We start from the raw sequence: 120,978 nt of genomic DNA on the forward strand, positions 1-120,978 counted from the left end.
GGAGAGCAGGAAGAAGTGGGAGAAGTATGTTGCTCTGTTTCTAAGAGCTGATTTCCCTAACTGGGGACCGGAGGCTGGCCAGCCAACGAGTAAGAAGCCAAGGGCAACTTTCAAAGGTGGAAATTAGCATCAACCCAAAAAGTTCAACCGTCAGTGACCCACCTAACTAAGAAGAACTGAAATTGATGGCCAAGAAACTGGGTTCGAATTACAAGGAAATTGAGTCAGTATGGAGATATGTACAGAAATAAAGGAAATGCACAAGAATGCTCAAGAGCAGACAGCCTGAGACAAAATCAGACATGTCGCCTCTGATTTTATTTTTCACCACTATCCGGAAGGCATTCTAAGCATATGCTTCTAATACAGGTATTTTTATTATAACATATATACAGGTATCACTGTATTAACATATAAATCTTATGCAGAAAATAGATGGTTTTTAATGAGATGAAATTAATTTAAAAATAGATGTTAACATTCTTTTCCCACACACCAATGGATCATTGCCCATCCTGGAATACATTCACTCTCCTATTTGGAACCACTGATGAGTTGACTGAGGCTGTCTATGTTTTTAACAATCGGGCCTGCTTCTTTTTAATTCAAGCCATCTTTGTCTTGAGGTAGCTTTACTTACAATAGCAACTAAAGTTTAATTTTTTTTTATGTTCACAATTTTGTCTTATCTAGATTTTTTTTAACAGAAAGATAAATAAAAGAGAGATAATGCCCACATGCTATGCTGGGTCCCACATCACAAGCTCGTTTCATGTCGTTCCCCAAAGACAGAAGAGATTAAGAAACTTCTCCTTTCACAAATCAAATGAATAAGTAATTAGCTGCAGGCATTAATAGGCAGTTCAAAAAAGAAATAGGCATAGTCAATCAAATCACAAAAAGAATAGCCAAAACAATCTTGAAAGAGAACAAAGTTGGAGTACTCATATTTTCCAATTTCCAAGCTTACCACAAAGCTACAGTAATCAAGACAGTGTGGTACTGGTATAAAACAAATGTATATATTGACGGAATAGGATTTAGTGTCCAGAATACACACATTTATAGTCAATTGATTGTCAACAAGGGTGCTAAGATAACTCAGTGGAGAAGGAACAGTCTTTTCAACAAATGGTGCTGGGAGAACTGGATATTCACACCCCAAAGAAGGAACTTGGACCCCTCCTTCATGTGACACATGAAAATTAACTCAAAATGGATCAAAGCCTTCAGTGTAAGAACTAAAACTACAGAACTCTTAGAAATCATAAAAAGATCTTTTAAATTACTAATAATCAAAAAATAAACATTGAAATAATTAGGGCCTGGCCCAGTGGCATAGTAATTAAGTTGGTGTGCTCTGCTTTTTTGGCCCATGGTTCTCAGGTTTGGATCCTGGGCATGGACCTAGCACCACTCGTCAAGACATGCTGTGGCAGCATCCCACATAAGACAGAGGAAGATTGGCATAGATGTTAGCTCAGCAACAATCTTCCTCAAGCAGAAAAAGGAAGATTGGCAACAGATATTAGCACAGGGCCAATCTTCATCACACAAAAAAATTGAATAATTAGAAACTATTCTTTATCTCTCCAATTGATGAAAGAAATTCTAGAGATCTGTACAGGCTAGATTTAGAGGAAAAAGAACTCTGACGTACTTTTTTTTTTTTCAATTTTTTTAAAGATTTTATTTTTTTTCCCTTTTTCTTCCCAAGGCCCCCCAGTACATAGTTGTATATTCTTCGTTGTGGGTCCTTCTAGTTGTGGCATGTGGGACACTGCCTCAGCGTGGTTTGATGAGCAGTGCCGTGTTCATGCCCAGGATTCGAACCAATGAAACACTGGACCGCCTGCAGCGGAGCGCGCGAACTTAACCACTCGGCCACGGGGCCAGCCCCCAACTCTGATGTACTTTTGATGGTTACGTAAATTGGCACCTTCTGGAAAGTACTTTGGTAACATGAATCAAGGTTAGAATGTACATACACTTTGACTCAGTAATTCCACTCAAAAGAAATTATCCTTTAAAAATTTTTGATAAAGTTATGAAGTTTTATGTGCAAAGATATCCATTAAGTATTGTATAGAAGAGTAGAAAATTGGAAGTAACATAAACGCCAATCAGTTAAAGTTTGGTTGAAAACAGATACACGATGGAATAATAAGCAGCCATTAAAACTTCCCACATGGAAAGATGTTTATAATTTATTATTAAGGTTAAAAAAAATTGGCATCCCCTGGCCAGGTAGAAAATGCAGAAAAGGGAAAATATCACCCAAAGAGAATACCCAAGGTGCTAAAGTTGAACTTTGCATTCCTCTCTGCTTTTTCATGGGTCAGACCTGGCCGTCTACTTCCTCCAATATGCTAACGTTCAATTTTTCTCTTATAAATATTTCCAAAAAGTACATCACGCACTCAAAACAGCATCTTGGCTGGAAACAATTTGAACACTGAAACTAACAATTATAGGCTAATGTAATAATTCCAGATTGGCTGGCAGTGTAGAGGAGCCTGGATGCATCATTAGATGGCTTCTTCCAATTACTCTAGCCAGTGGCAAGAGGTTCTGATTTGGGGATAATTGGGATTGATGACCCTGAGTTACTGGATAATCCCAAAAATTCTAAATCCTTTTATGCAAAAGAAATAATAACAGCCAACATTCCCAATCAACTGGTGGTAACTCTTTGTAGTGTATAACATGAATCTGAGGAACCCTTCCATGTTCACTCTTAGTTAGAACCCTCTGGAGAAAGGGCCTGTCTGACACAGAGATATATTTATTCCTCCATACAAGTGCCCTGGGGACAACATCTGTCAATACGACTAAAGCCTAACCCATCCCAAATGGAGCAAAAATCAATAGCTTTGCTTCTGACCTCCAAGAGAGTGCTGAGAGAATTAAAACAGCCCATGAAAGATTAGAGATCAACTGTTTTATCCCTTTTCAGCTGCTTGAGGTACATTTTATAATAATTTTGGTCACACCTCTGACAGGCACAAAAAAGTTCCCTAGAGGTACAACATTACACAGAAGTCCCAGGGATCTAGCAGCTTATAAAGCCCCAGAATGAGAAAATGCTGAGGCCCAGTCCCCTGTCGCAGGGGCTGCCCTTCCCTCCCAGGTCTTAGGCTAGAGCACACACTCTCATAAACTATCCACGCATCAACCAAGCAAAAATGAGGTTGACGTTCCAGGGAACCAATCAAGAGTATATTTAGTTTCACTTTTGAAATGCTCAGTTAAATGTGGCTGTAAGTTCTTAAAATTAAAAAAAAAATGAAAACCAGACTTGAGTAAAGCGAATGTTCCCAGCAAGAGTCACATTTCCGGTGTCAGCTATTTCCCATGGGAGAGAAAGAGGACTGCTTGTCATGGAATTCCAAGAATCCCTAATGAAGAAGTCTTAAGTTTCTATTCCGTCCCATTCATGAGCAATCTGGTGCCCCTGGACCATTGCTTATGCCAGCTCAATTATCTTCAAAGATTTCCCACATTGTGTTTCATCTTCTGTATTCTGTCCTTCCAAATTCTTCTTGCCAAGCATTCTATTTTTGAAACCCTATGGGATATTGAGTGTGGCATTTTTAAAGAGAATCACTACTTAGTTGCTGCAATTGGGAGAGGAAAGTATTTAATGCTGCATGGGAAGCACCTGGGTACCAATATTTCTATCCAACAGTGGATCCACTTCAGCTCTAACTCTAACCAGAAAGTCACTTTTCCTGTCAACAGTGGTGAAATCCTCTTCCTCCAAACACTAAAGGGTAGATAATGGAAAACACCAGGGCAGATGGCCAGAGCCTTGAGAACAGTGGAGTAGAGGATGAGAAAACTACAGGAACAAACAGCTGCTACCCTATTCTCGGAATAATACGAACCAACAACCAACAGTTTTGCTGGAGGTTATAGGCTTCATTACTTCATTACTTCATTTACTGTAAGTAAAATAATTTTTTGCCTCTTCTTAAAAACAAAAACTTCATATTTTCAACCAATTGGGCCACAATAGAAGCAAGAGAAATCTCTGGATATACCCATATCGAAAAAGAACAGCATATAAAATAGTTCAGAAGATAACCACAGTTTGTGTAATGGAAGAAGAGATGTCTAGACTAGACAAGAATAGGGATCTTCCTCTTTACATTTGCTCATTATTTCCTTAAGAGGAAGGATTAGACCAGAACGCTACTATATCACTTTTGATTTGTTGTACATTATCTTAAGTGTATAGAAAACCTGTGTAGCTTTCATCTAAAAGTATGAATTCAGTCATTTTGAACTAATAGATTTTCACAAATTTCTGAATTAAAGACTACCTCCAGATAGCATGGGAAGGGGATATCTGAGTATGGTGGACCCAACTGACTATGGTAGTCAGAATTCTAGCAACTCGAGGGGAAGGGAGCAACTACATAAAGAATGATACTCTAGAATGTCACCCACGTCCTAACATGCTACCTTAGCAGATTTTTAATCTGTCTGGGAATATTCTTTGCATTTAGTTTGGTACTTAGATGACAAAGATGTGATTCTGAGTCTTCTTTCTAAGCATGGCTTAGAAAAAAAAGGTCCTATATTTTAAAACCTTATCTGCCTATATGAACAAGCAAAGGTTCCAGCAGAGTTGAGCTCTTTGTACTGACCTAAGAGGTGACAGTTCACAAGCAGAGTTAGCCACTGAGATGACAACAGTCTGAAGTGTAACTGGATAGTCGAAGCTTTTCAATGAAACAGCCAGAGTTCTTCTTCCTCCTCCTCTGTTTTCTCCTCCTCTTCCTCTTCCACTTCTTCATCTTCCTCCTCCTCTCCTTTCTCTCCTTCTTTCTCCTTCTTCTTGTCTTTCAGTGGTTCCAAAGCTTCATAGTTATTAATATTCAAATATAGCCACAATCTCTAAGCCAGATACTAGTTTTTATTATCTGATACTTTAGATGAACCATGTTACTGCTGCCTCTCTGAAAAGAAAGAACCAGTGTTTCCCCCACTTTTCATAGATGCTTTGCTCAGATGTCAAATTCTTGCTTCTTTCTAAAGATATTAGTAGTTGTGCAGTAGGTTCCTCAGTCTTTCATCCAACAAGCTTGGGTGAAATGCTAGGCACTGGATGCCTAAAGATAAGAAAAACAAAGTTCCTGCCCTCCAAAAACTTCTGGGGAAAACAAGCAAAAACACAGATTTCACTGTGAAAACATAAGTACCATCACAGAGATATGACCAAAGGCCATGAGAACCCGGAGGAGCTGGGATCAGAGGGGCTGTTCCAAAGTGGTTGACCAGTTGTAGGCAATATTTTGGGGTATGAGAAGTATTTCTGTGCTGTTGCTCAGTGTTTTGCAGGAACGTATCTGCTTTCCCTTGGCAGTTTTGCTACTAGAGAGAATTTTACAGACTCAAATCAAACATAATACCACTATTACTATTCATCAGGCTAAAGGGTCTCTTTTCGAGGATTCATTTTTAGGTGTCCACTCTGCTAATTCAATCTCAGTGGAGGCTCCGGCTTCATAGGGATGTGAAGCGATAGAGTTATACGAGCTGGTAGATGAATAAAAAGAAGTCACTCCAGATTGTAGACTTAGAAAAATTAGAACGAAAGGGGAAAAAAAAAATGAGGAGGGTGGTCAAGAGCCCTTTCAGAAATTTATTAATAATGTTCCCTAAACTACTATCTGTGCAATCATGTCACAACTTATGTATTCTATGCCATCTCAAAAATTGAACCGTGAATCAACATTGGGGTCAAGTTCTATTTCAAATGTACCTCAGGGCAATTTGAAGAAATAATTTAGTAAATTTCCTTGTAAAGCAGAAACTCTTTTACAATATGAATAATCACTTTCTCATTTTATGTCTTGTAAGTTGGAGTTTTGTCAAGTTTGCTTAATGCAAGGCAAAGTGCACCTTATGTTTTATGTTAAAAAAATAAATAATACGGAAGAAATGGCAGCACACTCACAGGCTTTATCTCCATACACATTCTAGTCGTTAGGTTCATAGGATCAGCTGCTCTAGTTTTGGATAACTTGCACCACGTAGACCAGTATCCCAGGAAATAGGCAGACTAGGAAAAAACTCTGCTCTAGAAAATCTGGTTTAAGAAGGAAGGAAGGAAGAATTACCTAAGCTAAGCACTTCTCAAACTTTAATGCACACACCTGGCTTTTGGTAAAATGCAGATTCTGATTCAGGAGGTCTGGGGCGGGGCACCGAGGTTCCACGTTTCCAACAAGTTGCTGGGTGATGCCAATGCTGCTGGTCCATGGACCATACTCTAAGTAGCAAGGATCTAAGCTTAAGTTTCTAAAATAGATAGTTAGAAGCATATCTTGTACTATGCAGTTTATCAGCAACTTGAACATCCAGTCGAAATGATTTGAGATCTCAAAACTATGTCACTGAGGGGAAAAGACCAAGAGAGGGAACTCATGGAGACAGTATTTCCTGTTCCTCCTGTTTTCTTCTATTGTACTCCCAGCCCCACCCTTAGTTTTGCCGGGGGAGAGTGGGGAGGCTCTGTTTGGAGTAAGGAGTCAGCCACCATAACATTTTCAGCAGAATCTTCGTATTTCATAACAACAATGAAAAGGCAGGGCATACTGGGGACTGTCAAAGGTTTTAGCTTTGATCTCATGCAATATCATTCCTCTGAGCCACCCTATGCTCACACTTTCAACAAAATTAATGCAATGTCTTTTACTCTGGCTCTCCCTCTTGAGATGTTTCTGGAACAATAGTGCTGGATATGTAAAATTTTTCCTTTGAACTAAAGCAAAAGGAGTACATAAGGCCCAGAACACCTCTCGGCTCTAAGCACCGTATCAACTTTGAAACTAACTATGAGACTATAGTTCTGTATTTTTAGAAACGTATATTTACTGAAAAATTGTAGATACGCCATTGCACCAATTTTTTAAAAGCGTGGCCCAAGTAAAGCTATATAAAGAAATTTCCTTTATCTGGGCCTCGGGATAATTTGTACACCTTAGTTTTCTCAACAGCCAAACAGAAATCCATAATAAGATGAACCTCACACTGCCATTGTAAGGCTTCCATTTCTACATGGTTTAGAGAACTCCCTAAAACCACAAATCAGCCATCACATTCACCAGGATTTAACCTCCCGTTCAGTAGAAGTAAATTGGCAGAAAGGATACACAAAATCAAAGCAGTGCCACCCAGAAATTGCAGATAGCTCTTCTCCAAGCTGAAAAAAATCTTGAAGTAGAAATAAATCAGTATACCAAAATTGTTGTTTCAAAGATATATTAGGCAAAAATGAGATATGACAGCAAAAGTTCTTGCAAAATGGCATGCCATGACAGTTAATTCTACATTTATTTCTTCTTAAAATCTCCTGTGTGATGTATGTTTCATGCTTCAAAGGAAATCTAGGGTAACACAAAACAATTTCTATTGTTAAATACTCTTTCCATGTCCATAAAACCACCATAAGAATATACCTATTCACTTTGGATAGATCAATATTATATATATTAATATACCCTATAGATGCTTGTAAATATTAAAGACATACACAGAAAGATACAGGAACATAATTTTTACGTTACATTTTGTATTAACATGGTCTTCTTTATTGTAAAACATAATTTGAGTGTATTTCAGTAGGTGTGGCCTATCTGCCCTCTGGTGGAAAGATGAGATTAGCATTTCCGGACTTACCATTCTAGTTTATGCAACAGAAATTGGCCTACAAGTAGAGGGACGTTTTTACTGAATGAGCAGTAAAGGATGATTCCATCCTGAATTGACGTTAAAAAGATGCATCTGGGCATGTCTTTCAGAATAGTCGAGTCAGGTCTGCAGAGGTATAGTTATAAAAGAAATGGAGAAGCCCTGGGTAACAGCTCATCCTATAGGAAGCCAACAGGCACACACACTGCTCATGTGACCGTGTCCTAGAATCCAAGGGGAGCGATAACTCTGAGTACTGCAGGTATCCTTCCCACAGACCGTTCTCTGGTCCAAGGAGCTCCAGTCTTATGTTAGGGTCTTCGAAAGCTGAGTCTGGCTTATAAAAACTGAAAGATCTCTTTTTAGTGTTATGTTGGAAGCAGAAGGTAGCACTGCCTTGGAACCAAGAGGATGTGACACAAAGCTGGGGAAAGGATGTTCCCTCACTTCATCTGTCAACAGAGCATGGCACTGTCGCATCAAGGGTGCTGGCATCCAACGGCTTCAGCAGTATTAGTGCTTTAGCACAAGGCAATAGCTGCGGGGCGTTTGGTGTTAGCACAGCACAACTTCAGGGGCATCAACAGATGTTGGTACCAAGAGTAGCTTTGTCAGGAGCAGCACTGGAACCAACAGCATCACCAAAAGCCTTGGCAGAAAATGTCAGGATGTGTTGTCAAAGAGAAGGGAAATGAGAATGCTGTGCAGGGGCTGAAAGAATTATTCTCGTGGGCAACATGAGACACTCCCCGAAGACCCCTAAAAATAACTGCCTGTTGGAGATCCTGAAATTGGAAAATAGGAAAGAGCCAGAAGAGTAGTATGTACTGTTACTATAACCATCTTGTTAAGCTGAAGCTGATGTGACCTGATGAAAGTTACATCAGTCTTGTGCACAACTGGGAATCTTTAGATGATGTAGTGGAATTCAGCCTTGGCATGACTCACCAATATTCAACATAAATATTGTTGCTGATAAAACCGCAACAGTTCTGTTGAATGAACATAGATCAAGGACGGAGGAAACAGAAGAAGGCTGGGACAAACTAGTCTGGTTAAGAACAGAAGAACCCAGACTCCACAGAGAATAACCCCTAGAGGGTGTTGAATTGTCTAAACCTCAAACACACAAGGAACTAGTCAGCACCTCATTGTATTTAACTATTCCCACCACCGGACTTCGCGTTTTGTGAGGATATTTCAATAGGGCTTTTCATTCAGGTATCTGATCTCTCCCTTCTCTAAACTCTTTATCACCATTCACGTGAAACTTGTCAGGGAAGTTTTCACCTGTGAGTCTTTCCATGTCACTTTTAAATGTCATTTCCTGCACAGTGTCTGGCACAAAATAAACGACGAATAAGTTATAAATAAACATATTTTTACGAGTGAAGTATTTTCTAAAGCACAGAAAGCAAACCATTTGAAAAACTCACATAGAAATCAGGCTACGCCTTCACTCCCCCTGCTGTTTCCATCTATTTCTTCAGAAGTAATAGGACCTCAAGGATATCCAGGAATGGGACACATCAAAATCACAAGATGCTGAAATTCTCATCTGTAATTCCTGAATTATCCAAGTTTTCTAAAATAAGCATATATTACTTTTAAGATCAAAATCAGAAAGCAAAGGCATTTCAAATTCTCCCAGCTTAATTATCTTTCCCCAAACCATCTCCATCTATTTCTTTTTCTCTGTCAACTTAGAGCCTCCACCCTCCCAGTCACCCACTGTCAAAACCTTGAGTTTTCCTGGATTCTCCCTGTCCTTTTCTCACCTCCCATATGCAAGCAGTCTCCAGAATTCCTTTGGTTTCCTTCCCCTTTCAAAGTCTCCTGCAGGCATCTTTTCTCCCATTCCCTCTGCCACTACCCACTTAAGATCCTTATGACCTATGACTAGACAGCTGCAACCCCTATTTCACCTCTAGCTGCTCCCTGCTACATCCTGAAAATCCTGCAAGGTTAACCTTAATTTTTTAAAAAAACTTATATACATATTTCTTTCTTTGTTTTGAGCAAATCACTCCACTCAAAACTGTCACTGATTCCCCCACTGCCTTGAGCAAGAAATCTAACTGTTCTAGCCTGACAGCCAATGTCCTCCCCGCCAGCTCGGCATTCACCTACCCCTCTGACTTCTACACCGCCCACTCCACCCCGCTCATCACCACCTTCTGTGAACCCTGTGCTCCGAACAAATGGGTCTGCTCTCCATCCTGGATACACTGTCTGATCCTCAGCAGCATATTCATGCTCACTCCCTTTTCTACACTTCAACATTTTCTCCCACATCTCACAGTACCAAATAGTCCTCTTCCTTCAAGGCCTATATCAAGGCACCCCTCTTCAGAGACTCTGTGAACCCCCAACCTTATAGTGATTACTTTTTCCTCGGAAACTATGACATGTACAGTCCACATTACACATGCGACAGTCTTCATTAGTGTGACCATATGTCCCGGTTTGTGTGGGACAATCCTGGTTTACACTTATATTCCTGGGGAAATACTTAACAGCACCCCTTTCACACTCAAAAATGTCCCAATTTGGATGATAAAACGTGATCACCCTATTTATCAAACACATCTTTGCAAAAATCTCACCTCCATTAGCAGGACTGTAAGTGACTCAGCGATGGCAACTTCATCACACTTCTCTGTACCCCTCTGCACGCGCTGCTGTGCATTTGCCCATAGTAGCAGCTCACACAGCGCTTGAAAATCAACTGGTCTTGTTATCTTTGATGGTGGGCAAGCCAGGAATGCTTACTTTTGCTATAAACAATCCTCCCAACAGATAGTTTTATAGGAAACTACCTGCCCTGGTCCCCATCACCCTCCCCTACACACACACACACACACACACACACAAAGCCCGGCCAGAGAACAGGTCTAAGCTCCTTCCAGGGACACCATGTTTCTTGTGCTCCTCATTCCATGGGGGTGGGGCTTCTTTGTGCCTTGCAGAGCCAGAGCTGTGCTTCTAGATTTTAAATGTCCTTACTAGTGATTGGTCCAAAGCAAAATCATAACAGTTCGTCATCGACGATGTTCATTTCCTCTTTTAGCACATCCATTCCCTCCTTCATTCACAAAACAATTAATGAGCATCTGCTATGTGCTAGACACCATGCAAGGTACTGTGGTTACAAAAAATAAGCAGACAGTCCTTCCCTGTAGGAACTTAGAATTTGTTGGCAGAGAAAGACACCCAATCAAGACTGTGTGTGACACATGCTATTGAGAAATGCATCCAGAGCTGGGGGAACAGAGAGCAGAGAAAATCTCACTCTGATTCGTCTACTTGGATGAGTTGGAGAAGGTTTCACAGAAGTGACATCTGAGCTAAGTGACCAAGTAGAGAATCAGAAAGAAAAGACACACTTGCAGATAATTGCAAGAAAAATGTCCCAGAATCATGAATTAATTAAGTGTATAACGAATATGCCAGGCATGGGGGCTGGATGTGGTGGGGGAAAAGGGCATAAAATATGGCTAGAAATGTAGACTGGAGCCAGACAGAGCCTCAGATAACATGCTAAGAGTTTTGGGCTTTATCTTATAGGCAAAGAGAAACCAGTAAAGCTTTATTAAATTGGGAAATGATGAAACTAGATTTATGCTTTAGAAAGCTTGTCCTCACAGAAAGCTCCAAAATTCATATACAAGGGGTTAAGGGCTGCTTTCCTGTAAGGAGAGGTTGGATGGGGAAGTCATGCTTGCAGAGTGAGTACACCACTTATACTTAGAGTGTATGTTTGCCTGAGATGGCTGGATGGGAGGGGTGGTTTAATGGAGATTATGAAGAAGTTAAAATCCTCCCCACCAAATAATATTCATTCTGCTCATGTGGGACCTATCATTCGCAGTCTTTGTCACTGGCTGGATTTTGAGGGGGAAGCAGTGGTGATGTGGGGGATAGGAACAGGGGGAGATTGAAAGAAAGGAAGAGAAGCTTCTAGCTTGGGCTTCTGGATGGATTATGATGTCATTAACAAAGTCAGAGAATGTAGGAGACCCAGATTTGGGGAGGTATGATGATGAGCTTGGTTTTGGAGATGCTAAATTAGAAGCACTTGTAGGAGTTCCTGATAGAGAAACCCAATAGCTCATAGAAATATCAGTGTTAGAGACAGGAAGAAGGTTTGCTCCAAAGATAGAGATTGGGGTGTTTTCAGCATATGAGTATGAATTGGAACTGTGGGAAGCGATGATGTCATCCAGGGAAAGGACGGATATCAAAATGAAATAGAATCAAGGAGCAAAGGAAAGGCACAATTAAGACAGGCTGGACAGGAAGCATCATCCATCAGGTGAACTTTGATCAATTGGCAGCATCCACCTAGAGCCCCCAAGGAGGGTTCTAGGGCCACATTCAGGGTGCCAGGGTGGATTCACAAGGTCGGGGGTCGGGGGAGGGAATGCTAAAAGTGGTGGCAATGGCATTGTGCACCTACCATCCCAGATTTAGGAAGCTGTGAAATGCAACAGTGCAATGAAACAGCAAAAAAGAAAGAAATGTTCAACAGGGGCCAGTAACTCAGGGAGCTCATACAGACCGAAGGGCTGAAAAGGGGATGCTGGAATTTGGACTTTTGTGATTTAATGGAGAACTGTCTCAGCGATGCAGTGAGGGCAGAACTGAGGAGGGTTGGAGGAGTAAAAGGGAGGAGTTGAAATTACCTCCATGAAGAGAGACTGTGCCTGAAGAACTTCCCAGGGTCTTTCTTCACACTCTACAAAGTCTGCCCAGGGATCTCAACAGAAGTTCTCCATGCCCCCAGCCCTTCAGAGTGTCCTGTGCCTTTTTAACATTCTCCCCCACACGCACCCACACCACCCCACCAGGCCCCAAAACTTAACCATCCCGTGATAACATAATGAAAGAAATTGGGACTTTTCAAATTTGAAAGACAAAGGCCAAAATGATATATGTATACAAAAGGACACACGTATGGGTTCTTTCACTCAAAGAAAAAAAATAAAAGGGAGTAAAAGTGAGGTGGAAAGGCAGCAGGACACAGCCTACCCTGGGATGAAGCTCTGAAAGGACAGTGGGAGGGGGCAACCTTCTGCCCTCAAATAGAACAGGTGAGAAGCAGCATATTGGAAAACAACCCTACAGTCCTAAATTTCAAATTAGAGCTGCCCTTGATTGCAAATGTTTAAACTTATATTAAAGGAAAATGGCCATCAAGGGGATTGCATCCAGAGCCAGGCTCAGCATGAAGTAATGGGACTGGTCCCTCATTAGAATGAAATAGGAACAAAGCTGTGATTGAAATCTCTATGGTTCAGCTCAGAGGCAGAACGCTGACCATTTTTTACGCTGCACTGACCCCTAGAGGCTCTCCCTTTCATTCAGAATGTACTAGGCATCTGGACCAGAGGAAAAGAAAGAAATAAAATAAGGAAAAAGGTTGCTCTGCTTTCTTAAAATCAAAAGGGGAGTGAAGAGTAGGGAAAAAGAGGAAAGCAAGATCTCATTGCCAAGTGCTATCAATTAAACTGCCTTAAGAGAAGCAAATTTTGTCAGTGTATTTCTCATGCCCCGAGCGCCCACAGTGGAGCTTGCTACAGTATTAGTCAGACAGATTGGAAACAAGCGCTTGCATTTTAAATGTGCATCTTTGATTTGCTGCCCATGTGGCAGCTGAGACCCTAGGCCAGCTGCCAAGGGTCCGGTCCCTCCCAAAACAGGGGAGGGAGGGGGTTGTGTCCCCGCATGGAGGCCCCAGGCTGCCCTGACTGCCTATCATTCCCATCACTCCTCGCCTTGCTTCGTTTCTCATCTAGAAGAGAAGGTTGAGTCACGCTAAGCTGATACACCAACGCTGCCATGGGGATGCAAGCTGCACCATTGCCAAGGGGTGGAGGGAAAGACTGTGGCATGTCAAGCTCTCCCAAGAATCTTAGTGACAGACTTCTGGCAACTGAAACGTTGATTTTTAATGCACAGGCCACCCAGGGATCTGTCCCCATACAGAGGGAGAAGGAAGGAAATCATGTACACACAGCATTGGGGAGCTGATGGGCCATGTCTGCAAGTCTGACTTTGGGGAATGGGCAGTTTTGAGGGTGCATTCCAGGGCTGCAGTCAGGAATTAACCCCTTTAAAGGCAGATAGCCCAAGTGGATCAGTCCGAAAGGGGCTGGGATATGTGCTGTAAAATTCAAATGATCCACAATTATGGTCAGGAAATCTACGTAGTGTCACAAATAGGGACCAAGAGAAAATATAAGGGCCTTTGGAAACACTAACTCTAGAGTAATAGCCTTATCACTCTCTAAACACCATGGAAAGTCTTTTTATCCTTGAAGTAGCCCAGACCTACCTAAAGGGTCCCTCCCCTTCCAGGACATTTCTGTTTTTAAAGTGGCTTTGTTTGTACTTGGTCATACATCGGGGCTCAGCACTGTCTGATTGGAACTGGAGGATGTTCCCCAGAGGGAATGCCGACTGCCCTGAAGAGGTCTTTGGGGTCAAGGGCAGAAGCAGCCTGGTATCTGGTTCCTTATTCACTGATCGTCTTGGTCTGAGCAAGCAAGAGCTCAGAGGAGACTCCTAACTGATTTTCCTCTGGGCAGTAATGGTCTCACCTCCAAGAGAGCTACCCTGAAGCTCCTTTCTCAGCGGTAGTGTTCGTTAACATCTCAATGCCAGCTCATGTTTCAGAGTGTGCACCTGGGAAGAGGCTGAATTTACTGAAAAATAGTGAGCCTGAGAAATATCTCCAATAAATCTCTTTATCCCTGTGAACTGTGGAAGAAGGATTTTTAAGTCTGTATATACATGGGTGAATTTTTTCCTTTTTAAAAATGAATACCTACAGAAGGTGGGGGGGAATGATTTCTAATCTAGACACTTGATTTGACATCAAACATAAAAACGTGGAATGTAATTAAACAACTTATGTCCTATGGCTAAACCAGTTGCCCATTTCAGGAAAATTACAACTGGGCCTTCGCCACTGTCCCAGACACTATCCACTAGGCAGTTCAGGCTGTCTTTACTAACAATAATTTAGTAATTGATTGGGCAGTGATCTGATTTGATAGGTGGCTTGGCTGAAATCATTGCATTGACAATTTCAACAGATGAGGAACTTACGCCCCATCTTTCGTCCATTAGGATCTCATGCATTTCCTTCAATAAATTCATAAAGCGTCATAATTATTCCCAAAATTTTCCAATTTCCCATTGCAGTTGTCACTCAGAAAGTATGCCAAGAAGCTAAGCAAAAGAAATACATAAATATGGAAGTATTTGTCAAATGTATCCACCATACTGTTGGAAACCTTCCATCTGAGGAGCCCCCACTTTCATTTACAAAGAATCCTGATAGACTCAGTCCGAAGGCGTAGAGGACTACTTGTGCCTTCAAATAAATTCCTTCCCCCCCCCCCCCCCCCCACCACACACACAGTTTGAGTTCCAAAAAGTATCAGAACAAGCACCTGCTGCTAAATTGTAAGCTTTCATAGTTACATCTGTAATTTCTGGGAGGATACAAATCTTTCCAAATTACAAAAAGATGCAATTTATACCTACTTTCCTTTCCAGTTTTGTTTTGTTCGTTAAGCACCTTTTGTCCCAGAGAAGGAGGATTTTCTTGTTGTCCCCTGAGGGTGGAAGGTAGAAGAAAGAAAGCAGCCAAGTAGGGGCAAGAGAGCAAGTGCTGACTGGCTAACTCCTGTTCCCACCCCAGCCCAAGGATGCAAGCACTCCTTTGATTTAATCTTTTGGCCTGGAAATGATAGGATGTTGTTGCTGGTTCGCAACCTCGGGAGTTCCCCAGTGAAATTCAAAACTGGCCCCTGTACAAGGAGGGTAAGGAGAGACTGAAGAAAGAGGCAGGCCACTCCAGATTGGTAGGCGGCAGGTTTAATAAGCAAGGGAACTTATATATGAGGCTTGTCTGGGCGGCAGCAAGATGAGTAGATCTACACTCCCACCTGCCAGAATCTTCAGGTTTATACAGAGGTCTTAGCTGGGGTCAGTCACGCATATACCATCCAGATGGTCTCAACAACACATTGCACTCTCAAGCACAGGTCAACCGGAGGTCACACCCTCTCTCTGACCTCCTCCAATTGTATTTAAAGAAGCCCAAGGACAACACTGTTGTTCTGCCAAAGCCTACAGGAAAGTAGCAATTCTATCAAGAATGTCTTTCTTTTCCCTCAAATGTTGGGTCAATATAAAATGATTGTGACATGGTAGAAAGCCTGGTAGAATTTTAAAGGTTGTTATTTGTATTATTAAAGAGATTCCTGATTGTTATTCGATTTAGAAGCAATCCTCACTGTTCATACATCCTCGTCAAACAAAAGGATTTAATTTAAAGAGGTGTGGGAATTGCTTGAATGTGTGATTGTAGAAATACACGCAAAACTATTGACTAAATGGAGGTAGAGGGCGTTAATACTGAAGGTTGCCGAGAGTGCCATGCATATAGTGCGAAGGCTTTCAGATCATTTTCACATTCCTTCCCAGTGCAAGTTTTGGGTAAAAATGTAAGTTATGTCCAGGATTATGAAGATCACTGATTCTGCGGATGAAAATACCATGGCTTGGGATCCTCATGAATAGCAAGAGGAGAAAGGAGAGTTAGTGGAGGCTAGTAGTTAGCACTCTTAAGCAAACCAGCTGGATTTGAAACCTGGTTCTGCCATTTGCTAACTTTATAACCTAAGTTCCTTAACCAATGTGTTCCTCAGTTTCCTTATCTATAAATATAACCTTCCTCATAGTGTCTGTGTAAGGATTAACTAGTTCATATTTGTGGAGCACTTAAAACAGTGTCTGGTATTTTATAAGGTCTGTGCAATGCTGTATATGCGTATGTTGAATACAGGGGTAGAAGTTAGAGTGCTTGTTATTAATGGGGAAGGTATTCTAAGATGAGCAAACAACAACACCATTTACATCAGGCATTAGACCCTAACATTTTTTTGCACTACAAACCCCAAAGAGTCTCGTGGAAGCATGCTCAAAACATATGACACGATAAGTTTTGGCATACAATTTCAGCATGTTTATGGACCGCAAGTAGTCCATGGGCTCTAGATAAGAAGGCTTGTGTTAAACCGAAATCAGGTTAACAGTGGAAATATATTGGCACAATGAACATTCATATAAATTATAACAAATGTTAACATCTGAGATGCGGCATCAAGTATATGGAGTGTTATAGTCTGAATTGTGTCCTCCAAAAATTCGTATGTTCGAGTCCCAGCCCCTAGCACCTCAGAATGCGACTTATTTGGAGACAGGATCTTTAAAGAGGTAATTGAGTTAAAATGAGGTCATCAGGGTGGGACCTAATCCGATATGATTGGTGTCCTTATAAGAAGAAGAAATTTGGACTCAGACTTATAGAGAGGGAAGGCAATATAAAGACAGGGGAAAGACAGCCATCTACAAGTCAAGGGGAGAGGCCTCAGGAGAAATCAAAACCGCCAACACCTTGATCTTGGGCTTCTAGCCTCCAGAACTGTGGGAATATAAATTTCTGTTGTTCAAGCCACCCAATCCATAGTACTTTCTAATGGCAGCCCTGGCAAACTAACACACAGGGTGATAGAAGCAGTGTAAGCAATGGGGAACGCTGCACCCAAGACTTGGAAACATTGCCAAAAAGAGGAAGAACACATATTCCTTTACACTTTGATGTGTGGATATTGAAAAGAGGTGAAGAAAAACTGTTGCTGTTATGAATTCTACTGAGACCTTGTTTCGAAATACTGCGTCCTTTGAAATTCTTAAGCTATGACAGTGTGAGACTATATGAGAAGTGTCCAAATAAGCCAGCAATAAATACAAAGCTTTTCATATCCAGATGGATATAATTATGTGGGAAGAGGAAAAGCCTCATAGGCAAGTGCATACAAGCATGAACGGTGTCGGTGCAGGTATTTCTGTTAGAGGGAAATCTGTGGCTGTCCTTAGTGAAAAACACTAGTCAGGTTTGGCCAGAGACCAGAGATTGTATCTTGCTGTGCAATACTTATGCTATTGCCATACCTAATTGAGGGTAATGGCAGGCTGCTACTGCAGCCAGATAGGACATGAATGTTAACATCAAATGTTGGTGCTAGGAAAATAATAGCCCAATTCCACAAGCCAACCCTGCTTGTTTTTCCTCTCTTAGAACAGGTCCTGAAAGGAAGCGCTGCCTTCTGTGATACTGACTGACGAGAGAAAGAGGAGGGGGAGAGAGGAGAAGAGGAGAGGAAAGGAGAAGGAAGAGCAGCCCCATCAGGTAAACAGTTCCCTTTGATCCAGCCTGGGAAAGAATTACATACAGCTCTGGAAAAGAATCAGGACAGAATTCTAATAGAGTATGGTAAATAGAACCTCAGAAGAGTTATTTTAGAAACTCAGCCCTGACTTTTCAACACCTGCATCTCAGAGCACATTTCATTTTCAGTCTTTCGCGGACGTTGATGAATGAGCTGGCAATGCTCATCCTAAATTTTCTTGAATAAAAACAATTCAGAAACTAGCTTGCATACTTTTAAAATATTATTTTTAGAAAGAACGTAGCTTTCATGAAATATGTTAAATTAATGACTTTTTCCCAAGAGTACAGAAACTTTCCCATTTACCCTGCCTGGGTCATTACCTTGGCTTGGCCCAGCTGAACGTGAGCTGTCTTGACAGCCAGTAAAAAATGAAGGTAATGAGGCTCCCTCTCCAACCAAAGGCTAGGAAAAGTGAAGCACTCAAGGAATAAAGCATACCATTTAAGCGAAGAGGCAAAATGCGGAAGAAGAAATGGTTTCTAAAATATCTAAACATGGCTTCTTTCAACATGGAACTATTGCCTCTATTTTCTTTCAAACTTTGACACAAGTGTTTTCTTTACGTTTTTCGTTATCATTCCCTGTTTAAAATATATATATATTTCTATCCCAGGTCATATTTTCTCAACTTTCTCATTTTTTCCTTATTCCCAGATCTCCTAGTCCCCTCCAACTCCCCACTTTCCACTTGTTAGAAGTCATGTTACTTCTCTCAGTTCTGGAAGTTTTGCTGGAATGTTGCCAGAAAGGTTGTTCTCTCACTTGAATGCGATCTGTTCCTCTCTAGAATTGTGGGCGTCCACGTGTTGTTCTTTCTGTGACTATACTAATCTGACCCACACAGACAGAATGGAGAGGTGAAGGTGGGGCCCTGCATGGACTCTGGCACCTGGCTGCCCGGGTTCAAACCCTGGCTCTGATGCCCACCAGTCGAATAGCCTTGGTGAAGTCCTCCAGGACTCAGTTTCCTCATCTGCAAAATGAGGACAGTTGTATCTCTCTTGTGGGGTTATTGTGAGTCTAAAATGGGATAATGCATATGTCTGGCATTATTATTTATTATATCATGAGTTATCCTCTGAAGTTCTCCAACTCAGCAAGAATTGGTAGGCCTTTTCCAGGAGCATAAAAATGGATTGTGATAGGAACAAAGTAATGCTTATCCTGGAAATGTTTGATCTGTGTCACTTCCTTCTGCATTAGCAGAACGATGTGCCAGGAAGGCCCAGCCATGGCAGAGATCGTCTCTCTTTTCTCATGTGGCACCGCAATTGATCACAAGGGTGCCTCTGGGTTCATGTCCCATATGTATCCTTTCCTCTTCCCATTTGTATCTTCGCACACAGTTCTGAAAGTAGCTGGATCTTCTGAAAGCACATCACTAGGTTAGACTGATAGTTATTGACTAGATTCACCAATCCAGCCTGCTGATTTCCTACTGTTTAACATCACCATAGAAGATGGAGTCAGATGTCAGCATTTTTTTCTAAAGGAATAAATCAAAAATGCTCACCAAAACCATCCAACAAAACAAAGAAATGAGTCAGCCACCAAGGAAGAAAAGAAATTAAAACTGAAATTTATGCATTAAAGAAGACGCTACTACAACGTAAGTTCCACATTTGACTACCACTGACCAAGATCTATCTGGAAAGTCTGCCTCTTCACAGAGCTTCACAGAGATAAATGAGAAAGACAATATACCTTTTCCAGCCAGATCAGCTGGATCTATCTTGTGGGTTAGTGGTAAGCAGACATTGCAGCCAGAAAGCCCTTCTATCCAGACTTGTTTAATACTGGGATAGCCAGAGAAATTCTGATCACTAAGGATGAAAGCAGCTAAGACAACAAAAAGGTCACTCAAAATACTTAATAGGGAAATGTTAAAATGAATATCAGGATTAAGTTATGATTTCGTAAGAATATCATTAAGATTATACGATAGTGTTTTCTTTTCCTTTTTAGCTCCACAAAGATTGTGATTACCAAGCAGAAAGCATCCTTGTATTCTGTTGGGATAGGCCAGAGAACAAAGATAATGTCTAATTCATGTGTTGCATTTGGAGAGTATTTTGTATTTTCATTATTGTATCCAGCACAATCCTGAGCATATATTAAGGTGAATGAAGTCAACTCTCTGAAGCAAAATACAGAATAATTAAAAACAGAGCAACTGGGGCCGGTCCCATGGCCAAGTTCACACACTCTGGCTTAGGTGGCCCAGGGTTTCACTGGTTCAGATCCTGGGCACAAACCTAGCATTGCTCATCAAGCCATGCTGAGGCAGCATCTCACATAGCAGAACTAGGACATACAATTAGAATATACAATAATGTACTGGGGCTTTGGGAAGAAAAAAAAAAAGGAACATTGACAACAGATGTTAGCTCAAGGCCAATCTTTAAAAAAAAAAAAAGAACAGAGCAGTTGCCTCAAATGAATATTTGACTAACACTGAATTTGAGACTTCACTATGCATAGAATATGAGGCTACTCTTTTATTTGATTCTCTCAACAATAAATAAATCTTTTAAGATATGTTAGGATTATCAAGTTTTGATATTAAAACAAAGTGAAGTAATGTCCTTCAACAGATGAATGGGTAACAATTCATAAACAAACTCCCATAGCATTAAAAAATGAACTTTTGATACATGACTTATTCTCAATTGCATTATGCTAAGTGAGAGAAGCCAGACAAGTACTGCGTGTTTCCATTCATATGACATTCTGGAAAAGGTAAAAGACTATGGGGATGGAGAACACATCAGTAGTTGACAAGGGTTTAGGGTAGACAAGAGGTTGGTGACAAAGGGGTGGCCCAAGGGAATTTGGGAGTGTGGTGATGATAGAAGTTATCTGTATCAATTACAGTGCTGGACATATGACTTTATTCATTTGTCAACACTCATAGGCCTCCACATCAAAAAGACTGAGTTTTAGTGTATATAATTTTTAAAATAAACATTTTTTAAAAAACCAGAATGGTATGTAATCCTTCAGGCATGTAGGAGCACTTTAGAATTCTTTACTCACCCATCTACCCCCATTCACCTCCGGAGAGTGACATTTACTGGAAAGGCAAAATAAAATGCTCAGATATCTCCACATTTTGACTATATATGTTTTCACCTTATGTGCTGACTTTGGAACCTTAGGACCCCCAGATACGATGACACTGTTGTAGGAATAACATGTGTCGAGAATTGTTCTCTCTTGTAGACTCACTGAGTTGGTTTATCCCTTTTACTAGAGTCATAAGATTAGATCCAAGAAAGTTCTAATATGATATAGATAAAAGGATGGATTTTTAAAAACATCTAAAAAATATTAAATTAAAGTAGGGAAGACCTATGCCTTTGTAATAGCTATAATAAGTATGTATTATTGATGGAGATGATTGCTTTTTCTTTCCAGGAGGTAAAGTGTTTGCAGGATTGTTCAGTCTGTGGCCTTGTTATTTATTCTCACACCATTTATTTACTCCAGATTAAGAAAAAGGAAAGCAATTATGTCTTAATTATCTTATATAATTTGCGAAGAAAGAGCAACAGAAACTCTTTTGCTTATTTTATGTGATGAGTACAAGGAAGCATTCCTGTGTAGTAAGAGTAAAGTTGAAAAATAAGGCGTTAATGGAATAACACTAAATGCTAATTGCTATTTAAGTATGATCATTCTAGAATATCTAAATATTAATTTGATTATTAACAGACTTTTGCTGAAGGCCCTGGTAATAACCAAGTTAGTATCTGCTACCAAAACACTTACCATGAAGCATGTAGTAAAGAATTTGGCCTTGCCCAGAAGGAGGACTGGCCATTGCCCTCAGCTTCTGGGAGGTAATCTGTCTCATACTTGACAGGAGTATCTTTTTTAGGGCAGGGCCTGTTCACAATATATTTTAGGTTGGGGCTGACCACACCCCAAAATCTTGGGTGAAAGGAGGCAGCCACACCAGAATAAGACCAACCATGTGATGTAGGGTGGGGGCTTTGGGTCACACAGTATCAGTCATCCTGGAGACTGAGTTCAACCATCTGGTCAATCAATCAATCAGTCAATCACACCTACATCGTGAAGCCCCAGTAAAAACATCTGGACACTGAAGCTCGGGTGAGCTTTCCTGGTTGGCAATATCCTGTGCGTATAACCGCACACTGATGTTGGGAGGGTAGTGTGGACTAACTCAACAGGGAGAGGACAATGGAGATGTTGCATTTGGAACCCTCCTAGACTCTGCTCCATGTGGCTCTTCCTTTGGCTGAGGCTAATCTGTATCCTTCCCCTGCAACAAACCATAACCATGAATATAACAGCTTTTAGTGAGTTCTGCGGATCCTTCTAGCAAATTATCAAAACAAAGGGTTGCTTTGGGAATCCTCTAAATTGCAGTTGGTGTCAGAAGTGAGGGTGGTCTTGTGAGGACTGTGCCCTCAAACTTTGCAGTTAATGCGAGCTGCTAGGTTGATGAACTGATCCCCAAATTCAGGCTTCTTAAAAGTCCTGGAGCAACTTATAACCTAGTTAAGATGAGAAACATTTGAGGAACAGGCAATATGGAGTCATACACACTGTCAGGTAGAGTCATGCTACCAAGAAGGGATAGATTGGAGGGAGGGATGCATTGGACCAGCCTTTGGGAAAGAAATGTGATGCTCTTGGGCTTAAAGAAAATATAGAACTGGGACTGATTGTGAGAAAAAGAAGCTAATTCTACAAAGAAACCAGTAAAAATGAAAGCACAAAGGTGGGAAAGCATGACACAAAAGAATAGTAAGCAGTTTGAAGCAGGTATGGTGACTGACTCCCAGCAGCCATCTCACCCCAATATGATTAATCTAAGCCATTTGGGGTATTTCCAACCTCCTTTCTCAGCTTCTGGTTTAGGAATGGGCATGTTACCCAATTCTAGCCAATGAGGTATGAGGGAAAGTGATTGGGGGCTTCTAAAAAGCAGGCATAAGAATAAAGAGTCTATCTTCTTCTGGCCATTATCATGTCTAAACATGTCATCTGGAACCATCTTGCTACTGAGATGAGGATAAGGCCAGAGCCAGAGGACTACACAGAAGCAAAGCTGGGGAACTTATGGTCTGCACTGGGGATCTCTCCTACACTAGAAATGTCTTTTATTTATATACACTTAATATAAATGTCCTTATTATTTAAACCACTTGAGAGCAATTTTTCTGTTACTTGTAGCAAACAGTGTGTGGCAGACAGAATGGCCCCTCAAAAATGTCCATGTTCTAATTCCTAAAATCTATAAATGTGTCAGGTTACATGGCAAAAGGGACTTTGCAGATGACCTGCAAAGACCTGATCCAAAAGGATAGAAGCCCACTGTAAATGTGACCCAGAACATCAGATCATCTAAGAGGTATATGAGAAAGCTCTGGCGGCAATATGCAAAATGGAATGGAGCTGGACAAAGTAGAGGTAGGGAGAGCAGATGGAAGTCACCGTAGTAATCCGGGCAGGGTTAAGAAAAGCCTGCGCTTGAGTAGTAGCATATGAAACCATGACAATGAGAAAGAAAACTTGACAAGGCTTCCAGTGACTAACTGAATATTAGTCTGCAAAACTGAGTCTAAAGTTTGGGTATGCACCAGTTAACAATAGCTTAAAAAACATAAGGACATGCATTCACTTATTGTTGGTTTAACAGCCAGGGGAGGTATTATCAGGGCTGGTCAAAGAATTTAACAATGTCATTGAGAACCTGGGCTCTTGGGGCTCTGCAATCCACCATCCTTGCCGTGGTGGCTTTTCATCTTCATGTTTGTCTCTTCAAGGTCACACGACGGTTGCTGAAGATCTAGGCATCAGGTCTTACCAGGAGCATAGGAGGGGTGCCAATACATCTGTGAATGGCTATTGGGTTAGCCAACCTTCTGTGTCTGCCACACGCCAGATGGTTAAATAAAGAAATGGAAAAAGTAAGGAGTTTCCCTTTTTACATGAGGATATGAGCTAAGTTTAGTCTTGGACATCTGAATTAACAAGAGAGTTCTAACATTTATTTCTTCCCCAAATGTCCTCTGAGATACCTATCACCATATCGGGTGGAAAATTCCTTGAGTGATTTGAATTATCTCCATTCTTTAGGTCTCGTCCATCTTTCCTCTTGCCTCTCTACTTCTCTTTAAGGATATGGTGATAGAGCCTATAGGATTTCATTTATTTATTTTTTTATTTATTTATTCATTCATTCATTTATTTATTTTTGAGGAAGATTAGCCCTGAGGTAACTACTGCCAGTCCTCCTCTTTTTGGTGAGGAAGCCTGGCCCTGAGCTAACATCCGTGCCCATCTTCCTCTACTTTATATGTGGGATGCCTACCACAGCATGGCGTGCCAAGCGGTGCCATGTCCACATCTGGGCTACAAACTGGTGAACCCCGGGCCGCTGAGAAGCAGAGCGTGTGAACTTAACCACTGCGCCACCTGGCAGGCCCCTTATAGGATTTCATTTAAAAAAAGAATTTTTTTTCCAGAAGAACAAAGATTGTGACTACCCCCTGAATGAATTTCAAAGTTCCAGGAAAGTTGAGCGTGTTTTTGACTCACTGAGTAATACTGTATTTTTCCTCCTACTGTTAGGTGACTAATTCATCGCCTTCTCACAGCAGCTTCTGATAAACTAAAATCTGGTTTGCTCCAAAGAGCCACAGTAGTTTTAAAAAAACAACAGTCAAATCTGTAGGGTTGTGGTTTTCTCATTTATGACATTATACTAAGTGACTCTATGTTTTGGGGGAGACAGAGGAGGGAAGGGGAAATGTTTTAAGAGAAGGCATTCATTCCCATCATAAAGAGCACATTCTATCATGTTGCTGTTTCTGTCTTTCCCCTTAAGTTTCCAAATGTTTCTATTTTCACACAATTAGCTATTGTTGGGTCCAAGGCCTTTTAATATAGATCATGCTGTGATCAACAAGGCGCTCTGACAGCTTGCCATCAGCCTCTCAGCCACACACAACTCCCTGCTCTGGTTCTCTCTCAGTCCAAGAAGTATCCATCCAGTCAGCAAAATTCAGGATAACTCCCCCAAAAGCAGATTCCAATCCCAAAAAGTCACCAAGGTTTTTTTGAGGAAAGGGGTTGCTGCCATTTATGAAATAGGTTACAATATACTGGGCACTGTGATGTATATTCCCTATTGAGAATTTTACAGAAGCTAGGATGCTACCCCAGGAGAAGGACATATAGTCACAAAACTTTGCATACCATGGCAAGAGTTTGGTGGGCTCCTTGACTCCAGGGGTACATGAACCCCAGATGAGTGGTCTTGTACTGGAGTAATGGTCTCAAAACTTTTAAAAGAATAAACCCTTTCAGAAGCAAAAGGATATGTCCCAAATTTATGGATATATACTTACAAATTATATACATGTACTACTCTACTAATATATTATATGCTTAATAAAACACTCAAAAATTAAAATCTCAAAAGGATGACATGAAAACAAATATTAGAAGGTCAGATATCTCTCCATCCCCCGTGAATGCTTTTACCCATGCCCTAGATGCATGCACCCCACTTTGAAGGCCCTTCCCCAGGGCCTGTGGTCCAGTTGCATCTTGCTGCCAGACTTCTCAGCATCAAGTTCATGAAGCATAAATGAACGAGGTTTCCTGTAATCACTCTGCCCTATATAAACTGTCAGGCCACAGTCACACTGTACTTGATAAACCAAACTGTTGTTCTCTAACACAGAGAGAAAGGCAGCTTGAGACCTGAGTGAGGAAGAGCTTTGGAAGTCTGCGTGGCATTCTAGAAACAGAAGACCTCCACATTCAGATGCCCCTCTCTGCACCTTACTGGCTTGAGTAAGTCATTTAACCTGTTTGGTTCTTGTTTTCCTCAACTCTTAATGGGGGTAATAACACGTGCATACTACATGGCTTATATGTAGGTTAAAATTCAAACATGACATTAACGGAGGTGAAAGTGTTCTGTAAATTATAAAATGCTGTATAAATGAGAGGAAATAAAAACTTTTCTCCTCCTGTCATAAAAACAAAAGCTAAATAATTGACAAAGTAACTTACATGTGCCCTTCTAGAGAAATCAATGTGCAACTCAAAATTTTAAAGTCCACCCCAGGCCCTTTGAGACAGCAGATTGATGGCCTGCAGCTTCAATTCCCAGTCCCACAGCTCCTCCCAGCTAACACTGTTGTAAGTGACTGATGGAACTGCCCCCCTGTGGACCTCATATAGAGGCCATTGAAGTGCGTTTTGTGTAAGGGTCGCATCTGCATCCCAGAAGTGAAGGCGGGCAGGCTGCGGGAGCTATGACAGCCCTGGCAGAGGCTTGGAGGCTGCAGCCTCACGAGGTCTGGTGTGGCCTCCCCCTGATTCTGTGGAGAACCCTTTCAACCGTTTCAGACAGGCCGGCAGAAGGACTGAGCAATCGTCTCAACAGCAAATGAAAATAGTGTCACTGGATAAGCTCTGAAAGCTTTGGGACCCTAAACCCCAGGCTGAAGCCCCTTGTGTCAGGGAAACACTGGCCAGAGGTGTCCTTCATGAATTAAGTCATTGAAGATGACTTACACAAACATTTTTAAAGCTTCAAAATTTATTGCTGTACAATTTCGCATAGCATTGACTATGGAAATACTAATAGTGCAAATATTTATTTGGGACTTTGTAGCATTGGAGAGATCACAAAGCTTTTTGATATCTTTTGCCATCATTTATGAAGATCTATTCAACTTATTTTTAAAATTCAAACAAGTAATCCTATATTCAAAGAGATTACACAATGCTTTCCAGATCTCCTCTCTAGCACAAAAGAATACTGTGGAAACCACCAGGGGCATTCCTTTCCTTGATAATACATACATCTTGCAACAGTTTTCCAACTGCAAGACTCTTTGTTCATCCACAGATTCATTCAACAAATATTTACTGACAAACTGTTATGTGCCAGGCACTGTGCTAGGCTCCGGGGACATCAGGATGAAAAAAATGCAATCTTTGCTTTCACGGTGCTTACAGTCTAAAAGTAGAAACAGACATGCAAAAAAAATTTTACAATACAATACAGTAAAGTGCTTCCATGGAGGTATTTACAAAGTGCAGTGGGAACTCGGAAGAGGGAAAAAGAACAACAGCCTGGAGAAATCAGGGACAGCTTCACAGAGGAGGTAGCCATTGAGCTGAGACTTGACCAGTGATGAGGAATTTGCCATGTAGACAGTCAGGCAAAGGGAACGACAGGTGCAAAGACACAGAGGCCCAAGGGGCACTTTGAAGGAGCAGGTAATGCGGTTTTTCTTGAGCCGAAGGTGCAATGGGAGAGTGGCAGGATGAGCCAGACAAAGAGGCAGGAGTCAGACCATGAAGGGCCTTCTCATCATTCTTCCACCTACTCAACAGACATCTATTGAGTGCTTCCTAAGTGCCAGGCACTAGGGCTTATAACAGGGACCCAGACGGACACATCCTTGCTCTCAAGGAGCTTACATTCTAGCAGAGAGATAGACAAAAAGTCCACAAATAAATAAAATACAGATTTAGAAGATTTCTACAAAGGAAATAAACAGGGTGCTGAGGCAGAAAATAAAGTATTATAGGGGTGGAGGGTAGTTAGGGTCTCAGCAAATGCCTCTTGGAAGTGACATCAAAGTGACACCTGCAGGGACAATAACAACAGCACACTCACTCTGTGCCAGGCACTGTGCTAAACACTTGATAAACAGTCTCTTGTTTCATCCTCACAACGGCTCCATGAGGTAGGTATTATTATTCCTATTTCACTGAGGAGGAACAGGCTCAAAGGGACTACGTAACCTGACAAGTCACACAAATGGCAAAACTAGGGTTCAAACACAGCTTCTCCTCATTTCAAAGTGCTCGCTCTTAAAAATTATTCTAAACTGCATACACAGAGAAGTGAGGAATTTTGAGCAGGGAGATAATACAGTCACATTTGCTTTGAGGACCATTCTGATGACTATATGGAGGAGAAAAAGGAGGGATGGAGACGGATGAACAGAAAGGGGAGAGGCAAAAAACAAACAAGGAAGCCATTGAAAGTTGGAGGAGAGGGAAGGAGGAGGTGGCACGAAGGCAGTGCTGCAGGAATAGAGGAGAGACAGATGTGAGAAGTGTGGTTAGCAGTTCTGACAAGATTGATGGCATGTTGGAGGCAGGGGAAAGAGTGGCATCTGAGATCACTCCTGGGCTTCTGCCTTGGGCAACCGGATCAAATGATTTGCTTTTACCCAAATCAGGGAATGCAAGATGATGGTAGGTTTTGGGATAAGATGATGAATTTAATTTTGGACATGTCGTCCTGTGGGTATATTGGGAACATCTGGACTTATGGGATGGTCCCAGTTGGACACCACGTAATGGCTTTCATACCTTGTTCTCTACCTGAGAAAAATATATAAGAACAAAAATCAAAGTTTTGCACGTGTGTATCTTGTGTTTTTGCTTTTACAAAAGCTGTTTATAAAAGCTTGGATATCTTGGTTGGATTGCTTTGCAAAAAGAACATGGATCACCAAGGTGAAGTTACCCCAAGCCTGATTACAGGTCAAGAATCATGGACTTAGGGGAGTCTAAGAAAAGCTTTTGGATATCCATCCTAACTAGTCATACCAGTTCTTAAAAAGAAATCAACATTAACTTCCTGCTACCACCCGAGCTGGGGCAGTCTGACGGACCCAGAGCAAGACCATCTGCCAACCGTCTTCCCAGAGTCTGTAAGTACCCCTGCTTGTTGCCAGCAGGTCTGCTCTGAGGAAATTGGTGGCCTAAGTCCCAGAGATCCAAGTTGAATGTAGGTCAGGAATCCCAAGAAGGAGTTACGTGTGTAACCTGGCATAAGGTCCAGAGAGAGACAGCCGCCCAGACCCAGCCAGTTAAACATTGCTTAGACTACTTTCTCTTCTTTGCCATCCTCGGTAACTGGAAGGGTGCTGGAGGCAGTGGTAATTCAATGTACAGGTGACACTTATCTGGAATTGGTCACATCCTTTACCACATCATTCTGGGTCTAATTTTAAAAGAACTCAGAGTTAAGAAGCAGCATATAAACCCTTCCTATAGAAAGATATTTTTGCTCTGTTTCTCATAATGTGCTTAAATTTGCTTATAACCACTCCCTCCTTTCCTTGGCATCAGATTAACTTAAGTATGTTTCAATTTTAATAACGCTATGCAGTTTTAGTAAATTAGATATCGAAGAATTTAAGTGGTAATGAAGTTATGCTCGAGAGTTTTAACGGAAAAAAAACGTTAATACTTTGGAGGCTGGGTACTGACTAGTGAAGTTCGTTAAGCAACTCTGCTTAGAAAGCTGCCTCTCTGTGGCAAAGGGTCTGACCTGCACCTGTTAACCTAGTAAGCTAGTGGACATTAGAAAATGCAAAATGATCTAGAAAAAAACCACAAACAGACTTCTAGTAACATCCAAAGGTTATTTGTGTACATAATTCACAGCCAAGGGAAGAAAATGCCTTATTTTTATAGAAATAACAAAAGTACTAGTCACAGGCAAAGAAAAAAAATTACCTATGCTAGATGACAACTTAGAATTCTGGTGAAAGCAGCACAATTCTCGCAATATCTGGAGGCGTGCTGCAAATGCATGAACTATTTCCTACCACCTCCATTTCAAACCTAAGGCCCAGGGACCACAGTTGAATGTAATCAGGAATCCTAAGGAGGGGCTACTTATGGTGTGTGCTCTTTAACAGAAAGAATTCCAATGAGTCTGTGAATATAATCATTTATTTGTCTTTACAGTGATGATGGAAGAATGTACAGGTGTCCTCTTTCAATAAAGTATAAAAATCTGTTTATATACAGTGAAGTCACAATAATCTTTAATTGGGAAATTTATTTGGTACTCCTGATCTGCTCATATGAAAACTGGGGGGGAAACAAATATTTTATGTAAGTGCTACATTTCCAGTAGATTGCACCTGGCATCAAAAGCTCAGCTTCCTCTTAAGGGTCCTTCTTGATATTACAAAAGACTCTTTTTAAGTCCTAGGACTCAAAATAAACATCATATTTTGAATAATAGATATATACATCAAAAATACATCTAAAAAGGCATTGGTTAGTGCTATTAAAAAGCTCTATGTGCTCGGGTACATTTTTTTCTTACAGGCAAAACCCAGTGGAAACGTGTTTGTTCAATTCTAGGAATTTGCTCTTGGGGGACGTCGATCGAAAGTTACCTGTAAAGAAAGACAAACAAATTTAAGTGATTCAATGATTTCTCAGGTGAGAGGCCAGCAAAACTTGAAAAAGTGATTAGGGGCTAAATCTCAGTTAGACTCGCATTTTTAAAGCCTTGATTAGCATTCAGTTACAGCACTTTGTACACAAAAAGTGCTCAGCATATCCTCCCAGTGTTTCAAGTGTTTTATTTTGATAATCGGTAAGCCTCATGCCATTCAAGAACTCGTGTGCATCCCTTTGGATGCTTATGCAAACATTTTCTATCTATAAGTAACGAAATCAGCATAAAAAGAGAAATCGTAGGGCATACGAATGAAAAAATATAATAGACACAGCTAAATCCAAACACTTTTGAGAGAATTTAAGAAAATTTCCAACAATGATGTATTTTACTTCACAAAGATTTATTTATTTATTTATTTATTTATTGAGGAAGATTAGCCCTGAGCTAACTGTTGCCAATTCTCCTCTTTTTGCTGAGGAAGACTGGCCCTGAGCTAACATTGATGCCCATCTTCCTCTGCTTTATACTTGGGACGCCTACCACAGCATGGCTTTTGCCAAGCGGTGCCATTTCTGCACCCGGGACCCTAACCGGTGAACCCCAGGCCGCCAGAGTGGAACATGTGCGCTTAACCGCTGTGCCACCAGGCCGGCCCCTACAATGATTTATTTTACTTCAGAATATTTACAGATGATAGACATGCACCAAAGTCTTGCTATCATTTAACCTGGGTGAAATGGTACTGTGCAATTGCAAATTGAACTAATTATGTATTTGATACTCTCTCTCCTTCGTAGTATTTTAATACCTTTGTTTTTATAGTTTTCTTCTTGCAATCACTCCAAAAATGTTTGATAACCTGGCATTTCTCTATGACTGTAAAATCTTAAGTAACACAGTAAATCTCAACCTGTTATTTAGGTTACACATACATATATATATAACAAATAAACGTCCACCTTGCTAATAAGGAGCATCAGAAAGAGCCGTGGCATGGTGAGGTTGACGGACCTAAGTGGAACTGCATGTTATAGTTTCCCTCTCTTAGCAGCCAGGTGAACTTCGCCATGTCCCCACCTTTGGTGAGCTGAGTCCTACCTATTCCAGGGCTTATTATAGACATCTAATTAAGTCACGTGTGAGTGCTCTGGATTATTAAACACTTTAGGTGTATTTGGGGCTAAATTAGTGAGTCAGATGAATTTAATTTTTATAACTAAGACGTACTTCTAAATCTTCGACAATCTACAAGTCTAATGGCCTGGTCTAATAATGCCATTTTCAAGTTTAAAATATAATATATATAATATGAATCTCTCCCTATTAAACATGCCAAAATAATAGCTGCTTTTTAAGTATATATTAAAACTCTAATCACACACATTAATTAGTTTGTTACCACCGTTAACCATATCTGACCAGGCAATGAGCAGCGGCAGCTGTCATATGAGCGACGTGCCTAGCGCCTAAAACCCACGCTTGCTTGCATAACGTAGGGGGCTGCCTTGACAACAGTCTGCAAAGTCATCTGTAAAGCAAGCGTCTAGTAAAGGCTCAATTAGACGACCCTTGACGACCTTAAATTATTTTCAGGAGAAAAGTCTGAGAAACAACCAAAAGCCGAAAAGCTCTGAAAAAGAGGAGGGCTTTCCGAGAGTCGGTCGTGCCGGGGCGCAGGCGCAGTGCCGGATTCTCGTACTGCGCTCGGGGACAGCGTGGCTGAATCTTGGGGCAAAGGAAACACCCTGAGACTTTCCCTCTGAAAAACTTTACACGTACTAAGTACACTCGTCAAAGCCCATAAAACACATCCTTGCCAAGGAGGAAAACAAGATTCAGAGTCAAAACGGCATCTTCCTGTCCGCAATAAGGAAAAAAAAAAAAGACTTAAAATAGCACTGAACTGGATTCAAATGGTTCTGTGTGGTCAGGAAACTGTGTGACTAAATGGCGCTACTGTCATTGAATATGTAAATGTAAGACATCGTATTTATTTCCTGTTTCTGTATCACTGTGGCATGAGCCACTTCCTGAATTAAGGCAAAGTCACGGATGAGAAGGGAACATAGCGTCAACAATGACCTCATGGTCGCTACACTCAATACCCTCAGCCTATCCCTCTACCAAGTGAGAGCCCCTCCCCTCCACCCGCTGCTCAAGGGAAAAACCTGGAGTCATCCGGGCCACTCTCTCACCCTCACTTCCACCTGGTCTATCAACTGTTTGGTCAAGTCGAGTCTATCTCCAAATACATCTCAAATCTCCCTTTTCCTCTTTTTTCTCCACACCCACTGCCAACACCCTTGTGAAGCCACCGTCATCTCTTGCCGGACTCCACCAGCCTCCTTAGTGGTCTTCCAGCTGCAAGCTTTCCCCACTCCAGGCCTTTTTCTCATGCAGCAGTCATAGGCATCTTGTGAGTAAGCAAATCTGATCAGTTAGCCTTCAGTGGATTCTCAGTGGTTTTAACAATAAAGCTCAAAACCCTTAGCAACAGTCCACAAGGCTCAGCATGATTAGATTCACCTCCGTGTTCTCCCCACCTCCCCAGACTTCCTGCACTCCAACCATAGTGATCTTTTCTTTGCTCCTTAAAGGAACCAAGTTCTCCTTGCTGTTTCTTCTGATGGGAACACTTTTTACCCAGACTTTCCCAGCTCACTCCTATTGTCTTTCAGGCTCAAAGTAAATGTCTTTTCCTCAGAGAGCCTCTTTGGCCCTTCACATCGTTAGCTCCCCTGCCACCAGCTCTCACAGCACCTCTGTTTTTTCTTTACAGCCCTTATCACAGTTGGTAATTATATAGTTACATGAGCATTTGTTTAATACCACTGTGCTTAAAGTTTTGTGAGCATAGGGACTGTATGATTGTGTCCCCCACGGAATGCAAGAATGACTATTAGGACGAGGTGCAAGTCCCCAGACTGAAAGGGACGATGGGGAGGGAGGGTTCCAAGACAACTACAGAGGGAGAACTCCAACTCACTCTGCTCTTTCTCTCTCTCAGTCTCCTGCTCTTTCTCTTCCCACCTCCCCAGCTCCCACCCTCTCAATTTTGGCTTCAGAGAACACAATCTGCCTTGGGTGGCAGAAAGTAAGACAAGGCCTGCCAAAACAAAGCAGGATAGAAGTTGGGAAGCAAGATGCTACAAAAATCCTTGAAGATTTGAGTGTAATCATCTGAAGAGAATATATACCCCAATGGAACAGAGCCCATGAAACTCACATGTGAGTTTAGGATAGGATCAAAATTTGTATTTTTTAAGAGAAATTATTTATTATAATTTGGAATGTCCTTCTCATTCTCCCTGCATCAAGTCTGTGCTAGAGACAACCTAAGAGAAGGAACGGATTTTGCTACATTGTGGCCATAATGTTAAAGCGGGGACAATAGACCCCAGAAAACTATTGTGGTAGAGATGATAGCCCCCTTCGTCTCCTGCACTCATTCCTCCCTACTTTTCTCTAATGACGCATTTTCTCTAATGACACCTTGGAGGTTTTCCACCCTGCACTAATAAAGGAGGCTAGATCCCTTGCAAGTGGCTTCAGGGGTGTGACTGTCTTTACATAATGAGGACAAAAGAATGAAATAACTTTTATCGTCCTTAAATACAGAGGGGGCCAAACAAGAGCACATGTACAACCTATGCATAGGAGAAGCCTTTTTATTCACTGCTGGGGCTGGCTACAGTGGGTGGAAGCAAGAAAATGAAACCTCTCAAGTTCCAAGTCTCTCTCTGGTTAGTTTACCTGATCATATTCTTAGGCTTCATCTCCACTGTCCATTTCCAGATCCATCTCTTCTGTGTCAGCAGTTCGTGACAAGATGTCTGCCATCAGGGCTTCTTCCAATTTCTTACGCACTTGTTGTACTCGCTCTTCCTGTTTCCTTTATAAAAATAGAATAAAAAGATACTGATAATTTGGCAAGTAATGGAAATACGAACCTGCTACTAAAGTTTATCTTTACTCCAAAATCATAAAAATTCCTGAGGAAAATATACTTCCTTCTGCTTAGACTTTGCAAAAGTTTCTTCTACACTCATAAAACCAAATCACACAGGAGATGAGCCTTGCCAAAAAGAAGGATATTCAGACAGGCACATGCTCATCTCACAGAGCATTTTCGTGGGAGTAGATTTATTTCAGTGACCTTTCCAGCTTCAAGAATTTCAAGTGTGTGTAGATTTGGGGTTATTCTTATAAAGGATAATTAGAAATAACTTGGAAGCAGAGATAGAAGAGGGAAGTAACATTGAAAATAAAGAAGGAAAAGGTATTTGTTCAGTGAAGCACCGAGAAACATGGAGGAAGTGGGGGCAGGATGAGCCAGGATTTAGTCTCGCGTTCCATGGCCATCTTAGGGGAAAGCCAGTCAGAGTTCTCTCCTGGGTTCCCAGCCCTGCTGGCAACAGGCTATCAAGAACGAGCCAAGACCACACAATCCCATATGCAAAGGACAGAAGCTGAAAGGCATCTCTTCAACTGAGATGAGCTGAGTAAGTTAAGAATATGCCACAAGTTTGTCTGTGTCTTGGGGATTGCAGTGGGACCTCAAAAGTGAGAGTTAATAATGCCAAGTCATAAAGAAAGGTTCTGAAATAGATGGAAAGCAAAGCATATGAAGAAAGGTTATTGGTCTGCAGTTATCTTAAAAAAGCAGAAAAAATTTGAGAGGAGCTCGCTGACAGGGCAAGAGAAGGATTCCTAAAACAGTTCTAGCAAGCAAAGATGGTAAACAGAAAGTCACATCCAGAACCAAGTGGAGAGGCAAAGATTGAAGAAACACAAGAGAAGGGAGAAGACTGGTAAGTAAAAATCTTAGAAATAACAAGAAAGGGAGAGAGTAAAAGGCACAGGTCAGGGAGTTAGCCCTGATTAAGGACGAAATGCCTCCTGAGACCAGAGGAAAGGTGGTTAGGATGGACACAGAGTGGGAGATGGAGCAGCCCAGTGACAAGGAAGAGATGTAGCAAGGAATACTGAGGGCTCTACTGAAAAAAAAGTGATTTTCTCTATCAGTAATTGAGAAAGACAAATTGTAGCACTGCCCCAAATCTGGGAAAGCAGAAGCGTAGAGGAGCGATGTTCCGGAAGACTCCACTAAGATTCACTGAGTTATTCACTCCTTGGGTGCTGGACCAGTTGTAAAGCTACATTTATATATTCCAGCCTACATGTCTCTTTAGCTCATGAAACTCTGTCCAAGGTGGTCAAGTTAACATATATTGTGTAGCCACAAAAACGTTAGATGTTATCTTTATTAAACTCTAAAAACAATACAAAGAATTAAAAGGTATAGACTTCTACTTTTTAAATGAATTTTCAAAAAGAGAGAGGCTGTCACTGAGTTAGTCTGAGCTGTATAGGCGCTGTCATATTAAAAGAAACAAGTTAGACAGATTTTCATGTAGTGTTGCAGGGTCAAGAAGAACATGTTGTTTATTTCTTATATAGTTAGTCTTGCCTCTGGCTCAGTGGCTCAAGGTTTATGACAAATAGCATGTCAGTCTCATTGGCAGTCTTTGACTCCTAATAACAGAGTATGAGAATCTCCACAACTGCCCAAGAATAATCCCATTAGGAAGACAAAGAAAATGGAGCCAATAGTGCTTTTAGCTAGAGAACTCTATCTTAAACTCTAACATTTACCATTGATTCTCTGTTGTACTGAGCATTATTTCCCATATTTGTGAAAGCTGAAATTAAAGCATTTGCCCATTGTGGTAGGCAGAGTTCTAACACAGTCCCAAAGAGGCCCCTGCCCCACTCCTATGTACACTCCTTGTATAATTCCCTCCCCTTCAGGCAGGCAGAACTTGTGAATATGATGGGCTATCACTCCATGATTAGGTTACTAATCAACTGACTTTGAGTTAATCAAAAGAGATTATCTTAGGGGGCCTGACCTAGAAAGAAGAGCCCCTAAAAGCATTTTAGCCCTTCCTGAAAGAAGTGGGAAAGGGAATATGGAGGGAGCCATGGGGCAGGGAACTGCCAGCAGCCTCTAACAGCTGAGAATAGCCCCCACCCCATAGCCAACAAGGGAACAGGGGCCTCAGTCCTACAGCTACAAGGAAATGAATTCTGCAACAACCATAGGAGTTGAAAGAGGACCCCAAGCTCCAGAAGAGAATGCAGTCCAACAAACACTGATTTCAGCCTTGGCAGCCTGAGCAGAGAATCCAGTCATGCCTGGCTCAGACTTCTAACCTATGGAACTGTGAGCTATAAACGGGAGTTGTTTTAAGCACTAAATTTGTGAGAATTTGTAACTTGACAGTTAAATCAAATGGGTAATTTGTTAGACAAGTTTATTCTAAGAGGAAATCATCCAGATCTGGTTTGGAGATAGTTTCCTCTACTATCAAAAGATCTGGTGGTGAAGCCATCAACATTCCTGTGCTATCGCTCAGAGAAGCTCAGTCAACAACCATAATGACCCGGTGAGATCCCTGCTGAGTAACTGGGTACTCATTCCAAGACAGATAAGAACTCATCGCCAAGTAATTTCCTTCCTCAAGGGTAAGAATAATCCGAGGGGCAAGTTGATTCCTCTCCTTGATTTTACATTTTGTTTTTCTTAAAAAATAATGCTGATCATAAATTCTATGTAAACAAGGCATCTGAATCAACTTCGAACCATTCTACATCTTTGCAAAAGGAACTACTTTAAAACCCAGGAAGGGCTTTCTGATTATATACCTCGCTAGACTCACGCATTTAAAAACATTCTCATGCCAGCTTTTACAGATTTGGAAAAAAATATATACATATAAAACGCATTTTTTAATTATGTGATTCAAAAGTGCCATCTGCTGGTTTTGTCTAGGAATATTACTCCAGTAACACTTTCTGATTTACACTCAGAGGATAGAAGTAGGGAAGTATACACACTCTCCTATTTTTGAGGAAAATACAGAATGCTATCATTATACTATCATTATAAAGTAATGATACTGAGGTTCATAAATCCCATATAAGAATTTCTTTGTGGTCTGAATATCTGGAATAGTTTTGCTTCTCCTGAGCAACGGTTTGCTTATACTTTCTGGGTATTATCAGTCTGAGTTGTATGTTTTCCTTCCACTATTTGCTGCTAAAAACCTCATTTGTGGCCCAGCCTTGGAAAGAGTGAAAAATGTTAGCTGCAGCTCTGTCCTTCCTCCTTCCTGGCTGTTTCATTGCTTCACCCTTTGCTTGATCTTTCCCTTTTACTTCTCACCTGGCTTTTTGTGTGTGTGTGTGTCTTTGGAGCCACCTTAAATCTTTACTAGAAACAACATGAAGTAGAGATAAACAAATCTCTAAATTGAGCTGAAGTGAAGTAACCATAATCAAGACAAGTAATTGACCTGTGGAAACACAACTGAGCTGAAAGCAGCCTGGCTCGGATCTGCTTCAAAGAGAGACTAGTCTGTAGACAAACCAATGCAGGAAGCAATCACAAAAGGCACGGCTGAACGGAGGGTTCTTCAGAGCAAAAAGGCACCACCCCAAACTGCAAAAGACACTGCAAAACTGATGCGCAGAGTAAGACTGGTCCATCCTTTGGACACGATGGTGCTGATACCCCTTATACGCAGCACTTCTGCCTTTTCACACATGTATTTGTTTTAAATGTCCTATATCACCTTGAGTAGTTTCACAAAAGCTTTGTGAAAAAAAAAGTATAACTTTCTGATTGACTCATCTCTTCCTAGATGTGCCATTGAACCTAAAAGGCAGTATAAAATTTATCAAATGTAAACAACAAGATTTTGAAGTTCCGTTGAAGGGCCTTACCTAATGTCTTCATCTGTGACAATGAAAGCCTTGCAGAGGGGTTGAGATGTGTTAAGCCAAACAGCGGGGTTCTTTTCCACAGCAGCCGAGACTTGCCCTGTGATGGGTGCAGAGCTTGTGTGCAAAGCGCTGGCAACAGCAGACAAAAGGGTCTCATCGTTACTACCTGGACCAACTCCTGCAATTAGAAATACGTGCTAGTTAAAGGAAACTTCTAGATGTGCTGAGCAAACCTTATGTAACCTAAAACAACTGATACTTTTATGTTCTTTTGGGGTCATATATTTAAAACTGACACAAGCCAAAGCAGCAAAGGATAAGATTATATCTACTTAACAGTTATTATACACCAAAGAATTAACATTAAAGAAATCGTAATAAAATAGCTGAGCACTTTAATAAAAGTTTAATATAACTTTAAATAACATTTTCCAAGGTACTAGACTGTTTAAAAGTTGGCTACATTTCCTCAAGCAAGGTCAATTATTTTAATGATCTAAGTCCCTTCTAAAATCATATTAAACTCAAGTATCCCTATTAATGTATCCCTGGAATGCTGGAAGAGTTTCTCCTGTCAATTTCAACGTTAATTTCTAGCAGTATCTCAACACTATCTTTGTTTGGGGACTTCAAAGGAAAAGCCAAAGCAAGCATTCTGTACCTGCAGCTTTAACAGCTTTTTCAAAAACCCAACAAAATATCCAAGTTAATAGATTTGATAATTGTACACCTTGACTACTTGTAAGAGACTGGCACCCTGGCCACATTAAGATGCATTGCTTAGAGTCCTAAACTTGTTACACTAAAGCAATAATTTCCAAGAACATAGAGGGATGAGATAATATTCTAACCATGAATTATGAGTATTTTGAGCAATCCACAGTATATCAAGATTCAGAAGCTAAAGTTATAATACTTGAAAAATAATGCTTCTCTAGAACTTGGAATTAACATATGATATGACAGGCGCACTAGCAACTGAGCTTTCCAGCCCAGATCCCACTTGCTGCTGTTCCTGGACCAAGGTGCACCTGTTCCCATTGCCACCTACAGCAGCAGTTTGTGGAGAGAGAGGCAGAAGGCGAGCTGTTAGGTGTTCTTTTGATAAGAGAGCAGAGAAAGAGCAAGTGCTGGGGCCAGATGCTGCTTTGAGCAGGAAGCTTGGGAAATTCTGGCACTCAGCTGCATTTGGTTCTAAAAGTAGCACAGGAGTTAGTTTATATGATGAACCTCACCTAAAGCCAAAATTTTTACACAGAAAAAAATCTCAGGTAATATACTGCACTGAGGCATCGCTGCAACATACAAGCTTTTCATGACATTTCCTCTGGGTTTACTAAAACACAAGAGGTATGTCATCCAGCAAGGCAATCCCACAAAGTAAATGACTTGTCTCAGTCATTTCTGACTGCAGCATCTAACACAGAGCCTGGCACACAGTAGGTACTGCTCAACTGAACTTGGATAATACCTTGAAGACCTTTAGGGAGTTCCATGGTTTTTATAATTTGTTCTGTTACATCTGATGCACTAAGTCCTTGTAGCCTCTTCTCCCAGAAAAGCTGTAAGGCAAAACATCACTGTTAATAGATACATTCTTGGAACAAGAAAGTAGCGCATCGATGCTGTTGAATAATGAAATTGAAATCATTTCAATAGGTTCCTAATTACCCCATTTTTTTCTTACAAAAAGCTAAATGATGCTCCAAACATGAGTTACTTCAACATATCATAATTCTTTCAAATGATATTACTCAAAAAATGTTGTTTTGTTATTTTATGCAACCTATTCCCTTGTTACAGTACTACAGATTGTTATATGCTATATACTCTATATAGTTCTTCATGAAGTATCTTCCAAAGAATACAACTTGAATTTTTTATAGATTCATTTGGCATGAAAATTTAGTGTTATAATTTATCAGAGAAAACAAATTATATTATGTAACACCCCTTTATCCAATATCATTAGGGAAAGAGCTCCTCCATGTATGTGATTTTTCCAAGACACTAAAGTTTAGCCCTTTAGCACACTTTAAGGGAAAAAGGGGCCAGTTTTTATAGAAACTTTTCTAAAATGTCGTACCTACTTCCTTGCTTTTTAAACAAGATGTCGCATTCATGAATGGCTTTCTCTCTGTTGCACAGAGCCTGGGTCACCTTAGTCACTCAGTGGCCCCAGGTCATTATTCTGGGCATCAGTGAGCACACTGAAGGCTCTTCATGCCCTGTGGGGCTTCTGAGGTATGCAATTGCTTATTCAAACACTCAATGGCCCAAGACAGTTCTGCTATTTGATTTTATCTCCTTTCTATACTTTATTCTCTCTCCCAGTTAGCTATTACTTCTCAGCGATGTCATTCATCCATTCAACATATATTTATAGAGCTCCTGCTATGTGCTGTGCTTGCCCTGTGGACGAACTGTTGATAAGATAGACAACGTCTTGGTCCTCAAGCCTCATCTCTTTTCTAGTCTGTTTTGTATCTACTGCAGCCAAAAAACAGATAAAGCAATTCCTTAGGACTCTCTATATCTGTCTTTAATCCTGATACCGAGGACCTGTCACATAGCAGGTACTGAAAAAATATTTGCGTGAGTGAGTGACTGAAAATGGGAGTAACTGGACTCAGAATGAGGATCTTAAGGGATACACAAACGCAAGGCAGAACTCCAGCTCTAGAGGTATGACCTTGGACAAGTTCTAGAACCTCAGAAACTTCAACTTCCTCTTCTGTAAAACGTGGCAGCAACGACTATCACAATAATATTACTGTAGGGATTAAATATAGCCATATATGTAAACCACCTGTCACGTAGTAGGCATATGGTTTACTGCATTTACTTTTAGCAAGTTTTGGCCACGCTAAGGGCTTTTCAGGCTTATATTCTGACTTCTGGGTATATGTAAAGTGACAGATAACTGCCCTCCATACAAAAGAGAAGATACAGTAAAATAATTCTATTTATGGCAGAAGAGCAATATGTTGGATTTATAATAACCTCAATGCTAGCACCAAGAGTAACCTGCAACAGAATGCTTCCCTATCCTCTGAGGACCTTTGGCACATGGTAACATCTCCTTACATCTCCCTGCAAGTTACATCATCAACAGAGTATGTGGTCAATGCGAACGAGTCAAGAATAAGATGACGCGAATGATCATCACAGGTGAAAATAGGTGAAGGTGATAATTAATGAATGTGATAAATGTCCCAGGAAACTTGGCCTGCTTTCTGTTTCCTCTTTGGTAGAATAACATCACCTATGCTTTGAATATCACAACTATAGGAAAAAACAAGGAAAACAAAAGCCAGTTAATTCCTAAGGAAAAAGTATTCAGAGGAATCAGTAAGTACGAGATTAATAAGTACTTCTATAATAAAATTATATTCATATATATAATTTAATTTGAAAAAAATAAATCAACACTACCAAAACACATAGCATGTACAGATATGATTGCTAATACTTTACACCTAAAAACTCCAATTCCAGATATCAAAAGTTAAATTTTTTACATTCTATCATTTTCAGTTCTTTAATTTTTTCTGCTTTTTCTCCCCAAATCCCCCAGCACATAGTTGTATATTTTAGTTGTGGGTCCTTCTAGTTGTGATATATGGGACACCACCTCAGCATGGCTTGATGAGCGGTGCCATGTCCACACACAGGATCCGAACCAGCGAAACCCTGGGCCGCCAAAGCGGAGCGTGAGAACTTAACCACTCAGCCACGGGGCCGGCCCCATAACATTTTTAGTTCTTAATTTTTAAATTCCTGTTAATAAGAAGGGAAATGATACAAAAATTTAGAAAGGAAAATTTTACAAAAGAAATCTTGCATTGAGAGGCAAATGTTCGGCTCTAGATTACATTAAGTCCTGGTACTACCACATGTCATCTGATAGCCCTCAACTAAGTCTGAAGTTGAATCTGATATGCACTGATGACCTCTTTATAAATGAAATGCTTATGCCATGCAAATAGAGATACATACATCATGTATGCTTATGTATGTGTGCATGCGTGCTTGCGTGTGTGTGTATTCCTCCCAGGGGAGGGGGGAGGAAGTGAGAAATGTCAGAGAAGGAAAGGAGGCCAGTTTGAGAAAAGAAAACATTTAACTGGTCAGGGTCACCACTGCCTCCTCTTCCTCCTTTCCACCATTCATTCAAAGCTAATAAACTCACCTAATTTTCATGAGAAGTGAAATAGTCTTCATGAGATAAATGTCTCTACATCTCAGTATGTTCCTAACTCACCTTCTCTACATCCATCTTCTCAGATTCCTACCTGTTTTGTTTTGTTTACTTGTTTTTGGGAGGGGGGATTATTTGCATTTTAAAATATCTTAAAAATTTATATAGAGCAGGCATTTTGGTAAGTGAAGAAGCCAGTCTTTTCCATACTGTTTGATTTAGTTTATATGACATTCTGAAAAAGGCAAAACTATTGGATGGCTACCAGGGGCTAGGGGTCTGACTACACAGGGTTGGCACAAGGGCAATTCTTTGCGGTGCTGGAATTGTACTCTCTGGTTCTTTGTAAACACAAACTTCATCCAGCTGATATAATTACCATTTTCTTTTTCTGTCCAAGCCAATTCCTCAAATTCCTCAAGGAATGATGAATATGCACTATCTCTATTCCCCCAGGCCCATTTCAACTTTATTACCCATCCCCTTTTCCATGAATTTTCACTAAATTCACTCTAAAAGTCAGTCACCTCCTCTTAACAAATTCAATGACCTTTTCTCACTATCTCTAGACACTTTATGGCCCTGAATGCTTTAGAGGGGAGCAGGGGAGGGGAGAGGTCTTTCTTTGCCTAAATTTAAAATGTCCTGATCGACTCATTTATGAATTCCATGTTTTTACTAGGTGATTAATTGTGGTCATCTGGAGTTCTTCTCACAGTATTACTACCCCAACCATTAAAAGTCTAAAGACAATAATATTGAAAAGACAAGTTTCCCTATATTTGTAATGAGCTCCCCTCTACAGTAGCTATCTAGTCTCTACCACCACACTTTCATAAACACTACTGCTTTCATAAATTCTAATGAACCCACTGAAAATCTGATTTCACCTGCTAAATCCAATGATTTTTCTCAACTTAATCTTGCTGCTTGGTGTGAGGCCAAATAATCAACATAATACCTATAGCGGGCAGTGATTTAATATTTGGAGTAACTCCCAAAATGTGCTATCACCTTCAGTTATTACATCCCTGTCCAATCCCTGCTAATCAGACTCCCCAGGTGTCTCATAATATCTTCTTCTCTTTGTCACCCTCCATTGGATAGCTCCCATGTGTGCATCACTTTACATTGCCAATGGTCTGGGCAATGCCCTATCCAGTAAACCAGATGATGGAGAAGCATAGGATGGGATTAAAAGTCATCCAGAACCAAAAAAGTGCCTAAAATATCAGTGACAGGGGCAGTGCAACTTTGAAGAAATCATCTTACTAGAAACTAGAGTTCATCTCTACGCCTTTGCTCCTCCCATGGATGTAATAAGTACATCTGTGACATCAGTGGAGCCACAGCTGCATGTGCTTTATCTATCCTCTAAAAGCAATTAGAAGATCAATCCAAATTCAATAAATATTCTCTGAGCACCCATGGTGCGCAAAGTATGTTGCTAGGGTGGTTATTAGGATAATCGGCAATCACTGCCCTCTAGGAGCTTACTGATTGGTGGAAAACTAGCAAAACACTACAAGGTAGACTGTGATAACCACAATAATGAAGATACAAAATTAACTTCAGTTGGGGAAGATCTGGGAAGGCTTTTAGGAAGAAGTAGCTCTTGAAAAGTGTGTAAGAATTCTCTAAACGAGGAAAGGCTACTCCAAGCTGAGGAAATAGTTTAAGCAAAGGCAAGGAAGTGAGACAGAGAGCACAGAGAAGTATTTCTAAATGTTTTTATATGGAAGAATAACCGGGGTGGCTTATACTCCAAGGCCTCGGCCCCAGAGATTCTGTTCAGTAGGTCTGGGGTGAGGGAACTAGTTTCATTTTCTCTCTGTTATACAAGAGTCTTAGGTGACCCTGCCGCAGGCCCAGGGATCTCAGCTTCAGAGAGACTGGTTTGGTTTGCGTTGAGAGAATGGTAGTGCACATAGAGCTGGTGCTCACTGATCACCGAGATCTCTGAATTTTATTCCTGATTACACTAGAAGACAAAAAATACGTTATTCTATCCTCTCCTCGTAGAAGACTGGAGGAAGATATTTGCCTATTTTTCACTGCAGGAGGACATGAGTCAAAGCATATTTAAGAGTATATCAAATTGTTTAGGTGTGAATAGAGAAAGGGCTTACCTAAAGTTCTGTTTATGCCCAGTCATATTCTCTTGGTGGAATAAGAGGGGGAGGAAGACAACTACCACTTACCCGCCAAGCCCTTTCCTTAGGCCTGGCAGTGTGCCCAGTGCTTTACATACAGTAATTCAGTTCATTTTCCCTACGGCATTTTGAAGAACGTATTATTAGTGCCATTTACAGTAACTTACCAAAGGTTGCACAACTAGTCAGTGGTGCAGCTGGAATTAAAACTCAGGTCAGTGTGATTCAACAGTCCTGATCTTAACAATAAAAGCTCTGGAAGGACATTGACATGCTTGGCTCTGTGTTATATCATATAGTAAAAGGCCTCAGACCCTCCTTCTCATGAAACTAAAGGCTGATAAAAGATCAGTAAATGCTAAGAAAATTAGCAAGTTACTCTTTATCTATTTACCTAGTAAGCAACTATGTAAGTCGTCAGTTGTAGATGATCTGGGCAGATGCCTGCCTCCTCCTCATGCAGAATCAAGAGACCCAGGCATGTAATACATTTAGGCTAAAGCTGGCACAGAGTTTTAGGAAGATATCAAACCATAATTTCAGGTAGCTCACATGATAAAACCAAAGAATTGGCATAAAATATATTCTCTGCAAATTAGCTTTCTTAGAATTAATTGCAAATATCAACCACAATGAACACCAAATTTTTATTTGGTGGATGGAAATTAAGGACTGAGACCCTTATTCCAAAGAAACACTTTCAGATAAGTCACACTAACTATAGAGTAGTAGTAGATATTTCACAACACAGGAGAGAGAGAGTGATTTACTAAGCATAGACAGCTGACGGCTTTTGAATTTTTTCTGTGAGAACACTGTTTTAGGTTAATTATGCTAATATGTATTTCTCATGAACACAATGAAAAGCAGCTACATGAAATATACCAATATTATTTTCATCCACCATTATATTTAATTTGAAAAGCATTGATGTGTCTGTATGGGGTTTTAAAAAATTCACTGATGAAAAGAAATTGACCTTCTATGTCTACTGATGGCCTCATATTGACGGTGAACTCAGAGAGTAGGAAGAATGAACTTCTGAGTAGAGGAGTGAATGGGATTGGGCTTCAGAGTCAGAACGGCCTGGATTCAAATCCTTGCTTTGCCATTTACTAGCTTTATAAAGTTAGACAACTAGCTTAACCTGTCTCAATATCAGTTTCCTACTCTTTGGAGTGGGATGATAAAACAATCTCAAAGAGTTACAGAAACTAAATGAGGAGGTTTTATAACACTTGAACATGCCCAGTAGAGAACAAGCATCATTTTATTATTTAGTTTCACCCATGGCTTCTAGCACACTGCTGATCATACAAAAGTACTTAATAAGTAATTTGTCATCTTGTTAAAATTAATAAATATCAACAAAGCAAAAAATAATCAACTCTAAAAGGTGAGTATTCACAAATGAAGACTGAGCACATACATATGAATCTGCCCTTCGCTCCCAGATCTTCAGCTGGGATTTCCTTGTAACTACAAGTATCTTAAAACCCTTCCTCTCTTCTCATCCAAGCCAGACTGCCTCTCACGAAAGACCAAAGTTGGTTGGGAGGATTTTGGTAAGCAGAACTGACAACGTAATTTGCAGGATCCAGAACAAAGTGAAAACAAACGTGAGACCCCTTGTTCCAAAAGTATTAAGAATTTCATGATGGCAACAGCAGAGCATTCAGTCAGACATGGGGCCCTTGTAAGCACAGGGCTCTGTGCAACTGCACAGGTCACGTGCCCATGGAGCCAGCGGTGGTGATAAGTGCAGTGCAGGGGTGGAAAGGAGAAGAGACAAGTAGAGAAAGGAGCCCCTGTGCTGCACAGCAATACTCATAACCTCATTCTATGAATTTCTTAAAAGAAGAAGGGCAACAGAAAATAGTTCTGGCTGGATCTATGCAATACAAAGGACCCTTCCCTTCACTCCTCGCTAAAATAACCCAAGGGTTTTTCATCCCTCCTGTTGTTCCTCTTTTGGAGGACCAGTGAAAAGATGACTGCCCAGGTTCTCCACAGTTGAGCAGCATGGGTAAGGAAGGAGGGAAGCCTAGGAAACGAGGAAACTCTAATGGGAAGAGTGGACTGAAGTCTAGAGAAGGGTCAGAATTTTGTTCTATTTAAAGTCCAGTGGGTAACATGGATAGCTTTTAATTAAGATGTCCTGAAACTGTAATTTTCTTGTTATTTTTACTCCATCTTTTTCCATGTTGTAATGATGGTAAAGCCCTTAGAAAAACCTCAAAAGGGCTCTGAGCTTGTTTCAAGAATAGAAGGTAGGAGAGAATTAAGGAACATAAACTACATTTCTGTTCTGCACTGAAGCAAGGAGGGGAAAAAAACGGGAATCAGCTGCAATGGCCTAGGGCAGAGTTTCTCAGTCTCGGCATTATTAACATTTTGGGTTGGATAAATCTTTGTATGGATGTTTAGCAGTGTCCCTGGCTTATACCCACTAGATCCCAGTAGCACCACCTCAGTTCTGACAACCAAAAATGTCTCTGAACATTGCCAAATTTCTCCCAGTATATGGGACAGAATCAGGTCTGGTTGAGAATCACTAAGGGGAGAAAGAGAAAGAGGCCAGGAGGTTTACAATGGCAGGCACCCAGATCTCATAGCTGAAATAGAAAGGGGAGCCGTCCATTGGCATATGCCATCACTGCAGCCAGCTCCTGTCTCAACTTTCAAGAGTCCCTATCCCAGCTCCTCCTTCCTCAGACTTGTGAGGACCACCCTATGTGGCTTGGAGCTGGGTGCCTGTTTTCTCACTGCCAGACAACTAGGGAGTGAGTAAGATAAAGCAGAGGTGGGAGAAATAGTTTTTACCTTGGGAGTTGAAATTTAACACACTTCCTGATAGAAACATGGTTATAAACAGTAATTACTTTTAATAATTCAGACACACTTTAGATTAAATGATCTTTTATGGGCTGGTCTGAGATAACAGAACCATTTATGAGAACATTTCTTTTTTTTCTGAGGAAGATTCACCCTGAGCTGACATCTGTGCCAATCTTCCTCTATTTTGCTTGTGGGTCGCTGCCACAACATGGCTACCGACAAGCACTGTAGGTCCATGCCTGGGAACCAAACCTGGCCACTGAAGCAGAGCACACTGAACTTGACCACTAGACCATGGGGCCAGCCCCTATAATATCATTTCCATTGGAAGATGTAGGGTTCCAACGACTGAAACACGATATTTTATATCCCAGTCGGTTAAGTTAGAAGACATCTGCATGTGCAGATTTTGGAAGGAGCTCTCCGTTATTACCACAGGATCAGAGACCATACGCATGTGCAAATCTGACACTGACTATTGAGAAAGGCACAGCTCCATTCAGAATGACTTTAGGTGTTCAAATATAGGTACAGCAACAAAATAGAACAAACGAGTTGATTTTGAACATGTTAATTTCCATAAATTCTTAGTATGTAGCTATCATTAGGGCCTGGCCAATTCTAAACTAAAAGCCCAGGGAAAAAGTATCTCCCCAAACTGAGCCACACAAAAACTTAGAACTTATCTTAGTCCTCATATATTATCTTAAAATGCGTCTTCCTTTGCCTCTTGAAATTATAATATCCATTGGAAAAAAAATAAACTGACTATATAGAAACACACTGAAATTTCAATAATGAAACTAAGCAAAGTTCATCTAAAACTCCTGTCTATCTGAACTATTTCTTATTGTTTATTTTGAATACCATAAGCTGAATGTTAGCTCTTAAGCCAAGAAGTCTGTATTGATTGCCTCCATGGCTGACTAGAAAAGCCAGGACTTCAAGCCTAAAGGCCCTGGGCCTCTAAGATATCCTCCCTTCCCCCCCAGATCTCCTCTGAACCATTTCACCCTTCCTTTACTTCTCTCCTATCTCAGAGGAATAAGCATCCTGATGTCTTCCTTTCATTATCTTGGTCACTTGGCTCTTGGTCACATCTTCTCTTGCCTCCTCCTAATCTTGCCGCATCAATTTACCAACTTCTCCTCCAACATTTTCCATTTTTTTCCTTCCTCTCCTTGGGCTTCTTCCCTTGAAGTGACAGATACACTCAACACTGATAATCTAAAAAATGTCCTTATTCACACTCCTTCTCCCTCAAACCATGTCTATCACCCTTCTTCCACAAGAAGAGAAACTCTCCATCTTATTTCTTCACCTTCCAGTCATTCTTTTCCTTCTAACCTGGACTCTCCTCCTACTATTACATTAACACTGACCTGCCCAAGGTCACAGTAACCTTCTAATTACCAAATCCAATTCCTGACTCAAGCCTCCTTTGCCCCACTTCACTGTTGGGACCACCTGCTGTTAGGACACTTATGAAAGTGCCTTTTATGATGGTTCTCTGTATGTTCCTGTATTTTCTCTTCCTCTTAAGCAACAAATTAAAACTTCTTACAGTAATTCTCAAAGAAATAAGACTATAAGCATTTTTTTCCTAGTGAGGACAAATATTTAAAATACATAAGATATATGATAGACCTTTTAAAGTATGTGAAGACAAAAGTGTTAAAACTTTGTAAAATAGAAGAACCAAAAGATACCTTAAAAATCTCACCATTTTAAGAGTTTTAATCTGCACAGTCTTCATTTCTGTCAAGAGCATGATGCTAGATACATAGTTGGCACTCAAATGTTGGTGGGATAAATTTATGGCTAAGTAGAGGGAGGCCAGGGTAACGGAAATAACACTGGTTTGGGAGCTAAATGCTTTAGTCCTGACTCAGCCATTAAATAGAGGTGCTGTCTTATGCATGTCACTTAATCTCATTGGATGTATTTTCACTAGTAAAATAGAAACTGCCTTATCTATCTCAGAAGGTTATCAAAACACTAATAAAAAATGAGAAATATAATATTAATTTTTTATTGACTTGCTCAGAATATTTCTAATGTTAGGATTTCATAAATTCAATGAATATTGTATTCACTCCTCTAAAGCTTTTGCTAAATCTAATCAAAGAGCAAAGGATCTTGTCATGTATTTGTAGACTAAGGCAAAACCCAGAAAATACGTCCTTTATATTCACTGACTTATGAAAAGCTGAACATGCAAGATACCAGGTTTGGGCTATAAAGAGGAATGGGTTTCCTGCCCAGGAGGAATTTGCTGTCCAGTCTATAAACTGCTCCATTTCAAATCAACCCCAAATGATATCTGAGTTGTCTAGTTTTGGTCAGCAAAAACAATTTAACTTAAATACCATGGCCTGCAAACATCAAAAGTCAAACATGAGCTACCCTCTTATTTTGTGAGAGTGGCCTAGGAAGAAAAGGCAGGATAATGACAAGAAAATTATTATGTATATCAAGGAAAAGCTTGATTCATGTGGCTGTGCAAACTACAGTGAGATCTCTTGTTAAGGCAAAAGATAATTTATGCTAAAGAGGATGGAAAACTGGAGCAAAAGGCAAAGGTTAGAGTTGAGGAGGATGAAGCTGTGGTGACCATCTGCCGTAGCTGCTTGTCTAAATTTTGTCATGAATACTCTCTAACTTACAGAATGGGTGTGCTATACTTGTCAAGTGAAAAGGCATCATTATCTTAAGATGACCATGGAATGAGAATACTCATTCATGATACCTATAAGTTTTCATGTGCTACTCCCATGGGAAAAGTAATAAGCACAATACTCTTACTGCACATAGATCCATTTAGGGACTTAGGTCTACTCCTTCACTACTCCTCACTTATTTGTCACCTTTCAGCACACTTGGAGCTATTTGTTCAGGGTTTGCTTTCCTTATTAGATTGAAAGTTTTAGAAGAACAGGGTGCATATCTGATTTTTGTGTTTATACAGCACCTGTAATATAATCAGCAATATATGCTGTTGAATAAGTGAATTAATAACTTCAAAACCCATTCGACTGCAGGAACTTTGACCTCTAATAGACAGAGCTATCATTAGTTGTTTGTCAGAAGAGATGTTCTTCAGAAAAGCTTTCTTGAAACTAATTTCAATGGTGTAAATTAATTCCTCATTTTTATAGTGGGACATTATTTCCTTTTTAATATCGATAAATCAAGAAATAGAAGTACACATGTACTGTTTAAAATATGACATCAAGCAACCTCTAGATCTAAAATCAGGTTATAAATTCTCAAAATTCCCAGAAGTATGAGTTTAAATGGAAAACTCAGACCACAGAATAAAAATAGAAACACCAGAAAATGACAATAAAATATTAAAAACAGTATATGAACACAATGATAGAATTAAGACCAAACATATTTGCAGTATCAATAAATGTAACGGTAAACCCACCCACAAAAGAACAAAAGACCCTAAGATTAGATGGGGAAAAAAACACTCAACTATATGTTTTATGCAAGAAACATCTAAAAATAAAGTGACTCAGAAAACTGAAAATAAAAAGAAAGAGCAAAAAAATAGCAAGTAAATATAGATATAGAGAAAACAAAGGTCCCAATTTTACTATAAGATTACTTCAAAAAAATGTGTCAAATAAGAGAAAGCATAACCCATTATAATAAACTAACTTCTATAAAATAAGTTATCTTATCAATAGATTTGATGATAAAATTCGAGTTTGGGGAAAAGTACATGTATAGACTGAGTTCAAAACTTGCTTAAAAAGCTCTCCCCAGGGGTCGGCCCGGTGGTGCAGCACTTAAGCATTCCACTTTGGCGAGCCGGGGTTCACCAGTTTGGATCCCGGGTGTGGACATGGCACTGTTTGACAAGCCATGCTGTGGCAGGCGTCCCACATATAAAGTAGAGGAAGATGGGCATGGATGTTAGCTCAGGGCCAGTCTTCCTCAGCAAAAAGAGGAGGATTGGCAGCAGATGTTAGCTAAAAAACTCTCCCCAGTACTTCATGCCACCTCTAATCTAGATACTACCAACATCAGAGAAAAGAGGATATCACAACAGACACTAGAAATACTAAAAATATTACTAGAAAATATTATGAACCTGATACCACTAAATTAGAAAATTATGAAATGCACAAATTGCTAGAAAAACAAGTTCTCAAAATTAGTGCAAGAAGAAATAGAAAATATGAATATTCAACCATGTACCTATTAAATAAATTGAATCTGTAATTTCAATCTTTCCCATTTAAAAAACAAAAGAAAACAAAAAAACCTTAGGCTGAGATGGCTTCACAATTAATTCTTCCAAACATTTAAAAACAAGTATTGATATTATACAAACTCTTCCAGAGAATATTAAAAGAGAGATCAATTCCCAGCTTATTCTACAAGGCCAGCAAAACTTAATACTAAAGCTTGAGACGAAAATTACAAGAAAAATGCGAGTGAATGTCTCCTGTGAAGAGCAAACCTAAACAGCGATAACAAGGATAATATATCACGACCACACTGGGCTTAATCCAGGAATTCAAGGTTTGTTTAACATCCAAAAAAATCAAGTGCTCCAATTCACCACATAAACCAATTACTGTAACTCACTATATTAACAGAATAAAGAATAAAAATCATTTTATCATTTAACTAGGTAGAGAAAAAGAACTGGATAAAATTCAATATCCATTCACGAAAAATATTTTTAGTAAACTAGGAATAGAAGTGAATTTCCTTAATCTGACAAAGAATATTTACAAAAAACCCTACAACAACCATCATATTTAATGGAGAAATGTTCTCTGGTATCACAAATGAGACAAGGATATCTGTTATCACTTCTATTCAAGGTTCATTGGAAGTGCACTGGCCAGTGAAATAAGACAAGGGAAAAAAAATCAAAAGGTTTAAGGATTGGCAAGGAAGAAATAAAACTTTCATTTGCAGATGACACGTTTGTATGCTCACGTATAAAATCCAACAGCCTCACAGATGATTTAATAAATGAACTTAGGAAGGTGCCTGAATACACAGTTAATATTCAAAATCAACTTATTTCTACATATTAGTAATAGATAATTAGAAAGTAAATTTTCTTTAATATCACTTAGAGTAGCATCAAAAAAATCAAATATCTAGAAATCAATTAAAGATGTGTAAGATCTCTCAATTGAAAACTATAAAATCTTAATGGAGGGATATACAAGATTCATGATTTTTAAGACCTAGTACTGTAAAAATGTTAATTCTCTCCCAAATTGATATATAGATTTAAATCCTAGCAGGTTTTGGAGAAGACTGGACAAGCTGAATCTAAAATGTATGTGGAAACGCAAAAAGCCAAGATTAACCAAGATAATCTTGAACCAAGAATAACAAAGCTGGAAAACTTACTGTGTCAGATATTAAGACTTTTTATAAAAGTATAGTAGTATTAAGAGTGAAGTATTGGAGAAGAAGAGACAAATAGACCAATGAAATAGAACAGAGTGTAGAACCAGATTCATATGTACAAATCGATCACAGGAATAGAATAGGGAGTCCAAAAACTGACTTTCCCATTTATAAGCATTTCATTTATGACAGAGACGACAATGCAGAACAATGGCAAAGAATAGTCTTTTCAGTAAATGGTGCTTGGTCAACTGGATATCCGTATGGGAAAAGAAATAAATTCATCTCACATCATACACAAAGTCAAGGATTGTAGACCATAGAGGACATAAGGTAATATATTGATAACCTTGGAGTAAGCAAAAATTTCTTAAACATATCACAGAAATACAAAGGAAGAGACTGATATATTAAAGCATGTTCTTTACTTTTTGTAAGTCTTTATTGAAGTATTACATACAGAAAATATTAAAAATATAAGTATACAGCTCACTAAAGTTTCATAAAGTAAACACACTTGTGTAACTACCACCCAGATCAAGAAATAGAATATTACTAGCACCCGAGAAGCCCCCACCTCTGCACTCTCCTAGTCTCTATCCCACCTCCACTTATATTTATCAAAAGACACCATTAGGAGAGTAAAAAAGGTAAGCCATAAACTGGGAGGAGGTATTTGTGATATATATATCTGACAAAGGACTCATATCCAGAATATATAAAGAACTCCCACAAGTCAATGAAAAAAAGACAAACAATGTAATAGAACAATCCATGAAAGGCTTGAATAGGTACTTCAAAAGAAAGGTTATCTATATAACCAATAAACTTCTAAACAGTGCTCAATAACATTAGTTACCAAAGAAATTCAAGTTAAAACTGTAACAAAATACCCCTAAACACATACCACAATGTTTAAAATTTTAAAGACTGAAAATGCCAAGAGTTGACAAGGACTTGAAGCAACTGCACACTGCTGATAGAAGTGTAACTTTGTATAACCACTTTGGAAAACTATTTGGTAGTATCTAATAAAACTGATTACGTGCATGCTCTATGACCCAGCAATTCTACTGCTGGGGAAAACCAAAAACTAAAAACATGTACTAGAGTAATCATTGAAGCAATAACCATAATAGCCAACACAGAACACAACCTAAAATCAGCAACAAAACACTCAATGCAGGGGACAGAGAAAAACCAAACATCAAACAAATAAAACATATCCTTAAAATTAACATATTCAGAGAGGTAAGAAGAGAGATTATATGCATAAAACAAGAACAACAAAATTTTATATATAAAAGCCAAGAAAGAGCTGCTGGAAATTAAAAATACGATCACCAAAATCAAAAATTCAAAAAAGGACTAAAAGCTAAAATCAAGAAAATATCTCAGAAAGTAAAACAACAACAACAATAAGATGGAAAATATAAAAATAGAAATAGGAAAAGTCTAACATGGCTAATACCCAACTTACGTAAAGAGAGAATAGAAAGTTGGGGGTTCCAGAGAAGAGGGGAAGCAATGACACAAGAAAATTTCTCACACAAACGACAGGAGTCACCTATATCACCTACTGAGTACCCTGTGAATGAAAAAAGGCCTAAAAGGCACACAGTATGGAATTTTTTTAAATCATAAATATACTAAACACTTTCAGAGAGGGGGAAAAAAAAAAAGGACCATAAAAGAGGAGTAGAGATTCAGCATGGCGTTGGACTTCTCTTCAGCAACACTGAAGATAGAGAACAATGATGCAATGCCTTCAAAACTGCAGGGAAAATGATTTTTCAATCTAGGATTTCATACCCAGACAAACTTGACCATGTCCAGGTGAAATAAAGTTATGTCTAATGTGGAGCTTCTCAAAAACATTACCTCCTATTACATTTTATTAAAAAGCTACTGGAGGATTTATTATCAATTGAGGGCATATACTAAGACAGAGGAAGACAGAAATCCAGAAAACAAACTGCAATGCAGCTGCACAACAAAGGAAATCCCCAGAGCTACAGCTACACGGCAAGACCAGGGACTGAATCCAGAGTGAAGGGGAGCAGAGGTGACTCCCGGAAAAACACAAGAGGGAACCCCAAGGATTTCAGCATAAGGAAAATATTGTTGATGGGCACATGGCAGAAATGTTAAAGCATTAGGAAAGATTAACTATAATTACAAAGGAAACCTAGTATACAATTCTTAAGATTAACAATAACAGCAAAGAATTATGAAGGCAATTCTGATGTGATGATAGAGTATTACCTCCCCTACTCATGAATATTTTCAGTCACAATAATGTAATCCCTGACTATTCAACCTATTGAATTAAAAGTATGATACAACTATGCTGGGAGCGTGAAAACAGAGAGAGAAATATGTACTCATCTATTATGGTGGGAAGTCAAGAAATACTGTCTAAAATTAACAAACAAAGAAGTATTATAATAAGTATATTATTCAGAAATATAGAAGTAATTATAAAGGGAAATGACCAGAATTGAGAACAAATACTTCTGGAAATGAGATTAGAAGACATAAAAAATAAGAAACTACCATTTGGAAACATAAGTTTTTTAGTATTTGATTTTTTTCATCTGTATTCCTGTTTCTTCAAAAAATATAAAAGTTTCAAAAAATGTCATGGATCTCCCCATATGATACTTGAAATATTTTTAAATGGACTAGAAAAATACATGATGATTAGAGGTTACTATGAATGAATAACCTACAGATTCATTAATATTTTTAAAATTCACACAGAATCTTTCAGCTGCAACTCTTACCTCCATAAATACTGACAAGTCTGCAAATTGGTTTTCTCCCTAGGGCTCCAACCCATCATCTTTTACTACCTGGGTATCCCACGGTTGCTTTAAGAGTATAATTTTTCTAATTGTCATATTCAAATTTTATTATTTTAAAAAAATACTGAGCTACCCCTCAGTATTTCCATATTCCTGTCAATGACATCATTCTTCAAGTCACCTAAATTCTTAGACTCTTCTCACAGGCACAGCTGATCAGTCAATAAATTTTGTCAACTATTAAATCTTACCATTTATGCCCTAACTTCCTATAGTTTCTTCTACTGTCTTCTAGTCTTAAATCAATCCTCGTATTACATACAACAGCCAGATTAAGACCTCTGTCTAGAGTGTTCTCCCCAAACTTCACTGCTTTTGAAGACCATATATTCCCTCACTCCTCTGCTTTTTTTTCATGGCACTTATCATACCCTAATACATTATATGTGTACTTATTTGTCTGTGTCTTTACCAATCACGCTAGAAGGTAAGTTTCATGAGATTAGGGACTTTGTTTTGTTCACTGCAGTATCCCCACTACTTAGAAAAGTGCTTGGCACAAGTTGAGGGCTCAATTAATGAATTTTGAATTTGAAAAATTAATTAATTAATTCAACAAATACATATTAAACACTGACATAATGGAGATACTGTGGATAAAGCAATGAATAACTAATACAGCATGATCAGCAAAGGAGAAAGGAGAAACACTAAGGAGGGTCCCTAAATCCAGACTTGACAATCAGAGGGTTTTTGAACAGATGAAGTGATATCTAAGTTTAGACTTGTGGATGAGTAGGAAATAGCTAATTAAGGGTGGGGAAAAAAACATGCATGAAATATGACCAGGGAATGCAAGGGTGGAGTTCAGGGGGGAAATGAACAGCACATTCAAAAATCTGCAAAAGGTTTCATGTGATTCAAGTGTAGAACAAGATAAGAAAGTGAAGCCAGAGAGATAAGCAAAAGCCAAATCATGAAGGGCGTTGTGAGTCATGTTAGGTGTTTTGACTTTGTAAGCCATATTTAGGTATTTGACCTAAAAACTAGCAGGAAGCATCAAAAGGCTTACAGGAGAATAACATTATTAGTTCTTCATGTCAAATGGAGCTTTTGGATGCAATATGAAGAATGAATTGAAGAGAGTAAGATAAGAAGTAGGGAGATGAGATGAAATGATAGTTACCTGGTATAGAGATGGAGCAAGTGAATATTTAGGAGGTAGAGTCAATAGGACTTGTTAGCTAAATAGATGTTTGGCATAAAAGACAGGAGAAGTCAAGGATGATGCTCAGGTTTCTGATTAGATAGCTGTGTGGACAGTGTTACTTTCACTGAGATAAAGCATAGAGAAGAAAGGGCCAGTTTGAGGGGATGACGATGGAGTTTGAAAAGATGAATTAGAGGTGGTGGTCAGACTTCCAAGCAAACAATGTTAGTAGATGGATTGATACAAGCAAGTGAAGCTCAGGATAAAGATGTAAATTTAGAAATCATTACCATATTGATGATAACTGAAGCCATGAGAATGAATGAAATCATCCATGGAGGGTTTAGGTACAGAGAAGGGGAAACCCCATCCCATTTTAAAAGATACAGAGAGGAAGAAGAGCATAAGAAGTGAGTTGACAAAAAACAAGGAAGGAAGAAAACCAGGAGAGTATAATGTCACAGAGTAAAAGACAGCATTTCAGAAGGCAGGGGTAGTCACAGCTCCTAATACTAAAGCAGGTCAAGTAATTTAAGGAACTGAAATTTGTTCATCCAGTTTAAAAAGGATCATCAGTATTCTTGATAAGAACAGTTCAAGTGGCATAGTGTGAAAAAAGTTATATTTCAGAGATATAAAAATTAAGAGGTAAGTAGATAGTAAAGACACACAACTCCAAGAAGTTTGACTGTAAAAGAAAAAGAGAACAAATCCTAAAAGGGATACAGAGTAAAATTAATAAATTTTTTTAAGATAGGGAAGATTTCAATATACTTAAATGCTTTGGGGAAGAAGCCATTTTAGATGGAGAAGTGGAAGATGAAAGGTAGTTAACATAATCCAGTGAGTGAGAACTCTGAGAAGGTAGGAGGGAATACACCTGCAGAGCATAGATGTTGGAATTAGCTTTAAGCCCCAAGGAGGTACTTTCAAGTTCAGTTCAGAGGGGTAATAAAAAAAAGCTACTCCCTTGTTCAAAATCCTCTAAATATTTCTCATTTGCAAAATTAAACACAAATCCTTTAGTCTACTCAGCTTCATAAGTATTCAAATAAACGTGAATTTAAAATGAAATATCATTTTTATATATTGAATTACCAAAAAGAAAAAGTATTGATAATACTCAATGCCATAGAAGATAAGCTGAAACTGAAATGCACATAACATATTGACAGACTTTTATTTTGGTATAACCCTTCGGAAATCAATTTGCCAGATGTATCAAAAATGATAAATATTCATATTAATTATATTTCTAGGAATCTAACCCAAGGAAACACTGTAAAATATAGGAAAGAACTTATATACATAAAAACACTCACTGGAGTACTACCTATAATAGTGAAAAATTGGACATAATGTGGAAATGGTTAAGTAAATCATATGCTAGCACAATACACAGCTGTTGGAACAATATAGTTAATTATAAAAATATAGCACACAAATTATATAAAACACGGATAAAATGTGTATAATACAATGTTAGGCAAAATGTTTTAAAGTATGTATATATACTATGATCATTATGTTTTCAAAAACATTGAAAATATTGAAAGAATATAAAAATGCTAAAATACCATTGTAATTACATTATAAAAAAGGATTATGAGTAATTTTTTCCTTTATTTGTCTATCCCAAATTTCTTTCTCTTATAAATAAAGCAAATGATAACATTTTTAAAACCTAAAAAGACTGACATTTAAGGAAACCCTTGACAACATTCTAAGCAGCCACCACTTCCCATAAAAACTCTGATCTTCAATGAACTTCTCTCCTCATTCCTTGCGCAATCCCATATAACAGCTTTGCAAACACTAGTTTCCCTAATTGGAATATCCTCTTCCTCCCATTTGCTTTTTTAAATCCACTCAATCTACAAAGTCCAACATATGTCCCATATCTTTTCTAAGGATTCCCCCAAACCTCCTAGGCATAGTGACCTCACCCTTCTTGAACACTATAGTGTTTGTCTGTGTTATATATTTGACACTTTGTACGTGGCATCTTCCCACCATCACCCAGAAAAATGCTTTTAAATAGTATGGGACATGTCATCTATTTCCTCAGCCCAGGCAGCCAATTTTTCTGTCTAGAGAGAAGGAATATAATATCCTCCACGGAACTCTGTGCTTTAGCTTATCTATTTCTCAATCATAAAAACATTATAATGAGACTATACTAGAAATAACTGTCAGAGGTAAGGAAGAAGTAAATGTTGTTAGAACGCCTGGAATGAACAGTAATTTTCTGGGTTATAATAACTGAATACTGATATTTTACAAACTTTTCATATGCAATGTCACTGAAGTGCACGTTTTTAAAATTTATCTTTCATCTGGAAAGTTTCTTCTAATATATTTAAAAATATTCATTCTTCATTATTATCCAAAAGATAAGACATAATAAATCCTGGCAAAGATGTGGAGAAAAGGGAACGCTTGTGCACTGTTGGTGGCAATGTAAATTGATACAGCCTCTATGGAAAACAGTATGGAGGTTCCTCAAGAAATTGAAAATAGAACTATCATATGATCCAGTAATCCCACTTCTGGGTATATATCCAAAGAAAATGAAGTCACTGTCTTGAAGAAGAGATATCTGTACCCCCATGTTAACTGCAACATTATTCACAATAGCCAAGACATGGAAACAACCTAAGTGTCCATCGATGGATAAATGGATAAATAAAACATAGTGTATACATAAGTATAGGTACATATATATACGCATATGTGTGTATATATACATATGTATATATACACAGTGGAATACTATCAGCTTAAAAAAGAAGGAAATCCTGCCATTTGCGTGTAACAACTTAGATGAATCTTGAAAGCATTATGCTAAGTGAAATAAGTGAGACAGAGAAAGACAAATACTGTATGATCTCACTTATATGTGGAATCTAAAAACGTCAAATTAATAGAAACAGAGAGTAGACTGGTGATTGCCAGGGGCAATGAGCGTCGAGGGGGGAGGTAGGGAGATGTTGGTCAGAGGGTACAAACTTCTAGTTATAAGATGAATAAGTTCTGGGAATCTAATGTACAGTATGTTGACCATTGTTAACAATGGCTGTATTGTATACTTGAAAGTTGCTAAGAGAAATCTGAAATGGTCTCACCCTCATCACCACAACAAAAAAAAACAGTAATTATATGAGGGAATGGATGTGTTAACTAACCTTATTGTGGTAATCATTTTGCAATGTATACGTGTATCAAATCGTCACTTTGTACTCCTCAAATTTATGCAATGTTATACGTCAATTATATCTCAATAAAGCTGGAAAAAATCATTCTGAAAAAAAAGGCTGATTTCAAGATGAGAATAAAGGAAAGTTTCATATCCTTTGAAAGAAGAATTAGCAAACAAAATGAAAGGAAAAACAACTAGGATAAAATGGAAGATTTTAATCTGCTTCTTCACCAATTTAAATATTTACTTTTTGGTAAAAAATGTGAGTATTCTGTAAGACATGTAATTAATATCCAAAAACTAGCAGAAACACCTAAAGCCTATCAGCACCCTATAATCTAGAATTAAAAAGGAAGAAGTAATGGCTCAAAGATGAAGTTTCTTTGATTTGAGGATAAAAGAGAGAAAAAGCAAGAGACCAGAAAGTGTCAAAGGTGACAGCATCAAAGAAATAAGAAAGAAACAGAAATGTGAGTTCTTCATATATTGAAAGAAGAAAGCTAAGAAAAACACCCTTAACAGCAAAATCACAATTCAATTAGATTAGAAAGAATTTTGGACGTGTTTTATGTATCTGGCCAAATAAGGACATTTCAATGATCTTACTATTTGGGATAACAGTGTTACAGTTGATAGTTTCCTCTATCCCACTCCAGATTTCTCTTTAATCTAATGAAAAGACAAGCACTCATTAAATATGCTGATAGTATATATAAAAATGGCTAGTTACTTATCCTATCATAACCATATTTTACAAACTCCATCTCTACCTTATAATTTTAATTATAGGCAGAAATCACTGCTGCATTCTGTTTAGTGCACTTTTGTTTACGTACTTTAATTTGCTCTTTTAAAGCTATGGCATTATCAAGGAGTCAATACATCAGAAATTCACGATTTATATGTTTTAAAGAATTCAAGTTAGACTGCCATACAATGACCTAGGCATAGGATGTTTGTTATATACGACAGAATTATTAATTTCTATGATTGTTTCACATCTAAATGCATCATCTCAGACCTACTCAAAGTAGAGCCGAGATTAAGATCCAAAATCTAACCCTAGTTCTAGGTCTCAAGATGCAACACTCTCAAAGGAATTACAATACCACTAGCTTGAGTATCTTATTAAAGGAAGGTGATATGGTTTAAGAGGAAAAACATTTATATCTACAGGAACCTCAAAAATAGAAACCTCATTGTCTAATTTATTATTTAGACAATTTATTTCCTCTATGATCAAAATAACTTCTCCCAATGGATATTTGGCAATTTATAGTACCAATCTAGTTCCACAAAGATATGCGAAAGGCAGCAAAATTGGAAGAATCATTTCCGCCAACTATCTCCTCAATAATAACAGTTGACTAGCAGTCATCTGCCGTATGTACGTCAAAATATAATCAGAATCAACATCCTTCCTTTACTAAGGAGTCTGAATCAAAACTGCAATAGGAGGGATTACAGAGCAGGATTTTAAAACCATTAACACAAAAGTTGTCTCTTTACTATTTTCCTATATTTGCCCAAAGCAAAGTCCTATATTTTGAAATCCTATTGTAAGACAGTAGTCAAATATTACCTCAACTTTCATGTTGAAGATAATGAAGGAGGAAAGACAACTAATGTCTTATTAGTATAATCAAAAACATCCAGCAAAAACTGTAAAGTGACACAGGGATAAACTGAAAAACAGTTCAAACTTTTGGAGAAGTAATCTCCTGAATAATTGTAACACTTCCTGTCTATGCAAGCTAAAAGGAAGATTAACCCCTCAAAAGATCTGGGTTAAAATGACATAAGGGGTTTTGGGCGGGGGGGCAGGGAGAAGGGATGGGATTTAGTTTTTTTGACACGTTCTTTTCATTTGAGAACAATCTCATAAACCTTAGTAAAAAAAGGAAAACTTAAAACTATTCAACACACCAAAGAACAAGGAGCAACTAATCTGGTTGCTTCAACTTTAAAAATCTAGGTTACCAATATCTCTGTAGCCAGATAAACACCCAGGAAATATAATTACTACAGTTCTTAAAATCTGTGACTGAATTTAGGTGCAGAAAACAATTAAATTCCTGTTAAAATGACCATAATTTGCTACTCGATTGGTCATTAACCAAAACGTTTGTGTTTACAGACTGTATTTCAAATAATTTGGCAAAGAAAAGATGAGGATAAAATCTACTAAATATTGTCTGTTCCCAATAAGATAACTCACGTTTCCAATATGGAATTAATATTAGGAGTTATTCCACTTTCTTTATCTTTTGGGCTTTTTGAAGCACACAAACTATCTTACCCAATCACATACTTTCAAAATTTTCAATTAATAAAAATCTTTGCACGGAAATGATTTTAAAATCACCGAAAAGCCAAAGGACAAGATGTTCAAGACTTTAGACAGTATCTAAGAAAGAATACAATCAGGGAATGGCTTTATCAAGGTGGGCAAAGTTCAGAATGGCAGAATTCCTTCCCTGTTGTAATGAATATACTGAAACTACTGACGGTTGGGTGACTATCACTGGGTACAGTACTAAAACAGAAGGAAAAAGCCTGGTACAGAAAGCTGAATGGCCCAAAGAAAACCTAAATGGTGACAAGAGCCTAAAGGCACATGCAGGTACGCATCTTTATATTGGATGTGATACACTTACATGGCCCCTGTTGAATCTCTTGGGGACCAACAGTAAAGCAAGTCTAGAACTTCAAATCTTGAGACATCTATAGCAAGATGCTGATCCAATGTGGCTCCAATTATCTTCTGTTTTCCTGGCTCACCTGAAGAGGAAAAAACACTACAGAGGATGTGGGAACTGAATTTCTTTATGTAGTTTCTTCTAGAGCAACTGTCTGAAAGTTTTGGCCCAATCCTTTAGGAAGTCTGCAGATGAGACACTAGAGGGACTAGTGGAAAACACAATTCAAATGAAAAGGTGGAGTGAGACATCTAGAAGGGGAATTCGAGAGCAAAAGGTAATCGTCGTAGGTAAATCAGTGTTTCTAAACCATAAGTGGGAGGAGGCAGAGATAGGAGAGAAAAAAATGCACAGATGTTTCTCCCTCCACTCCCTCACCCCAATTGCTACCAAAAATTCACGAAGCACCTGAACTTTTTGACCACAATTAGGGAGCGAATAAGCAAGATTACTTGGAAAGTCTAAGCATTTTGTCGAGTCTCCCTCCCCTGGCTAGGTGGCATTATTAACAGAAGGGAGGCCTTTCAGACAATACTTTTTTCTAAGAAAGATTCTGGTGGAATACAGCATGAAGCAATAAAGGAAGAGAAAAATAAATTCAACTTATACAAAAATGGAAGTCACAGGACAATATACCATATTGACAAGTTTATTTAATTCTGTTTTTCAAAGGGGGAGGGATAGTTTTCATGTAATAAGAAATCAGAACAAAAAGTAGTTTCCGAATAGTAGAAAATATTTTTAAACTGAGCAACACAGACTGCATGCTTCATCCTCTTAGGAAATACTATCCCTGGAAAGATCATCTTTAAAAAACTAAGATTAGCAGAACAAAGTCTGATGTTCACTACCACACAAAAGCATAAAAATGCAGTCCATAATATTAAATTAATTTAGATTCATTTTTAATTAACTTCTTAATTTTCTTCTTAAAACATTTTACCTAAAGATTTTATTATTAGAGCTATTCTCCAGCATTCATGTATAGCCTAGGACAAAAAAACAATTTTCTTTCCAAATATATTCCATTTTAACCAGAGTTTATTTGGACTATGTCTAGTAAAAATACCAGAATTTTCGGAGAAATAAGATTGGAGAACCAATTAGATCCTTACCTGACGTGGCTGTTCATTCATTCGCTGTGGGTCTGATTTCACTTTATTACTAGGATGATTTGTGACTTTGGTTACTGGTTGTTTGAAAATTGATGCTGTTTGTCTAATTGGCAACGTCGTATTCAAGTCTGGTTTACCCTGTGGACATAAGTGTGTTTTCATTAATAAATAGTATCTATAAACATAATTAGATGAATTTTTTTTTATTAATTTAACATCCATTACTTTAAATCGGATTATTCCAAACTTCACAGTCTGTCTCAGCATTTTAAATACTCTAAAGTACATTTTAAGCACTTCATTATGTAAGGGATACATGAAATTTTCTCATAAGAAGCTTTTTGTATACTTTTAAATGTAAGAAAATTCTCCATATAAAATTCATAATTAATTTTATTAGAGAAGGTACTAAGGACTTTTAAACAAACAGATATGTTGGGTTATACAAAAGGAAGGAGAGCTTTCAGGACAACAATCAGGACAGGAATCATTTCTATATTCTGAGAATGGAGGAAAATAATGGCATACTTGGCCATTAAAATATAACTACCTGATCAGCTCATAGGAGGCCAGGCTTCCATAAAACTATATAATTTAACCTCCCCCTTTTGTATAAAAAAAGATAATTAGAAAGGGAAGTTCTAATTCCAGCAAACAGAACTCAATTTAGAAAAATGCAATAAGAAAATATCCTTTATTTGTTCTATCACATTCAATGCTTTTAAAGAAGAGACTTAAAATCGAAGCTTCAGAAAGTCAAGGAACATCCTCTTACTTTTTTTTTTTGTTTTAAAGATTTTCTTTTTCCCTTTTCTCCCCAAAGCCCCTCAGTACATAGTTGTGTACTTTCAGTTGTGGGTCCTTCTAGTTGTGGCATGTGGGACGCTGCGCCAGCATGGCCTCATGAGCGGTGCCATGCCTGCGCCCAGGATTCGAGCTGGCGAAACCCGGGGCTGCTGAAGCAGTGCGCGAAAACTTAACCACTCGGCCATGGGGCCGGCCCCCATACTCCTACTTTTACTCAACCAGTGAATAAAGTGTAAGATACATTCTAGTGAAGTCAAAAAGGTGGCACAGAATCGCTATTAACTTCATTTGCAATACTCTAATAACAATGGACTGGGGGAGAAAGAAATAAAAAGAACAAAATGTGATTTAATCATTGTGTATTCCAATTCCAGCAAAAAAAATGTAAAATGTCATATATATATGAAAACAATATACACCTAATATTTTTGATATAGAAAGACATTCGAAAAATCTACAGGATAGTCAATGAACGTTTATCTTTACAATTATCTCCAGATAAAAAGTGTAATATCAACTTCGAGACTTCAAAACAGTGGTTCTCAGACTGGGGTATGCATCAGAATCATCCAAAGGGGTTATTAAAACACTGATTACTGGCCTCACTCCCAGAGGTTGATTCAGTGGGTCTAAGGTGGGGGCCTGGGAATTTGCATTTCCATTAAGGTCTCAGCTGATGCTAATGCTGCTGATCCAGAGACCATACTTGGGGAACCAGTGCTCTAAAAGAAAGATTGCAAATTTGGTGGCAGGTGGACCAAGTCTAACTCATAGATGTGTTTTGTTCAGCATCTTTAATAAATTAAGCCAGCATCTGCAAATCTGGAGACTTCACATAAAATCTAGAATTCTAGCTTCTTAAAAACGGAAAGATCTAGAAATACTGGACTTGATTTGGTCACAACAGGCCATGATGGATTAATAACAGCTGCCCACTAGAGGTGTCAAGGGTTCTCCTCTTGCAAAATTCCTCAACAACTCACATTTGCATTATCTGTCTGAGCTCTGTAGGCAGTGAATTCGTGACCTCTGCTTAAAAAATATTAGCGATGCCTAGAAAGGTAAGCATCACAATAAATTAATCTGACAATTATTACAATTACAGAATCATTTAGACCCACTGTTAAATGTGCCTCCACCACCCCGAACCCCAGCATACACCCCTTGTCTCTGTGTGTACTGAACGTGCTTGTCATTCCTTTATCGCACTCAATTTTCTCCCAATGTATGTGCTTACCTTTAAGAGAGATATTCATCTTAAATAACTCTAAAAGTGTTATTTCTCAGGTATTTAGCTTTCTTATCTTTATGGATTTTCAAAAAAAAATATGATTTGGTAGTGCGCAAAGTTGTCCGACAGGCTGCAAAATAACCACTTAGGATGCCATCTCTAAAAAGTGTGAGGCCCAGGGATGTGTATTCCTAGTAATTCTGATGCACAAGTTTGGACCCCTCTGATTTATGACATCTAGAGCATTCTGAGGCCCTAAACGAAGCCACCCAAACTATAAAATAGTCAATATTCAACCCTAAAGAAGCTGAATACATACTTAGAGAACTTTTCCTAATTAGTTATAATTAGTATGTATCACTAAATATCTTGTTTAGTTTTTAATGTTTTTGTTCTGTAATAAAGAACAATATGTTTTGCTGGTATTAGAACAAAAATGGCAGCAGTAGATGTGGAAGTATATTACAACTGTTTGTTATGAGCAAACAGTCGAGCTTGTAAGATTCTCATTGTTACAAATGATGCCTGGTGGCAGCACAGACTATTCTCAACTGTCAGTCCTGAATCCACAAAGACTGCAAGGACGCATGAACACACAAAACTATTGGTGCCACGACAGTAAGACTGATATTTTTTTCAGTAACTTATGTTTTTGGTGCAATAAATTGGAAGAAAAGCTGGCTAAAATAGCTGAAATACACAAGTAACTTTCATTGTCTGACAATGAGACAGTTCATTCCCCAGTGGCGAGGAATAAGATTATTCAACAGTGTGCTGTGTTACTCTTCTCTTGATTTTACTTTGGTTTTTATTATTTTTTCTCCTTTTAACTGGACTGAAAGCCCTGAAGACAGAAAGAATTTTTTTTTCTACTAATTAATTTTGTATTCCCAAACAGTATCATGTAGAGTAATCTGAAAAGCTGGACTAACTGGTTTTCCCAGAAACTGTCACAAAAACAGTAAATTTTATTACCACTGTCCCCTGAGGACTGCCAAAGACTCACTATTAACTCATGCCCATTTTTCTGTCTGAGTTTTTCTAAACAACCGCCAATCTGCCATAAACTTAGGAGTTTTAAAGCAAACACTTTTTTATGGGACAAGATTAAGGCTATTCATAAATTTGAAATATCCCCTTTCAATATAAGAAAAAGTGAAGCAGAAGTTCATTATGTTACAAAATCAAACGAGCAAACACACACATTCTAATATTAGAATGAAAACTTTTCAACCTTTGATAAATCTTCTCAGTATACAGGCTAGCTCTCAAATCAAAATTGAATGTACTTTATAATAATATGTATATTAGGCTGGAAGTATTCAAATAAATAATTTTTGAGGGTCTATTCTATCTCCCTAGGTGCTGGGAGGAACATAAAAATAAACCTTTTTTAAAATTTTTAAACTTTTACTTCGTCTCTTTCCAATAAATATCTGGGATGGCTCTTTGTACACTCAGAAAGGAAAAATATGCAATAAAAATTAATTTTTAAAAATAGAATCAAGGACAAGGAGAACACAAATTTCCTTTTGAAAAGGTTAATAGTGATGACATTAGAGCTGAGCATAAAATGTGGATCTGAACTTTCTAGGGGCCTGGGTGAAAAGAGAAACATTAAATTATATAGATATGGTCAGAGAGGAGGAAGAAAACCACTTAATGAGGAAAACTAACGCTCTCCTGGCATCAAATATTAAAAAAAATTAATAAAGGCACTTAACACAACAAATATGAAGCAGACTCCAAATGCTTTTCTTTTTTCAGTGACTTTCCATAAAAGCCAAGAACATAAGATTTAAAGGATGACTCAGTGAAGGTGAAGTCTGAAAGGGACTAAACCAGTGAGGTCTAATTATTGCATAGCTTTTCAGTGATCTTGAGACTAGAAAAGAGGATAACTAAAGAGGTAGGTCAAGAACACATAACATAAAACAGTGGTTTTCAAATATTTTTTGCACTTACCTCTAAAAGAATTTTGAATATAGTACGCTCTACCTACATTTTAAAGTTGACATCAAGAATATTTCATATTTTATTTAATGTAAATAGTTGCAAAGGATGCACTTACTAAAGTATTTTAAATACTGACACTTTAATAATAAATGGTTACGTGTAATAATAAACGGTTACATCTCTGTAAAATGTATCTAACAGAATCTAATATACCCACCATCAATCACTTATACATGAACAAACTCTTCAATAGCTATAAATTTTATTTCATTCCTTTTTCTCTTTAAACTAATAATTCCATTCCCACAGAGTTATTTCCTATTTTAAAGTTGAAAATCTTTAATTGATCATTTATATATTATGAAATTATTTTTTAAAACTTTCTGTGACCATAAAGGTCTTAGTGATAAAAACAAAACAAAACAAATTTCTTCTCTTTTATTACAACTACTAGTATACAACAGACCAAAAATGGTAAATTATCTTTTCTTTTTTTTTTTTTTAAGGAAGATTAGCCCTGAGCTAATATCTGCCACCAATCCTCCTCTTTTTTGTTGCTGAGGAAGACTGGCCCTCAGCTAACATCCGTGCCCATCCTCCTCTACTGTATATGTGGGACGCCTGCCACAGCATGGCTTGACAAGCGGCTGTGTAGGTCTGTAGGTCCACACCTGGGATCCAAATCAGTGAACCCCAAGCCGCCAAAGCAGAATGTGCAAACTTAACCGTTGTGCCACTGGGCTGGCCCCTACAAATTATAATAATTACTAAACATGAGATAAAAATTAGATAGACATATATTAATGAAAAGAATTTCTTTAAAAAAATAACTGCATGACCTTGAATGAGTTTTACTAGTTGCTAGAATAGGAGAAGATTTGGTATCAATCCTATTCCTCATTTTTTACACATATAACACCAAAAAACCTTGTTCACATAAATGAGTAAATAAAATATTTTATTCTGTCACTCAGTTCTTTGAACTTCTTTTGAGTTATATGTCAAAATATCACATAGTGAACCACCAAAAGATTTTAATAATCCACATCTATATTAGGTCTTCTGTAAATTTTGTTGCAAGCAAAGAATTGTACTAACAGAAAGAACTGTTCTCAAGTCATGAATATTCTTAGTAGCAACACCAATATGTCAAATTGTCCCTTTATTGGAGATTAAACATTTTGTACCATGTTAATTTTGGGGACAAGTGAAGTGTGCTCTTCTTCTGTAAAATGGGAAAGTTGGCTATGAAAGGGGAATTGGGGAAAAAAGAACCCGCACCTCTATCACAGGTACATTCTCAGATCAATTGAAGGAAAGAGTATAAGGAAGTTAAGGACACTGAAATGACTCCTTTAAAACCGTCCATGCTGTGTATACCATGTAAAGCTTTCACACAGCATAGTTAGAAGAGCAAGGACTTAAACTAATTCTAAATACCACTTTTCTCAGCCTGGCTTTGAAATAATGCTGTATGACGGAGTTCAGAATTGTACATATTCTATGACAAGAGCCTAGAGGACTTATCTTACCTTTAAAATTCATGCAAAGTTTGCACTTCATTTTAAAAATTAGCCACTTTTTTAAATGTAAAAATGTTGCTCTACCTAACCAAAATGTTCAAATAAAACTGACACTTCCAAGTATCATTTTAATTCTGTGACTTTGCATATGCCACACACCCAAGAAATATTCATGCCTGTCTAAGGTCAGCTTCCTCATCTGTAAATGAAGATAATACAGTAACTACCCGTAAGATGCTTATAAAGATCAAATGAAATAATGCATGTATGATGTTGACGCTGCTAATGCAGCTTTCATTCACTCAACCACTGAACAAATACTGAGTGCCCACTATCTGCAAGGCACTGACTACATGTCGGGTATACAGTCCTGAATGAACCACCAGAATTCCTGCCTCAGGGCTTACATTCTGGGGGCAGGAAGAAGACAGCAGTTAACAAATAGGTCTATAGTTTATAGTCAAGTTGGCACATAAAGTCTGAATAAATAGCAGCTGATATCTAGTATTAGCATTAACATGTTATTGAACATGCTACTGAAATTTAGAAACTTAACCAGTAAGTTTTCCTAGAAGGAAAGCGATCCCCTGGTTCATAGAAAGGAGAGCCCGAGCAGTATCTTGAGGTCAAACCAAGACTATCCTCAAAAAGTAGTTTCAGTTTTGCTCCAAAATATATACAGTAGTCAATAGCTAATGCCTTTTCACAAAATCAAAAGTCAACAATGCACAGTTTCCAGTCCTTCAGGGTTCTTTTATTGAGATATAATTCACACATCATAAAATTCACCATTTTGAAGTGTACAATTCAGTGGCTTTTAGTATATTCACACAGTTGTGCAACCTTCCTAGGTTTTTGCAAAAAGTAAAGAAAAATATATCTGGGATCTATGATTTTGTACTGAAAATCCACATAGTTTAATATCCTAAGAGAGGAACGAGATGTTTCATTTTTTTAAAGAGATCAATGGGATCCTCTTTAAAAAATAAGAGAATGGGTAGACTCCACTTTGAGCTCATTAAAAAAGGACTTATACTGGTAGTTAATTGAAGAGGTGGAGTATTGAAATTCCTCACTGAAAAGTTTTGAAGAGTTCTGCTTGAAAAATAACTTCTTAGAGTTTTAGTTAACATGAGGTTCATTAAAGGAATTGTAGCAAAAGACCCTAACGAGTTTCAACCAGATACTTAGAGCAGCTCTACTCAAACTAAGACCTCCAGTGGACGGAATTCAGTCTCTCCTTTACATCCAGGTTGGCATGAGTTACATCCACGTCCTTGGGGGAACTGTGGAAATAGTCACACAAATAGTTTTCTATAGGGCCTAATTTTCTTGCTGACCTAGAGTCTGCAAAGTTAGGTAATTCTGCAGGACCTAGAAAACTTAGTGAAACAACAGAAAACTGGGCATCTGAAAGAAATCTTGCCAAAGCCATACCATAGGCAACTATGTTCCCAATCTACCTTCATCATCAGCACGAAAGCCAAGTCAGGCCCTCTCAAAAGGGTCTATGTATCACACTTGGATACATTTGAAGCACTAATTTGTAACATGATAAACCTAATACCACACTGGACAGAAACTCTCATCAGCAAGCCTATTTACTAACATGGCTAAAGTTCTGCTATCCACTGTTTGATTTTTAGCAATCTTTGTCCAATCAATATGTAAATACTTACCTCAGATTAGCTAAAAATATGGAATAGCACTGTTAGCTGACAATAGCTTGTTAGCTATCTTCCTTTATTGGCTAAAGATAAATAAATACTTATTAAGGATATTTATTAAGGATAATAAAGGACATTTCTGCATATGAGAAAATTATAAGTTTTTTAGACAAGAAAACACTTACTAGTTCCAGTGTCCTTTGCTTCATCTCACCCTACTTCCTTTATTCATTCATTAAACAAGCACTGTCCAAGTCGCCATCACCCCTGCCTGGAAATTTATAACAGCCTCTGTAACTGGCCCCTGACTTCCACTTCTGCACCACTTCAATGCATTCTCCGCACAGCAGCCAAAGTCATCATATTGCTCCCGACATAAAGTCCACAAATAGCATTCCATCTCACTCCTTATGCTGGCTTGGAAGCCCTGTGATGAGGTCTGTCTACTTTCTTGACCTCACCTAGCACCCCTCTCCCACCCACTAAACTCCAGCCACTGTGGTCTACTTTCTGCCCTCAAATGCCGAATGTATGCTGCCTTAGGGGCTTTGCACTGACTATTCCCTTTGCATAGAATGCTTTTCTCCCTGGTTTTTGTATAGTTGACTCCTTGTCATTCGGACCTCAGCCTAAAAATCACTCCCTCAAAGAAAACTTTCCTGATCATTCAGCCTAAAATAGCCACCCAATGTCAATTATTCTTATTTAACCCACTGTGTAGCATTTAATATTTAAATTACATATTAGTTTGTCACCCCACTAGACTGTAAGCTCCATGAACACAGAAACTTCCACTACTATATTCCCAGAATCTGAAATAATGGCTGAGTACATAGAATGTGCTAAAAAAAAAAAAAAATTTCTGTGGAATAAATGATGCAGGAAATGTCCACTACATGTAAAGTCTTATGTTATGTAGCTCTTACCCTTGAATACTCTCACTTTCTGCCTTAAACTTAAAGGTGCTACACAAGTGGAAAATATCACAATTCAATGTAGTCTACAAAACCCATCTCAAAATTATTAAGCACAGTATCTTTTGTATTATCTGCCTCAAGATCATCAACATAAGAGAAATAATCCCCAGATTTTTTCCATCTATAACTATCTAACATGAAGTCATGCTTATAGACACATGGCCAGCATTTACCTCTGAGTCACACAGCCAGCCCTACACAAGCATCCCATGGGAAAATCATCCTCAGTCTACAGATGGTGTTTTTGGCAAAGTCACTGTCAATCATAGTGCTGTTATATCATGAAATTATGGGAAATAAAGAGAACAAAGAATCTAGAACTCAGCAGACTGCCAACATGAGATTAAGACATCAAAACAAAACTATGTACATTGGCAGGAAACATGCCAGGTTGCTCTTACAGAGCTACAGTTCAGGAAAAATTTTCTTCAATTATGAATCTGAAAACTTAGATCATGTCACTGTAACTAACTAGCCATACTAACTTTTCATCTGTATAGTTAGAAAGAAAAAACCCTAAAATTTAGCATAGTGGTTCTAGACAGAGGAGACTGATATGGAGATTAATACCTTGGGGCAAAGTGCAAGGTCAAGTAATAGGATATCAACAAGTAACTTCTAGAGATGGTCATCTCTTGGTTGAGTTGCACAGAAACTTTAATTGGTAAGAATAATATTAACTTGGAGATAAACAGAGCTAATCAACATTGTATACTAATAAATTTTAAAGAGAATTAATCTTGCCCCAAATGGTAAACTATTCTCCCTTAGGGAGGTAAGCAAAGGACTTTAAGGAGCCCATACTCTGCTGAGTGGTCCTGTAACAGATCACTCATGTAGGAAGGAGGCTGAGAATTAAGGTTAGGAATAAAGCCAGTTCCGTTAGGGCTCTGAGTTCCAGATAGGTCCTAGTTACCTAAGAAAGCTCGTATAAATTCATTTATAACATTAATCCAGCAGAGTTATATACCTCCTTTCTAAAAAGTCAGGACCATAATATTCCAACTGTTTGTGTGCTCTGCTCTAGCAATCATCAAAATTAATCCCATCACACCTCACATCCATCTACCTTGGTAATAACCAAATAGCCAGGTCTCTCAGATCATACATTATCACCCACCACTCTTTCCCATAAAATTCTGTACACCCACCCCATAGCTCGGTGGCTCTCAAACTTTTTTGACCTCAACTAAGAGTAGAAATATATTTTACATCACGACTCAGGACACATAAGTGTATCACAAAAGTCACCTAAAATACTCACCCTTACTGAATGTGATGCACAGTATTTTCTATCATATTGTATTTCCTATTTTAAAAATTCTAGTCATGAACAATTAATACTGATTTAATAACCTGAAGTTTAAAAACCACTCCCCTCACCTTACCCATCCCACCCCCCATCCTTACACTGTAGACTTTCGAATGACTGATCAGCAGGCTCTCCTACGTCCTCTGTATTCTCTCTAAACATCCTCTCCAGTTCCTGGGTTTACTGAAACTTGGCTGTCCCTCAGAGAAACTATCTCCTCTAAAGTTCTCTCAAATGAAGCCTTTTCCCCTCTTTCTCTCTCTCTTACAATTGCATATCTAAGGGCCAGGAAGTGGTATAGGTTTCCTCCTTTTTCCCCATTTTTCTTACATCATTTCTCCATTTTTCGCTCCTTCAAAAACACTGGCTTCTTTGAAGCTCACAGAATCTGGCTATAATAGCCTCTGCCTCTCCTCTCTGCTTTCTCCCTCATTCACTAAAGACTTTAGTTTCTGCTTCACATCTTCCTCTGCATCCCAACTCTTGTCCTCATTCTCAGAGGCCTCAATACCCATGTGGATAACTCACCCAACACCAAGTCCATTGACCTATTCCTCTACTCAACCTCACCCACCAAAGATTATAGTCACAGGCTTGTCAACACTAGTAACTATACCATTTCCCATATCTCAAGCAACCAACTCTCCAATTTCTACTTCCTATCCTTGTAGCTCACTTAGGTTTGTCCTCTGCATTCTTTGTCCCATAAATATCTCCATTGTCCTATTTTCTCACTATTCTTTATAACCCTTTCCATTCCTTCCTACCCAGTAAAGATTCCACGGTCTATCATCATCATTACACTGAAAATTTGCTTAACTTTCTTGACCTCAGTGGTTTTTCCAATTGTGCTACAGACTCCATTCTTCTAAAGCTTTCCAAAGTCTTTAAAATGGGAGATTAACCAAATCAGCATCCTTGTCATCTCTACCATCTAGTGATTCTCCTCCTTACCCAAGAAAATTTATTGAAAGAATTGTACATGCTGACCAATTTTCTCTCTCATTCACTTTCAACCCAATCCAACCTGGCTTCTGTCCCCACTGAAACAATTATTATCAAGGTTATTAATAACCTTCACGTTGCCAAACAATGAAAATTTCTGTCTTCCTCCATTCAATCTTCCAGCAGCAATCAATGTAACTGACCACTATTCTTTTTGAAACATTCTCCTCTTTCAAGTGTCTCCTACCTTACTAGGCATTCTTTCAAAATTCACTTTGCTGATTCCTTCTACTCTAACCAAATTCTAACTACTGGATTTTCTCAGAGCTTGGTTCTGGATTCTTTCCTATATTTGGGTAATTTCCTCCAGTTCCATTACTTGGAATACTACCTATGTGCTAACGACTTCCCGGCTCAGACCTCTCAATTACTTAACCAATTGCATATGCAACATCTCCATTTGGGTGTTTAATAAGCATCTCAAACTTTGCATATTCAAAGTTGAATTGATTTTATCCACTCCTATAAATTCTTTCCTAAGGCAATCTCAGTAAATGGCAACCCAATCCACCTAGTCATTCAGTCTAAAAACTAAGGGCTCACACTTAAGTCTTCCGTCATTTTCCACACCGAATTCATTAGCAAATCCTGTCAAGTCTATATTCAAAACAGAACTAGAATCTATCCACTTCTCATTACCACATGTCTAAGCTATCATCATTCCTCATTGGACTATTATAACAGCTACTTGCTCCTCACTTCCACTTTTGTCAATTTCATTTCAAATTAATAGAAACCTGTATTGAACAGTGGCCCACACTTAAAAGATGCCAGTAGTCCCTTGTAAGGACTTCAACACCTAGAAATGCTAGACTTATCACCCGTGATCTACGCCCTCTCCCTCTCCCCCCTCAATTATATCCAACAGAGACCAGAAGACACTTCATCCAGGAAGGGCTTAATACGTTGACAAAAAGAGTACTAGCATATTAGGGAAAGATTTTAGTTACTTTCTTGATAGGCAAGGAATATCAGTGGCAGGAATGAGGTCTGTTTTCAGTTTGAATGGAAAGATTCTAGTAAGGTAGAAGCCAAGGGGCAGTTCTTACAATATGCTCTACCACGTGCTGGTAACCACAAAGATCCTACCACAGGGATCTTCAGTGGTGGTTAATTAACCAGGGGGTTCCTAGGACAGAAATAAGTCAGCCCACTAAGGTACTACTTCAGCCCAATACCTGAAAAATTCCTAATCAGTTAAACAAAGGCCTAATTTGAGCTACAGCAAGTGAGCTGGCCCCTCATGCCTTCTGTCAAGGCCTTGCTCCCTCTCCTGCTTCTAAAATAGTAGTTATGAACTTTTTCAGTTACAGCTTCCTTGGAGAATTTGATGAAGACAAACTCTCTCCTTAGAAAAATGCACAACAGAAAATACTGTGCACAGTTCAAAAGTTCCTGGAGGGCCTCCAGAAGCAAGGGCTCTCAGGTTAGCCACCTCCCTGATTCTCTAGTGGTTCCCTCCGAGCTGGCCTCTTTCAACATTTAAAGGAAAAATAACAAGAATGTTCCTTTATCATGCATTCTCTTCTGAATATTGTCCTCTCTCCTCCACATCTCATTCAAGTTTCATAAGGGTAGTCTGACCATTTTTATGGGGAGAGGGTAAAAATGCACATATGTGTACATGTTTGTCAATGCAAAGAAGCTCTGGAAGGACATACAAAAAGAAAAACTGGTTAACAAGTTTCCTCTAGGGAAGAGGACTGGGCCTGAGAGACTGAAGAGGGACAGAGACACTTTCCATGGAATATTCAACATGTGTACAAATTACCTAATCAAATAATAATAAATCAGAGTAACATGAGCATCATGGCAGAGTGAGCTCTCCTCTAGACTCTCCCCTCTAAAATACAAGAAAAAGGACATTCATATTCCAACAGAGGGCATTCACACAACACAAAAGATGTCTGAGAGACCCACACAGCCATACACCTCAAGATGGAGGTGCTGGACCACCCTCCCCTCAGAGGAAGTGGAAGGAGGTAAGGGGAATCTCCTCTCCCTCTCCCAGTGGCAGAAACACTGGGGTCCAGACCATGCGGCTCTGGTGGGGGGGAGGGGGAAAGGGGCAACCCTCTGTGGGAATACCTTCACTCTCCAAGTTCCCTCACAGCCTGTGGGAAAGCCCCACATAGAGGTGACTAAGCTATTGGGGGGGTGTCTTCAGTAAGCTGGCAGCCCAGGAGAGAAGATAGCGAGGGCAGAGCAAGAACGCCCCTGGGACCATGTAGGTGAAAGAAAGCATCCCTGCCCCCGCACAGCACTCCAGCTCACCTGGTCAGCCAGAGGGCCCAAGCATAATATAGAAAAGCAGTGGCTGGAGCAAGCGAGTTGCAGATTGCAGTGGGATCAGAATACACAGCTCTTGACCCCCACCCAGTGGTGGCAGGTGGAAGCTGTGACCAAATACTATCACTATGCAGAGGCACAAATTCACACCATAAAACAATATGAAAAAATATATTAAATCTACAGAAGGAAAACGGCAAGCATGCAGAAATCAGTCCTGAAGGCACAGAAATTTATAATCTAAATGACACAGAATTCAAAATAGCCATCATTAAAAAACTCAAGTTACAAGAAAATACAGATAGTTCAATGAAATCAGAAACTTCTTCACAAAAGAGATTGAAACTATAAAGAAGAACCTATCAGAAATGTTGGAGACGAAAAACAGAATGGAGAAGATTAAGAAAAATCTGGACTCCCTCAATAACAAAGCTGATATTATGGAGGAGCGAATCAGCAGTCTGGAGGACAGAAATACAGAAATGCTTCAGATGGAGGAGGAGAGAGAACTAAGACTAAAAAGAAATGAAGAAATTCTCCAGAAATATCCAGCTCAATTAGGAAATGCAACATAAGAATTATAGGTATTCCAGAGGGAGAGGAATGGAGCAGAAAGCTTGTTCAAAGAAATAAAAGGCGAGAACTTCCCAAACCTGGAGAAGGAGCTGGAAATACAAGTGAAAGAAGCCAACAGATCTCCCAGCTACATCAAGGTAAAAAGACCTTCTCCAAGACATATAGTAGTAAAGCTGCCAAAAGTCAATGACAAAGTAAAAATATTAAGGGCAGCAACGAAGAAGAAAATAACTTACAAAGGAACCCCTATCAGGCTTTCAGGAGATTTCTCAGCAGAAACCTTACAGCTAGGAGAGAGTGAAATGATATATTCAAAATTCTGAAAGACAAAAACTTTCAGCAAAGAATACTCCATCCAGTGAAAATATCCTTCAGATATGATGGAGAGGTAAAAATTTTCCCAGATAAACAAAAGCTAAGGGAGTTCATCACCACAAGAATCCCCTACAAGATGGGGCTGGCCCCGTGGCCGAGTGGTTAAGTTCGCGCGCTCTGCTGCAGGCAGCCCAGTGTTTCGTTGGTTCGAATCCTGGGCGCGGACATGGCACTGCTCATCAAGCCACGCTGAGACAGCGTCCCACATGCCACAACTAGAAGGACCCACAATGAAGAATATACAGCTGTGTACCGGGGGGCTTTGGGGAGAAAAAGGAAAAAATAAAATCTTTAAAAAAAAAAAAAAAAAGAATCCCCTACAAGAAATGCTCAAGATGACCTTCATATCTGAAATTAAAAAGAAAGCGATTACAAAGCCTTGAGAAAGGAGATAAATAGGTATACAAAATCGGAAAACTGCAGCTCTCTATCAGAACAGGTCAGCAAACAATTATAACATTAAAGATAAGGGGAAAGACAACACAAAAATAAATATAATCTCATCATTTTAACCACAAACTCACAACGCAACATGGAGTAAGTTGTGACAATAACAACTTAGGACAGGAAGAGGAAAGGGATGGAATCTGCTTAGTCTAAGGAAATAAGAGGCTATCAGAAAATGGACTATCTCACCTACAAGATTTTTCATTCAAACCTCATGGTAACCACTAAAAAAATAATCAAAACAGAGACATAAATGACGAATAAAGAGAAAAATAAAAAAACCATCATAGAAAACTACCTAGCTGAATTAGTAGTTCAAAACACATGGGACAAGAAACAGGAAGTGCAGAAGAACCTGAAAATGAGCAATAAAATGGCAGCATTAAGCCCTCATATATCAATCATCACTCTAAATACTAATGGATTGAATTCTCCAATCAAAAGACACAGAGTGGCAGGATTGATTTAAAAAAAAGACCCAATAATATGATGCCTCCAGGAAACACATTTCAGCTCTAAATAAAAACACAGGCCCAGAGTGAAGGAATGGAAGATGATACTCCAAGCTAATGGCAAACAAAATAAAGCAGGTGTTGCCATACTTATATCAGACAAAGTAGACTTCAAGATAAAACAGGTAATGAGAGACAAAGAAGGGTAGTATGCAATGATAAAAGGGACACTCCAACCAGAAGACATAACACTCACAAATATATATGCACACAATACAGGCACCAAAGTACATAAGGCAACTATTAACAGACCTAAAAGGAGGTATTAATAACAACACAATAATTGTAGGGGATGTTAACCCCCCAGGTACATCAAAGGATAGATCATCCAGACAAAAAGTCAACAAGGAAACAGTGGAACTAAATGAAAAACTAGACCAGATGGACTTAATAGATATATATAAAACACTCTATCCAAAAACAGCAGACCAAGTTCTTCTCAAGTGCACACGGAATACTCTCAAGGACAGACGATACGTTTGGAAATGAGGCAAGCCTCAACAAATTTAAGAAGACTGAAATCGTATCAAGCATCTTTTCTAACCATAATGCTATGAAACTAGAAATCAACTGCAAGAAAAAAGCTGGGAAAGGGACAAAGATGTGAAGACTAAACAACATGCTACTGAACAACCAATGGATCATTAAAGAAATTAAAGGAGAAATAAAAAAATACATGGAGACAAATGAAAGTATACTATACCAACACACATGGGATGCAGCAAAAGCAGTTCTAAGAGGGAAATCCATAGCTTACAGGCCCACCTTAACAAATGAGAAAAATCTCAAACAAGCAATCTTAAGCTACACCTAACAGAATTAGAAAAAGAACAAAAACAGCCCAAAGTCAGCAGAAGGAGGGAAATAATAAAAATTAAGAGTTGAAATAAATGAAATTGAAACCAAAAAGACAGGAGAAAGGATCAATGAAACAAAGAGCTGGTTCTCTGAGACAATAAAGAAAACTGACAAACCCTTAGCCAGACTAAGAAAAAAAGAAGGCTCAAAAAAATAAAATTAGAAATGAAAGAGGAGAAATTATAACAGATACCAAGAAATACAAAGGATTATAAGAGAATACTATGAAAAACTATATGCCAACAAATTGGACAATCTAGAAGAAATGGATAAATTTAAGACTCATACAACTGCCCAAAACTAAATCAAGAAGAAACAGAGAATCTGAACAGACCAATCATAAGAGATTGAACTGTACCCAAAAATAAATCCAGGACCAGATGGCTTCTCTGGAGAATTGCATGAAACATTCAAAGAAGATTTAATACCTGTCCTTCTCAAACTATTCCAAATAATAATAAATCAAAATTTTCAAACTTTCAAAAGAGCAGCCTACTTCGTTTCTAACTTCTCATTTCCCAGAAACTTTCTGGCATTCTAAATATGACTTCTGGTCCTTTCATCCCTCAAAGTTGGTTATGTGAGGTCACCAGATGCCTTCTAATTTGGAAATCCAATGGATACAGTACAAAGTCTTTATCTTCCTTGAACTTTCCACAGCATTTCACAAAAATAGTCTTTCCTCAGCTTATATAACACCACATTCTCTTGATTCTCCTACCTTTCTGGAAGTTCCTTCTTACCCTCCACAAGACATTTATTCATTTACTCCTTGCCTACAGTGTCAAAAGATACTTTTCTTCTATTTGCCTTTATGTTGAGTAATCTCAGTGAGTTAGGGCAAGCCACTATCACAGGAATTCTCAAAGTGTGACCTGGGAATCCCTGGGGGTCCACAAGATCCTTTCAGAAGTCCAAGAAACAAAATAAATTGAGTTAAATAAACTCAATCTCACCCCATGCCCAAACTTGCTCTTCTTCCTGTTCCCTATCCACTCCTGCCCCAAGTGACTCAAGCCAGAACTGCAGCAGGCTTCACCAATTCCCTCTCGCTACAATTATCAGGTACTTACAGCTACTAATTTCTCTTGATTGAATCTCACACCTTTCCATACCTCCTGCTATGGCATTAAATTAAGCCACCATAGCTTTTCTGGACTACAATAGCCCAAACTGATCTACTTTCAGTTTCACCTCTTCCCAACTCTGTTCTTCATACTGCACCCATTCTAAATCCAATACCCAATCTGATTCCCACCATCACCACCAGCTCACTTAAGTTTCTCAAACTACACAGATACTAGCTCTCTACAAGAATTTATTTTTATTATTTTGTTGAAGATAATTAAAACAAGCATCTGCTAGATCATTTGGTTGATTTCCTAGGACACAGCCATACAGAATCCAAGGCTGTGTTTCTAATCACAATACCATACTATATACCAAGATAATTCATGAGAAATAATGGCAGACTTATACAATTAATTACATTCAAGAGAATATGATACTCTTTATTTCCAAATGTATCAGAATAGAGAATATGTGTGAATAGAGAAATGTGATGAAAGAACTGAGTCTTTCCAAGGTCTTAGTAGCACTGACAAGTCAAACTAAAAAAATAACTTGTTCCATACGATATTCATATTGTAAACAATTTGTAAGATACATTATATGTCACATTAATGTTAGGCAAGTTGAATTTTATTAGTTGTGTAACAAGCTTTAATTTATAAACATTTCAGGGTTGTTGTTGAGAGCTGGAAACACTAGGAATTCAGTTTAATGTTTAAACATCTGAAACATTAAAATAAAAAGGAATTTCTGCAACAAAACCAAGCTGGGTAAGTTCCTTAGACATATCATGCACTGAATCATTGCACTCTTCTTTATCCAAGCCTACAGTGTTCTCCAATTAAAATTTTAAAGAAACTTATCATGTTTTAAAGAAACTAACTTCCTTCTTAAAATGCTGAGGGTCATATCTCTGGAACTTTGAAACATCTCCTCATTAAAAAACCAAAGCCTGCATGAATGCCTAAACAATATTCAGCTTTCGAAGCAAAGGCTTTGTTGTCTGTCTTATATATTGAGAGGCATAGCTCTAGAACTGTGTTGTCCAATATGGTAGTCACTAGGAATATGTGGCTACTTAATTAAATAAAACTAAAAATTCAGTTATTCAGTCATACTGGCTACATTTCAAGTACTCAACACACACACGTGGCTGGTAGCTAAAACATGTCCATCATCACAGAAACTACTATTGGATAGCACTGCATTGCTCTATAACTTCTCCTTTTGAGAAAGCTGCTCATGACTTCAAACATCAACTCGATGTTGATGACTTCCAAATTTTTCGCTAGTCTTTTTCCATTAAACTAATGGAGTATCTTCAGAAAGCTACTTGATATCTCCACTCTACTTTATCAGCTGGAAAGATGGAGGTAGTAGCTGGAAATAATTACGGCAGTGGCAAGAAAATCAGTATGGTACAATGTAATCAAGAATGGAACAGATTTTCAGTGTAAGGTTAAGACTGAGTTTGAGACAAAAGGGAATAGGTAGTGCAAAAACTTTAATAAATATTAATCAAAAGACAATTCCCACTCCACTGTACCCAACCATCCTGAAATAATTAGAAACCACCTTGCAAAGATCTTCAAAAGATATCCTTCTAACCATACCTGAAGATATTATTCACCCAGTAAACTCACTCTTGATATGGAAGATATATTAAGATCACAGTTTATAATCAGTCAATATAAAGTACAACTTAGCCTGTTTCACTTTATTTTAATTACATTTCTAATTCTTTCAAGATAAGTGATTTTTTAAAAACTCAAAAACAACACACTTAATAATGCGCTTCAGCCAGGTTTACAACTATATAACAAAACGCTACCTAAGATTCCTGTTTATAACTTTAATCTCCCAGCTTTCTCTATATTGTATTATAATAAAAAAGACATAATAATTATTAATTACCCACAAATACTTTTTCTGCTTTATAGAGATATTTAATATTCATGTTACTCCAAAAGAGAGCTTATTTTAAAAAGCGCAAACTCCACTTTCTGACTACTTAACTAAAATAAAGTCAGATGCAAAAATCACAGCATGTCTCCAAAATTCAGATAGAAAGCTTCAGAAAACAATGACAATGAAAGGCATTTCTAAAATAATGTATGGTATATTAATTTATTCAGTAAACATTTATGACCACTATAAACTTCTGGAATGAGGTGGATATTAAACCAAATAAACATGAAGCAAACATTTATTGAGTACCTACCATGTGCTAGGCTTTGGACTACATATACAAAAACAACAATAACAATAAGACATGGTCCTGCCCTCGTGGAGCTCACAGTCTAGTTGAAGCAGACAAACAATCACAAATACAATGGCAAAGCACCAGGGAGGCATTATGGAAGAAGGGACTGGTTCTGCCTGGAGAATGCAGGGCAGGCTTCACAGAGATGGAGACAATGGAGCTGGGCCTTGGATGAGTAGGAGTTCACCAGATGGAGGGGAAGGGGGGAAGCGCATTCCAAGCAGAGGAAACAGCACATGAGCAAGCAGAATCTTGAAAGCATATGCCAGGATGCAGGATGATGAGCGGTCCAGCGCAGCTAGAGCATAAAGGTGCACACAAACTAAAGAGACGAATTAGTTTTTGATTTTTAGTGAATCATAACTATCAGGAAGCATATCTTCATATTAAATTTAGTGTAGCTTAACAGTGATTATGGTAACAATAGGGTAGTTTGAAAGTGTTCCATTCATTTCATCAATATTTGAGCCCCTTCAATAGATACCCAGCACTGTGTTTAGAGTTTTAAAAAGACAGTTTTAGACAAATAAATCTTAATTTTCCTCTACATATTTAAGAAGGAAATTAAACCCAGAATAAAGATTTTGTTAAGCTGAAACCACACACCTTCACCAATACATACTCAAGGTCCTAACCTTTTGCTAACTTGAGTCCCCTCTACTTCTACCACTATCTCATATCCTTCTTAACACCTTCATAACTATCAACCCAAAGTAACACCATAGCTAAGCAACACAGAGGCAATTTCAGCCTTCTCGTCCCATTCTATCTCTCTAAAGAAGGTAACTGCCACTGTCTCTATGGAAACCAATGCAAGGTAACCAATGCAAAATATGAAGAAACAATGCATTCTGACCTCCATACCAATTTTTAGAAATTAAACTACTATAAACAAACTATTAAGTTGAATTCTGAATAAAGAGAGATATGAAGCAGAGACCCCCATACACTTCAAGAAAAGTACAAAGATGAGGAGGAAGAGAGCTTGGGTCAGGAAGTTTCCTATACTGCCACCAGGCAACACTGTTCACTGAGGTAAGCTTGCTGCTTAGGAAAGTGCAATGGCGAAAGGAAAGGAACTAACATGGCTCAAATGTGTTGCTAGGTGTTTTCACACAAATTCCTATTTACTCCTCACAGTAATGCTAAGGGAAAGATTTTATTACCTTAATTTTAGAAATGAGAAACCTGAGATCATCAGAGGTTAAGAAACTTGCCCATGGGGGCCTGGCCCCGTGGCTGAGTGGTGAAGTTTGCACACTCGGCTTCAGTGGCCCAGGTGGGGACTTAGCACCACTCGTCAAACCATGCTGAGGCAGCGTCCACATAGCAGAGGTAGAAGGACCTAGAACTAGAATGTACAACCATATACTGAGGGGCTTTGGGAAGAAGAAAAAACAAAGATTGGCAACAGATGTTAGATCAGGGCCAATCTTGGAAAAAAAGGAAAGTTGCCCATGACTGCATGAGCTAATAAGTGATGGAACCAGTACATCAAACTGTGCCTGCCTGGGTCCAGAGTCCTTACAGCTCACTACACTGCCTCAGGGTTCCTAAAATGAACACAGCACTCCCAAGGGGTATGCTGGGTTCTATAGTCATATCTCTAGTAAGAAAACCCCTACTTTTCCTTCCACTATTTTCACACAGTCAGTATGAGACAATGGTGGTGGCAACACACATACACATAGATCATCTCTGAAATTTAGAGGGAGAAAAATCGTGAAAAAATGGTTATATACGATCAGTTGCCCTTGGGGGTAAAAAGCTTTCTTTATAAGGATATTTGATGTTTTAATACAATAAAATTAGCACCATAATTCAAATGTTACTTGTTTAAATTCCTATACAATAAACCAGCAACTAAGCAGCTCAATAAATCTCCAATCACAGTATGAGGATAAGAATATTATTCCTAAAGGTCATTATCCTCAACATTATCAAAAGTAAAAGCCAAAACTGTCCTTTCTCAAATCCTAATCCTGAAAACTAAGAGGTAAGTATAAACTATGTGGTAAGGATACTTGCCACATTAAAATTTTGCCTCCTTTTGGGCAACAGGAACTATTTTAAGGGAAAAAATGGAGACAATTAATATCAATAAAGCAATCTTTTGTAAATAGTCCCAGTGGGCCAAAAGTGTGAGGTATGCTGGCCGAGAGAGACACTGAAATGTTCTTTTCAACTCTGCGCAATTTACCTATGCTCTCTTTACAAGTACTGCCAACTATCAGAAAATTAATCAGATTTGGAAGTCAAAATGCTTTGCAGGGGGAGAAAAAAGAAAACAAACCTGGGACGTTCAGACAACCACAATTCTAGTGACATAATTACAGCATAAGATACTTTCTGGAGAGCTTTTAAAGCAGCAGACATATGCTATAAGTAAATTAACCAACCTTATTTTGATTGAGAGGATCATTCCGCAGTCTCTGTTTGTTCTTCTGTAATTTACTAGGCATCATCTTTCCAGTTCTGAAGTCAAAGCTGCTGAGGTCAACAGTGTTTCCCAGGTACCTTGCCAACTGAGGTTTGCTTCTGAACTTCTTACCACTTGGACTAGAAGAAAGATAACGTTAATTGTATAAAAGACAACAATGATTACCCTAGATCCCTACATATACCTTTTCTGCATGCCTTCCTTTCTGCTCCCAACTGTTACACATCACAATTTTACGTGTTTACTTTTTTCAAAGAAACATGAAAGTTTTAAAGGAACTTTGTAACTTCCCTATAAGAAGAGATAATGTGTCATTTACTGTAACACTCCACTCATATAATACACCACTGGACCACATACTGGATGCTACTACAGATTATCCCACTGGTCACTCACTCAGCCACCACTGACAGAATCCCAACACAAACTGCACACACAGCATAATATGCACGCTGCAAATGTCTTCAATCATACAAACGGTTTTCCTAATTGACTTTTGAAACGCTATTTTTTCTGTAAGTATTACACATCATAATGCCACCAGTAATCAGTAAGAACTTCAGAACAAATTCTTCTAAAGTCAACAACCCTTGTTAAAAACACACATACATGGGCCGGCCTGGTGGCACGGCAGTTAAATCTGCACGTTCCACTTTGGTGGCCCAGAGTTCGCCTGTTCAGATCCCAGGTATGGACCTAAGCACTGCTTGGCAAGCCATGCTGTGGTAGGCATCCCACATATAAAGTAGAGGAAGATGGGCACAGATGTTAGCTCAGGGCCAGTCTTCCTCAGCAAAAAGAGGAGGACTGGCGCCAGATGTTAGCTCAAGGCTAATCTTCCTCAAAAACAAACAAACAAACAAAAAAATGCATACACACACAAGCACTTGGAATCCATATCATCTCTGGGCTACTGATCTGAACTCATGACATTTACAATTGAAAAAAAAAATTCTTGAATTTTGACCATATTTAAATGCTCCCTAATGTAACTACTGAAAGGTAAATATCTGCAAATGTGTTTATATGTTGCTAACGTGAGTCTTGTTAGGCAAACTCCTACCTTAGAGAAGCATATCAAGAATAATTTACTTCTCGTAAGAAATATTGTCAAAGCTGAAAAATGACAAAAAAGTGCCAGAATTATACAGAGAGCCATAGTATCTGTTCTAAAAGCTTTTTTGCTGTGTGGCATTAATCTTCAAAAAAATTTTTATAGGAAGAATGCCCCAAAGTCTTATCTAATAAATTTGCTGAGCCAAATGTGCTAGAATAAACTGTTAAAGTCAGCAGGATATGTCACCAGAAGAGAATTGTGAGAATTCTAGAATCTCTCTCAAAGAAGCCAACATGCCATATTTAGAACTTAACCTTACGCCACTGATCATAATAAAAGAATACTTCACCAGGAAGACAAAGGAGAAAAGGCTGGGAAACCAAGCAATAAAACATACCCCTGTAACAGCAAAGCTTCTCTCTGGGTCAAGTCCCAACCAACACAGCCCACTTTGTCACAAACTCTACAGTATTCTACCACCACTGACTGCAAGACAAGAAGATTGTATCAACATTCTTTCTCCACAATGACATGAGGTAAGTATTGCTGAAATACAATTCAAAGTATACAATTCAGCCTGCAGATGAAGACAACCACCAGTAACAGAATGGAACAAAGCAGACAACTGGAACTCACCAGAGGAAAGAACACAGGATTACGTATAAGCAAACCTCAACTCCCATTTTAATCCAGATATCCAAATAGGCTCAGCATCACAAAATGAAATAGAATGTGATCCTCAATACAGCCCAAAACACAAATCACCCAGCTCTGCTGACTGCAAACTGCCTCCCCGAAACCTGATCTTGCATTGCCCTGTTACGGCACCGCTGTCCACCCCGCACCTAATCATCGAAACTAGAAGGCCACATACAAAGCTCAGTGCCCCAGCCCCCAGCCACAGATCCAGTACCAAGTTCTAAATGTTCAGAGATGCCTCAATGCTGACAAAACAGGTTCACCTCCTTAATAACACATCACAAGCCTTCAATCTGTTTAGATATTCCTTTTCCAGACTTTTTCCCACCAGCATGGCACCCCACATTCTACACTTAATGTCTCCAAAATATACAGGTTGACAAAATACACAGGTTTGACTTCCAACCATGTCTTTCCAGATGGAAGGATGAGCATAAGCAATATCTTGCCTGTCATAAGACCACGTACTAAATTCTTCAAGCCCAGCTTAAACGTCACCTCCTCTGTGAAGCTGTCTGTGATTCTCCAATCCACGTCAGAAATAATTCCACTATCCCTGCAATTCTACCGTATTATAACAATTCCTATACATTCCCTCGATGAGTCAAACGACCAGAAAGTACAATGCCACTTTTTAAAAACCTCAAACATGATTTATAAAGGCTAGCACTGAACAAAGTAACTTTCTGAGAACAAAAAAATTTTTATCAGTTGAATAGTAAAGAATATGGTTTTCATTTGAAGACACAATGGGATGGTAAATTCTATGCTTTTTTAAGTTATATTGCATGAAATTTAAAATACTGAACTGGAAAATATTTTCATAATTAATCTATTATACTACATATGAAATTAAGTATTACTAAAAGACCCAAATTAATGTGAAAAACTGGTAAAGATTTCTCTGTTATTACGTCACTTATACAATCACAATTAATTTTAAGTAAGCCAGAATAGTCATAGAGTCCTTATAATCAGATATTCCAGTTACTGGTAAACAAGATTTTGATAAACTATTTGATACACCCCAAAAATGAAAACAACCTCTCCACAAAATGACAATTCTTGATCAGATATCCCTCTAAAAAGATCTCATTAGTGCAATAAAAAGCTGGGCTCAAGAGTGGACTTTGTTTCAAAAGACTGATATTCCAGAAGATGAAAATATTAAGGTAGCAACTTCTACCAAAAAGATAAGCACTACCATTATGAGGATATAGCTTACAGACAAGTAGAATGTCACTTCTGAAGGAATCCATTGACTTAATTTCACAAATTAACCCTGCAATAAGGAGCTCTTTACATAATAGGTGAAACACCAGTTGCCTAGTGCACCTGAAAACAAACTAGAGCCTCTCTGGAACATTCTCCTCTGGAGCAAAACTCCGAGAGAGAGATCCATCAGTTTTAGATACTCCTCCCCCAAATTAAGCAAATCTAAATACTTAAGAATTCAATTAAAAGGCTATACTCACAAAACGTGATTGCATAGTTTATGATCTAGATTAGCAATTTAACAATGGCTTGAAATAGTTCCTATGTTTAGTGACTTTAAAAATCAAATGGGAAGTATTTATTCTAAGAAAGGTCTGACACACTCTACTGACAAACTAAATTAGCAAAGAAAGAAGGTGGAAATCAAGTTTCAGCTATTAGCATATTGAAAAAAAAAGTTGGAATATCAACCTGTATCCAGTCAGATCTTACTCATCCCAATCACTACCTCGTGTGGTAAAGATGGAATTCTGTGAGGCACCTGTACTGGACAGCTATAAGCACTCATCATACACACTGGTGCCTTCAGAATACTGGTACAGCCATTCTCTTCTCCATAGCTGCTACAGCGTGTGCTTGGTGCTTTAAAGAGAGTCAACCTGGCTGCCCCCGGGGGGTTTTAAGACCAGGGACTTTCTTCTGCAGGAGATGGAAAGCATCTAGAAGAACAAGGCCCAAAGGAATGGTCAAGCAGAAATTCTGCCCATCATATACAGACCACCTGCACAGTGGCAAAATGACCCTGGAAGTGGCTGAGGAAGTAAATGCTAGAAGAACAAAAAGACTGTACGTCACTTAAGCTCTGGTCTTACCCAGAGTGACTAAATTATCATCTGTGTGACCTGTAAGATGGCCGCTGCAGGTTCCAGTCTCAGACACACCAGGACTTAACATGACTAAGCTTTTATTCTAAAAGCATCAAATTGTAACTTAGGGAAACTACTTTATTTTTTTAACTCTAGTAGACTACTGACGGATATTAGTCATTTTCAGTTTTCTCTGCCCAAAGTGATTACTTCTAATCCCAGTAATGAAATATTTCACTTTCAACCACAAAAAAAAATTCCCTATCAACTGCCCCCTAGATATGCCAACCCTGAACCAACTTGTGATCTCACCTTTAACTTTTCCTACACGCTAAAGACCCTGAAGCAAAGTAATAATTAAGTGAAAATCAAAAACATGAGTTACATTTTTCCACTTCACTTGAGAACATTCCATCACTTGAACTATGTCTTTGCTTGCTTTCATTATGATTAAACTGTTCATAGCACTCCTCAAACCTAACTCTATCTTAGAGGTTTCTAACTATAGATTACCAAAAAGAAAGAAATTTTATTTGGCATCTGACTTTCAAATCTTAAAAAATTTAATTGATATACCAGAAATACTTAAATTATGGTCACCTTAATTTAGTGATATTCCTTTTTTGTCACTCTATAAACTCACCTAGTAATCCTCACTATCTGAGCCAGACCACTGTAACACACCCTGCCAGGCTGTTATAAAACGTACTCTTCTGAAGACCTACCGCCTGCAAGGGAAACCGCACTCTGAAAACACCCCTCTAACAGAGAACAACATACTTTTTCATGTTACTTTGGTGACATGGATGATCATGATATTTATTAACCCATTATGAGAAGACCAGAGGTCTGAGCAAACAAGTGTATCTTCACCCCAGTCTCTAACAGGATGAACTGTGCGGGTGGCACAATCAGTGTGAGTAGGATGAACTGGCCTGTGAGCAGCAGATGGTCAGCTATATGGCTAAAGAGCATCTTCAGAGGTGCGTCGCTCTCCAACAACATTAGGAAGTACTTCTTGGGGAATAGTAAAAAACTCCACACTAAAAATTCTATAAGCTACAGCAATGGAATAGTTGGAGAATAAAGAAACATAAGGGGCTGGCCCCATGTCCGAGTGGTTAAGTTCATGAGCTCCACTTTGAGGCCCAGGGTTTACCAGTTCAGGTCCCAGGCGCAGACCTACACACTGCTGATCAAGTCATGCTGTGGTGGCATCCCACATGGAGGAACTAGAATGTCTTGAAACTAGAGTACATAACTACGTACTGGGGCTTTGGGGAAAAGAATTTTTAAAAAAAGAGGAAGACTGGAAATGGATGTTAGCTCAGGGCCAATCTTCCTCACAAAAAAAAAAAGAAAGAAAAAAAAGGAAAGAAAGCCAAGGCGAACAGAGATTAAAAAAAAAAGAGAGAGACATCAACTTTTTTCCTACCTCTTTAAATATTAAAGCTTACCTGTTACGAGAGTTAGTATTGAAAGAAAAAGAAAGATTTCTCTAACTTTACATAACAATCGTCTCCAGAAATCAAATTTTAGCTGAGATTAAAAATCTGAAATAAAATTATCTTTTTGCACTTAGGCACAAAACATACAATCAGAAAACTGCCAAACTAACTAATTTAAAGAATGTATGCCATTGCTTCAAAGCTACATGACATACACACAGAAAAACCTATCCAAAGTCAGCTCCCCACTCCCCCTTCCTTAACTCCTGCCCTCCTGTAAATGTAGGCCTTTCCTAAAATGGACCACCCTCAGCTCTCCTCCATAGTTTGTCCCTGGCAGATTTTATCTATGTACTCACTCCTGTTCTTACCTACATCTCCATCTCTGATCAGTTACTAAATCCAGTTCCTTCATCATCACCTTTGAAGCCATCCTTCCTTTCCATTTACATTGCCGCTGCCTAAATCATTTTTCATCACCTCAGGTCTAAATCACCATGATAGGCTAACTAATTTTCTATTTGCCAGTCTCTCTGCAGTCTAAACTATCCAGACTGCTCTTCCTAAAACACCACTGTGGCCACAGTTCAGTTTAAAAGCCTTCAGGGGACTTTAATTCATGAGCAAAAGGGAGCCAAACATCTTAGCCCTGCATTTGAGATCCTTTTTCATCTAACTTCCTCTTAACTTTTTCAACCCCACTTTCCACTCCTCTTACCCAGTGACTTTTGCTCCAGCCATATTAGTTTATTCACTTTCTCTTTTTTTTTTTTGCTGAGGAAGATTCCCCCTGAGCTAACATCTGTGCCAGTCTTCCTGTATTTTGTATGTGGGTCACTGCCACAGCATGGCCACCAATGAGTGATGCAGGTCCATGCTCGGGAACCAAACCTGGGCCATGGAAGTGGAGCACACCACACTTAACCACTAGGCCACAGGGCCAGTCCCCTATTCACTCTATTTTGAACAGGCTGAATGGTTTCCCTCTCCAGCCCTTTGCAAACCACATCTTTTACCTGGTCATAACACATGTCTCTAACCCCAACCAAGAGCCCGGAAATACCAATCCACCTAATAGCTCCAACAAGCCTTAACAGAACAAAGTAATAGGAATGTCTCCTCCCTCTGAACCTTACAGCAGTTACTGCCTGTATCAGGCAAATAATCATGAACTGCCTGTTGGCATCTCTTTTACTCTAGTTTTGAAATACTGAGCTCTGTATCATTATAAAACTTTCACAAGTTTAAATCATATCTTCACAAATAGCATGGTGAAGTGCTTATTTATGAATGAAATGATATGATGTCAGATTTGCTTCAAAATAATGAAGGCTGAGCCAGGGGTAGTGAATGGGGTATGGATGAAATCAGATTGACAATTGTTGACCTGGGTACTTGGTAGTTTTTTACATGATTCTCTCTACTTTTGTATATATGGTTGAAAATCTCTATAAAAAAATGTTTAAAACATAATCATTATAAGTGTGCAAGCTGAGAGGGCATACAATGGAGAAAAGAAAGTCTTTTCAACAAATGGTGCTGGGAAAACTGGAAAGCCACATGTAGAAGAATGAAAATTGACCATTCTTTTTCACCATTCACCAAAATAAACTCAAAATGAATCAAAGACCTAAAGGTGAGACCTGAAACCATAAGGCTTCTGGAAGAAAACGTAGGCAGTACACTCTTTGACATCAGTATTAAAAGGATCTTCTCGGACACCAAGCCTTCTCAGAGAAGGGAAACAATAGAAAGAATAAACAAATGGGACTTCATCAGACTAAAGAGCTTCTTCAAGGCAAATGAAAACAGGATTGAAACAAAACAACAACCCACTAAATGGGAAAAAATATTTGCAAGTCATATATCTGACAAAGGCTTAATATCCATAATATATAAAGAACTCTCACAACTCAACAACAAAAAATCAAACAACCCAATCAAAAAATGGGCTGGAGACATGAACAGACATTTCCCCAAAGAAGATATACAGATGGCCAATAGGCACACGAAAAGATGCTCATCATCGCTGATCATCAGGGAAATGCAAATCAAAACTACACTAAGATATCACCTTACACCCGTTAGAATGACAAAAATATCTAAAACTAATAGTAACAAATGTTGGAGAGGTTGTGGAGAAAAAGGAACCCTCATACACTGCTGGTGGGAATGCAAACTGGTGCAGCCAATATGGAAAACAGTATGGAGATTCCTCAAAAAATTAAAAGTAGAACTACCATACAATCCAGCCATCCCACTACTGGGTATTTATCCAAAGAGCTTGAAGTCAGCAATCCCAAAAGTCCTATGCACCCCAATGTTCATTGCAGCATTATTTACAATAGCCAAGACATGGAAGCAACCTAAGTGCCCATCAACAGACGAATGGATAAAGAAGATGTGGTACATATATACAATGGAATACTACTCAGCTGCAAAACAGAACAAAATCATTCCATTTGCAATAACTTGGATGGACCTTGAGGGAATTACGTTAAGTGAAATAAGCCAGAGAGAGAAGGATAAACTGTGTATGACTCCACTCATATGAGGAATTTAAAATTATGGACTAAGAACAGTTTAGTGGATACCAGGGGAAAGGTGGGGTCGGGGGTGGGCACAAAGGGTTAAGTGGTGCACCTACAACACGAATGACAAACATTAATGTACAACTGAAATTTCACAAGATTGTAACCCATCATTAACTCAATAAAATAAATAAATAAATAAATAAATAAATAAATAAATGTGTAAGCTGAATATTTCCCCTGAAAGTTGGAAAGTACTTTTTAAAAATATGAAGAGTTTAGGAAAGTAACTCTGAGCATTAAATAATTTTCTTAGCACTTGGGTGGGGGTGGGGATGGAGAATTATTTTTAAAGTATCAATAAGGAAAAAAATTTATTTACAATTTAGCTACTGATAAAACATGACAGCATTCCACCTTCTCCCTCAAGATAAATGTTTAAGGAATCATCACACAATTTTAAATGGTACAAAAGACCTTAAGTATAAGTCACATTCTGTACCAATCATCCTCATTCCATTAACTAGTATTTATGTAACAAAAATTACATACAAACAATATATTACTGGTGGCAAACTGTGTGATCTCTATATCATGGTTAAGAAAAAATTAAAAGCCAGGGCGAGCCACTAAAAAATAAAAAATGAATGAATGCAGAATTCTACTTAATCTTATCCCACTGCCTTAAGGCACTCAGTTTCTGAGGGAGGAAAAAGGAAAAACACTGGTTATTTTAGCTGAATTGGGGACTGGACACTTGCTGTGGAAATGTCAGAAATTAAATATGTCTTGAGAATTATTTCACAACATAATGTGGGGAGGGGGTGGGGGAGGCGGCTGGATACTGATGAAACAAGACTGGGCAGGAATTGATCATTGTTAACTGGCTCATGAGCACATGGGGGATTCATTACACTTTTCTATCCACTTTTGCTTTGGCATATGTTTGAACTTTTCCATAATAGAAAATACATAGGTAGAGAAGTATACCCAAAAAACAGACTATATTTTTTTTAAAAAAAAGGCTAGGAGCCTCCAGGAAAGGCCTTTTTAAAGAGATGCATTCATCACTGCATACACGTTAAAAAGAATTTTAAGGACATTCACCCTTGCTTTAATCTATGGATTCCTCCAGTAGAAAAAGAATAAGAGCCAGGCCCGATGGCCTAGCGGTTAAAGTTCGGTGCACTCTGCCTCAGTGGCCCAGGCTCAGTTCCCAGTTGTGGAACCATACCACTCGTCTGTCAGGAGCCACGCTGTCGTGGTAGCTCACATAGAACTAGAAGGACTTACAACTAGAATATACAACTGTCTACTGGGGCTTTGGGGAGAAGAAAAAAAAACAGTAAAAGAACATATACACATACACACTTGTGTGTATGCACGTATGCACGCACACAGACAAATATATCCAAAAAACAGAATGGAAGGCAATGTGTCAGAATATTAGCAATGATTCTCTTTGGGAATATAATAATGATTGTCATTTCTCTTTATATACTCTCCTATATTTTCCCCATTTTCCACAGTGAGCACAGGTTACTTTAAAATCAGTGGAGAAAATGGAGTAATTTTAAAAGCCCCAGTGAACATGTATAACCTAAGGTCTGCCCTAATTACATTTCAAAATACAGCAAAATATTGTGACGCTTCACAATATTCACAAACACACGCGTCTACTTATGTTGCTTAATTAAGTGAAAAGAAAGAAACTAACATTTTATTAATCTACTGACAATCTACTGCATGCCAAATGCCTTACATGTATTTTCACTTAATCTCAAAAAGTTCCATGAGGTAGAATTCTTACTCTCAGTTTATATTTGAAGAATCAGAGGCTTACAGAAGCTTAAAAATCTGTCCAAGTTAAAACACTAAAGCAAGATTCGAAATTCAAGTCCCAATCTTCTGACTCAAAAGTCCCCTTTCTTAGTCTAAACCAGTGCTATGCACGTGTGGTCTATGAACAGACTTACTGGTTTTCTTATAAGTACAGAAGCAAAGAGAAAACATTTAGAAACTGCTATGGTAATCTGACAGGTTAAGTTTATGACTGTAAAACCTAATAGTAAAAAGTTGCAGGGCCAGCCCGGTAGCACAGCAGTTAAGTGCACACGTTCTGCTTCTCAGCGGCCCAGGGTTCATCAGTTCGGATCCCGGGTGCAGACATGGCACCACTTGGCATGCCATGCTGTGGGAGGCGTCCCACATCTAAAGTAGAGGAAGATGGGCATGGATGTTAGCTCAGGGCCAGTCTTCCTCAGCGAAAAGAGGAGGATTGGCAGCAGTTAGCTGAGGCCTAATATTCCTCAAAAAAAAAAAAAGAAAGAAAGAAAAAAGTTGCAACATGTATTTTGTATGTCCACGTTGATATTATTTTTATACTATTTTTTATTGTAGACTACTTCCGACCAAGATACTTTGACAAACAGCTTCACAGTTATAGTACAAAGAAATAATTCATTTGTTAAAAGTAGGTAGAAACATATTATCCTTCCAAGATGATACAAAAGCAATTTTTGATGGTGCTTTTTTAAAGCACAGGATAAAAGGATTTTTTTAAACATTAAAAATGGAATCAAAAGTTCTGTAGACCCCCTTAGGTCTAAAAATCTATATATAATGTATACACCAACACTAAACACATATAAGTTTAAGGAAAACTGAGAACACTTACTGAGCCATTCAATACTTGGATACCTGACAGAGCACAAGGCGTGATACTGAGTAGGGGACACAAGACTGCCTCTATAGTGCAGGCCTTTAACAGCCAGCATTAACCAGAAGTTTTTCTGGATCACTTAATAGAAAAATGTATTAACCATTTGCTTCATTCAGCAAGCAATTATTAAGAGCCTTCCATATACCAAGGACTGTGCTGGATACTGAAGATTCAAAAATGAATCAGACTCAGGCCCTGCCCTTGTGGAGGTTCAGAATCTGGTGGTCAGCAACACTTGCCAATTACCTATCACAGCAAATACAGAAAAGGTTAACAGAAGTATTCTCAAAATGCCATAGGAGTTGCCCATTTCTGCTAGGGGCCTTTTTAAAGAGATGCATACATCACTGCATACATGTTAAAAAGAATTTTAAGGTCATTCATCCTTGCTTTAATCTATGGATTCTTCCAGTATAAAAAGAACAAGGAAAAGACTACCTTTTTTTTTTTTTTGGAGGAAGATTAGCCCTGAGCTAACTGCTGCCAATCCTCCTTTCTTTGCTGAGGAAGACTGGCCCTGAGCTAACATCCGTGACCATCTTCCTCTACTTTATATGTGGGACGCCTACCACAGCATGGCTTGCCAAGCGGTGCCATGTCCGCACCCAGGATCTGAACCGGCGAACCCTGGGCCACTGAAGCGGAATGTGCGAACTTAACCACTGCACCATTGGGCCGGCCCCAGAAAAGAATATCTTTAGAAGATGATGTTCTTCTTCCTCACATTTGTAAATCATTCATAATTGTTCCTGACAAATGCTAAGTACTCAATTTTAAAATCTAAGTTTAAATTATATTTACTAATATTTATATTCACATACAGCTTATGTAGCCAAGTTCCCAAATGAGTCTGAATTCATATTCTAATAAGATGAGGCAAAATCCTATGATCCACAGATATTATTCAAATTTCATTCTATTTCATACTTTTATTCTCCTTCCTTGGGAAGTTTTAGTTTTTAAAAGTTCTGATGAAATTAAGTAAAACTTCATTTTATAATTTGCCTAATCATTTCTTACTGGAAATGGCAAACAGCAATAAAAGATCAATAAACAAGAGCTGCCAAGGGTATTGATATTCCAAGCCAAACAGTAAATCCATGAAATAAGAGTTGATGATTTATTTCTAATTCATCATGCAGGTCTGAGAAGACCTCAAACACAGGCTAAAAGGTTATTAATTTCTACTAGTCCCACTATAAAATCTAAAAAAGAACAAAAACAAAAAAAGCATCACCTCCTTTGCAAATCACCTGCTTCTGTTCCATTAATTAAAACTAAATGATGAAAAAGTAAATTATGACTATATCTCAACAAATGAAATTTTAAAAGCAACCTGAAAAAATCATCTATCAATTTCTGTTGGAGATTACTTTTAGCATGTATGTGTATCAGTTCCTCTTGGGCTGTGTATTTCCTCTGTTACAGGTATTGTGGGTGTTCTGGCAGGTGAGACTTTGCATGTCAGATTCTAAAAATCAGATGCAGAACAGATGGCAATGTTGCACCTTAACAAAAATTCCTCTAGCACGTCACAAAAAGATGTGATAGTACAGATGAGGGAGAATTACCAACCAGGGCACAATTTTCACCATACCTAGACATCTTTTGTTTCTGGATCCAGGCTTCAATCAGGCAATAACAAGAAAAAAGACTAAAAGCAAGTCAAACGTTCAATTATGCAATAAGCATCTAATAAATACTGCATTTCTTTCCTCTCTCCAACTAGAGATTTTTTTTTTTTAAAGTGGTCTGTAGGGTACCATTTCAACTCTATCTCAACTCTGAAAGAAGCATCTGAGCTTTCTGCAGGAACCACCTAAAACTATCTCATAAGCTACATTTAGCCTGCAAGTTACAATTTGATTTCTTCTAATTTAAGTGAAAGCTTTCAAAATGAAGACGACCTAAGCTCGCACCTTGGGGAACGTGTTGCCTATCTGAATATCTGAGAAACAAAAGGGTCAATCATACATTAAACATGTAGCAAAGGGGGGGGGGGCAAAGAAGGGGTAAACATTTCTAAACAAAATGATCACTTCTATTACCTAGAATAAAACTGCTTTAATTATGTTAACTTACCACAGTTTTTCAACTTTTCCTCAAATATTACATAGAGCTGGAAGATCATCTTTTGGTACAATGGCTTCACTACGAAATAGGATTGAAAATTTACCTTTTGTCAACTTCAGGATGCAAGCATAATAGTGAACAATTACATTATCCCAGTGGCACACCAAGCTCAACATAGTAGATCAGGCATGAGATGCTGCAATATTTGAGAATACAGTAAGGATCTCTATTTGAGGCAGCAGAGCAGGGTGGTTAAGAGTTCCCGGGTTAAGCCACCTGCATCAGGATTCTAATGTCTTATTTAACATCCCTGTCCTAACTCCCTGTTTATTAAATGGAGATAATTGTACCCATGGTTTATAGGGTTATAAGGATCCAATAAGGTAATACATGTAAAGCATTTAGCAAAATAATACTAACAGCTGCCAAAATTATGAGAGCTGTAACATAGAATACACATAGCATAAAGGTACAAAAGATCCCATACTATATACTATACAGTCAACAAAATTCAAACGTTGATTTCTTACTTGTGTCTGTGCACTATGAGCACCGAGATGTTTTTCTATATTTTCATCTTGATATATATATAAATACCTATATTTTTAACATATCTCTGATATGCACCCATCTTATTTGCCACTTTGCTATATCTCTAACATTCAAAAAGATAAAAGCTTTCTTCGTTCTATAAGACCCTCAGCATTAATGATGAAAGTCAGAAACGTGAAAATGTTTGGATTTAATAAAATATCTCAACCAATTTGATCCCAGCACAACACCACAGGTAATACAAAGCAACACCTAAGAAGTCATTTAAGACTTGTTTGACAAAATTTTAAGTGTCATATCAATCGGTAAACACAAATTTAGCATCCGTGTGTTCAGCACTGTGCCTAGGGGGAAGGAAGACAGGTATGTGAGAAAGCCACAGGTTCTAAGGAAATGAACATGAAAGTAAAACAGGGGACAGGTTTAACACCACAGAGATGACCAGAAAGAAAAATTTAGGGGAAGGCCAGTTTACTGAAGCCAAAGAGATTTTAATATTTAAGAACTGTGACAATGGATCTCTCCGCTGGTCCCTTCAGCTAGTTTTTTCCCACAAGACTACATGTGAGAGTCTGTTTTTTTTAAGACAAAAAAAAAGGCGGGGGAGAGAACAGGTCTGGTTGACCTTTGGCATCCTCAGTGATTCAGAATCCATGCCCTCAAGGCACCATACCAGCCCTTAGTAACAAATGGGATAATGGGATATACCTATGTTTTCTTTGTTTGTTTTTTGGTGAGGAAGACTGGCCCTGAGCTAACATCTGTTCCCAATCTTCTTCTATTTAGTACATGGGACACTGCCACAACATAGCTTGATGCGTGACGTGAAGGTCCACGCCCAGGATCCAAACCCATGAACCCTGGAGTGCCAAAGCAGAGCACCTGAACTTCACCACTATGCCACCGGGCCAGCCCCCTATACGTTTTTTAAAACCTATTTATATGTTCAGCCCATAACAACTTGCGTTATTTCACGAATTGTTTTTCTTAATTAGTCTTTAAAAATATAAAGCTTCAAGAGATCTAGGTATTTATTTTACTGTTCTGGAACTGAATCCTTATAACACTATGAGGTACAGGTACAATCATATCCACTTTACAAATGGGGAAAGCACAGCACTGGGAAGTATAAGCAACATGCTCAGGCTGCACCACTGGTAAGTGCAGAGTCAGAATACCAACTCCAGACCTCTTAACCCCTGTCCTCTGCTGCCTTCCCTAGAGACTCCTGCTTTTACCATATCACTCATGATTCTGGATTTTCTAGACCTCCATTATATTGCCTCTGAGTCTTCTTTCTAGATCAAGGTGAAATCTTTTTAGTCTCTTTTCATGCACCTGCTCCCTTTATTTTAATTGTTCTCTGGTTCCATTTTATCTTTTTTTTCCAGAGAAATCATCAGGTACCAATGCATCATAATTTTGATGAAAGAGTTAAAACTGTTTACTATTCTGTTTCCAATATCCAACCAGATGATATTTTATGGCAGCAGCAGTAAAAGGTTAGTATGACTCCCAGGTCTTTAGTCCAGTTACAACCAAAAGTCTAGAACCCAACAAGTTTAGAGTTGATAAAAAAACAAAAGGCACGCAATAGCTACAAAAGGTTCCTGTGTAGAGGAAAATAATACTTCAAAAATATCAATCTGCAAGTGAAGGGAACTAAAAACTGGAAATGACAGGAGTGAAGTAGACTAGTTAGAAAATTACTGTTCAAATAATAGATTCATATGATGCCAACAAACTTTTTCAGAAACTATACCAATGGATCTAGTACTTTACCAAGCCACACCCTTTCTAAAAACAAACTTTAGACAATAATATAAGAACTGCCACAATACTATCAGTAATCCTGACAGAAGGCATAATTATATTGTTTAACTGGCAACCAGAGGCACGCCTTCCTATTAGAACTTGGCAGTCTCAGGAAACAGTCAAAATACCATTCTACCAAAATTTGAGGCTTTCTCCATGAGCTTAATTTAAGTCCAATTAATAAGTGTAAGACACACCCTACGTTAACAGACACAGATTTATTTAAACTAATCTCCCCAGGGGCAGGCTAATTCAGGAGTTAGCGTTATTAGAATCGTGTGAACAACCGGGTGCAGGTGTTCACATTACCAAAAGGAGAGTCAACTCTTCACCCATCTATTAACAGATATGGCTGGTGTTTTGTGAGCTAGTGGTTTTTAACGGGTGGGGCATATTTCGGGATGCTAATATGCAAAGCAGTGACACTGCAGATCGAAAAATAACGTGTTCACCTTTACTACGGGTAGGTGACCTCCATCATTCATCACTGAAAACAAAAGTCAAAGTCAGAGTAACTGCTGTATCACAAGTATCACATCATGCTACATGTGTCCTCCTGCCTCAGCATGTAACCTCTCAGAAGGAAATCAACACTGGATAGCAACTAACACTTTATAGGTAGTCCACAAACAACATACAACATCCTTCCAGCCCTGAATTAAGCACATGTGGCACAAATCTGTTCTATGTGTCCTTTCATTTTACATAAACAAGTAAAAAGCAAACGATGTTGCACTGTCTCATAAAAAGACTAATTTTAGAGAGTAATTATCACTATACTGTTGTGATTTGTCTGAAGAATTTGTTTAGAAAGTTTGTTTTAAATTGATTCTATCAGTTTCTCTACCACAAAATATCTATTGAGTTTGCATAAAAAAGTTGACATCAAAAGAAATTACAATGCATTCAAAAAAACAGTAAGTGACCACAAATCAGAATGAGTCCCACAGCAATCTGTCTTTTTGAAACAACTATTCCAGCTATCGCAAAGAAAGCAACAAAAAAAAAGCTTTGCAATTACGAAGTTAGTTTGAAGAAATACGTCACCTCAAAACCAAACAAAACATACCCCAGGAGAAATGCCATAAGGAGTGAAACTCAATGTTTAAGATGCTCTACTGAGAATACACTAGTCACCTATTCCTCAAGGAGTTCAATCCCAGACACAGAATATTCCTATCAAATGTAACTCCCTATAAGACATCAATACAGAGTAAACAGAAAAAGGTTATGCATACACCTGAGAAAACAGGAGCTGTTCATTAAAAAATATGCAAAATGAACTGTGAATAGCAATAACAGAAGTGAACTTGAGAGGAGGAACCATTTGTTCCACAATAACTTTCTTAGCATCACTGAAGTAAATTTAAGGATGAGGAAACAGAAAACAAGATAACCACCTTTGTATGCTTAACATAAGTTTTTCATTTTATCATTTAAGATTTCAAGCTGAGCGGTCTCAGATCAAGAGATAAAATAAGTTCTAACGAACACCACTTTCATTTTATTTTTTTACTTGAAAAAGTGAAATCAGTTTACTGAAACTACTCATCCATATACTTAAGCAACCATCAGGAATACGTTCATATTTACATGTTAGACCATTAGTGATCATATTCTTGTATGTGCATATGTATGCATGTATGTACACATACACACGTATGTATACTTTTTAACCTTTTAGATCTATTAAAGAGTATTCTCAATTCATAAACACTGTGCTGTGTGTATACATATACATACAAACACATTTTCCAGAGGTAATGTATTAATAACCTACTTGATGTTGGAAGAAAGGAAATCCTTCATAACCTTATTCCAGTGGCTACATGGCTGACAACAACTGTCTCTAACACCCAAATAAATTCCCTGAAAAGTGATTCGGCCCTCCAAGCCACTGAATATAACACATATTTATATTCTCTTCTATAAATAGAATGATTTATAAGAAAAGCTAGTAAATTTGTCGATAAGAAAATTTCACTGATATCAAAAGCCTCAGATGCTCTCCTGAGCTTACTGGGTCATCCAAACTAATGAGACGGACAGCATGATCACAAGACTGCAAGACCACATCAAGCTGAAAACCGTGAATCATTTAGACCAAGATTTCTCAACCTCAGCACTGGTGACATTTTGGGCCAGATAATTCTTTGTTGCGGGGACTGTCCTGTGTTATTGCGGAATACTTAGCAGCATCCCTCACCTCTACCCAGTAGATGCCAGTAGCACCCCCTTCCAAGGTGTGACAACCAAAAATATCCCCAGACATTGCCAAATGTCCCCTGGGGGACAAACTGTGGTTTATAAGTCTAACAACTTATTTAGTGTTTCAGTTTTCAAGAGAGTAAGTTCTGCAACACCAAGAGAGTTTCAAGAAACTTCAGGCATTCCAAATGGCTACTTTATATGAAACTTTCCTGGATGCCACAAAGTAACTGAAACTTTGTTACCATAGATTGCTAATTCTTCCACATGTGCATGATTAAACACTCTTGTGATGATGAATCTGGGACAGGCTGGGACAGATGCCAACAGTGACTGGGTTTTATAGCTTCGATGAATTACACCTTCTTTTAACCCTTCAGTGGACTAATCAGCCCTGCCAGAGTAACCCTTTCTTGGCAAACCATTTTCGCCAACACCTTCAACATAAGACGCTCTCCTCTGGGCTCTCACCATTCAGACACTGTGCCTGTCACTGCCCTGGGGTCAACTCTCACCCAAGGTCTCAGGCACCTTCTACTACAGGGCCAGCCTGTCTTTACCACTTCCCTTGGGCCCCTGCTCTCATCTTGACATCCCCTGCCCAGGTCACCTCTTGACCCCTGACCCCGGCCTGACCCCGTTGCCCCCTCCCCGCCCCCAGGGCGGTACCTGAAGTAGTAGACATCGCTCTTGCCGGCACTGAGCCCAGATTTTCGGATCACTTCCTCCTTCTTCCATCCGGGGGGGAGGGCCGGGCAGTCCATCCTCTTCCCGCTCTCCGTGGCCCGGGGTCCCCTGGGCCCCGGCCCCGCGCTCCCCGACGGGAAAGGGACCGGCTCCCGCCGGGGGGCGCCGCCGCCACCGCTGCTGCCGCCGCAGCCGCCGCCGTCGCCGCCAAGGCCGCTGCCGCCGCTCGGGGGACGGCCGCGGCCCCGGCCCCGGCCCCGGCCCCGTCCCCGGCCACGGCCCCGGCCCCGGCCACGGCCACAGACGCCGCCGCCCCGGCCCGCCTGCTTCCACCGCCCCCGGCCACGGCCGCCGCCCCGAGCGCCTTCCCTGCGCACGCTGCTCACCGGGGACGGGGCGAGCGCGCTGCCCTGGCCCCCCTGCTCTATGGCGGAGTCGCCGCCAGCGCCGCTGCCGCCCGCCGCGCTCTCCCCCTCCTCCTGCTCCGGGCAGCAGCGGCCTCCCCCCGGGTGCGCGCGCATCCAGCCCCCTCCCCAGCCGGCGCTGCGCTTCTTCCGTAACCGAGCCCTTGGAATCCCGGAGACCCGCCCCGCCCGCAGCGCGGCGCGCGGGGGACGCGCGCAAGCATCATAGAGCGGGCGCGCACAGAGCGGCCCTCCCGCCCGGGGCGTGGCCCCGGCCACCGCCTCTTAGGTCCTCCAAGCGCTCTGGGCGGCCATCTTGTCTCCGCCTCCTCTAGAACACGCCCCCGGCCCCACCCGCTCCGGCCCGGGCCGCGCCCTTCCGGCCCCCGCCCCCACGGGGCGCGCAGAACCCGGAAGGCGACTGGGACCCTGAGTCGGTTGTGGCGAATGTCAGAGGGACTGGTTTTACTTTGTTTCAAATAGAGTTACCGTCCCCCACTATGTGGTTTTCTCTGTTTGCTTCCCAATTAATGAACAAGAAACAAAATATTTCCATATTTTATATTCACTAATCCGACTATTCATTTAATGGGATCATAAACACCCCCTTTCCGGCCTCTCTGCGCCAAAGCGTGCCAAGGGAGCTCAGATTGAAGAAGTGAGTCAAAGTGTCCCAGTAGCGGGTATCACTATCCTCCAGAGTCCGGCTTCTGGGCCTTAGGACTGTGGATTGATTATCCTCCTGGAGCTCAGTAAAGCTATAGGAAGGGAAATGGTAACTTGCAACATTCCCTCCAGTTCTACAGCGTTTACCTCTAAATTCTCCTTAAAATGACCAGAATTGCTGAATCCACCAGAATTTACCAAATTTCTTAGGATGTTTTCTTAATTTGGACTTTCTTGTCTCATGGCCATCGACAAATATCAATGGCCTTTGACTTGGTAAATACTCCCTTATGTTGAAAGACCAACTTAACCCACTGTCACAAGCCTTTAGGAATGTGTGTGGAATTCATTTGGATCTGCCAACTCATTCAGGAGTGATTTTAAAGAATAATGCCAAATTGATTAAGAAAACTGATTAAATATTAAAGAAGCACATTTTCTATATGTTGCCTAACATTATAGAAATGTGCTATCAAAATTCAAGATGGTATATTATGAAATGTTTTGAAGACTGAAAAATGTAATGCACATTTTATCAGATTGATGATAAACTATCTTCCGTTTTTGTATACATAGGACCTAGAAGTTGAGGGCCAAGTTTAATGTGTAGAGAAAAAAGTTATTAATATGAAATCATGGAAAATCAAAATTTATATGATTTGCTTTGGAAATGCGTGAAGGCAAACACTAACTCACACACACAAACTTGTCTGTCTCTGAGTCTGACCTTAGACTTTTTTTTAACGCTCTTGAGATTTGAGATACACTAAGTTATAGCTTCCTCCAGGAAATCTATCTAGAAATGTATCCAGCAAAGTGTTGGAAATTCAAATCAAGTCCTCAGGAGAGAGGTCTGTTCTGCAGACATGCTTTTAGAAGTCACCTTGTGAAAGTGACAACTGAAGGAAACCCTGCAAATAAATAAGATCTCCAAGGAAGACCATGCATGGCAAAAAACAATAATAAAAAAATAAAAGAACGAGGACCAAGAACTGAATCTTAAGGAAGAGCTACAGTTAAGGCTCAGGTGAAGGACTAAAAGTCAGAGAAAAATGAGGTCAAAGTTTGGATGGCAAACACTCTGCAAGAGGAAGGACTTTTATTTTCACGCCTAGTTAAAAGTAAAGGATAAACATGAGCAAAAATCTCAGTAGAAATGGTAGTTGAGACAACAGATGGGAAAAGATATACTTTTGGAAAGTTTTACCTTTCCATGCTGTGTCTAACAAGGCATTAGATCAATTGATATAATGGATATAAAAGCCAATTTAAAGGAATAAGTCACTATGAATTTAAGGTAATTTGCTACAATCAGATTCCATTTTCTAAATCCCAATAGATATAGTTTAATGTTCCCTCAATTAAGAAAAATCTCATTTAGGCATTTTGAAAGCTCTTTTGGTCACACTTGAATTTTTCTGCTGTGATACCATAAAGCAGAGTACAAAAAAAAACATTTATTTATTCTCCCACTAAAAGAAGAAAACAGTCTGACTAAGGAAGCAGGTTAAATTCTCAAAGGGACTAGATTGAGACCCTAAAAGTATTGAGAACTAAGAGATAGATCCCTTTATTTCTCTTAAAATACTGGACAAATACGAAAGCTTTTATAATTCTGAAAAAAACGCATTTTATATCATTCCTCAAAGAAGAATAGCAACATTGCTTTTCTCAGGCAGTAAAGTTGTGACCAAATTTTCCAGGTTTCTTTCTCTTTCATTGGAAAAGCTTTTGCTGGTTTCATCTTATGGACAAAGGGAAAGACAACAAGAAGAGAAAATTAAGTATGAAATCTGGTCTATTAAATACACAATAGAGATTTAACCACCTCTACTCTCAGCCTCCCAGGTGTAGAAGCAGGTGCTGAAACACCACCTGTCACCCTGGAAGACTATCCCTTCTTTAAAAGGTTTTTCCCTGTATTGTTGACCAGGTAAAGCTGAGGTTAAGCCATTAAAGAAAGCATCATTTTCAAGAATAATAGGCGTTAGTTTGAATTTTTGTTATGAAAAATAGAATAAATTCAGGGAATGGAACATAAAAGAACTGTTGGGAGATAATGGCTGTTTTTAAGATCTTTATATTTTATGGACAAATGTGTAACCTGCATTTGAATTTTTGGGTATGATAAGATATTCAATAAAAGAAGGATTTATATGTTGGAAAACCTCACTTTTTCCAATGAGCATGTATGCATCCAGTGGTAACAGGGGCATCATTTTCCGTCTCTTATAGAGTCCAAACAGTATGGTCAGAATTTATTAAGATATCAAATAGGAGTATGGGCATAGCCAAAAAGCATTTTCCAACTCAAATTAGCAAGTTTTATGATTCACTGAGTTGGCCCAACTACTATTCACCTAATTCTCAACTAAAACAAAATGATGCTGGCATGATATGTCAGGAGGCCAAATGACACTTTCAAGTACATGCAGTATAAATAAAGATTTTTTTATTACCTTCCACTTGGAATGACTACAGAAGAGTCTTACACTGCATAGTTCAAAGTAAAAAGAGAAGAGTTAATTACTTGAAAGGCAAGTGAAAACAAGGAGGGGTAAATTTTAAACCGAGGGAAATTATTCCAGAAGATAATGTCTGGTATTTAAAAAATTCTCTGCTAGTTGTTACATTAAACATAGGTAAGTGGCCAGTATTAAGTATTTAGGATTAAGGGATGGAGAGATGCTTATTTGATTTAACTTCCTAAAAATAGAAAACACAGTCCTACCAATAGAAAGAAAATAATCTTATTGTTTCAGAGCCCTAAGATACTACTTAATATACTAAACAGTGGTTTTTAACCTCAATTCTGGCGCAAAATACCAGAATGCTAGGACACATGATCCAAGAGAAATAAGGGCTGGCTACAGCTGCAGTTCACCGGAAGGGGAGGAGAAGTAACGGAGTAAATCAGTAAATACACCATGCCAGATTTCTTGCTGTTGGTGGCTTTCCCCAAATCTCACATATGTCCCAGAAATGGCAGAGCTAGGACTAGAACTGAAGTCTCCTGACTCCAAGTTTAGAGCTTTATCTGCTTAGCCGCTTTCAAACTGCCCTATCGCTTCTGGTTTCTTCACCCTTGAATTCGCTGCTACTTCAGAGTGGAAAAACCTCCTTTGTTTCCACCCCTACCCCCACCCCAGCACCTTTCTTTGGCTAATTCCTGCTTATCCCTTAGGTCTCATCTTAGACATCACTTCCTCCAAAGAGCCTGTCCTGAGCTCCCCCAACCCCTCCACTCCCACACCCCACTAGGTTGTGTACTCTTTGCCACACTACCATTAGGTGTTTCTCCCACCCATTTATTGTACTTTATTGTAATTAGTTATTTAATTGTCTTTCTTCACCTACCAGCCTAGAAGGCTATTCTTCATGTTCACCGTTGTATCCCCACTGCTTACTGGACTGGCCTGGAACGTGGGAGGGGTTATTAATAGATACCTGATGAATAAATCTAATTAATACCTTTTGTAAAAATTGTGTACACTCAAAATAATGAGCAGCATATTTTCTTCTCAGTGAAAGTATATAATCACATGGATTACATAAAATCAGAATATTAACAGCTGTTCTAGTCTTAGAAAATGTGGGTAGGTTTCCATGTCCCAAGAAATATTTAACAATAAATCTGACAATTAAAAATGAGGCTTAAATTCCTTTTACAAATATGTTTGATTATTAGACAGTTATAATGTTTTCTTTAGAGTAGTCTCTTCCACAAGGATTGAAAGTAACTTTAACTATTTATCAGTTCCTCAAAAAGTTTGTGTAGTATGTATCGTAAGGGACTTAATTACAAAATGAGACTCTACTTCTTTGTTTGTGTGTGTGAGGAAGAGTGTCCCTGAGCTAACATATGTGCCAGTCTTCCTCTATTTTGTATGTAGGATGCCATCTCATTGTGGCTTGATGAGCAATGTGTAGGTCTGAGCCAGGGATCCGAACATGTGAACCCTGGTGCTGCCAAAGCAGAGTGCACACACTTAACCACAACTCCACCAGGCTGGCACCTGGGACTCTACTTCGTAACAACCATTCCTGAATTTCTATGTTTATCTACATGTGTGTTTCTGATTTTTGACTTCAAATAACTTGACGACTCCTAATATTCTCTGAAATTGTGTACACGCACATATATTTCAATGTGTTTTGTTTATTTTGGAATCTTTTACAAAGTTTTTCTGAATGTTTTCTTTTTGGCTTTACTCATTTCTAATTTACCCCTAATCTGTGATACTTTTTTATCATAGCTTAAAAAAACTAATAGAGAGCCTGTGATTTGGTTCAATGATCCCTATTCTGAAATACTTTCAGACTTTATATCCCAACCCTCAGCTACCTCAAGACTCCCCAGCAAGTTAATCACAATCGTATAGTTAATCTCGAGGCCTCATATTGCTTATCTCAATAATCTATTATTAATATAACACATTTTTCTGCATAGCTTGGAAGTCTGTCCTCTGAGGTGGAAGATGAGAACAGGAGTGATTTCAGCAATTTTCTCTGTCACCACTTGTCGCAGACACATTGGTTGGTCTAACCCCAAACCCATTGATTCTCCCTTGCCCACCTCCACCACAGAAACTAGAAAATCTAAATACTCACTCTCCATGGCTAGTTTGGGGGACAACAGAGGAGAGCTGGGAGTCGTTCTGAGAAAGTTTTTACTCCTCTATTTAAACAAAACAAAATAAAAACATGATTGGCACTGCTCTCTTCCCTTTGTTCCCTTTGTTTATGTTTACATGGATGTGATTTCTGGAGCCATGACAGCCATCTTGCAACTATGAAGCAAAGAACACAGATAAAAGGCAAACACCCTAAGAATAGCCAGAGGAACAGGCTGCATCCTGAGAGAGCCCGGGGATAAGAGGCAAACACTCTAACAGAGCCAGAGGAAGAGCCAGAGCCTGAACGACATTGTTGAGCAGCTGAACCAAGTCTTCCAGCTATTTAGCTCCAGACTTTTGTGTTATATGAGAAACTGGACCATTTTAGCATTAAATCACTGATGAGTTTTTAAATAACTGCAGCAGAAAGCATTCTTTACTGAGATACAATTTCTTCCCTCAGTGAACTGTGTATTACCTCACTGGAAATCAGGCAGCTCCCAAGCTTAAGATCCCTGGGTAAGAGACTGCAAGGAGTAAAGGGGAGAGACAAAGCAGACGAGAGTGGTTGGTAGACTTTGCCCCCAGCAGCAGCAGACCAAGAAAGGTCTCCCTTCCATAGTCTGATGGAAGGAAAAACATTCCAAGAGATCACCTCTACTTCAACTTTAATTTTTATCTCCTTGCTTGGTCCAGCTCCAGAGAGTATGGTCCAGTAAATTATCTTTGAACTCGATCATTTCATTGCAACTGTCCTCTTCTCTTAGTAGAGTAACAGGAAAGAGGAGGGAGAGCCCAGATCAGTGTTTCTACAACTGAAATAGCAGATGTATTCAGTTTGCCAATTCTCTACAAAGAAAACAAAATTTGCAAAAACAAAATTTTAACATGAAGTTTTCATTTCAGTAATAAACTTTTTATTATCAAGGAAAAGTCCTAACGCAAACATATAATGGACTGTCTGCATTACCACCTAGTATGTGAGTCATGCCACTTTGTTTCACTGCCCAAGATTGATCTTGTTAATAACAAGCAGTGCTACTTCGAATGACATTGACTAATGAAAAAGGAACACATGCCAACTTAATATGTGAATAATGAGGCTTGTGCTATATGAAAACCAAATAACTTCAGGGCACATCCAGTAAAAGCTTTGCAGTCATTCAATCAGAGAAAAGTGATGGGAAAACTTGTTACCCAAAAAATACAGTGGTATCCATAGGCCAAAATCCAAACTATCTGACAGGTGACAATGTCAGAAGGAAAAGTAGTTTTCTCATCAGTAGAATCTTGCTGTCTATTTTTCTGAAGTCCTTCCTGCTGAGAGACTGTTGCTATTGGTTGGAATATTTAGGGAAAAGAAAGCAAAACATGAATATACATTCCCTTCTAACGGTGGTATCATTTGTGAGTGCCAAAAATTGTCCCATTAAATATTATGTTAATGTTTTGGGGTTTTTTTTCTGAGAAGTTTAGAAAATAGTCAAATAAGTTAACCCTAAACTTAGAATAATAACTAGATTATAAGATCTGAATGTGTTACTGGACACATATATAGGTCCTTTATCTGCCACACAAAGAGGGCCAAATAAAAACTGGAACACCAGGCTATTGCAAGAAAAGTGTTTTTATTTCAGGTGACACCAGCCAGGAGACAAGAGTGAACCCTCAATTTCATCTCGTCTCTCCATCTCTCTGAAAGATGGGAGGCAAGGGGTTTTAAAGGTTGCAAAGAAAGTGGCTGCTGTAGGGAGAGGGAGCCTGTGGCCTTGCTGGTTGGTGCTTTCCCACTAGGCTGTGTTTGGCCTTGTGTGGCTGCTTTCAGAAAGGAGGATGGTGAGATAAGGGAATCCACAGATGGATGTCCTTGGTTGTCTGCCTCCATGGTGGATGGTGGATTCTCGTGCCAGGAAGCTGAGGAGTAAGCAGGGAAAAGGGATGAGTGTTTTTGGTTTTAACCCTATATATGCTGGGTTTATTGTAAGGGAACTGATATCAGGGACGATATCAAATGGTCTAATAAGATAGAAGGACAACATACTGCCAAAATATTTCCATAAAGTAAAGCAAGCTTTGACATTTCACTGGAGTGTTTATTGCAGGGGTGGGGGAACACAAAGAGGTGGTTAAAGAACAACAGTATTATTCAAGTCTAGTTTTTTCCTAACCTTGCTTTATCATGGAACAGATGAGATAAAGGAATAATCTCTGAATGTATTTTGAAATGTGAGCCTCTTGTGACCCTTATGAGAATGTGAATTTCTTTGCCAGAGGAATATCATTTTAGAGTATATGCTGTTTAATCATTTAAGATACACCTGAATGGGGGAGGGAGGGGTTTGCAAGTGGAACTTTTTGCGTGTCCCCTGCTGAGATAATTGAATTGTAGAAATAAGAGATAATCAGAATGTCAAGTTTTAATATTCCTTTTACTCGTTGGTACTTTGGTGTTGATCTCACGTTCATAACCAAAGGCAGATCGTGCCACATGTCATTTTCACACCCATAGAAGCAGCACAGTGCCCCGACTGACTTCTCTTCCTTGAACTAGCATAATATCATCACTTGATTGTGTAGCACAAGAGCCTGTCCTTCACTCACTTCCAAATGTTTTCTCTAACTATCATTTTGATCAGATCACACGATTCTCAGGTTCTCATGGTACCTTCTCACTGTATCTTAATCAGATAAAGTCTTTCAACTTCAAACTTCAATTTGATTACATGTCAAATGCTTCGCCAGGTTGGCTGAAGCACCTTTACTTGGTTTCCTCCTATCCTGTTTCTTTCACTGTTTATATAAAATAGATTTTTCTTAGAAGATATTATTTAACTCTTCAGCACTTATCTCCAAGTCTTTCTAGGGACATAAATGCCCTGCTTTCTGTGTATTGTACTATTTATTTATACTTTCAAGACATTCTTAAGATCTTTCCTGTCTATGTACACAGAGTTTCCAAACAGCTTTCTCGTGTTTTACTCTTTAATATGGGCAGCCTAGAATCTCCAGATGTTTGAGGAAAGCCCTGACATGGAAAAGCAGAGCAAAAAAAAAAAATGGAAAAAATAACTTTGGAAGAAACGAGCAATGAAAGAAATTGAATGAACTTTTAAAAAATCAATTAATAGACTCAGAGATTAATGTTCAGAAGATGTTTCAGGATGAACAAGACAATACTAAAAAGGAACAATCAGAGAATAAGAAAGATCTCTTAGAAATGTAACTATGCTAGCAGATTAAAAAAATAAATAAATGTAAGTATTGGAAAATTAGGTGAAGAAAATCTCCCAGGAGAAGAAAAAAGAACTAAGAAATTCAACATCTGACCAATAAAAGTTCCAGAAATAAAGAACAGAAAAAGCAAAGAGGAGTAAATTATCCAAAATAAAAATTAAGGAATTTTCTAGAGCATGAGTCTCCAGATTGATAGGCCCACTGAGACCCCAGCATAATGAAGAAAAACACAAACTCACCCCTACACAAAGCCTCACGAGGTTTCAGAACATTGTAGGTTAAAGTAGAGGTCCTGAAAACTTCTGGCGAGGAGAGAACCCACGTACAAATCATTGGCAATAAGAATAATTGAACTCAGAAAATTCACATACAAACGATCGGCAGTAAGAATACCACTGAACTTCTCAACAACACTTAAAGCTACAAGGCAAAGAAACAATGCCTTAAATTTTGTTTTTAATTATTTTCAAACTAGAACTCTGTACCCCATCAACAATCATTTTAAGCACTGCAAGATAGGCCTCAAAAAGTAAATTTTCCAAGGAGTCTTTTCCAGGAGGCTGCTGAAGAATGTGCCCTACCGAAACATGGGAGTAAAACAAGACTGAGGGACATGGGAGAATCCAGGAAAGGGGGATTCCAACAGCACAGGACAGAGGAAAAGGAATGCCAGGATGATGGCGGCCGGAGCTCCTAAGAGCTGTGCAGTAGGCCTAGAGAGCAATATTCCAGGTTGGGGGGAAGAGGACAGAGGTCATAGGAGGCATATCTCTAGGAAAAAAAAAAAGAAGGATTGGTTATCTCTGCTGATGCCTATGAAGAAGTTTATATTAGAAAGCTCTTGAAGACTGTGGAAAAAATCAGAGATGATTACATAGAACCCTAAGAAAATTTTAAAAAGAGGTAATCATTGACTTCAGGAAACAAAGAAACAAAATATAATCATGGTGATAATATTGTGCTATTATGTAATATGCAGTAATATTTGAGAGTTTTAACCAAAAATTGTGAAGGTGAATCTGCACTACAGGAAACAGCTAATAAAGCAGAAATTTGTTGCCTCTGGGGAGTGGGGCTGAGGAATAAATATGGGGCTGGGTCTGCAAATTTTCTTTATATACTTAGTATTATTTAACTTTTTGAACCATGTGCATGTATGATTTTGGTAAAAATATAACAATTTTTAAAAATTTAATGTGACTTCCTTCGGAAACTTCACTTAGCACCTCATGATATTAAGGATAATTACCATTATTTCCTGGGTGCCTATTACATGCCAGTCCTTGTGTTGGATACTTCACATGCATTGTATCTAGTCATTCGCAACACCATGCAAAGTAAATATCATCTCCAGTTTACAGATGAGGAAACTAAGGCATTGAGAGGTTAAATTACCCATCAGAGTTTACCTAACTGGTAAATTATAAAGCTGGAGTGTAGCCATCTGGTTTAAAACCCAAGCTCTTTCAATTACACATTGCAGTGAAATACAGCTTTACTTTTGTTTACATATAATTCTAATTTTTGCAGATGTTGCACGCATTGCATAAAGCCCTGTGTGGGGTTTATAGATATGTGGGTCAGTGTTGTCTGTTATGCTGTCATTCCTTAGGTTGATATTTTCAGCATGGAGCTTACTTGTCTTCCTCAGATTCCTAGTATATCATTTTGAATAACTCCTCATATTGTTTCTTCTTTAGCTGATCTGAGTTTCAGAGATTACCCTCAGCTCTAACTCTGAGCTTAGAGAAATTTTCAGCACTGAATGATAGCCTTGAACTGTTCAGAGTATTTGTTTGCATGTCTGATTGCTTGGTGTAGGAGAAGAAAAATGCTAGTTGAGAAGGTAAGATGTGTCTAGAAAGAATTTCTGTAGGCTGACTGACTAAAGAGCCAAATGTTATACAGCAGCAGCCTCAGGAGACAGAAAGAGCAAAGCATGCTCTCTTGATAAGAATTATGCCCTCATTCCTCTCCCTTACTCGTCTCCATCTATTAATCAGGGAGTAACGATTCCAGTATAGGGGTTTCATAACAGTAAAAGTATATGAAAATATTAAAGTAATGTCAAAAAATTTAGTGGGAAATATTTTTCTTTAAAAGACATGAAACAGAGAAATGTTTACAAACTTTTTTAAACCCGTAAAATATCTATACTAATTATATATGAGGAAGATAGTTTTTGGAATCTAGTTAACAATAAAAAGAAGACAGAATTATAAATTGACTTTTTTAGCATCTAAACTTAGGTCAGAAAGAAATGCTTTCCCAACCGTACACTTTTTGTCGTTTACACTAAAATAACATTTATACATCTATGTGGATATGCTATTAGCCGCTACAACTTGAAGAATACTGTAATTAACTGGTCCTGAATAATAAATAGCACTTGAGGATGCCTAAGGAAAAACATCCCAAACTAAATTACATTTTAGAGAGAAATGGAGAATTAATAGATGCATGAAAATATGAAAAGAGAAATTCGTACTTATTTTATCAAATATCTTCTGCAAGCTTTTCAAAGTTTATGACTATACAAATCATGATCTATCACAAAGGGAAAAAAAACAATTAATGAAACCACAAAAATAAAATGATAAATTTTACAGTTTTTAAAACGAATAGAAAAGTCATATGGTTCCCATATAGATGAGAAAATAATAACATTGTGTTATTTTTGGAGAAAAAGGAAAACAGAGACTTTTAAAAACAGAGTCCATTGGAAGTACTTTTGGGGTTCCCCAAATGCATAATTTCTTAAAAGTCCAAGTATGCAGCTTTTTGTGTGCCTTTAGAACAATCTCAAACTTCCAGAAAATTTGCAAGAACATCCTTTTCCTCACTATTTGAAAATAAATTACTAATATAGTACCCAATAACCTGAAATACTTTAACGTGTAATTCTTACAAATAAGGACATTCTCCTCCCTGATAACCACCATACAGCCGTCACAATCGAGAAATTAGCATTGCTATATTACTACAATCCTCAGGCCCCATTCAACTGCTGCACTTGTCCCAACAATGTCCTTTCTAGCAACAGGGTCCAGTCCAGAATCTCACAGCGCATTTAGTTGCCATGTCTTTTAAGCCTCCTTCCATTGTGGAACAGTTCTTCAGTCTTTCACTGACTTTCACAACCTTAAAGATTTTGGAGATTGTGGGTCGGTTATTTTGTAGAATGTCCTTCAATTTGGGTTTGTCTGATGGTCCTCAAGATTGGATTCAGGTAATGTTCGTCTTTGGCAGGAACATCAAAGAAGTGATGCTGTGTTCTTCTCATTACATCCTACCAGCAGACACAGGATTTCAATTTGTCCCATTACTGGTGATGTTAACTTTGATTGCTTGATTAAGATGGTGTCTGGCAAGGTTTTCCACTGTAAAGCTACATTTCTTACCTTTGTAATTTATACATATTTAAGTATGTGGCTAAAATTTTTTAAATGATAAAACACACTGGAATATGTTATAAATCAACTTTTAATTCATTGGAGGTCATTTCAAGTTATTGGCTTAACTCATTTTTGCATGGAGTTTAGGATGTTGCTCAGGTTCTTAGAACATAATTTTGAATGACTCTTCATATTGTTTTTTCTCTAGCTGAGCTGAGTTTTCTGAGCTGATCTGAGATACACTCAGCTATACCTCTGAGCTTAAAGATTTTTTAACACTGAATCATAACCCTGAAGTGTTCACAGTATTTATTCGCCTGGGAATAAAGCATCTGCATTCGTTTTCTATTGCTGGATAGCAAATTACCAAAAATTTAGCCATCTTAAAATAACACACATTTATTATCATCCAATTTCCATGGTGCATGGTTTAGCTGGGTCCTCTGTTCTTAGGCATATTCAAGGAGTTGAGTAGGGCCAGGGTCTCAGTCTGAGGTTTAGGTCTTCTTCCAGGCTCACGTGGTTGCAAGCAAAGAAGTATTCATTAGTTGCGGCTTTAGAATTCATGAAAGCCGATTTCTCCAAGACCAGCAGGACAGTCTCTGACTTCTTCTGATCTCCAGACTCTCTTATAAAGGGCTTACCTGGGTAGATCAGGCCCTCCAAGGATAATATCCCTTTGATTAACTCAGCGTCGACTAATCAGGGACATTAATTACATCTGCAAAATTCCCTCTTGTTTGCCATAGGACGGGATACTTGAACTTCTTGTATTGCTTCACTGGCTTTTGAGTTTGTCGCTCTGATCTGACTCAGCTTTTTTCTTCAATTTTAATTTGGGTTTTTGCATGTTGGAACACATAAAATTGTACAAGTAAAAACATTGTTACAACATGTGTGCACCATTGTGAAATATCAGACGAGGTTTGGGTATGTCTGCTTTATGCCTGCTTTGGAGTAAAAGTTGTGCAATAGCAAGTAAACGCACAGCATATTGAATTGTGATACTTTCATATTAAGTAATTTTAATACTTGTAGATTTTTATTGATTCTTGCCTGCCTATTTTGGTAAGGAATAAGACCAGTTATTAGATATTATTAGTGATTCCACTTAAAGGCAAACATTTATTAACATCCTCTCAAGCTTCTGTATCAGTTTAGTTGACGAATATATTCAGTTTATATTGGGCATTGATAAAAAAAAATCTGAAATTGCTCATCTGTATGAATCTGGAATTTCTGAAAACTGCGTTCTGAACAAGGCATAGAAGTGAATGCTGAGGTTGATAGATCGGCAACAATCATCCACAAAACTTACATGGCAAGTCTGTGGTTACTATTCTCTAGTGACATACTCGTCCATAAGAATTAAAAATGTAACCTTATAAAATAAAATATGGTCATAAGTTTCTGTTTTTATCTGCAGCAGGGGCAGTGATTGAGGTGGATGTTTTGAATGAGATTTTGCCTGATTAAAGAGTCTTTTGCTTTAAAAAAAAGTTTAAAAGCCACAAAAAAGGTTAAACAAGATACTATTGGGAAGGATGGATCTATAGCTGATTAATGAATCCAGGAAATTCAGGAGCCTAATCAAGTAATAATTTAATTCAACTCTTTCTTTAATAGGACTTAAAGAGCTGCTATATAATTTGACTATTTGTGTATTCACCCAGTCTGATAACAGGACTACTGACATCACTTCCTCCAGCTATAGCTTTGTTGTACATGATCAGGACCCTGTTTTTCACATTTTCTTACAGAGACATACAATAGCTCATCTTGTGTTGCCGAGTAAACCTTATATCTGAATCAATGTCTCCTACCACCAAGATCTGACTACATGCATTTTATCAGACAAGGTCAGTTCTTTCAACTATCAGCTATAGTTTTGTTAACTGTAGGCTGCATAAAGTCGATGATACAATTTTCCCAACATAGTAGATTCCTCGGTATATGCCTCCTAAGTGACAAAGATTTCCTCTCCTAGAATGGGGCCAGGAAGGACCTAAATCTAAACATCCTAAAGTGTTACGTTTCTCAAGATATTTTTCCCCTCAATCTTATTAAGGTATAATTGAAGTATACCAAACCACATACATCCAGAGAGCACAATTTGATCCATCTTGACATACGTACATACCATAACCAAGATAATGAACATTTCCATCAGCCTCAAAAGTTTCCTTTGCCTCTTTGTAATCCTTCCCTGCCTTAACCCCCTCCCCCAGAGAATCACTGAGCTGCTTTCTGTCACTATAGATTAATTAAAATTTTCTGGAATTTTAGATAAATGGTATCATCCAGTATGTGCCCTTTTTTTACCTAGCTTCTTTCACTCAGCTACTCATTTTAAGGGACATCCATGATGTGGTGAACATCAGTCATCGGTTCCTTTTCATTGCTGAGTAGTATTCCACTGAAAAGATGTATCACAATTTGTTTATCCATTCATTATTGATGGACATTTGAGTTGTTTCCAATTTTAGACTATTACAAATAAACTTGATATAAACTTTCACATCCATGTCTTCATGAGGGCATATGTTTTAACTTCTCTAGGGTAAATAGCTAGGAATGGAATGACATATGGTTGGTGTCATGTTTAACTGTTTAAGAAACTGCCACAGTGTTTTCCAAAGTCACTGCACTGTTTTGCACTCCCACCAACAGTGTATGAGCGTTCCACTTGCTCTGCATCTTCATCTACACTTGGTATAGTCAGTTTTTAGAAGTTTAGTCTTTTTTTTTTTTCAAAGATTGGCCCCTGAGCTAACAACTGTTCCCAATCTTCTTTTTTGTTTTTGCTTTTTTCTCCCCAAATCCCCCCAGTACATAGTTGTATACCTTAGTTGTGGGTCCTTCTGGTTGTGGCATAGAAGTTTAGTCTTTTTAATGGGTGTGTAATGGTTTTAAGTAACATTTCCCAATGACTAATGATGTTAAGCATCTTTTTTTGTGAAGTGTCCAAATTTTTGGCCCATTTCCTTGCTAGCTTGCCCAGTGTGTTTTTAATGAATGTGTCTGGGAAAGATTTGGCATTCAAATAACTCATTTCCTCATGTTGAACATTTTGGCTCAGGAAATGATAAGTCAACCACTTCTATCACCACCAAATTGAGGGGACAGCTACTTTCCTCTCTGTACAACAAGAATCTGCTCTGGGCTGCTTGATCTGATCACCTCGGATGTTAGATATCCTCTGCCTTTATACTTACATCTTTCCAGCCAGGGCATCGCTGCCTGTTAAAATGTTCAGCTACAATTTGGTGCCCTCTTTATTTCACACACCCTGTGATATTGTTATTGGAAACATGAGCACTAGAATTGGTACAGGGGCTTTTGAAAGCCTCCTTGCAATCAGTGTAGAGTGGGAGAACGGTTTTTTTGTGTTTTGTTTTATGGTTATCCTTCTAGGGAGAGCATGATCAACTTAAATGGAAAACTTTTCTCTAACTGTTGTCAACGAATATTATCCATAACCAATCTATAAATGAAAATTTGGGTGAGTTTATTCTGAGCTTAAATCTGGGGATTATAACCCGGGGCCTTTCTTCCCGAAGGAAGAAAGGGCACCAAAGAAGTGGGGCGCACAGAGTGGTTATATACCCCCAGAGAGGATGTTTCACAAAGGATTGAAATGTCCCTTTTACAATAGTCGCTAGACTGCTCTGTCGGCACGGCGATTGATGAAAACAGCAGGTAGGTCTTCTGTCTCAGTGAACACAGCAGGGTGGTAGTCTGTTGTCTCCAGCTGAGTGGTCACAGGTGAGCTGGGTGGTCAAAGGTGCGTGCAGCAATCAGTTCCTAGCCTAAGGAAAGATGCTTATCCCTAAGGAAATGCCAATGTGGGGAGAAGTTGCACCTTTATCTCAAGGTCCTTCGTTCTGGCCATAGGAAATGTCTAAGCAGATATACAACATGTGCTCAATAGCCACAGTCAGGCCCTTTTGGAAAAAACAAAGTCAGGCCGAATTAGGTTTATACCAAATGGCTTCCTCATATACTCCAATATATCCTATTGCTTGCCATTTTTCTTTGTCACTGTATTAATAAATAAACAAGATATTGCCAGTAGAAATCTAAGGGAAGTCTTATATCTATCCTGAGACTAAGCATTATCTAATTAAAACAAGAGCAGTTAACTGAAAAGCAAGCTCTCTTTGCTCACTACCACTCTCAGGGTAGATATTTTGAACTCTGTAGGCAGCAACTAATATGTCTTTATTGTAAATCTTAAATAGCTGTCTCCTAGCTGAGTTGTGTGCATAATCGGACTTGAAATCAATACTGCCTGATAAAACAAAATACAGATAAAAAGATGAAGTCACATCCAAAATAATAGTGGTTACCCGTTTTCCCAACTATTGCAGATTGGGGGCGGGTAGTGTTAAATATTTGCTCTTAATATATTAAGAATGAAGAGGACTTCTGCTCTACTGTCCCAGAGGTAATGTATTTACCTTCTTTCTCTCTGCATCCTCTCTTTGCTCTTCCCCAAGGCAAGAACAGATCTTTATTTAATTAGTGAGGAGGAGAGCCTGACAATCATAAAGCCAGGTGGGCTCAGCCTTTATAATCCTTTCTGGACCACCTCGCCTGAGGCATTGTGGGCTCTCTGCGCTTCCAGGTTCTCATCAGAAAACTGTCAGGTGTGTTTGGCGTCCTGCAGGCTCTGACAGGCCTCTGTTCTCTCAGAACCAGCTTCTTACCCTGCTACTGGTGGAAAAGTCAGATTGGCTGTTCACACTGGGCTGTTTCTCTTCAGTTCACGGTGGGTAGGGCAATGCAGGAAATAGAGAAGAGGCCTCTGAAAAAAGCTTTTGCCTTCAAACCTAGTTTCACCGCTAATAAAGTTGAGAATCAAAACATCTTCTATCTCCTCGGGTCTATTTCTGAGTTAGTAGAATCTGGAGTGGATTTGATTTGAGCTATGGGCTTTGAGATTCAAAAAAAAAAAAAAGCTTGGATTGATTTATGAAAATGTGTGGCTCTGTTCTGTGCCCTTCGGGGACGCATTGCCCAGTTCAGGGGACACATACATGATGTGGTTCATGGCAAGCTCTGTTTTTGCCTCACCCTCTGTATATTCCTTCAAGACCAGACTCTCATCTTTTCCCTGATACTTAACTGAGATACTTTGTAAAAGGGCTCGGTGTTACACAAGCATTTGCTGAGACTTGCAAAAACAAAGGAAAGCGCAAGGAAAAGAAACAGTAAACTTCAAGGTACAAAGGGCTGCTTTGAAAGCATTAAATAGAGTTACAGTCTGATAACATGATGTTAATGTGAGAATCTACCTCAGCAATTTTTCCTGAATAACAGATAAAGGTGACGCAGGAAAAGGGTGACCTTACTGGAGCAGGTATTTAATGCCAGCAAATCTGGTTTTTTTCTAAAGCAAATGCCTCCTACTTTTATTTATTGAGTTAAAAACACATTTAGCCAGGCTTGGTGGTCTAGTGGTTAAGATTTGGGGCTCTCATTGCATGGCCCGAGTTCATTTCCTGGCCAGGCAACCACATCACATGTTAGTTGGTTTTCATACTGTGGTGACTATGTGTTGCTGTGATGCTGAAAGCTATGCCACTGGTATTTCAAATACCAGCAGGATCACCCATGGTGGACAGGTTTCAGTGGAGTTTCCATTGTTTTTTTTTTTTTGAGGAAGATTAGCCGTGAGCTAACATCTGCTGCCAATCCTCCTCTTTTTGCTGAGGAAGACTGGCCCTGAGCTAACATCCGTGCCCATCTTCCTCTACTTTATATGTGGGATGCATACCACAGCATGGCTTGCCAAGCGGTGCCATGTCCGCACCGGGGATCCAAACCAGCAAACCCCGGGCTGCCGA

General features: G+C 38.7%; 1 protein-coding gene across 2 annotated transcripts; it reads right to left on the reverse strand.

Moving 5' to 3' along the window:
• Nucleotides 1-29,750: 29,750 nt before the first annotated feature.
• MBD2 (methyl-CpG binding domain protein 2) lies at nt 29,751-103,462 on the reverse strand. 2 transcript variants are annotated; one of them, XM_014727722.3, is made up of 7 exons: nt 102,797-103,445; nt 84,901-85,060; nt 63,633-63,770; nt 39,491-39,581; nt 38,020-38,197; nt 33,985-34,123; nt 29,751-30,223 (listed from the first exon to the last, which is right to left on the reverse strand). In XM_014727722.3, the coding sequence occupies exons 1-6, from the start codon at nt 103,333-103,335 to the stop codon at nt 33,997-33,999; spliced, it is 1,233 nt and encodes a 410-aa protein (XP_014583208.2). In that variant the 5' UTR covers nt 103,336-103,445; the 3' UTR covers nt 29,751-30,223; nt 33,985-33,996. The 2 variants fall into 2 exon arrangements, with proteins under 2 accessions (XP_014583208.2, XP_070131762.1); XM_070275661.1 differs by lacking the exons at nt 29,751-30,223; nt 33,985-34,123; nt 38,020-38,197; nt 39,491-39,581; nt 63,633-63,770 and adding an exon at nt 82,498-82,799 and having other exon boundaries at nt 102,797-103,462.
• Nucleotides 103,463-120,978: the final 17,516 nt, after the last annotated feature.

The sequence above is a fragment of the Equus caballus genome, chromosome 8, assembly GCF_041296265.1.
Source record: "Equus caballus isolate H_3958 breed thoroughbred chromosome 8, TB-T2T, whole genome shotgun sequence".
Classification (NCBI taxonomy): Eukaryota; Metazoa; Chordata; class Mammalia; order Perissodactyla; family Equidae; genus Equus; species Equus caballus.

Coding starts and splice junctions, on each gene's coding strand:
- MBD2 (XM_014727722.3), bottom strand. CDS start 103,335: ATGCGCGCGCACCCGGGGGGAGGCCGCTGCTGCCCGGAGCAGGAGGAG. Junction 63,771..84,900: donor ATCCTCTCAATCAAAATAAG/GTTGGTTAATTT, acceptor TTATGTCCACAG/GGTAAACCAGACTTGAATAC. Junction 34,124..38,019: donor GTCACAGATGAAGACATTAG/GTAAGGCCCTTC, acceptor ATTTTTATAAAG/GAAACAGGAAGAGCGAGTAC.